The sequence below is a fragment of the Lampetra planeri genome, chromosome 8 (assembly GCF_965212315.1).
Source record: "Lampetra planeri chromosome 8, kcLamPlan1.2.h2, whole genome shotgun sequence".
Taxonomy (NCBI): domain Eukaryota; kingdom Metazoa; phylum Chordata; class Hyperoartia; order Petromyzontiformes; family Petromyzontidae; genus Lampetra; species Lampetra planeri.
The window spans coordinates 77425-181712 of NC_136114.1; the positions used below are offsets into that span (position 1 = coordinate 77425).

At 47.9% G+C, this 104288-nt stretch overlaps 1 protein-coding gene across 1 annotated transcript; it reads left to right on the top strand.

Annotated features, from left to right (window-relative positions):
- Positions 1-33290: 33290 nt before the first annotated feature.
- On the top strand, positions 33291-84086 carry LOC144720178 (glutathione S-transferase A-like). The gene is made up of 6 exons (XM_078596677.1): positions 33291-33611; positions 50657-50722; positions 55078-55183; positions 56737-56855; positions 81535-81623; positions 83753-84086. The coding sequence occupies exons 1-6, from the start codon at positions 33444-33446 to the stop codon at positions 83883-83885; spliced, it is 681 nt and encodes a 226-aa protein (XP_078452803.1). The 5' UTR covers positions 33291-33443; the 3' UTR covers positions 83886-84086.
- Positions 84087-104288: the final 20202 nt, after the last annotated feature.

Here is a 104288-nt window from a genome sequence, read left to right on the forward strand (position 1 = left end):
TATCTTTATACGTGACTTTACCGAAAGAACCAAAGAATAATTCCTGCAGTCACGAAAGCTCCAAATTAAGTTAGAGTGTTCGCTGTTGATGAACCTCCCAAGGCTTCCATATTTCTGAAACTGTGAGTGGTCGACAACTACAGTACCACCGAGTATGGAGCACAAGAGTTTGAGGCTGCATGCTGCTCCTTACTAGCTTAGGAGTCTGAGGTGACAAGCTGTTCATTGTGTAGTGGGTGAATAACTCTTTGAGGCAACGCGGTTTATTACCAGTAACTGCTAACACAAAGGGGTAACGGCCCCTTACACCCGATACGCTAAGGAGGTAGCCCCTCCAGACAATTACGCCTCTCACTGACTAATATACATCTTCTTGAGTGAGGCTTGAGTCTTCACTGGCATAAGCTGGAGCCGACCCTTGCCAGAGGTTCGGCTCTGCCCCTTGGCCTCTTCTCTTCAGGAGTACTCTTCAGTCTTCCGGCGAACGATGACTGCCGGGACCATTCAACGGTCTGGCTTTTATACAGAGCCGGGGCTCGCTCTGCCCCGGCCACACCTTCCTTTTCGAACCTTCCAGCAGGACCTGGGGGTGATGTCATCCCCCAGCCCCCTCCTGGGGTCTGGGATCTGCATGACGTTCCATAGGGGTTACCGTTGGGCCCTGTGGGCCATAGTCCTTTAACACTGGGGCTCAGCCCCTCTTCTGCCCCCATATTTGCATATGGCCGGTACTACCGGCTAACTGCATGGAGATGGCGCATCTTCGCCCAATAATACCTTTACAATTGCATCAGAGTCCAGGAGCTAGAGGCTGCAAGCCTATCCCGTCCTAGACCCGGAAGAGCTACCAGAATCAAAACTATTTCGCGGTTGAGTGACTTTCAGAGTGATGTGAGCAGGTTGATTGTTTGGTAATTGTTTTGGTGTTGTGTTTATTTGTGTTGCATTAAATATTAAAATGTCTGTTGCAAGACTTAGTGGTTCTTCATTTTCGGTCGACCGTGCTGAGAAGTGGCCGCGCGTTGATAGCTCGGGTGGGCTGGACAGCTTTACGAGCGGTTTTGGAGAAGGGTCCTAACGGACCCCGACCCAACCCTCACACTGCATCGAGCCCAGGAGCCTGTGGCTGTTAGCCACTCCTGCACGAGGCCAGGACAGTGTCCAATAAGGGAATTGTAATCCAGTGAACCCTCGGACTAATGAACTAATATGGGGGAAGGGGTGTCCATAGAATCCAATTGTCCATAAATGGCCAAATTATGTATTTTGAGCACTAAATTACACCCTACCACATGCAAACTACTTACTGATAGTTCAGTAATGATAATTATAAAATATTGTAATGCTTTTCATGAAAAAAAATAAACAGTAATAATAGTGTAGAGTAAGAGCCGACACTTGCCCACAACCCTCTCCTAATCCATTCCCCGCCAGAATGCCCCGAGCCTCCTGATGCCCCCCTCCTAAATATCCTTGCCGGCTCCTCCCCTTCGTCCCTGTTCCCACCCCACTGTCTCCCTCCTTTGGCGGGAATCCCCCTCATTTCGGCGGGAACCCTCTGCATGCCCCTGAATCCACTGTCCATCTCCAATACTATCCCCGACATCCCTTACATCACCCCCCCTGGAGAGAAAAAAACGTCCACGTTTCTGCTGACCCCTCGACCATTTCAGTCTCACCATGAGCCCTCTATTTACATTGACAGCAACCCACAATCCCCCAGTAATCATACAATTAAAGCAACGTCAATGACCAATAACGGTCTGCCCGGGTCTCCAGCCAGTGCCCCGTAATAGCCATACATCCACAGGCTGTAGATGACCACGGCGGCTCCCTCCGTTGGAGCCCCTCTCGTCGCGGTCCCCGGTTCGGTGGTACCGGCGTCGCCTCGTCCTGTGCTGGCATATCTGCGGCCCCTGCGACCACCGGTTGTGCTGCCTCTCTGTCAATCCTCACATGGGGCGCTGTAAGCGACAAGGGAACAAAGGGCACCGAACCCCCCGCAGGTCAGCGAGTAGTGGCTGGCGACCTTGGCTCGGGAAGGGGGTGATGACGGCGGGACGATAGTGTTGTTTTAGTGGAGGATGATTGAGGCGATGGAGGTGGAGAGATGAAAGGGTGCACAAACCATCGTCGCTTACCCAGTTGGACCTGGACATATACAGTGAGGGAAAAAAGTATTTGATCCCCTGCTGATTATGTACGTTTGCCCACTGACAAAAAAATGATCAGTCTATAATTTTAATGGTAGGTTTATTTGAACAGTGAGAGACAGAATAACAACAACAAAATCCAGAAAAACGCATGTCAAAAATTTTATAAATTGATTTACATTTTAACGAGGGAATCACAGAGGTCAGACGTTTCTTGTAGTTGGCCACCAGGTTTGCACACATCTCAGGAGGGATTTTGTCCCACTCCTATTTGCAGATCTTCTCCAAGTCATTAAGGTTTCGAGGCTGACGTTTGGCAACTCGAACCTTCAGCTCCCTCCACAGATTTTCTATTGAATTAAGGTCTGGACACTGGCTAGTCCAATCCACGACCTTAATGTGCTTCTTCTTGAGCCACTCCTTTGTTGCCTTGGCCGTGTGTTTTGGGTCATTGTCATGCTGGAAACCCATCCACGACCCATTTTCAATGCCCTGGCTGAGGGAAGGAGGTTCTCACCCAAGATTTCATGGTACATGGCCCCGTCTATCGTCCCTTTGATGCGGTGAAGTTGTCCTGTCCCCTTAGCAGAAAAACACCCCCAAAGCATAATGTTTCCACCTCCATGTTTGACGGTGGGGATGGTGTTCTTGGGGTCATAGGCAGCATTCCTCCTCCTCCGAACACGGCGAGGTGAGTTGATGCCAAAGAGCTCCATTTTGGTCTCATCTGACCACAACACTTTCACACAATTGTCCTCTGAATCATTCAGATGTTCATTGGCAAACTTCAGACGGGTATGTATATGTGCTTTCTTGAGCAGGGGGACCTTGCGGGCGCTGCAGGATTTCAGTCCTTTACGGCGTAGTGTGTTTCCGTTTTCTTGGTGACTATGCTCCCAGCTGCCTTGAGATCATTGACAAGATCCTCCCGTGTAGTTCTGGGCTGATTCCTTACCGTTCTCATGATCATTGCAACTTCACGAGGTGAGATCTTGAATGGAGCCCCAGGCCGAGGGAGATTGACAGTTCTTTTGTGTTTCTTCCATTTGCGAATAATCGCACCAACTGTTGTCACCTTCTCACTAAGCTGCTTGGCGATGGTCTTGTAGCCCATTCCAGCCTTGTGTAGGTCTACAATCTTGTCCCTGACATCCTTGGAGAGCTCTTTGGTCTTGGCCATGGTGGAGAGTTTGAAATCTGATTGATTGATTGCTTCTGTGAACAGGTGTCTTTTATACAGGTAACAAGCTGAGATTAGGAGCACTCCCTTCAAGAGTGTGCTCCTAATCTCAGCTCGTTACCTGTATAAAAGACACCTGGGAGCCAGAAATCTTTTTGATTAAGAGGGGGTCAAATACTTGTTTCCCTCATTAAAATGCAAATCAATTTATAACATTTTTTACATGCGTTTTTCTGGATTTTGTTGTTGTTATTCTGTCTCTCACTGTTCAAATAAACCTACCATTAAAATTATAGACTGATCATTTCTTTGTCAGCAGGGGATCAAATACTTTTTTCCCTCACTGTACCTACCATATAGGACCTCTTCTTAAAATCCAATCTCACATCACTTGATCCAAGGAAAAATCTGCTTGCGGTTCTGTTCATCCATAAATTTCTTATTGGCAGAATCTGCGCTCTACTTAGCTAATTATACTTAATTTGGAGCTCATTAACACCATTGTCAAATCAAAGAAACCTAATACGTTCATCTAATTGTCTTTAAACTTTCCCAAAAACAAGAAGAGGAATAGGTGACAAAGCCTTTGCCGTTGCAGCACCAACGTTTTGGAATATCCTAGTTTCCTCCCTTAACATTGTAAATATTCCTTCAAAAATATCCTGAAGTAGAAGATAGTGCTGGAATACAACCATATTTGCTCATGTGATTTGTAACTTTCATCCTTACCCATGTATCGAAAGTTACATTTTAATATGCAATTTTATAGAGAGACTGTGTGGTTTTGTCTTGGTGTGGTGTGAGACTGTTTTTGCTTTTGTTTTGCTGCCTTAGCTAAATTTGGGAATTGGTATACTTAGGCAATTTGAACTGATACACTTTATGTATTTTCTCTGTAGCAATTCCTCACCAACAGCGGGGGTTAGTTTCTTGAAAATCCACTTGGTTGTCAAAACCGTGGTTGGCTTATGGAAAATAGGTGGTTCGGCTCCACGGCTGCAGTTAACACACATCCTATGCATTTAATAAACTTGAGAAATATGTACGGATCAAACATAACCTGCATGGAAAAAACAACTTTAATATTAATCGTGAATATAGATACACTTAGTTACCTTTAATAATGATACTGTAGTGAAGTTCAGATCATGATAACAGTGACGACGATGATAACGATGTTTTGGGAGGGGGTGGGGTTATAGGGATGAGGGGCTCTCCCTCTCCTCCGAGCTAAAGATAAACCCCTCTCCTTGCCCCCCTAACACCACGCTCACCTTCACCTCCAGCACGACGCTTAAGGGCCGTGATTAAGGGCAACAAATAATGGTATTGTACAGTAATTACAGTACTGAGGTTGACGATTGTTGCACAACACTCAACGACACGGACAAGTAGTGTCCGCGGACAAGTGTGGGTAAACGCGCTTAATGCGCCCCTGGTGGCAGATGCTTGACACGGCTGGAGATTTGAAATCACGGGTAGCGGTAAACGTAGTCCATGGTTACGTGAAACTCTATATCGTGGTTGGCAAACGGTAAGCATAATATGCATGGATACTCGAAACCGTGGTTGGTGAGGGATTTCTGCATTTATTTTTAGTGATTTGCTTTCCTTTCCTATACTTTGAATTGTTTGTTGTAACTTTCTGACCCGCCCCTCCTGGACATCTGTGAAAAGGAGCTTCATAGCTCATCGGATTTGTTCAGGATCAATAAGGATTCTGAATTTGATAGGCGCTGCTCACGAAGAGCACTTGCCCCAACAGTCTGCTAAGGCTATACAGGCGTAATGACTCTCGGACTGCTTGATTGTAGACTTGTTTATTTATTCATTAAGGCGTGTCGCGCAGATAACTTGGTCTTGTATCGAAATAACGTACAGGTACTTGGGCTAGGAATTACGTACAGATACTTGGGCTAGTAATAACGCACATACGACTTGGGCCTGAGATGGCACGCAAGTAGCGACGACGCGAAGAGAGCGCTGGCGTGAAGACAGTCGACACCCATCCCATGGCAGCCCCGATGCTCCTTGTTCGCCGCCTTGTATCCCCCGGTGCGGCCTCACTCCGCCCCCGGCCACGCCCCCTTTCTAGAATCGTCTCGGCCGTTCCCGAACTTCTCCCATGGTTCCCTCGTGTATTATAATGATCCCTCGTGACCACTCGGCCACGCACTGTCCCTGCACCCGCACTGTCTCTCTCCCCGCACTGCCCCCTACACAGGGATCGTTGTCAATTTCTTCTTCTTGGTTCTTTCGGTAAAGTCACGTAGAATGGAAATAATAAAATAATAAAATAAAACATTATAAAATAATTCTCACGACGTTTCGGCCACAACGCAAGCAGCCGTCATCAGGTGAAGACCAGGTCTGTCGGGGAGACAGCGTCTGAATGAAACAGCACCATGCTTGGAGCGTATATTTAAGCTGGGTTGGAAGGGGGGGAAGGGCGCTTTGACAAAATAATTTGCATATCAAGAGGAATTTAGCATATTTATGGGAAATGCAGGTATGTGATTAGTACTACTTATGTCCGTGCATTATGCAGGATTAGCAGCATCAAAGGGAGGGGATATGGGAAATGCAGGTATGTGATTAATACTACTTATGCCCGTGCATTATGCAGGATTAGCAGCATCAAAGGGAGGGGATAGGGGTAGCATTAATAAAGGGAAGGGGTGTTAATAGTATGTAGCTGCAGTAACTAAAACCACCACGTAAACAACTAAAGTATAAACTGCATAGTATCATCAGTAAACTAAATATACTCTACTCTTACATCACACGAGTCTACACCGTACTATATACTGCCATAGACAAACCCAACATTAAATTACATACTGTATTGCTATACACCACCCTATACCTTATACATTGTAATATTACACTATGTATTATTCTACCCACCCTAATGTATATCACACTGCTGTATATTCACTATACAATTACGATACTATATATTACTTTGTACATTGTATTAAGCATTATAATTTTATACAATTTATTATTATACACTGTACCATTGACCGTCGTGTGAAAGATACTAAGAGGAAGCAACAAAATATGTCAATGGAAGAGTAGTTGGAGGAGACTTGTAGCGGTGCAAAGAATCCAATCCCTGCAGAGAATATAAGATATATAGTCAATGCCAGTGAGTGGAACGCGGTCTGAAAGTCACCGTAAACGTGAACACAATCAGTTAAAATCCGAAAGGGTTTATTACGTCCTTCCAATGATTGTTGAGAAAGAATCCATCTTCTCGGTCAAGAGGACTTTAGCATATTTATGGGAAATGCAGATATGCGATTAGTACTACTTGTGAAATGCGTAGGTTTGGCGAGAGGTTTAAAGTCATTATGCCCGTGCATTATGCAGGATTAGCAGCATCAAAGGGAGGGGATAGGAGTAGCATTAATAAAGGGAAGGAGTGTTAATAATATGTAGCTGCAGTAACTAAAACCACCACGTAAACAACTAAAGTATAAACTGCATAGTATCATCAGTAAACTAAATATACTCTACTCTTACATCACACGAGTCTACACCGTACTATATACTGCCATAGACAAACCCAACATTAAATTACATACTGTATTGCTATACACCACCCTATACCTTATACATTGTAATATTACACTATGTATTATTCTACCCACCCTAATGTATATCACACTGCTGTATATTCACTATACAATTACGATACTATATATTACTTTGTACATTGTATTAAGCATTATAATTTTATACAATTTATTATTATACACTGTACCATTGACCGTCGTGTGAAAGATACTAAGAGGAAGCAACAAAATATGTCAATGGAAGAGTAGTTGGAGGAGACTTGTAGCGGTGCAAAGAATCCAATCCCTGCAGAGAATATAAGATATATAGTCAATGCCAGTGAGTGGAACGCGGTCTGAAAGTCACCGTAAACGTGAACACAATCAGTTAAAATCCGAAAGGGTTTATTACGTCCTTCCAATGATTGTTGAGAAAGAATCCATCTTCTCGGTCAAGAGGACTTTAGCATATTTATGGGAAATGCAGATATGCGATTAGTACTACTTGTGAAATGCGTAAGTTTGGCGAGAGGTTTAAAGTCATTATGCCCGTGCATTATGCAGGATTAGCAGCATCAAAGGGAGGGGATAGGAGTAGCATTAATAAAGGGAAGGAGTGTTAATAATATGTAGCTGCAGTAACTAAAACCACCACGTAAACAACTAAAGTATAAACTACATAGTATCATCAGTATACTAAATATACTCTACAATAAGCTGAGTTACTAACAGTAAGTAATACATTACAATTCTACGTCGCAAAAAATATAATATGCTTCCATCTAAACTTTATTCTCTTACATCACACGAGTCTACACCGTACTATATACTGCCATAGACAAATCCAACATTAAATTGCAGCGTAGCAAATAATCCATTCCCTGCGGAGAATACAATGCCAGTGAGTGGAACGTGGTCTGAAAGTCACCGTAAACGTGAACACAATCAGTTAAGATCCGAAATGGTTTATTACGTCCTTCCAATGATTGCTGAGCCAGAATCCATCTTCTCGGTTGAAATTGTCTCTGTGTTTGTATATGTGGATCGCCTCATGAACGAATCTCTCATGGTAGCCAGATGGTTTGCAGAGAACCTCTGTCTTGGAGAAGTCAATATCATGTGAGCCCACTGAATCGTAACAGTGATCTGCCACGGCTGAGGTGTTTGTCCTACCGTGTTTCAAGTCTGCTTTATGTTCACGGATGCGGTCCAAGACATGTCGTTTGGTTTCTACTATGTAACTGCTACCACAGAGGCAACTTAGTTTGCAGACGCCAAGGTACTGTATGTCTGGAACCACATCTTTTACAGACGGGACTAGATCACGGATTTATGTACTGTGTTGAATCGGACCTGGATCTTGTTGTTTTATCAGGATTTTGGAGATCTTTTTTGTGACCCCAGCAATGTAGGGTAAGGTGATGGTCTTGAAAGGCTCCTCAACAGGATCCTTCTTGATGGTTGGAGTGATGGCTTTGCGGATTGTGTAGTCGGAGTAACCATTAGCCTTAAGAGCTTGGCGTACGTGTTTGAGTTCACTGGCAATGTGTTCCTGGTCGGAAATGCATTGGGCTCTATGGTATAGAGCCTTTATGAGGGAATTCTTCTGGAATGGATGGTGGTGGGAATCCGGTTATAGGTAAGCATCTGTATGGTTGGCTTTCCTCTAGACAGAGTGGCTCATTGAACCATCAGGTCTCCTTTTAATTAGGACATCCAAAAAAGGTAGCTTGCCATCTTTTTCGAATTCCATGGTGAATCTGATGGCTGGGTGTATGGAATTGATGTGGTCGAGAAATTGGTCTAGAGCAGGCCGGCCATGTGGCCAGATGACAAAAGTGTCATCTACGTACCTCTTCCATAAATTCGGGCGTAGAGTGGCAGTCTGGATGGCGTCAGTCTCAAATTTCTCCATGAAGACGTTGGCTACAACCGGAGATAGGTGGGAGCCCATTGGGGTGCCCTCAGTTTGCTTGTAGAAAGTTACATTCCAGGTGAAGTATGTATTGGTTAAGCAGTGTCTCACCAGGGGGGGGCACCCCAGCATTCAGTCCTTGATGAACCAAGTCTTCAATGATTGCGATGGTGTCAGGTACAGGAACTTTAGTGAATAAGGAAACCACATCAAAACTGACAAGCAAGTCGTCTGGGGACAGGGAAATCCCCTTGATTGTCGATACCAGGTCAGTAGAGTTTAGACCCGCAGAGGTGGTTTTTCCAGTGAAAGGCCACAAAAAATATCTCAAAAATCCTGATTAAGCACAAGATCCAGGTCCGATTCAACACAGTTCATAAAATCCGTGATCTAGTCCCGTCTGTAAAAGATGTGGTTCCAGACATACAGTACCCTGGCGTCTACAAACTAAGTTGCCTCTGTGGTAGCAGTTACATTGGAGAAACCAAACGACATGTCTCGGACCGCATCCGTGAACATAAAGCAGACTTGAAACACGGTAGGACAAACACCTCAGCCGTGGCAGATCACTGTTACAATTCAGTGGGTTCACATGATATTGACTTCTCCAAGACAGAGGTTATCTGCAAGTCATCTGGCTACCATGAGAGATTCGTTCATGAGGCGATCCACATATACAAACACAGAGACAATTTCAACCGAGAAGATGGATTCCGGCTTAGCAATCATTGTGTAATAAACCTCCTTGAGACGGCTTCCGGAATCAGTCCTTTTTATTTTCAACTTCCACAGTTACACTTTACACACACTCCCCGTTGCTGGCAGACAACGGAGAGAGGGCAGACTTTTCGCCAAGTCCCCACCGCGCACGTGGCACCCAGAGCCCCGTACGCGCGTGACTCTTCCTCTTGTCGTCCCCAAGTCTGCTCACGACTGTTCTCTCTCCCTCTCTCTTAATCCCTTCATCACGTGGTACCCCCCAGCCAATCATCTATAGACAGCGTTGACCATTCCCGATGATTCCCTGTCAATCCCAGGACCACGCCTCTGATCCGGCTCCCCATTAGCTGAGGCCCCGATTGGCCAGGCCAATCACCCCTGCTAACACGCCGCGATCACGCCGAGGCCATGCTCCCTGGCTCATCCCTTATTGGCTACAAAGCAGGACCGGCAAGCCAATCCCCACGTGAACCCTCTATGGCTGTTATTACATCACCCCCCCCCCCCCCCCCCCCGGTGAAAAAAATCAGCCGTCTCGGCTGGGAAAAGGGTGATCAACCAATTCCGTAAAACATCTTATTAGGGCACCAAGGTGCGTTTAACAATAAAGGGTGACGGCGTCCCCGCGCCGAACAACACTTAAAAACAGTCGCCCATGTAAAACCCGACATACATTAGGGTGCCCCTGCAGCGCGGGTAACAACAGGGAGAACAGCTAGACGATCAAACGTTAACGAAACGGGAGAGATTTCGATCGCGTACGCGACGCGGGACCCTCTCCGCTTCCGGCGCATGGTCGCTTCGCTTTCAGATCGACAGGAGGTGGTAGACTTGAAGAAGAAGAAGGTTGTTGGTTCTCGGTCATGTCCAGGGCAGGCCCCGTTGGAGGGGGGGCAGCGGGGGCTTCCTCAGCCCTCAGAACCTGTTCATCTGTAGGAGGCACAACACAGTCCCCCTTTGGATCAACGGGTGTGGCAATCGGCGTAATCGGCCCGGCAGACCCCGGCAGGTCAGCTAGTGGGGATGAAGGACCGACACGCGCATCAACATAGGGTTTAAGTCGCGAGGAATGAACATACCACCGACGGTTTCCGTATTGAACGCAGATACTCTGTGCGTTCCGAACATCTATCAGTGTCACGGGCCCCCGCCATGGCCTGTGCAGTTTAGGGGATGTGCCCACCGGTACCTGGGGGCAGTGGAGCCACGCCAGGTCTCCCACTGACCAAGGCATGCGAGTATGCGATCGACGCGCATACCGTTCGTTCCTTGCCTGGGCACGGGCCGTCGCACACCTGGCAGCCTCTCGCGCCTCCGTAACTCGTTCAAGCGAGTCCCGCACGTGATCAGGCAAGGAGCGAGACGGTTGTTTACTCGGCTTACCCAGTTGCACATCGATGGGTGGAACATTCTCACGGCCATACATAAAAAAAAATGGTGAGTATACCGTGGACGTGTGTGGAACCATGCGGTATGCCGCTAAGACGCCTGGTATGTGCAAGTCCCAATCGGTTTGATTTTCACTGACCGTGTGACAAAGCATAGCCGAGAGGGTACGGTTGAATCGTTCCACCATACCATCTGTTTGCGGATGGTATAGGGAAGTGCGAATTTTCTTTGTACCCAGCGCGTCGCAAACCTCCTTAAGCAATTTAGAGGAGAAGTTCCGCCCTTGATTTGTGAGCAGCCTCTCAGGTGCCCCTTTATCCATGACATACCCGTTCAAGAAAGCGTCGGTGATGGACGCAGCCGTTTGGTCGGGCAGAGGCCAGGCCATCGGCCATCGAGAAAAATATTCCACCCCGACGAGAAGGTATTTATTGCCCCTAGCCGACGGGGGAAACGGGCCCAGAATGTCCAGAGCAACCAATTCGTTGATGCGGGACACCTCAATGGAATGTAACGGCGGTACATAGTGGTTCCGAGGCGGTTTCCTCTTCGCACAATCATGGCATGAGCGGACAAAGTCATTGACGTCTGCCGTCATACCGGCCCAAAAAAAATCCTTTTGCATCGCGGCCAAAGTTTTTTGGACGCCGAGGTGCATCAACTTATCAGCGTGCAGATTGCGAAGCAGGTCGTAGCGAAGCGAAGTAGGCACGACCAAGCGTGGTCGGTCAGACAACCCGTCGGTGCACATTAACAATCCCGACTTGCCTCGGCACATCTGCCACTTCCATCCCGCCAATTGAGATTTTTGTTTCCCTACCAATTTCCGTAGCAGAGACAGTGAGGCGTCAGCCTCCTGCTCACGTAACCAGACCGCATGCGGCAGCCGTAAGGTATCATCGGTGTCCACCGACACCTTCTGGTCGTCCTCATTCGCTTTCGCCCCTGTATCGTCCTCATTAGCTATCGCCCCCATAACCGGGCAGGGCGAGGTGGGCGGTGCCGCGCAGCGGTGCGTGCCCGTCAGGCAAGTGCATGGAGGAACGAGTGGCAGCCTCGAGAGCGCGTCAGCGTTCGCGTGACGGGCCCCCTTTCGATATGTAATATGGAAGGAAAATTCCTGTAACGATTCCAACCACCGAGCCAATTGGCCTGACGGCTGGTCCAATTTCAAGGAGTATTGCAAAGCCGCATGATCAGTGCGAACAAGGAATTTCCTTCCATACAAGTACGGCCGGTACAATCGAACAAAATGCACAATTGCCAAAAGTTCCCGCCTCGTCACGCAATATCGCGTTTTCGCAGGGGACAGAACCCTGCTGCCGTACACCACCACTCGCTCAACACCGTCCTTACGTTGCGACAAAACGGCCCCAATGCCGATGTCACTAGCATCCGTATCAAGGATGAACGGCTGCGAGAAGTCTGGGTAATCTAGCGTAGGCGCCATGGCGAGGTGGTCCCGAAGCGCTCTAAAATAATTTTCTTCCTCAACTCCCCATTTAAACCTTTGATTTTTGCCCGTTAGAACGTGTAATGGTTTCACCAATGTCGCAAAGTTCTTAACGAAGTGGCGATAATAGGAAGCGAATCCTATAAACCGCCGAACATCACCCACGGAAGTGGGTGTGGGCCACTCTCGAACACATTTTGTTTTCAGAGGGTCAGTGGACACGCCGTCCGAGCTGACAATATGACCCAAGTAACGGACGGAGTGTTGCAAAAGGTGACATTTCCTAGGTTTAATTTTGAGGTCAGCCGCCCGCATTCTTTGAAAAACCGTCTCTAGGCGTTGGAGGTGTTCCTCGAACGTGCGGCTGAAAACAATGATATCGTCTAGATATATGAGGCACGTTTCCCATTGTAGTCCGGCCAACACCAATTCCATGAGCCGTTGAAACGTCGCCGGAGCCGCATTCAAGCCCATAGGCAACCGATTAAATTCAAAGAGACCTTGCGGCGTGCGGAATGCCGTTTTGGCTTTTGACTCGTCATCGAGGGGAAGCTGCCAAAAGCCCGAGGACAGATCAAGGGTGGAAAATAATTTAGCACCCGATAAAGCATCTAATGAGTCATCCATCCTCGGTAAGGGGTACGCGTCCGCCACCAAAATCTTGTTCAACCGGCGGAAATCAACGCAAAATCTTGTACCACCATCTTTTTTCTTAACCAGAACAACGGGCACGCCCCAAGGGCTGTTGGACGGCGAAATAATCTCCGCCGCCAGCAATTCATCTACTGCTCCGCGCACGTGCTCGCTTTCCGCTGGGCTCATGCGATGAGGGTGCATACAGATGGGAGGTGCCGCACCGGTGTCAATATGGTGCGACAGAAGCGATGTGCGGCCGAGGTCCAAATCATTTTTGCTGAAAACATCAGCGTACCGTAGTAATAGTGAACGCAGAGCGTTCCTTTGTTCATTCGACAAGGAAGAATTTTCCCCGCATAAATCTGCGATCCAGCGTTCTTGCGAACGATCGTGTGGGGGTCCACCAGCGGGCATCCGGGCGCGCGGCGTTTCGTCACAAGAGGCGAAATCGGCAGTGGCGTGAGCCAGCACCGATCCCTCCGGAACAACAACGCGGTCAGGTCCCCCATTCAACACCTGTATGAAAGGTGCCTGACCTGGTCGCACGATCGTTTGTTCCGCCGCCAAAGAAAAGGATTTAGATACCGAATTCGATGGGGATAATAGCACGCCCTTCACATCCCTTCCAATCTGAAGGGGTTCTCGGTAACGCAGCGGAATGAGCATTGAGCTCCCGGCGGAACCTCCACTGTAGCAGCGACTACGGCCGTAACTGCGTTACCTGTAGGCGCACTGGCCAGCAGGGAAGGTAGGAATGCCATCCTACGACCCCCCGGCATTTCCAAACAATCCTGGTCGACCCGTATATTCAGCGGTATCCGGCGCAGGAAATCAGTACCAAGCAAGCATGGGACAGCCAGCGAGCGAGAGATCAACACAGGTCCTGCGGCGGTAATATTTCCGATAGCGATGCTCACATCTACCTGACCACAGATACCCATGCTTCCCCCATTCGCGGCAACACACGCATCATTAACCTTGCGTATCCGCGACGCAGGAATGGACAACAAATGAAAAATAACATCTGAAATTATGGTAGCAGATGCGCCAGTGTTGCAGTTCCGCAGCAGGTGGAGGAGATGGAGGTCCCCTTGGCGGAAGAGGCGACAGCAGAGGTCAGCAGCGGCAGTCACGGGCGAAATGGCCTCGTCTGCCACACTTGAAACACGCGGCCGTCGTCGGCCGGCGGTCGGAAGACCCGGCACCCGCATGTGGACGGCCTGCGTAGTCGCCTCGCTGGTCGCGCAGCCGCCGTCCCGGAACCCTATGCGGAACAGCAGCAACCAGCATGTCGTCATCGCCGGAGTCGTCGGAGCAGTGGACAACCAGTCGTGGAGACCACCCCAAGGGCGGCCCGTCGATTTCAGGTTTCCCCGTCCACGCCGCCATCTGGTCCCAACGCTTGATATTAATATTCTCAGGTTTTTTCGGTAAAGTCACGTAGGTAAAACATTAAAAGTAATGAAAGTAAAATAAAACAAAACAAAAATAAAAATAAAATTCACGACGTTTCGGAGGCAACACAAGTCTCCGTCATCAGGTGGGACCGTCACAGCCAGATTAGCTGCATCAAGTGAAGCAATGATTCAAGATGTAATCCCTTATAAGCAAGTTGAAGGGGGGGAGGAGAGGGGGGGGGAGTTCATCAGAATGTGGTAGCCAATGAATGGAACGTATCGGGAGGGAGGGGGGTGGGAGGGGGAGGGAGCCAACAAAACATTTGGCGACGGCTTGGACGCGGCTGCTGCGCACGCCAACACAATGGGCAGAGAGGGGGGAGGGGAGGTCTGATACACATGATAGAACAAAGGAACGAAAATGCCCATGTTTATACCAATGCAGGCTGAAAAATGAAGAGAGTACTGTTAAAAATAACTGGGGATGTTAACACTCGGTGAAGTAAATTAAAATAGTGCCTGTCAGATAAGATGGTCCAAAAAGTGTAATTAAGTCTTTTTTGCGTGGTTAATAACATCTTTCCAGTGATTACTGAGTTTGTACCCATCATCACGGTTGAAATTATGTCTGTGTTTGTATATTTGTATGGCTTCGTGTACAAACCTTTGATGGTAGCCAGGAGGCTTGCAGAGAACCTTGGTCTCGGAAAAGACAATTTCATGAGAGCCCGCCGAGTTGTAGCAATGATCGGCAACGGCCGAAGAATCAGTTCTGCCGTGTTTCAGATCTGACTTGTGCTCGCGGACACGATCAGCAACATGACGTTTTGTTTCTCCAATGTAGCAATCACCACAAATGCAACTCAATTTGTAGACTCCAGGATACTGTAAGTCAGGAACGACATCCTTCACAGATGGAATCAGATCACGGATTTTATGCACTGTGCTGAATCGGACTTGGATCTTATGTTTGTTTAGAATTTTGGAGATCTTTTTGGTCACGCCTGCTATGTATGGTAACGTGATAGTTTTGGTCGGAGTTTCATGTGGTTGTTTCTGTGTGGTGGGAGAGACAGCTTGGCGGATAGTACGGTCAGAGTATCCGTTCATCCTGAGGGCCCGATGTACATGTCTTAATTCATCAGTCAGGTGGTGTTGGTCAGAAATGCCATGGGCTCTGTGGTATAGCGTTTTGATGAGAGAATTCTTTTGAGATGGGTGGTGGTGGGAATCCGGTTTCAGGTAGGAATCTGTGTGGGTGGCTTTCCTGTAGACAGAATGTCCCAAGGATCCGTCAAGCCTCCTCTTAAACAGAATATCCAAGAATGGTAGTTTACCGTCTTTCTCCACTTCCATGGTGAATCTGATAGATGGGTGTCTAGAATTGATGTGGTCCAAGAAGTGGTTCAATGCTGGGAGGCCATGTGGCCAGATGACGAAAGTGTCATCCACATATCTCTTCCACAGGGAAGGACGCAGGGTGGATGTCTGGATGGCGTCTGATTCAAACTTTTCCATGAAAATGTTGGCTATAACTGGTGACAAGGGGGAACCCATAGGGGTACCCTCATTCTGTTTGTAGAAGGTGCCATTCCAGGTAAAATAGGTGTTGGTGAGGCAATGCCTAACCAGCGCAGATACATCAGAATTCAATCCCTGTTGGACTAAGTCCTCAATTATTGTTAGGGTGTCCGGTACTGGGACTTTGGTAAACAAAGATACTACATCAAAGCTGACGAGAATGTCATCAGGAGATAGTACCATGTCCTTAACCATAGAGACTAATTGGGTTGAGTTGAGTACTGCCGAAGAGGTCTTGCCTGTGAAGGGGAGCAGAGTATCTGATAGAAAACGGGCTAGTTTGTACGTCGGAGAGTTTATCGTCGACACGATGGGTCGTAGCGGGGTGCCTTCTTTATGGATTTTAGGAAGACCATAGAGTCTGGGAGGTCTTGCCGCCGATGGTTTTAGAGAGGGACGTTTGCTTGGTTCGATTAGGGAAGTCGAACTCATGATGATACTGTTGGTTTTAGTCGTTAGGCTTTTAGTGGGATCGTTTTTAATTTTGGAGTAACTCCCATCATTAAGAAGGTCCAGGATTTTGTTGTTGTATGAATCTTTATCCATGATGACCGTGGCATTGCCCTTGTCTGCCGAGAGGATGACTATATCATCTCTCTTTTTTAAATTCGCGAGTTCAGAGCGTTCGTTTTTGCTGATGTTACTAGTGGGTTTCTTAGCATTCTTGAGAATAGTAGCTATTTCAGCTCTTGCTACATCAGCATGGATGTGTCCTATGCCTCTGAGGGCTACATCAATCTGAGAAATCATATCCTCTACTGGTATATATTTAGGGGTGACGGCGAAATTTAGTCCTTTGGCCAGTACCGTTTTTAGATTGTCAGAGATTGGAATGTTACTCTGATTAATCACGGTCTTGTTAACATCCAGCTTTGCGATGTGTGGCTCTGGTTTCTTTTTAGATAGGAGGTTGAATTTAGAAATCAGGTTAGCTTTGCATTTGGCTGACATTGAGTCAGCAGAAGCAGAAGTCATGTTATCAACGTGGTTCCAATCAGAAGGTGACATTTTTTGTGTTAACATTAGATGTGTTTGTAAGAGAGTCTTGTCTAAATTATCGAGTTCAGATCGGAGTAACCTTATTCTCTCCGAGATTAGTGATAGGCTAGCTTTAAATAAGATCTGTTTGGAGTTCGGTGAGGACACAGCAGCGGATGTGAGTGTGAAAGCGATGGGTATTACCTTGTTATCGCGGCATCTCTTGAGGAAGGCCAGCGTCTCGAGAAGCTGTGACTTCTTGTCTCGTTGTCTGTTAAAAACTCTAACAGATAGGTGGAATTCCTCCCCGTAGAGGGCATTAATTCTAGATTTGAAGCTTTCGTGACTGCAATGATTCATATTCTCAGGTTTTTTCGGTAAAGTCACGTAGGTAAAACATTAAAAGTAATGAAAGTAAAATAAAACAAAACAAAAATAAAAATAAAATTCACGACGTTTCGGAGGCAACACAAGTCTCCGTCATCAGGTGGGACCGTCACAGCCAGATTAGCTGCATCAAGTGAAGCAATGATTCAAGATGTAATCCCTTATAAGCAAGTTGAAGGGGGGGAGGAGAGGGGGGGGGAGTTCATCAGAATGTGGTAGCCAATGAATGGAACGTATCGGGAGGGAGGGGGGTGGGAGGGGGAGGGAGCCAACAAAACATTTGGCGACGGCTTGGACGCGGCTGCTGCGCACGCCAACACAATGGGCAGAGGGGGGAGGGGAGGTCTGATACACATGATAGAACAAAGGAACGAAAATGCCCATGTTTATACCAATGCAGGCTGAAAAATGAAGAGAGTACTGTTAAAAATAACTGGGGATGTTAACACTCGGTGAAGTAAATTAAAATAGTGCCTGTCAGATAAGATGGTCCAAAAAGTGTAATTAAGTCTTTTTTGCGTGGTTAATAACATCTTTCCAGTGATTACTGAGTTTATACCCATCATCACGGTTGAAATTATGTCTGTGTTTGTATATTTGTATGGCTTCGTGTACAAACCTTTGATGGTAGCCAGGAGGCTTGCAGAGAACCTTGGTCTCGGAAAAGACAATTTCATGAGAGCCCGCCGAGTTGTAGCAATGATCGGCAACGGCCGAAGAATCAGTTCTGCCGTGTTTCAGATCTGACTTGTGCTCGCGGACACGATCAGCAACATGACGTTTTGTTTCTCCAATGTAGCAATCACCACAAATGCAACTCAATTTGTAGACTCCAGGATACTGTAAGTCAGGAACGACATCCTTCACAGATGGAATCAGATCACGGATTTTATGCAGTGCTGAATCGGACTTGGATCTTATGTTTGTTTAGAATTTTGGAGATCTTTTTGGTCACGCCTGCTATGTATGGTAACGTGATAGTTTTGGTCGGAGTTTCATGTGGTTGTTTCTGTGTGGTGGGAGAGACAGCTTGGCGGATAGTACGGTCAGAGTATCCGTTCATCCTGAGGGCCCGATGTACATGTCTTAATTCATCAGTCAGGTGGTGTTGGTCAGAAATGCCATGGGCTCTGTGGTATAGCGTTTTGATGAGAGAATTCTTTTGAGATGGGTGGTGGTGGGAATCCGGTTTCAGGTAGGAATCTGTGTGGGTGGCTTTTTCAACTCAACCCAATTAGTCTCTATGGTTAAGGACATGGTACTATCTCCTGATGACATTCTCGTCAGCTTTGATGTAGTATCTTTGTTTACCAAAGTCCCAGTACCGGACACCCTAACAATAATTGAGGACTTAGTCCAACAGGGATTGAATTCTGATGTACCTGCGCTGGTTAGGCATTGCCTCACCAACACCTATTTTACCTGGAATGGCACCTTCTACAAACAGAATGAGGGTACCCCTATGGGCTCCCCCTTGTCACCAGTTATAGCCAACATTTTCATGGAAAAGTTTGAATCAGACGCCATCCAGACATCCACCCTGCGTCCTTCCCTGTGGAAGAGATATGTGGATGACACTTTCGTCATCTGGCCACATGGCCTCCCAGCATTGAACCACTTCTTGGACCACATCAATTCTAGACACCCATCTATCAGATTCACCATGGAAGTGGAGAAAGACGGTAAACTACCATTCTTGGATATTCTGTTTAAGAGGAGGCTTGATGGATCCTTGGGACATTCTGTCTACAGGAAAGCCACCCACACAGATTCCTACCTGAAACCGGATTCCCACCACCACCCATCTCAAAAGAATTCTCTCATCAAAACGCTATACCACAGAGCCCATGGCATTTCTGACCAACACCACCTGACTGATGAATTAAGACATGTACATCGGGCCCTCAGGATGAACGGATACTCTGACCGTACTATCCGCCAAGCTGTCTCTCCCACCACACAGAAACAACCACATGAAACTCCGACCAAAACTATCACGTTACCATACATAGCAGGCGTGACCAAAAAGATCTCCAAAATTCTAAACAAACATAAGATCCAAGTCCGATTCAGCACAGTGCATAAAATCCGTGATCTGATTCCATCTGTGAAGGATGTCGTTCCTGACTTACAGTATCCTGGAGTCTACAAATTGAGTTGCATTTGTGGTGATTGCTACATTGGAGAAACAAAACGTCATGTTGCTGATCGTGTCCGCGAGCACAAGTCAGATCTGAAACACGGCAGAACTGATTCTTCGGCCGTTGCCGATCATTGCTACAACTCGGCGGGCTCTCATGAAATTGTCTTTTCCGAGACCAAGGTTCTCTGCAAGCCTCCTGGCTACCATCAAAGGTTTGTACACGAAGCCATACAAATATACAAACACAGACATAATTTCAACCGTGATGATGGGTATAAACTCAGTAATCACTGGAAAGATGTTATTAACCACGCAAAAAAGACTTAATTACACTTTTTGGACCATCTTATCTGACAGGCACTATTTTAATTTACTTCACCGAGTGTTAACATCCCCAGTTATTTTTAACAGTACTCTCTTCATTTTTCAGCCTGCATTGGTATAAACATGGGCATTTTCGTTCCTTTGTTCTATCATGTGTATCAGACCTCCCCTCCCCCCTCTCTGCCCATTGTGTTGGCGTGCGCAGCAGCCGCGTCCAAGCCGTCGCCAAATGTTTTGTTGGCTCCCTCCCCCTCCCACCCCCCTCCCTCCCGATACGTTCCATTCATTGGCTACCACATTCTGATGAACTCCCCCCCCCCTCTCCTCCCCCCCTTCAACTTGCTTATAAGGGATTACATCTTGAATCATTGCTTCACTTGATGCAGCTAATCTGGCTGTGACGGTCCCACCTGATGACGGAGACTTGTGTTGCCTCCGAAACGTCGTGAATTTTATTTTTATTTTTGTTTTGTTTTATTTTACTTTCATTACTTTTAATGTTTTACCTACGTGACTTTACCGAAAAAACCTGAGAATATGAATCATTGCAGTCACGAAAGCTTCAAATCTAGCTTGATATTAAACTTAGCGTCCAGGCAGCACGCCACCCATCGCGATGTGAGCGGTTCGTGGCCGCAGACTGGTAGAGAAATGTTGAGCTCCTGAGACAACTCCAGCATACGGGAAAAAATGAGAGGATCCAAATGATCGGCCGTCGCGTCGGGGTAGGCAGCCATGGCCAGCGCCATCAACGCCCCCCGATAAGCCAAAGGTGACTCCTCCGATCCTCGGTGACGCGACATAAATTTTCTGGTGGCTGACGTCGGTGGGTCGTAAAATTCCGCCATCTCTGCGAACGCATCACGCAGTGTCTTCTTCTTGGACGCTGGGATGGAGCGGAAGACCCCCAGAGAAACGTCATCAAGCAGTGTAGGTAGCGCTCCCAGCGCCTCATCCTCCGTCCAGTTGACGGATCTAAAAGCCGACTCGAAGCGCCACGTAAAAGCACTCCAATCGCCCCCGGCGAGAAATTCTTTGATCTGTGGAAGGCGATGCCCGCGGTGGCAAGCGCGCGCCGCGGGCGTCTCCGACTGCTGTTCCCGCGTCCCACCCGTCGCAGGCAAAATGGCGTCCGGCGGCCGCGTGTTGGCAGGCACGCCCAAAATGGCGGCCGACGGCTCCCGTGCAGCCGGCCCGCCCACAACGACGGCTTCTTCCCGCGTGGCAGAAGCAATGGCGGACCCAGTTTCTTTTTCAGGACCCCTTCCTGCGGTGTCCAGCTGATCCGCAATCTGGCGACCCACGGCTGGAGAGGACGCCACCGCGGTCACCAGACTTAGCAGAATGGCGCGTAACGATTCGATCTGCTCCGCCATCAGCCGCTATCCGTCTTTTGTTCCTGTCGTGGTCGCATCTTCTCCCAGTCGACGCGGAGAGGCGTCGAGGAGAGAAGTATCAGCAGGCGGCATAGGGGCTGTAGCCCCCAACAGCTCATCTTTATCCATCTCGACCTCTTCCTCCGATGGAGGCATGGGCAGGTTCTTTTTTCTGAGGTGTTTGGACATCTTGACGATCGTCCTAACGGTCGCAGAAGGACTTCTGACACCAATGTAATAAACCTCCTTGAGACGGCTTCCGGAATCAGTCCTTTTTATTTTCAACTTCCACAGTTACACTTTACACACACTCCCCATTTCTGGCAGACAACGGAGAGAGGGCAGACTTTTCGCCAAGTCCCCACCGTGCATGTGGCACCCAGAGCCCCGTACGCGCGTGACTCTTCCTCTTGTCGTCCCCAAGTCTGCTCACGACTGTTCTCTCTCCCTCTCTCTTAATCCCTTCGTCACGTGGTACCCCCCAGCCAATCATCTATAGACAGCGTTGACCGTTCCCGATGATTCCCTGTCAATCCCGGGACCACGCCTCTGATCCGGCTCCCCATTAGCTGAGGCCCCGATTGGCCAGGCCAATCACCCCTGCTAACACGCCGCGATCACGCCGAGGCCATGCTCCCTGGCTCATGCCTTATTGGCTACAAAGCAGGACTGGCAAGCCAATCCCCACGTGAACCCTCTATGGCTGTTATTACAATTGGAAGGACGTAATAAACCATTTCGGATCTTAACTGATTATGTCCACGTTTACGGTGACTTTCAGACCGCGTTCCACTCACTGACATTGACTATATATCCTGTATTCTCCGCAGGGAATGGATTCTTTGCTCCGCTGCAAGCTTCCCACCACCACTCTCCCATTGACATATTTCGTTGCTTCCTCTTAGTACCTTTCACGCGACGGTCAATTGTATAGTGTGTAATAAAGGACTCTTTCACTGTGTCTGTCTCCGTTGTCCTTTATTCGGGTTCTTACAACTTGTCCCACACGGCCCTCCCTCAGAGCCTCCCCGCTTGGCAGCTCGACAGCTGCCGTCGCTCCCGTAGCCTTTCTCCACTCCGATGCAGCTCCGCTGCAGGGTTCCTTGTGCAGTCTTTCAGCTGCTCTCACTGCAGCTCCACCGCTGCTCCCCGTTCCTCCCGTGCCCGGTCACCGCTGGCCGACGGTGCCGAGTCTCACCGCGTGGCGATCTCGCCACTCTCCACCCTCTGCCCTGCGTGGCCTCACCCTGTGTCTATTCCCATACTCTCCCCCGTCTCTTCCGGTTCTCTCCCTTAAGAGCTTACCCCTCTCTCTCACGTGACCTAACCCCTCCCCCCGTGACGTCATATCCGCGAGGCCGTTTACGCCCGCATTACAACACCCTCCCCCGTGGAGAAAATTCCAGCCGTCCTCGGCTGAACAACAACAACAACAAGTAATGCGAGCGAACACAACCATCATACATGCGAGGACAACGAAGCATACAATAAATATAACAATAACAACAAGAACACGAACAGTATAAATCAACGAAACGTAAGGGACTTAGACCGCGTGCGGGTCGCCGGCCCGTCCTGGATGGGCGGCGGCCCCCCTGCAGACCGGGAACGCGACGGGTTTTTAAGAGCGACAGGATTAAGTCTTCCTGTCGCTATTGGAGGCCCGCCAACGTCCCGGTCCCGTATCCCTGAAGGCCCAGAGTCCGGGGTGCCCCGCAATCGTGTCTGCGGCAGGGTCGGAAGGGCGGCGGGGCTCGGTGTCCCCGCAGCCGTGGTGGGCACACCCCGAGCAGAGTCCCCTGTGTCCTGCAGTGTCACGGCCGGGAGAGGTACTCCACCCCAACTAGCAAGTATTTATTACCTTTAGCGGATGGCGGGAAGGGTCCCAAAATATCTAACGCCACCAGTTCATTAACTCGAGACACCTGAATAGACTGTATCGGCGGCACATGTAAAAGGCACGACAGGCGCTCTTGCAGGGTCAACAGGCACAGGCAAGGGTGCGTCGGCAGCAACAGACCCCGGCAAGGCAACATCAGGAGATGACGCATCCGTTCGAGGGGCCACATATGGTTTCAAGCGAGACGTGTGAACGTACCAACGCCGAGATCCAAACCGAACGCGTGCAGACTGTGGGTTGGGAACCTCGATGAGGCGAACAGGCCCTTGCCATGGTTTATGTAATTTAGGAGAGGTCCCTGGCCGCACCTGTGGGCAATGCAGCCAGGCCATGTCCCCCACCTTCCAGGGGCACTCCCCCTTAGAGCGTCGAGCGCACCGTTCGTTCCGGGCCTGGGCTTTGGCCGTAGCCATGCGGGCCCCTTCCCGCGCCTCAGTGACACGGCGAACGGTGTCCTGAATGTAATCAGGAAGAGGTTTAGTAGGTCCCCTCACTCCTGTTCCCAACTGCACATCCATCGGCGGCACGTTTTCACATAAGGAAAAACGGCGAATATCCTGTAGCCGCATGCGGCGCCATCCGGTATGCCGAGAGTACCCCAGGGATATGCAAATCCCAATCTGATTGTTTTTCACTCACCGTGTGACACAGCATGGCGGACAAAGTCCGATTTAGCCGTTCGACCATACCATCCGTCTGTGGATGGTAGAAAGATGTCCGTATCTTTTTAGTTCCCAGAGCCGCGCACACTTCACCCAACAATTTAGAAGAAAAATTTCGGCCTTAATCTGTGAGGAGCCTCTCCAGTGCCCCCTTGTCCATAACGTACCCAAATAGAAAGGCGTCTGTAATGGACGCCGTCGACTGGTCGGGCAAGGACCAGGCCATCGGCCAGCGGGAGAGGTACTCCACCCCAACTAGCAAGTATTTATTACCTTTAGCGGATGGCGGGAAGGGTCCCAAAATATCTAACGCCACCAGTTCATTAACTCGAGACACCTGAATAGACTGTATCGGCGGCACATATGGGTGTTTAGGTGGCTTCCGCCGGGCACAATCGGGACACGCGCGAACGTGACCGATGACATCTGTTGTCATGCCGTGCCAAAAGTAATCTCGCTGCAACGTCAATAGGGTCTTCTGCACCCCCAGATGTAAGAGCGTGTCGCAATGCAAAGTCCTAATCAATTCGTACCGCAAGAATGCCGGTACAACCAGACGCCAGCATTCCTGTAACCCTTCCCTCCACATCAGCAGACCATCGCGGAGAGCGGTTTCCGGCGTACCCCCCGAACCCGGTCCCCCACTCTCCTTCGCAGCCCGATTCCGTAAGGTCACCAATGAATCATCCAGCATTTGTTCCCGAATCCACACAACCCTTGGAAGATTCAAAACCCCATCAGCCGGTCCCGGCCCCATTGGAGCCTCAGGCACCTCGACTGCCAAGGCAACAGGCTGAGGGGGATGCTGGATCGGCGCACACCTATGCGTCCCGGACGCGCACGCGCAAGGGGATCGCTGCGGCAACCTAGAGAGCACGTCCGCATTCGCGTGACGCACCCCCTTCCGATGGTGAATTTGAAAGGAAAATTCTTGCAGAGTGTCCAACCACCGTCCCAGCTGGCCGGATGGTTGGTCCACCTTGAGAGCATACTGCAAGGCCGCATGATCCGTGCGCACAATAAACGAACGGCCGTAGAGATACGGTCGAAATTGGCGGAGAAAGTAAACAATAGCCAAAAGTTCTCGGCGAGTGACGCAGTAGCGGGTTTTTGCGGGAGACAAAACCCAGCTACCGTACGCCACCACGCGCTCCACACCGCCTTTGGACTGAGACAACACGGCCCCAATGCCTGTGTCACTCGCGTACGTATCCAGAATGAAGGGGTGATCAAAATCTGGATAATCCAACGTCGGCGCCGTAGCCAACCGATCGCGCAGGCCTTGAAACGCCGCCTCTTCTGGCGGTCCCCAAGCAAATTTCCGTCCTTTACCCGTAAGGAGGTGCAAGGGCCTCGCGATCGTCGCAAAATTCGGAACAAACCTACGATAATATGAGGCAAACCCCAAAAACCGATGCACATCCCCCACCGTGGCCGGGGTTGGCCAGTCACGGACACACGCTGTCTTGTCCGGATCAGTGGCAACCCCGTCCGCACTAACGATATGTCCCAAATAGCGCACGGACCGTTGCAGCAGGTGACATTTCTTAGGTTTGAATTTCAAATTAGCGGAACGCATCCTGGCGAACACCGCCTCTAACCTCAGTAAATGTTCGTCAAATGTGCGGCTGAAGACGATAATATCGTCTAAATATATCAGACATGTCTCCCACTGCAACCCTGTTAATACCAGTTCCATCAACCTCTGAAATGTGGCGGGGGCAGCATTCAACCCCATCGGAAGACAATTAAATTGAAATAACCCCTGCGGCGTACGGAAAGCAGTCTTTTCCCGCGAGGACTCGTCAAGGGGAAGCTGCCAGAATCCCGAAGAGAGATCCAGCGTCGAAAAGAACTTCGCCCCCGACAAGGCATCGAGGAAGTCGTCCATACGCGGCAGGGGGTACGCATCTGCCACGGACACTTTATTCAATTTCCGAAAATCCACACAAAATCGAAATTTCCCGTCTTTCTTTTTAACCAAAACAACAGGCGCGCCCCATGGGCTGTTAGATGGAGATATTATGTCCGCAGCCAACATGTCATCCACTGCCCCTCGAACATGATCTCGCTCCGCCGGACTCATCCGATGTGAGTTCAACCGAATAGGGGCAGCGTCCCCTGTGTCAATATGATGGGAAAGCAATGAGGTGCGTCCCAAGTCCAAATCGTCAGAGCTAAACACGTCAGAATAACTCAACAATAACTTACGAAGCGTGCAACGTTGGTCCCCCGGAAAGGGAAGGATTTTCCCCGCACAATTCGGCGATCCAGCGATTATCTGCAGCCCCAGGGCCCGAAACACCGGCACCCATGATCTGGCTGCCCAGATAATCCTGGGCCGTAAACGCCGTAGTGGCATGTGCCACAATCGTACCAGCTGGCACACACACGTTTTCGGAACTCCCATTAAGCACCTGCAAAAATGGCTGCTGGTCCGGCCGGACAATAGTTTGCGCCCCGACGAGCGCTGATCCGCCCGTTATGGTGGCGGACGGCGACAACAAAACCCCAAATGCACCTTCACGACCAGGCACAGGTTTCCGATATCGCAAAGGGATAAGCATCTGTGAGCCAGGTGGAATGTCAACAGATACCTCGGACAGCGCCTGCACCTGGCCGACCGGAGCAGGTCGCCCCCAGGGCGACGGCAGAAATGTAATTTTACGACCCCCCGGTAATTCAATACAGTTTAATTAATTCTAATTAGAATGGGCATTTTGGCCAGAAAATCAGTTCCCAACAAAGAAGGAACTGCAAGGGACCTCGAAATTAACACAATTCCCGAGGCCGACACTCCCCCGATAGATATATTGGCGTCCACCTGGCCCACAATGCCCATACTACCCCCGTTCGCCGCGACGCAGGAATCGTAAACTGGACGCACGGCCTCTGGTGGGATGCCCAACAGATGGAAAATTACATCCGATATAATGGTCGCGGACGCCCCGGAGTCCACTAAAATGCGCACATCAACCCCCTGTATAGAACCAGGTACAGTGGACGAACCAGTAGCGGCCGCGACGACCCGCTGTGCCAATTTACGCCACTGCGTTACCAAGCGACATGGCCCAGTCGATGGCCTCCCGTTATTAACAACACCCGGATCGCGCGACAATGGTGATGAATGAGGTGTCAAGCCTTGCCGGGTGTCTGGTGCGCACCGACTTGCCTGTCCTGGAGGATCCTTCCGCGGCGCGTCTGCTGTCGAGGCCTCCTGCTGGGGTGGACCTGGGATACGGGCCCAGCAGTCCCTGGCGTAATGGCCCTTATGACCGCAGCGGAAGCAGTCGATGTCGTTGCGCCGCGCCGCAGGCCCCCCGTCCTGACGCTCCCGCGTCGGCGGTGCAAATCGTGGCCCAGGTCTACTGCGGGCCGACCACTGAGCAGAGGCGGCTGTCAGCTCCTGCGGGCCCCCCCCCCCGTCAGGAACGTACACCGCCTTCTTGGGATCCCAACCCACGGCACCTCCCTCGATGATGGGCCCACCCGTCCACGCCGTGACTTGCTTCCAGCGGCGTAGATTGAACTGGGCATCCAGACATTTAGCGGCCGCCCGGGATGCCAGCTTTTCGTGGCCACACACCGGCATAGGGATCCCCAAATCCCGGGACAGCTCGAGCATTTTCCCCAAAATTCGAGTAGGTCAGGCTCCGTCTCCGGGTATGCGGCCATGGCTAACTCCAAGACAGCACCCCTGTATGCCACCGGCGACTCCTCGGGTGCTCGCTGGCGTTGAACAAACCGGCGATGAGCATCATCCGGTGGCTCGTATGCATCTGCCATCTCGTCGAAAACTCCTCTCAACGTTTTCTTCTTCTCGGCCTTTATAGAACGGAAGAATTGCACCGACTCGTCGTCGAGAAGAGTTGGTAGAACCTCCAATGCCTCAGCGTCAGTCCACCTTGAGGGCGAAAGCACTCCAATCGCCACCGATGGAGAATTCTTTAACAGTTGTCAGATGACGACTGCGACTCCTTGTTGCGCCGTCCTCAGCAGATGACTCATCACGCGGCATATTCAAAATGGCATCGCATCGCAACGTGTCCAAGATGGCGGCTCCCCGCCGCGGAGAGCACAAGATGGCGGCTTCCCACCGTTCTTCCCCTGCCACGCCCAAGATGGCGTCTTCGTGCCGCGTGGCAGATGGCGCCGACAGCGCAGGCAAGGCGGCGGCCTGCAGATCACCACCGGCCCTCCCCGACGCCGTCCTCGGCGTGACGAGCTCGCACAATTGCGCCAGCACGATTTTCAAGGTCTCCAGCTGCGCCGCCATCTGTCTCCATCGTAAGTCCGCGTCCTCCGGCGCGGACGGGTCCACCGACGCGGCGACATCTTGTACACCCGGACCCGTACTCGTTCCCGCACGGATCTCCTCTTCCATCACAGGCAGGTCCACCGCCTGAGGAAGGTCGTCGTCGTCGGATGATGTAGCAGATGATGGCGCAGGAATATTATTTCTTCTGAGCTGTTTTCACATGCCGTTTCACTTCTGACACCAGTGTAATAAATGACTCTTTCACTGTGTCTGTCTCCGTTGTCCTTTATTCGGGTTCTTACAACTTGTCCCACACGGCCCTCGCTCAGAGCCTCCCCGCTTGGCAGCTCGACAGCTGCCGTCGCTCCCGTAGCCTTTCTCCACTCCGATGCAGCTCCGCTGCAGGGTTCCTTGTGCAGTCTTTCAGCTGCTCTCACTGCAGCTCCACCGCTGCTCCCCATTCCTCCCATGCCCGGTCACCGCTGGCCGACGGTGCAGAGTCTCACCGCGTGGCGATCTCGCCACTCTCCACCCTCTGCCCTGCGTGGCCTCACCCTGTGTCTATTCCCATACTCTCCCCCGTCTCTTCCGGTTCTCTCCCTTAAGAGCTTACCCCTCTCTCTCACGTGACCTAACCCCTCCCCCCGTGACGTCATATCCGCGAGGCCGTTTACGCCCGCATTACAAGTGTATAGCAAATTGTATAATAATAAATAGGATTAAAGTGTAATGTTTAATACAATGCATAAGGTAATATATAGTATCGTAATTTTATAGTGAATATATAGCAGTGTGCTATACAGTTGGGTGGGTAGAATAAAACAGTGTAATATGACAAGGTATAGTCTAAAAACATATTAGTGTCTGCGGCGCCATATTATTAACATTCTTTTCCTTTATTAATTCTAACCTTACTCCCTCCCTTTGATACTGCTAATCCTGCATAATGCATGGGCATAATGACTTTAAACCCCCTCGCCAATCCTCCTAAGTATCTCACAAGTAGTACTAATCGCATATCTGCATGTCCCATAAATATGCTAAATTCCTCTTGATATGCAAATTATTTTGTCAAGACGCTCTTTGCCCCTCCATCCCAGCATAAATAGTCGCTCCAAGCCTGGAGCGTGCCATTCAGACTCTGTCTACTTGACAGACCTGTTCTCCACCGAAGACGGCTGCTTGCGTTGTGGCCGAAACGTCGTGAGAATTATTTTATTATGTTTTATTTTTATTATTTTATTACTTCCCTTCTACGTGACTTTACCGAAAGAACCAAGAAGATGAATCCCTGCAGTCACGAAAGCTTTAAATCGAAATTTAACCGCCTCTACGGGGAGGGATTCCACATAACTTTGAGATCCTTCAACAAGCTCCGTGACAAGAAGGCTCAGCTAATCGAGTCCCTCACCTTTCTGAAGAGATGCCGCGACTCTAAGGTGATACCAAACGCATTTACACTAACATCTGCTGCTGTAACTTCTTCTAATGCTAAACGAATTCTGTCTAGAACTAGCTTAGCTCTTATCTCAGAGAAAATCAGACTTACGCGCACCGATCTAGATCAGTTAGACAAGACACTACAAATCACACTTATCTTTGAGTGCAACAATGTCCACATCGGATTGGGAACATGTAGACAAAATGACTGCCTCTTCAGCTGCCGCTATGTCGACCAAATGTAAGGACAACTTGATTTCCAAATTTAACCGCCTCTCAAACAAGAGACCGGACCCACACATTGAAAAGCTAGACGTTAACAAAGTTGTAATTAATCGCAGTAACAATTCTATTTCTGAAGGTCTGAAATCCGTTTTAGCTAAAGGACTAAACTTTGCAGTCACACCTAGACACATACCAGTTAATGATATAATTGCTAGAGTAGATGTAGCTCTCAAGGGCCTGAGTCACATCTCTGCAGACGTAGCAAGATCTGAAATCTCTGCAACCCTCAACAACGCTAAGATGCCAGCTAGCAACATCAGCAAAGATGAGCGTTTTGAATTAGCTCAATTAAAAAAGAGGGATGACATTGTCATCCTCTCAGCCGACAAAGGCAATGCCACTGTCATCATGGACAAAACAGAATACAACAATGAAATTCAAGAACTACTCAACGATGGCAGCAATACAAAAATAAAAAGAGACCCCACCAACAGCCTCGTCTCTAAAACCAACCAAATAATTTCTGATTCAACCGCATTAATTGATCAGACCAAACAGTTCTCGTTGAAATCTTCTGCAGCCAGGCCACCAAGATTATACGGCTTGCCAAAGATACATAAAGAATATACACCTCTTCGTCCCATTGTCTCTACGATCAACTCCCCCACATACAAACTGGCTCGTTTTTTGTCTGAAATCCTACGGCCTTTCACTGGAAAAACCACCTCTGCGGTACTAAACTCTACTGACCTGGTATCGACAATCAAGGGGATTTCCCTGTCCCCAGACGACCTGCTTGTCAGTTTTGATGTGGTTTCCTTATTCACCAAAGTTCCTGTACCTGACACCATCGTAATCATTGAAGACTTGGTTCATCAAGGACTGAATGCTGGGGTACCCCCCCTGGTGAGACACTGCTTAACCAATACATACTTCACCTGGAATGGAACTTTCTACAAGCAAACTGAGGGCACCCCAATGGGCTCCCCCCTATCTCCGGTTGTAGCCAACGTTTCATGGAGAAATTTGAGACTGACGCCATCCAGACGGCAACTCTATGCCCGACCTTATGGAAGAGGTACGTAGATGACACTTTTGTCATCTGGCCACATGGCCGGCCTGCTCTAGACCAATTTCTCGACCACATCAATTTCATACACCCAGCCATCAGATTCACCATGGAAGTCAAAAATATGGCAAGCTACCCTTTTTGGATGTCCTAATTAAAAGGAGACCTGATGGTTCAATGAGCCACTCTGTCTACAGGAAAGCCACCCATACGGATGCTTACCTAAAACCGGATTCCCACCACCATCCATCCCAGAAGAATTCCCTCATCAAGACTCTATACCATAGAGCCCAATGCATTTCCGACCAGGAACACATTGCCAGTGAACTCAAACACGTACGCCAAGCTCTTAAGGCTAATGGTTACTCCGACTACACAATCCACAAAGCCATCACTCCAACCATCAAGAAGGATCCTGTTGAGGAGCCTCTCAAGACCATCACCTTACCCTACATTGCTGGGGTCACAAAAAAGATCTCCAAAATCCTGATTAAACACAAGATCCAGGTCCGATTCAACACAGTACATAAAATCCGTGATCTAGTCCCGTCTGTAAAAGATGTGGTTCCAGACATACAGTACCCTGGCGTCTACAAACTAAGTTGCCTCTGTGGTAGCAGTTACATTGGAGAAACCAAACGACATGTCTCGGACCGCATCCGTGAACATAAAGCAGACTTGAAACACGGTAGGACAAACACCTCAGCCGTGGCAGATCACGGTTACAATTCAGTGGGTTCACATGATATTGACTTCTCCAAGACAGAGGTTCTCTGCAAGCCATCTGGCTACCATGAAAGATTCGTTCATGAGGCGATCCACATATACAAACAAAGAGACAATTTCAACCGAGAAGATGGATTCCGGCTTAGCAATCATTGGAAGGACGTAATAAACCATTTCGGATCTTAACTGATTGTGTCCACGTTTACGGTGACTTTCAGACCGCGTTCCACTCCATAACATTGACGATATATCCTGTATTCTCCGCAGGGAATGGATTCTTTGCTCCGCTGCAAGCTTCCCACCACCACTCTCCCATTGACATATTTCGTTGCTTCCTCTAAGTACCTTTCATGCGACGGTCAATGGTATAGTGTATAGCATATTGTATAATAATAAATAGTATTAAAGTGTAATGTTTAATACTACGTATAAGGTAATATATAGTATCGTAATTGTATAGTGAATATACAGCAGTGTGGTATACAGTTGGGTGGGCAGAATAATACATAGTGTAATATTACAATGTATAGTCTAAAAACATATTAGTTGCTGTGGCGCCATATTATTAACATTCTTTCCCTTTATTCATTCTAACCTTACTCCCTCCCTTTGATACTGCTAATCATGCATAATGCATGGGCATAATGACTTTAAACCCCCTCGCCAATCCTCCTACGTATCTCACAAGTAGTACTAATCGCATAACTGCATTTCCCAAAAATATGCTAAATTCCTCTTGATATGCACTCCGCAGAGAATGGATTCTTTGCTCCGCTGCAAGCTTCCTATCACCATTCTCCCATTGACATATTTCGTTGCTTCCTCTTAGTACCTTTCATGCGACGGTTTATGGTATAGTGCAGGGGTCGGCAACCAAAATAACAAGAAGAGCCATTTCTTTCCAATTCGGTACAAAATTCAGTATTTCAAGAGCCGCAATGCATCTATGTACATACGTACATATCGTCAAGAAGCAGCCCGTAAAGAGCCGCATGCGGCTCCGGAGCCGTAGGTTGCCGACCCCTGGTATAGTGTATAGCATATTATATAATAATAAATAGTATTAAAGTGTAATGTTTAATACAATGTATAAGGTAATATATAGTATCGTAATTTTATAGTGAATATATAGCAGTGTGCTATACAGTTGAGTGGATAGAATGAAACAGTGTAATATGACAAGGTATAGTCAATAAGCATATTAGTTGCTGCGGCGCCATATTATTAACATTACTTCCCTTTATTGATTCTAACCTTACTCCCTCCCTTTGATACTGCTAATCCTGCATAATGCATGGGCATAATGACTTTAAACCCCTCGCCAAACCTCCTACGCATTTCACAAGTAGTACTAATCGCATATCTGCATTTCCCATAAATATGCTAAATTCCTCTTGATATGCAAATTATTTTGTCAAGACGCTCTTTGCCCCTCCATCCCAGCATAAATAGTCGCTCCAAGCCTGGAGCGTGCCATTCAGACTCGGTCTACTTGACAGACCTGTTCTCCACCGAAGACGGCTGCTTGCGTTGTGGCCGAAACGTCGTGAGAATTATTTTATTATGTTTTATTTTCATTATTTTATTACTTCCTTTCTACGTTACTTTACCGAAAGAACCAAGAAGATGCAACACATGTCATAACACTCATCGTATGTGCATGTAAATACAGCGCATTATGGCGTTCTGACTTACGAACCGTTAGACTTATGAACGGTTCTCAGGAACTAAATGTGTTCGTAATCCCAGGACTGCCCGTTATTTAGAATTCAAAAATCGGAATCGAGTACATTTTCGTTCCCAATAAAGGAATCGATCCGAAAGATCGACGGAGTTAAATCTGCAATCGATTCTTCTGGAATTTCAGTTTCGGGGCCCTTTTATCAGACGACGTCCGTCGGCTGTGTGCTCGCAGTGCTCGCTGTGCTCCTCTCTCTGTGCTCGCTGTGCTCCTCTCCCCTCCCGCAAGCCATGGCGAGCGACATGCTGCTGTACTGGGGCTCGGGCAGCCCGCCGTGCTGGCGCATCCAGCTGTGCCTGGAGGAGAAAGCGCTGCAGGGCTACCAGCAAAAGCTGCTCTCCTTCGAGAAGCAGGAGCACAAGAGTGCAGCTGTGACCGAGATCAACCCCAGGGGACAGGTGCAGCTCACGCACGCACCACACTCGCACGCACCACACTGCAGCAGGATCAGCCTGGTAGCTTGAGACGAACAGGTCGTGGTTTTTTTTTATCCGTGTCGCACGCAATAACTCCGGTCACGTTCAACCACGCAATTCTGCAGGTGGCAAAGACAAAAAGTCAGAAGTTTGAGACGCTCGGGAGCAATTGGTGTTTCGCGATCTTACCTATGGAGTGGGTGGCCAGCACTACGGCATGGCCGCCTTTGTCTCCCCCAGTGGCGATGTTTACACCGCACCGGGTACTGTCCTCGTTTGAGAGTGAGTCAGCCTCGGGCAGGCCCAGGATCGTTGCGGTAATTCGCCACTCTTATTGGTCATGAGCGGGAATCGAAATCCGGTCGCCGGATTTGTAGCGCAGTGCGATAACCACACAACACTACCTCACTGCAGGTCACAACACACCACACACTCACCACGCACTCACCCCACTGCAGGTCCTAATACACACACTACCCACTGGCCCCACTGCAGGTCACAACACACCCACCACACACTCACCACGCACTCAACCCACTGCAGGTCACAACACACTCACCACACACTCACCACCCACTCACCCCATTCCAGGTCACAACACACTCACCACCCACTCACCCCACTCCAGGTCACAACACACCACCCACTCACCCCACTGCAGGTCACAACACACTCACCACCCACTCACCCCACTGCAGGTCACAACACACTCACCACCCACTCGCCCCACTGCAGGTCACAACACACTCACCACACACCACCCACTCACCCCATTCCAGGTCACAACACACTCACCACCCACTCACCCCACTCCAGGTCACAACACACCACCCACTCACCTCACTGCAGGTCACAACACACTCACCCCACTGCAGGTCACAACACACCCACCACACATTCACCACGCACTCACCCCACTGCAGGTCACAACACACTCACCACTAACTCACCACGCACTCACCACGCACTAACCACGCACTCAGCCCACTGCAGTTCACAACACACTCACCACCCACTCACCACCCACTCACCCCACTGCAGGTCACAACACACTAACCCCACTGCAGGTCACAACACACTCACCACCCACTCACCCCACTGCAGGTCACAACACACTCACCACCCACTCACCCCACTGCAGGTCACAATACACTCACCACCCACTCACCCCACTGCAGGTCACAACACACTCACTACTCACTCACCCCACTGCAAGTCACAACACACCCACCACACACTCACCCCACTGCAGGTCACAACATACTCACCACCCACTCACCCCACTGCAGGTCACAACACACCCACCACACACTCGACACGCACTTACCCCACTGCAGGTCACAACACACTCACTACACACTCGCCACGCACTCACCACGCACTCACCCCACTGCAGGTCACAACACACTCACCACACACTCGCCACACACTCACCACCCACTCACCCCACTGCAGGTCACAACACACTCACCACACACTCGCCACACACTCACCACCCACTCACCCCACTGCAGGTCACAACACACTCACCACCCACTCACCCCACTGCAGGTCACAACACACTCACCACCCACTCACCCCACTGCAGGTCACAACACACTCACCACCCACTCACCCCACTGCAGGTCACAACACACTCACCACCCACTCACCCCACTGCAGGTCACAACACACTCACCACCCACTCACCCCACTGCAGGTCACAACACACTCACTACCCACTCACCCCACTGCAGGTCACAACACACCCACCACACACTCACCACGCACTCACCCCACTGCAGGTCACAACATACTCACCACCCACTCACCCCACTGCAGGTCACAACACACCCACCACACACTCGACACGCACTCACCCCACTGCAGGTCACAACACACTCACCACACACTCACCACACACTCACCACACACTCACCACCCACTCACCCCACTCCAGGTCACAACACACTCACCACCCACTCACCCCACTGCAGTTCACAACACACTCACCACCCACTCACCCCACTGCAGGTCACAACACACTCACTACCCACTCACCACGGACTCACCCCACTGCAGGTCACAACACACTCGCCACACACTCACCACACACTCACCACACACTCACCACACACTCACCCCACTTCAGGTCACAACACACTCGCCACCCACTCACCCCACTCCAGGTCACAACACACTCACCACCCACTCACCCCACTGCAGATCACAACACACTCACCACCCACTCACCCACTGCAGGTCACAACACACTCACCACCCACTCACCCCACTGTAGGTCACAACACACTCACCACCCACTATCCCCACTGCAGGTCACAACACACTCACCACCCACTCACCCCACTGCAGGTCACAACACACTCACCACCCACTCACCCCACTGCAAGTCACAACACACCCACCACCCACTCACCCCACTACAGGTCACAACATACTCACCACCCATTCACCCCACTCCAGGTCACAACACACTCACCACCCACTCACCCCACTGCAGGTCACAACACACTCACTACCCACTCACCCCACTGCAGGTCACAACACACCCACCACACACTCACCACGCACTCACCCCACTTTAGGTCACAACACACTCACCACCCACTCACCCCACTGCAGGTCACAACACACCCACCACACACTCGACACGCACTTACCCCACTGCAGGTCACAACACACTCACTACACACTCACCCCACTCCAGGTCACAACACACCACCCACTCACCCCACTGCAGGTCACAACACACCCACCACACACTCGACACGCACTTACCCCACTGCAGGTCACAACACACTCACCACACACTCACCCCACTCCAGGTCACAACACACCACCCACTCACCCCACTGCAGGTCACAACACACTCACCACTCACTCACCCCACTGCAGGTCACAACACACTCACCACCCACTCGCCCCACTGCAGGTCACAACACACTCACCACACACCACCCACTCACCCCATTCCAGGTCACAACACACTCACCACCCACTCACCCCACTCCAGGTCACAACACACCACCCACTCACCCCACTGCAGGTCACAACACACTCACCACCCACTCACCCCACTGCAGGTCACAACACACTCACCACCCACTCACCCCACTGCAGGTCACAACACACTCACCACCCACTCACCCCACTGCAGGTCACAACACACTCACCCCACTGCAGGTCACAACACACCCACCACACATTCACCACGCACTCACCCCACTGCAGGTCACAACACACTCACCACACACTCACCACGCACTCACCACGCACTAACCACGCACTAACCACGCACTCAGCCCACTGCAGTTCACAACACACTCACCACCCACTGACCACCCACTCACCCCACTGCAGGTCACAACAAACTCACCACCCACTCACCCCACTGCAGGTCGCAACACACTCACCCCACAGCAGGTAACAACACACTCACCACCCACTCACCCCACTGCAGGTCACAACACACTCACCACCCACTCACCCCACTGCAGGTCACAACACACTCACCACCCACTCACCCCACTGCAGGTCACAACACACTCACTACCCACTCACCCCACTGCAGGTCACAACACACTCACTACCCACTCACCCCACTGCAGGTCACAACACACCAACCACACACTCACCACGCACTCACCCCACTGCAGGTCACAACACACTCACCACCCACTCACCCCACTGCAGGTCACAACACCCCCACCACACACTCGACACGCACTTACCCCACTGCAGGTCACAACACACTTACTACACACTCACCACGCACTCACCACGCACTCACCCCACTGCAGGTCACAACACACTCACCACACACTCACCACACACTCACCACACACTCACCACACACTCACCACACACTCACCACCCACTCACTCCACTTCAGGTCACAACACACTCGCCACCCACTCACCCCACTCCAGGTCACAACACACTCACCACCCACTCACCCCACTGCAGGTCACAACACACTCACCACCCACTCACCCCACTGCAGGTCACAACACACTCACCACCCACTCACCCCACTGTAGGTCACAACACACTCACCACCCACTCTCCCCACTGCAGGTCACAGCACACTCACCACCCACTCACCCCACTGCAGGTCACAACACACTCACCACCCACTCACCCCACTGCAGGTCACAACACACTCACCACCCACTCACCCCACTGCAGGTCGCAACACACTCACCCCACTGCAGGTCACAACACACTCACCACCCACTCACCCCACTGCAGGTCACAACACACTCACCACCCACTTACCCCACTGCAGGTCACAACACACCCACCACACACTCGACACGCACTTACCCCACTGCAGGTCACAACACACTCACTACACACTCACCACGCACTCACCACGCACTCACCCCACTGCAGGTCACAACACACTCACCACACACTCACCACACACTCACCACACACTCACCACACACTCACCACACACTCACCACCCACTCACTCCACTTCAGGTCACAACACACTCGCCACCCACTCACCCCACTCCAGGTCACAACACACTCACCACCCACTCACCCCACTGCAGGTCACAACACACTCACCACCCACTCACCCCACTGCAAGTCACAACACACTCACCACCCACTCACCCCACTGTAGGTCACAACACACTCACCACCCACTCTCCCCACTGCAGGTCACAACACACTCACCACCCACTCACCCCACTGCAGGTTACAACACACTCACCACCCACTCACCCCACTGCAGGTCACAACACACTCACCACCCACTCGCCCCACTGCAGGTCACAACACACTCACCACCCACTCGCCCCACTGCAGGTCACAACACACTCACCACCCACTCACCCCACTCCAGGTCACAACACACTCACCACCCACTCACCCCACTGCAGGTCACAACACACTCACCACCCACTCACCCCACTGCAGTTCACAACACACTCACCACACACTCACCACGCACTCACCCCACTGCAGTTCACAACACATTCACCACACACTCACCACGGACTCACCCCACTGCAGGTCACAACACACTCACCACCCACTCACCCCACTGCAGGTCACAACACACTCACCACCCACTCACCCCACTGCAGGTCACAACACACTCACCACCCACTCACCCCACTGTAGGTCACAACACACTCACCACCCACTCTCCCCACTGCAGGTCACAACACACTCACCACCCACTCACCCCACTGCAGGTCACAACACACTCACCACCCACTCACCCCACTGCAGGTCACAACACACTCACCACCCACTCACCCCACTGCAGGTCACAACACACTCACCACACACTCACCACACACTTGTAATATTGTAAATTACGGCGGGAGACCACTTGACGGGTAGCACACTTTATTAACACTTGTCTTTGCCACAATAACACGTGTGGTCACTACAGCTCACGCTACACGTTCCACCCGGCTACACACACACGGGCTCTCCAGCCCCGTAGCATCCAGGGGAACCTACCGACCCACCCCAGCTTGGGTATGGGTCACGACCACTGGGTCCCGCGGCCCGGCCCTCACACGGACGTCCGGCCCCGGGTCCCAAGGTCCCGCCTCTGAGCCACACAGGGTCCCGGTCCTTACAAGGACAGCGGGACTAGGGGTCTCAGGGCCCTATCTCTTCCTCCTCTGTCTTCCGTCTTCACTGGTCACCAACTCCCCGAGCGCCCGCGCGCACCGCCTTTTATAGTCCTCCGCTCCTGAGGAGACGGAGCCTATGCGGACGGCGATGTGAGCACCCACCCTAGTTGACCAATCACCACGCGCTGCCACACGATTCATCACTGTCAGCGCGCGTCACCACTACACAGCCAATCACCACGCGCTGCCCCACGATCCCTACTGCCAGCGCGTATCACCCCTACATCACCCCCTCCCACATAGCTCGCAGCCGGCCCGGCTGCTAAAACAACAAAAAAAACCCCACTCCCCAAGTGTGCCCCGTAACACAACCACAACGCAACACAACAACACAACACAACAACGACCTATATACAAACCGACGAGCAACACAATAAAAGTTATTTAAAAAAAAAACCCGACATGTCCAGTGTCTCCTTGACTACCGATCCCCTTTCCGCTCGCTCCTTGAACGGACCGATAGAGCGGTCGAACGGACGGGGAACGTCGTGACGAGACGATCCGGCCGCGTCGTCCCGCACCCCCACCTCATTTATTTGGTCAGGAAAAGTTGCGCGACCTAGCGCGAGTCCGCCTGGCCGGTCCGTCGTACGGGACGGGACGCTGTCGACCGTCCGGTGGCTCCGGCAGCCCAGGAAGGCACGGTTCGGGCCTGGAAGAACCGGCCGTGCCGCGGGGATCCGGTCACCGGTGGTCGGCAGCCGTCAGTTCCGAGACACCTGGGAGCGGATCAGGCGAAAACATGTGAGGATCAGGCGGAGACATTTCCCTCCCCAGGTCGTCGGTCACATCACATGCTCGGTCCTCACGACATAAAGGAAGGCCATATGGTGGCGAGAACGGTTTCAGCCGGGAGGGGTGAACGTACCAACGGCGCTTTCCCCATTTTATCTGAACACACTGGGGGCGTGCAACCCGCACGACCTCCACGGGTCCCCGCCATGGCCTCAATAATTTAGGCGACGTAGCCAAAGGTGCATGAGGGCAGTGCAGCCAGGCCCTATCGCCCGGTTTCCAATTGTGCACGGACACCTTCCGTGCACGCAAGCGCTCGTTGGCGATTTGGCGAGACCTCGAATTAAGCCGTGCGGCCTCCCGTGCCTCGGCCAGTTTTGCAATGTTAAATTTAATATGGTCGGCCAACTTGGAATTAGGCCGTGGCACGGAAAGTCCCAGCTGAGTCTCCATGGGCGGATCGGCCTCCCGACCGTACATCAGATAAAATGGGGAAAATCCCATAGCTGCATGGGGGGCCATTCTGTACGTGGCGAGGACCCCCGGGACCTGCAAGTCCCAGTCAACCTGTGCCTCATCCCATTTGACCCTGACCGTTTGATTGAGCGGGAAAACCTTGTTTACGATCCGCTCTCTCACAGCTTGCGAACAGCGAGTAGTTATCACCACTACACAGGTAACACAAATAAAAATCTCTCGTCCATGGCAAACTCGTGCGTTGGAACCAGCAAAGCCATCAAGATTCTGGCTCAGAAGGCATCATTTCCAGACAAAGATGGAACATACATGGATAATGTGGTCTATAAAGAGATTGTTAACATTATTATGCTGCTATTGAAATACAAAAAAAAATCTGAATGTTATTATAGTAGTTTACAATGTATATTTTACTTTAATGGCTAACCTTAGCCTTAGGTTAGCCTTTATAGGTTACAAGTGAAGACCAAAGGCCCCCAAAAGCGCCTCTGCAGGACTTAGGCCCGAAATCTTCTCGTAATAATTACGTATGAAATGTAACTGCTTAGCTAGACATGTTTACATGCTCTAACCCAAAAGAAACCAATTATGAATCTTGATATTAAGCGCTGATTAAATGTGTTATCTATTATTTATGTGCAAGGTTAAATAAAAGGAAATAAGCATTCATTATTTTATCATTTGCAGGATACCCCCCCGCCCCCATAACTGGAAAGGCTCTCCCCCTCTCTGGAATAGGAGGATTTACTGGGTATTTGTCCATGATATAGGAGACCCTTGAATATCGTGGGGGTTACATTCTTGGAAAGTGCCGCGAAAGCCAAAACCGCAATATCTAATACTTATATATTACCTTAATAATGGGGTTAGGTACACTGCATCCAAAAATAGACATCACAATTGAAATGAGCACTGCACGGTATGCTAAATAAATGAAAGCAAAGTTATTGAAATATACACACAAAACTATTTTACAAAAAACATTCCTTGACAATAAATAGCATAAATACTGAATAAATACTATATTTACTAATGATAATGATCCAAAACGGGTGTGTGTGTGTTTATCCCCGAGTGGGAAGTGGTCGTGTTATGGTTATTGTGTTGCGCGATGAACTCAGCGACTCGTTCGATTCCCGCTCATGCCCAACACCCGTGACAAATATCTGAACCCGTCCTGGGCCTCCTCTAGGTCGACTCGGACCATAATGAGTGCCTACTGCGGTGGAGTACACATCGCCACTGGGGAGACAAAGGCGGTGTAACGTGGTGCTGGCCATCTACTCCCTCATGTACCGTACTGGCCTTCATAGGCACTACTCACTAACAGCTCTTGCCCCAACAGTCTGTTAAAGGCCATATTGGGGCATCTTTGTCTTTGTTCACGAGATGCTTGGAGGGAGCGGTGGTGTAGCGGTTTGCACACCACATTATGAACCTGCTGACCCGAGTTTGATTTCCGTTAAAGGAAAACACAAGTGAAGATTATCTGAACCGGTTATGGGTTTCCCCTAGGGCAACTCAGTCTTAAATGAGTACCTGGTGCGATGTGTAAATGTTGCCACGAGAGAGACAAAGGTGGCTGGGTGTGGTGCCAGCCACCTATCTCCTCGTGTACCATGCCAACCTTCTTTGGTGCTCGCTAACAGCATTTGCCCCAACAGTCGATGTCTAGGCTATACTCGGCGTCTTTGTTTTTGTCCACGAGATGCTTGCACGGCAAAGGTTCAGGTGCCACCGACTGTCTCGTGTTGCTCGCCCGCCCCGCCCCACAGTATCATCAAATGATACAGTACTTCTGGGTACAGTTTATCTGCAAAAGGCCAAAACTAACCCTCACAATAGCTAAAATATAACAAAGAAGTTGCCCGCCATAGGCCGAAACCGCGAACAATAAACCCGTGATATTCAAGGATCTTCCATATAACCAGGATTGCTGAAATTGTCATTTCCAATTACACGTGTTTTCCCTCTTTCATAAAGGTGTGCTATAATTAAATGTATATCTGCAAGTGTGTCACTTTTTAAAGTATAAGTAGACCTCTCTTAGCATTCAAAATGCGTTGCTGGAGAATGTAGCATTAATCAAATCGATGCTAAAAGGGGTCATTATACCATTGTATATGTAGTGCTGTAGTTTACGTGGACAACTTCTTGCTTTTCTGTCATCACTTTATTTCTACTACCGCAGCACATTTCCATAACATTCTCCGGCGCGTTCTTCGCTTGCTCACCGCGCTCCGCCGGTCTCGCTCGCTCCACTCTGCCATCTCTCCCGACTCTCCTCTCCACTCCTCCGTCACAGTCCAGCCGCCCTCTCGCGGTCTCTTGGCCTCACTCGTCTCCCCGTCTCATTCCAGCCGCTCTCTCGCGGTCTCCCAGTCTCACTCCAGCCGCTCTCTCGCGGTCTCCCCGTCTCACTCCAGCCGCTCTCTCGCGGTCTCCCCGTCTCACTCCAGCCGCTCTCTCGCGGTCTCCCCGTCTCACTCCAGCCGCTCTCTCACGGCTTCTCCGTCTCACTCCAGCCGCTCTCTCGCGGTCTCCCAGTCTCACTTCAGCCGCTCTTTCTCGGTCTCCCCGTCTCACTCCAGCCGCTCTCTCGCGGTCTCCCCGTCTCACTCCAGCTTCTCTCGCGGTCTCCCCGTCTCACTCCAGCCTCTCTCTATCGGTCTCCCCGTCTCACTCCAGCCACTCTCTATCGGTCTCCCCGTCTCACTCCAGCCACTCTCTCGCGGCTTTTCCGTCTCACTCCAGCCGCTCTCTCGCGGTCTCCCCGTCTCACTCCAGCCGCTCTCTCGCGGTCTCCCAGTCTCACTCCAGCCGCTTCCTCGCGGTCTCCCCGTCTCACTCCAGCCGCTCTCTCGCGGTCTCCCCGTCTCACTCCAGCTTCTCTCGCGGTCTCCCCGTCTCACTCCAGCCTCTCTCTATCGGTCTCCCCGTCTCACTCCAGCCACTCTCTATCGGTCTCCCCGTCTCACTCCAGCCACTCTCTCGCGGCTTTTCCGTCTCACTCCAGCCGCTCTCTCGCGGTCTCCCCGTCTCACTCCAGCCGCTCTCTCGCGGTCTCCCAGTCTCACTCCAGCCGCTTCCTCGCGGTCTCCCCGTCTCACTCCAGCCGCTCTCTCGCGGTCTCCCCGTCTCACTCCAGCCGCTCTCTCGCGGTCTCCCCGTCTCACTCCAGCCGCTCTCTCGCGGTCTCCCCGTCTCACTCCAGCGTCTCTCGCGGTCTCCCCGTCTCACTCCAGCCACTCTCTTCCGGCTTCTCTGTCTCACTCCAGCCTCTCTCTCGCGGCTTCTCCGTCTCGCTCCAGCCGCTCTCTCACGGTCTCCCAGTCTCACTCCAGCCGCTCTCTCTCGGTCTCCCCGTCTCACTCCAGCCGCTCTCTCGCGGTCTCCCCGTCTCACTCCAGCCTCTCTCGCGGTCTCCCCGTCTCACTCCAGCCTCTCTCTACCGGTCTCCCCATCTCACTCCAGCCACTCTCTCGCGGCTTCTCCGTCTCACTCCAGCCGCTTTCTCGCGGTCTCCCCGTCTCACTCCAGCCACTCTCTTCCGGCTTCTCCGTCTCACTCCATCCTCTCTCTCGCGGCTTCCCCGTCTCACTCCAGCCGCTCTCTCGCGGTCTCCCAGTTTCACTCCAGCCGCTCTCTCTCGGTCTCCCCGTCTCACTCCAGCCGCTCTCTCGCGGTCTCCCCGTCTCACTCCAGCCACTCTCTTCTGGCTTCTCCGTCTCACTCCAGCCTCTCTCTCACGGCTTCTCCGTCTCACTCCAGCCGCTCTCTCTCGGTCTCCCCGTCTCACTCCAGCCGCTCTCTCGCGGTCTCCCAGTCTCACTCCAGCCGCTCTCTCGCGGTCTCCCCGTCTCACTCCAGCCGCTCTCTCGCGGTCTCCCCGTCTCACTCCAGCCGCTCTGTCGCGGTCTCCCCATCTCACTCCAGCCGCTCTCTAGCGGTCTCCCCGTCTCACTCCAGCCGCTCTCTAGCGGTCTCCCCATCTCACTCCAGCCGCTCTCTAGCGGTCTCCCCGTCTCACTCTAGTTGCTCTCTCGTGGTCTCCCCGTCTCACTCCAGCCGCTCTCTCGCGGTCTCCCCGTCTCACTCCAGCCGCTCTCTCGCGGTCTCCCCGTCTCACTCCAGCCGCTCTCTCGCGGTCTCCCCGTCTCACTCCAGCCATTCTCTCTCGGTCTCCCCGTCTCACTCCAGCCGCTCTCTCGCGGTCTCCCAGTCTCACTCCAGCCGCTCTCTCTCGGTCTCCCAGTTTCACTCCAGCCGCTCTCTCTCGGTCTCCCCGTCTCACTCCAGCCGCTCTCTCTCGGTCTCCCCGTCTCACTCCAGCCACTCTCTCGCGGCTTCTCCGTCTCACTCCAGCCGCTCTCTCGTGGTCTCCCCGTCTCCCTCCAGCCGCTCTCTCGCGGTCTCCCCGTCTCACTCCAGCCGCTCTCTCGCGGTCTCCCCGTCTCACTCCAGCCACTCTCTTGCGGCTTCTCCGTCTCACTCCAACCTCTCTCTCGCGGCTTCTCCGTCTCGCTCCAGCCGCTCTCTCACGGCTTCTCCGTCTCACTCCAGCCGCTCTCTCGCGGTCTCCCCATCTCACTCCAGCCGCTCTCTCGTGGTCTCCCCGTCTCACTCCAGCCGCTCTCTCACGGTCTCCCCGTCTCACTCCAGCCGCTACATGATACTTCTTCCTTCACTCCACTGCTACTCTATGCTTCTTTTGTTATTCCACTGCAACTCTATACTTCTGTTACTCCACTGCTACCCTATACTTCTGTTACTCCCTGTCTTCAGCTCCGACTATCTGCATCCACTCCCAGGCATGACTCCACTCCAACTCCCCACAACTCCAAAACTCCCTTCTATTTATCCCCGCCCTTATTAATTCCCAATTAATTAGTTGGCTTCCCCCCGACGCCCCTCGTCCCCCAGCCCCCGCTGCCACCTGTCTCCTTTCCCAGACTTGTAGGCGCCACTCAGAGTCAACAACATAAACCAGCCAATCGCAGCCCTGCATCCCTAATTGCTCGACGGGCTGTCTCCGACTTACCCTTTGGCCCCTGGTAACAGCTGCTTGTCCCGATATGCCCCCACTGTACCCCACACGCACGTGTGTGCAATTTTCCCCCTTGGCGCGTGTTAAACCACTACATATATATAGGGATAGGTTTCCGCAACTGGGGAGACAAAGGCGGCCGTACGTGGTGAATCCAAGTCACGGGTGAAGCGGGGTAGTAAAGCTAGCCATCATCATCTATCATCTATATATATAAAAGTGAAATTTGTGAATGTCTGTCTGTTCAAAATGTTTAGCATACCTTTCAACATGCAACAAACTTGAAATTTGGCATGTGGGTAGCTTCCAGACTGTACACAATGCAAAAAGTATTAAAATAGACTTTTGTATTTTAGGGGGGGGGGGGACAATATAATGGATAAATTTTGCACGGCAAGTGAGTGGTGACGTCACATCTGGGATGTCACCGCATGCAGCAGCATTATGCAGTGTGCCAGCTGACGTCACGCATCCCGATCCCCCCACCCTCCATGTAGGCCATGTATTGATCCAAGACAAGAATCCAAGTCCCGGGCGAAGCCGGGTAGTAAGGCAAGTCTATATATATCTCCATATATATAAAAGGCAAAGTTGTGATTGTGTGTCTGTTCAAAATGTTGAGCATACTTCCCGACATGCAACAAAATAGGGCATGTGGTTAGCTTCCAGACTATACACAATGCAGAAAGTATAAAAATAGACTTTTGTGTTTTGGGGGGGGCGGGCGCAATAATGGATATATTTCGCACGGCATGTGAGCTGTGACGTCACATCTGTCATGTGACCCGCATGCAGAAGCGTCACGCAGTGTGCCTGCCTCACGTCACGCACCCCCCCAACCCTCCGTGGGTACAGTGCCATACAAATGTGTTTCAGGTCTAAAGCGTTCTTTGTGCAGCATTGCTTTATTATTTAAGTCGTTTACTGCCGTACGCACCCTGAAAGTTGTGTGTGTCTGCAGCAAGCGCGTGTATGTGGACCTATGGCCGCCCGCGCGTTTGTGTGTGGGGGGAGTGGTAGTGTAGTGGTTAGCGCGCTGCGCTGCGCTACGAACCCGGTGGCCAAAGTTCGATTCCCGCTCATGGCCACCACCGGTGACGATCATTTTAACCGGTCCTGGGCCTCCCCTCGGTCGACTCGGCTTCCAACGAGTGACTGGTGTGCTGTGTGATCATCGCCACTGGGGAGACAAAGGCGGCCAGCCGTGGTGCTGGCCACCCACCCCCTCGTGTGCCGTGCCGGCCTTCATAGGTGCTCGCTAAAAGCACTTGCCCCCTACAGACTCACAGGCTACATGGGGGATCTTTGTCTTTATCCTGTGTGTGGGGGCGGGCAGTGACTGCGTAGCGATTCGCGCGCTGCGCCACGAACCCGGCGACCCGAGTTTCATTCTCGCTCACGGCCACTACCAGTGACGATTATTGGAACCGCTCTTAGGCCTCCCCTAGGTCAACTCAGCCTCAAACGAGTAACTGGTGTGGTGTGTGAACATCGCCACTGGGGAGCCAAAGGCGGCCTGGCGTGGTGAATCCAAGTCCCGAGCGAAGCCGGGTAGTAAAGCTAGTCTATCCATATATATAAAAGGGAAATTTGTGATTTTGTGTCTGTTCAAAATGTTTAGCGTACTTCCCGACATACAACAAACTTGAAATTTGCCATGTGGGTACTTTCCAGGCTGTACACTAGGCCTCAGCAAGGTAAGGTAAATGTTAAAAGGTAAAAACAACGAGCCTATCTTTACCCTACCTTTTACCCTTACCCCATACAAATTACCTGATTACAGGGTAATCACTAGGAAACTACACATGAACAAGGTTTATAATGGTAAATGCTGGGTAGAGCGCTTTATTCATTTAGAATACTCTCGATGATTCCAATTTTACACGCTCGTTGTTGTCGTTGTTGTTGTCGTTGTTCTCGTTTTATCCTCAAATCTTGTAACTAAATTTTTACCCACTTCCTAATGTGGTATCGACTGCAAACTTGGTATACTTATGGTCATACTGATGACAAGACTATATTCTATCATAAAAATATATATATTTTTAAACATTCTTTTTTATATGTTATGTTTCGGCTTGGGTCTAATTGTCCACGGTCAACTGACGTTGGCTGTAATTGGCCATGGCCCCTTACGTTATGGCAAGCTTCGGGGCCACTTCCTGGAGTTGTGGAGTTCTGCCATTATTAGTACATTTAATAAAAGCATGTTTTTAATAAAGTTTTTTTTAAATATTGTTAAATCGAGGCCACGGACTGCGCCACGGAGCTTTTAGTGGTAAACTAGTTACTGTATTTACCGGGTAATACTTCGCGCTACCTTTACCCTACCGGGTAATTCTTCCGAGCTACCTTTACCCTACCCTTTACCTTATCCCTTGGCATGTCGACACCTTTACCCTTTACCCGGTAAAAAGAGTAAATTACCTTACCTTGCCAAGGCCTACTGTACACCATGCAAAAATTATAAAAATAGACTTTTGTACATTTTTTCGGGGGGGGGGGGCGCAATAATACATATATTTTGCACGGCAAGTGAGCTGTGACGTCACATCTGTCATGTGGCCCGTTTGCGGAAGCGTATCGGAGTGTGCCTGCTGATCGCGGGTAAAGTGAAATACAAATGTGTTGCAGGTCTAAGGCGTTCTTTGCGCAGCATTGCTTTATTATTTCAGTCGTTTACTGCCCTCCGCACCCTGAAAGTTGTGTGTGTCTGCTGCAAGCGCGTGTGTGCGTTTATGTGGCGGTAGTGTAGTGGTTAGCGCGCTGCGCTACGAACCCGGCGACCCGAGTTCGATTCCCGCTCACGGCCACCACCGGTGAAGATTATTTGAACCTGTCCTGGGCCTCCCCTACGTCGGCTCGGCCTCAAACGACTAACTCGTGCGGTGTGAACATCGTCACTGGGGAGACAAAGGCGGCCGGGCGTCGTGAATCCAAGCCCCGGGCGAAGCTGGGTAGTAAAGCTAGTAGTGCATATAATAGTAATCCGTACGATAAACAATTCATAGATCAAAATAATTTATAATAACATGAGTATATGTACTCACAAGTGCATTCGACTGTACTCCTATAAGGCATTGGTTGGAGCTGCTGCACTCTCAACCTGGGTCTTAGTGACTCCCTCAGTCAATTTTGTGGTGAGGTTTATTTGAGATGTCGCATGAAACTATCCTAGTCTCATATAAGTTCTCACCTGGCTAAAGGCACTGTAATAATAACATGATTTTTTTTTTAAATAACCATAGTCGAGGTTTTTTGGATTAGATTTCATAAATATAAAGGTTTCTCACATAAACAAGATGTGCCAATTGTTTATGAGTTCAGCACGCCGGTGTGTTGGAAAGGAAACCCACAACATTTACAATTTGAGTGACAATGTTTTCACCGGTACACTTATATTTACACAATATAATCCAAAAAACCTCTGATAATATTGGTCGCGAAAGCCTATGTGCTAAAAATATATAATTTGATTTGCTTTTTAAAATGGAATCGTAGCCACGAATCGTGATAATCGAATCACGGGGAGTGGTGGGGTCTGGTTGGCTCAGAGCCATGCGTCGCTCTCAATCGCTGAGCGAATGATGGGGGCGACTATGTTTGGGGGCGACTATGTTTGGGGGCCATCCATTTCGTACGTATACAGAGGGGGGAGGGGAGGTTAACCCAAATGCGTACGCTTGCGTATGGGGGGGGATCTACTGACATTGTACTTACTCGTAGGAAATGAGAGGGGGTTAAGCCTCGATAATAATTTGTATACATTGGCCTTCAAATTAGTTTGATAGTCCGGCGGTGGACTATCTGTTTGCTTAAACACGTTACTATATACATATGCCTTTTGGCGTCCTCTGGTCTAACATCTTTTGAGAGGAGGCTCAAAAGAAAACTATCTGGTTTGGACCAATCAGTTTCAAGGGCAATGCATATATTATCAGAGTATGTTTTTTGTTTCCATTCTGACACCAAGTATTGTGGTTGATGCAGACATGATTCCTTGTAAAAGGTTTCAGTTTGGTGTTTTAACATCATAACACCTGTTTTGTTTCCAGAAAAGGGAAAAACCTATTATCACACGTTACTGTTATTAATCCTTGATCGTTTCTACGTGGATTAAATATCGACCGTTCTATAGGATTCGGGAGGGGGTGCGTCAAGCATACGTATGCAGGTGGGGTATGCAGGTGGGGCGCGGTGTAAAAAGAACGCGTGCCTACAGGGAGGGGGGAGGGGTCAAGTTTTGACAGATTTTTGCATATGTGTAATGCGAGCAAGGATTGAGGGGGGCGGAGTCTGGGTCACGTGAGGAGAGGGAGGAGTTAGGGTCACGTGGGGGAGAGGATTTAGGGAGAGAACCGGAAGGGGATCGGGGAGTTATGACGGAGTGAAATGGGAGGAGGCCACGCTGGGCAGTACTGGGAGAGTGGCGCGATCGCCACGTGTTGAGAGACGTCGGCACCGTCGGCCATCGGTGTCCGGAGCAGCAGTGGGGCTGCGGAGCGGAGCAGCAGTGGGGCTGCGGAGCGGAGCAGCAGTGGGGCTGCGGAGCGGAGCAGCAGTGGGGCTGCGGAGCGGAGCAGCAGTGGGGCTGCGGAGCGGAGCAGCAGTGGGGCTGCGGAGCGGAGCAGCAGTGGGGCTGCGGAGCGGAGCAGCAGTGGGGCTGCGGAGCGGAGCAGCAGTGGGGCTGCGGAGTGATCAACGGAGGAGACGCGGGCCTGAGCGAGGACGCCGTGGGAGCGAGATTTACACAAACCCAAATAAAGGACAACGGAGATCGACCCTGTGAAAGAGTCCTTTATTACATACGTACTAAATGGATGGCCCCTTTCCTCAGCTAGCGTTGCTGCTTGTTATCACTTGTAAGCAATCTATCCGTGTTTTCGTTTCTCCAGGACAAAGAGCGCTATAATTAATCAGCTTGCTATGGGGTTGTGCTAAGCGAGGTCTGCCTGTTCTTAAAATATGTGTATGGATTCTTGGAACATGAGGTTATAGTTTGAATAATGGAAATTCTTCATAGATTTGTTCATTGCTTGAGTTTATTAATACTGTGATTTCTTGAGTGGGTTCACTTAGTTGATCAATCTTGTCCCCCCGCAGCTTCCCTCCTTCCGTCACGGTGACAACATTATCAACGAATCCTTAGGGGCGTGCTTCTACCTGGAGGTGAGTCATGATACAAGAACGTAAGCCTCAATGTGTGCACTTTCAAGTAATGGCAAAGGGTTACATAATGCAACCTTTCAAAGTAATGTGGAGTGAAACTCTTGATGAAAATGTTAGATACCCATAACATGTTACAATTTTGTTTATGTTGTGCATGCCACAACATATGCCGTAAAATTACAAAATGTCAAAATGAATATGCTCGTTTGAAAATGTCTTAGATGAATTGTGTGAATGTTTTAAACATATTTTCATAGGTTTTGTTTGGAATCCATACTCTTTGGTTCTTTCGGTAAAGTCACATAGGTATAAAATAAATCACGACGTTTAGATCGCAACACAAGCGGTCGTCCTCAGGCGGAAAAAATATAATCCAGCAGTGGAACTGCTGAACTAGCGGGAGAGCAGCTACAACAAGGCTATATATGTGTTGATGGGCAAGCAAGCGGGGTCTGAGCTGTAAAGGAATTCCACCCCCGGATGCAAGCACCTCAGTTGTGTTAATGGGTAAAGTCTTCACTGACTGTGATGTTTCCATCCTACCTGCCGATGTCAGCTGTTATTTCAGACTCTGTCTCTCTCTCTATGCCTCTCTTAGATCTCTCACATGTCCTTTGGATTGCACTCTCATGCTCACATACCATTTGGATTGCACTCTCATGGTGCTAATCTCTCATTAACACTGCTGTTGTGCGCATATGCGGGCATGATACTCTTATGTGGTGACAGAAGCTCATTCATGCTAATCTCCCTCTCTCCCTAATCCCCCATTAACACAACTGAGGTGCTTGGGTCGGGGTGGAATTCCTTTCCAGCTCAGATCCCGCTTGTTTGCCCATCGCCACATATATAGCCTCCTTGTTGTAGCTGCTCTCTCGCTAGTTCAGCTGTTCCACTGCTGGATTATATTTGTTCTGCCTGAGGACGACCGCTTGTGTTGCGATCGAAACGTCGTGATTTATTTTATTTTATACCTACGTGACTTTACCGAAAGAACCAGAGTATGGATTCCTGCAGTCATTTGTTAAAAAAGCTTTATTTAGAGATGAAAAATATTGTGAATGAAAAATTGGACCAAGTAACAAGATAACTCAGGCCATAACCTCTCTTATAGTTGTATTAATAAAGTCGAGAACCATGACAAAATTCTTAATAAGATGGGAGATGCTCAAAGTAAATCAAGAGGAATGAAAATTGAAAAGGTGGCTCGAACTCCTCAGAGGGAATATTGACAAAACAACGGAAAAAGGTATTGAAGCAACGTTCGTGAAAAGTGTGTTTGAAGTACAGGCGTGTGTCGCTTATGGTTGGCTACGTGTGGTGTGAGGAGCAGTATCCAGCAAAAACAACCCCCTTCCTCGATGGTGCCGGACGGTAACTCTGTGATGGCTGTGAACACAGCAATGGGGGAGGGGCAATTCCAATCAACTGTTCTCTTCATAGTAGGGATGGAATTGCTGAGGTTAGAGTGCCTCAAATATTGGAAGAAGTAAGCACCCCTTGTGAGTGGCTGACTGAAGTGCCCTCTATTAAAGAAGTACAGAAGGCAATCCAGAGTCTTGACCAGGCGTTTATGTGCAGACTGTCCTATATGACATAATCACAACTGTCTGGACCACTGGACGGATTCTGCAGGATTGGAAGGATTCCCTGGTGGTCCCCCTCTTTAAGAAGGGAGACCGCACAGATTGTCGTAACTACAGGGGCACCTCCCTCCTCAGTGTGTCGAAAAAGGTCATGGCAAGGATTACTCAACATTGCTTTGCCAGGCACTCTGAGGAGAGCCTTGCAGAGCCACAATGTGGTTTCAGGCTAGGGTGATCCTGCACGGATGACATATTTTCTATATTTTCTCTTTGTCTGCTTTAGAAGAGGTGTAAGGAATTCCAACAGGACCTACATCTCTGCTTTATTGGCCTGGTCAAGGCCTATGATACCATCAATAGGCCTGGGCTCTGGGTTGTTTTTTGTACTTTTGGAGTCCCGGACTTTCTGCTCAGGTAAAGCTATGTGGCTAGGAATCAGAGCCATTCCCTGTTCACTTTGGTACCGACAGGGATGTCCTGTGGTGCCTACATTACTTAACATATTTTTCGGCCATATAATTCGAGAAGCCTTCCATTGCTGTACCGGAGGAACTGCCATCTGGTACATATACAATTGGAGGCAGATGGATGCCCAGGTGCAGTTGAGGGATGGCTCCTAATTGGTCAACCATGTTATGTATGCTAATAATCTGGTGATTGCTGCTCACTCGCAGAAGGAGTTGGAGGCTCTGCTGCTTGACCTGGAGCATGCTACTATAAGGTTGGGCGTTACCATCAGCCCCACTATAACTAAGCATGTGCCTGGGTATTTCGTATCTTCAAAAACTTCACCCCTCAACTCTCCATTGGTGATGGGGCAGTTGTGGAGAGAGTGGAGAGGTTTCCATACCTTGGCAGTGTGCTTATGACCAGCTCCGGTTAGACGGCAGAGGTCTTACTCTTCATCAGTCAAATGGTATTATCATTTCATCAGCTGCATAATGCTGTGGAAGCTACCCGGTCTGTCGCTCCATACGAAGATTAGGGTCTTCATGGCCACAGTCATGCCCTCCCTTATCTATGCTTACGAAACGTGCACCCCCCTAATGGAATATCATCACCGGTTAGATACATTTAGACTGGCCTGCCTACGGTCCATCCTGGGTTTAACCAGGCTGGAATGTTTGAGAGCTCACAAATCCCTTGAAAAATCTGGACAAAGTCCCTTTGGTGAGCTCCATCAGGCAAGGCTGTGTTTGCTGGGTCATGTAGCCCACATGCCCAGCCACGACATGTACAAATAGTTTTTGTTCAACTGGATATAGGGGGCTAAATGGGCGTGGCACGGGCAAGATAAGAGATGGAATGATGTGGTCCGAGAGAATATAGAGTTGAGTGGACAATCCAATGACCGGTACAAGCAGTGCCAAGGTCGACCTCTGTGAAGAAGGCTCGTGAACGATGCCACCGGGTAGTTGGAGATAGTCACCCTCCAACAACAGCAGAGGGCGGAGGAGTGACTCTCACAACAATGAGCAGAGCGCTGGATGGCTAAAACAGCAAGTTGGCACAGTAGGGGACACGGATGGTGCATCTACCGGTTATCTCAGTCAGTCAACCCATGGTACCTGGGTTTGTTCCGTGACCACCTGCCAGCGAGCATTTGACTCTTCACATGGCCTTAAAGTCCACATAACCTGGCACAAGGGCCGTGGTGACATCACGATCACTTAGTGGCGAATGGTGGTTGTTGTGGGGAGCGGAGCTACGAACCCGGCGACCAGAGTTCAATTCCTGCTCACGGTCAACACCAGTGAGGATTATCTGAACCGATCCTGGGCTTCCCCGAGGCCGACTCAAATGAGTGAGTACCTGGTGCAGTATTTAAACATAACCACTGGGGAGACAAAGGCGGCCGGGCCATGGTGCTAGCCACTCACCCCCTCGTGTGCCGTGCCAGCCTTCATAGGTGCTCGCTAACAGCACTTACCCCGACAGTCTGTTAAGGCTATATGGGGGATCTTGCACTGTGGTGCTTCAAGTGTGGTAAGTGTTAAATTTGATGTTTTATTACTTTATTTTAAAATGATACAATAATTGGTATTTCTCACATGATAGAAGTTGCTCAAGAGTGGAACATTTTGGGGCTGGAATGTAACTCAGCTTTTAACGTGGCAGGGAGTCAATGGGAAAACAATGATCATTTAACGAGATTTCGCTTACCGAGCAATTTGCGTGGAATACATCGTGCTCGATAAGCGATACGACACGCCTGTATAGCACAATATGCATCTCACGGATGGGACCCAACTCATGAGTTGAAAGAAATTTGGAACATGATACAGATGTGAGCTCCCAGTGGCAGAAAGTTTCCTTAGAACACAATTGTCTTCAATTCATGAGCCAACTGTTGTGCTATCCCTGTTATCCTGTGCACAATGCCTGGGTCAGGCTATTCATTCCAGCAAAGTGCTTTCCCATTCAATCGTACATGCAGCCTTGTTCATCTGCAGTTCGTCGGCCTGAGCTTGTGGTAGAATTACATATTCTTATGGGGTCTATAGTACAGTCACTGTTGACTTCACACTAAATAGTATGTATATTATGAACCCCAGGGGGTTGAAAAGCTGAAGAGACTAATTGTTTGATCCTCTTGTCTTAATCATTGTGCCACTTGGTCATTCTATATTTAAAGTCAACTTGAAGATAACAACGTTCGTGTTTTAGTCAAAATGTCTATATTTATGGACGAATTGGTGTCAAACAAGGTGGAAATAATACCTATGGTTATTATTTGTTGCAATTCACATACGTTGTTTGTCTGTGCAGAATCAGTTCAAGGCACAGGGCACAAAACTGATGCCAGATGGAGCAGCAGAGCAGGCCTTGGTTCTGCAGCGCACATTTGAGGTCCTCACCTTGCAACAGAAATCTGGTGATGATCACACATTGCACACATTTGAAACTCGCGTATGAACCTAGTGGCCCGCACATTACGGAAGCATGACTAGGGCGTTACATTTTGTATGATGCACTGTGGACACAGTGGTCCACACACTGTCGTGCAGGGGAATATAAAAATCACGTTGCTTGGGTGGCATATTCAGTGGAGTCACATGTTTCTTAGAAAATGTATTTAAATCCCCCTATCACCAGTGCTGTATTATAATGATATGTTCTCACATTATATTAATTTCTTCAAAATCCTTATAGTTGCTTGTTCTAGCACTGTGAGACACAGAAAGAGAGGTGGCACATCAATGTTGTTATCACTTTCTCTACATCTGTCCCTTCTTACTCAGTATCTGCGTGTCTGCCCTTTCTGCCTCTGTGTGTACACTTTTTTTTCCGCTCCTCTCTTCTCTGTCTCATATGCCCTCACCATTTAAGCAATTATTTATGCATGGAGCCCTGGATTCACCAGCAGGGCTTGTGGATTTCCAGGATATAAATTGGGGCAACAATTAAGTTGCATAATTCGGCCTAAAAAAACATACATTTTGCATACTCATTAAATTGAACATTCCTAAATCTACAGATGCACATTGTGCAAAGTAAGAAAAACCCATTACATACCATGCCAGTCCAGGACTGGTAGATCAGAATCAAATCCTCTCTAACCCTTTTGGAAGATCCGTCCAATATGTGAATATAGCTTGCATCCATTTGCAGATATAAGCTCAAATGATGTTGTTACAGATGTTTCTGGATTAATTGAGCCAAATAAAATGCTTTTACAGGTCTAATGAAGAGAGTTGATGCCACAGTGGGGACGTTTGGCAAAAGTGAATTACATCTCTTCGGCATTATAGAGCATGTATAATATGAACAGCAAGGTCATTGCAGACAGATGGAAAACCAGTTGATAAGGAACAGAGAAAGGACGTGACTTTCAGTATCTAGATTTGATTTTGTAAAGGAAACAGGAGAGGAAGCTAAAATGAAATCAGAAAATCCTACTTTAGTTCAATACGACATTTAATAATAAGTGATATGCACATTTTTTTTAACAAAGTGGGGTTTCCTGGTGGTCTGATGGCTGGGATAACTGAGGGGAAATCCGCAGGTAGATGATGAAAATGTGTTCCCAATTAAGATGTTATATCAAAATAAATGCCAAGAAAATTTGGAACCTGTTATGCCTTACAATTGTAATTGTGATTGATTTGTATTAAGCACCACTAACATGTGCATTGCATCATGTATATCAAGGCAGAGGACTCGGGCTCTCAAATCATCCCTACGCAGTTTAAAATTCTATCTTCCTCAAGAGACGTCCTAAATAGACATATTACCTCAATTGAGTTTTACCTGGGTATAAATAAAAGTTACATATATTTTGATTGACTACGTGTGGTGCCTTTTGCTATGACTGTATTTGTTGAAATTGGTTTTATTCGAGGATTGGTTGTTTTTAAAGGTATCTACTGTTGTGTTTTAGTTCTGCATTGCACATTTCGTAAAACTTTTGCCTTTATATTTATTCAGGGGATGTCATCTACTACAACTGGCGCATTCCAGTGGAGGAGCGGCACAACTCTGCTCTAAAACGAAACACTGAGGCATTGGCAAAGGAGCTGTTGCTATGGGAGGGGTATCTTGCCAAGGTGTGCTACAAAAATGATCAGCATTGATATGTGTGAATTTACACATCTTCTTTCAAGTTGGTTGTACATATTAAATGTGTATTACTAATTCAAGTTATCATAATTACGATTCATGAGCAGATAGCCTGAAGGTCTCTAATGAACGTTTTATCAATCTTGATTTGAAGCTTTCGTGACTGCAGGAATCCACACTCTTTGGTTCTTTTGGTAAAGTCACGTAGGTAGACGGTCGCTTGTTGTTGCGATCGAAACGTCATGATCTATTATTTTTTCTGCCTACGTGACTTTACCAAAAGAACCAAAGAGTATGAACGTTTTATCATTCGTTTCCACTATCCAATATGTTCAAGTAGTGCCACATCTTTCTGTCACTAATGTCTTATGTGTCGTCAAGCCATTCTCTGCTAGGTTTTCCTCTTTTTCCGGGTTCTATTTTTCCGAAAAAAATCCTTTTTAATTTTCCAATTGTTGTCCATCCTACATATGTGTCCAAAAGTGCCTGTTTCCTTCTCATCACTCCCTGCATCATTGGGTATTTTTCTATGTTCAACGGTTTTTTACTTCTACGTTGATCACTCTTTGGGCTCAGTTTAGATGCAGTATCCTTCTCTAGCAATACATTTAGAGTGCCAATATCTTATCTCTGTCAGCCTTTTTTAATGTCCCAAGTCTCGCAGGCATACAAAGCTGTACTGAACACGCATGTTCTTAAGATGTTCAGTTTGGTCTTGTAGCTGATTTGCTTGCTCATCCAGATGTTATTGAATCCTGCCATTACTCATTTTGCCTTGCGATCCTTGTGAAGTTATTGTCCCATGTCAGTAGACTTGCCAAGTATACACATTTCTTTACATTCACAATCTTGCTGCTTTCTATTATTACTCCTCCCTTTTGAACACCATTGTCTTTGGCCTCTCCACGTTCATCAGTCCTTTTCTGACTTATTCAGCGTAGGAGCACTTTCTTGCAGTACTACGAACCTTTCTTCCATCAGATCTATGTCGTCCACGAATCTCATGTTTTTTATTCTTTCACCTTACACAGATATTCCTGTGCCATTGTCCTGAATGGCATCCATCACTCTTTCCAAGTATGTGATGAAGTTGTTTGGTGATAGTGGATCTCCCTCATTACTTATTGTTGTTCGGAACCATTCTCCTATTTCCTGTCCAAAATGTACTGCTGAGTTTCACCTGAGTATTAAATATTAGCTTGTCATTTATGAAGGAAGTTGTAGCAGTATCTCGCCTCTTGAATTTAATTATCCATACCTTTGCATGATGCGTTCCCATCTGGCGTTATCCTTCCCAAGTCTACCACAATTATCTTGATATCCTTCCTAGGAAGTTCCTTTTACGTGCTTTACATAATTTCATATAATTCTTCAACATCCTCTTCTGCGCTATCTGATGTTGGTGTATATATTTAGATGACAGACATGTTTAGGGGTTGCTCATTAAATCTCGTGAAAATTACTTTTGGACTAACCGGTCTGTATCCCAATAATGATGCTTTGGCTTTTGTGCTCAACAAGAAACCTTCTCTGGTGTGTACTTTACCTTCCCCTGACCAGATAACATCCCCCCCATTTATCTCCCCTGTTCCTGTCCATCTCATTTCTGCTAGTCCTAGGATGTCGTACCTGGTATCTTTTTATTTCCTTTGCCTATAGTGTTCTCACATTTCGTGTCCCTACTGTAATCTCCTCATTCGCCATTCTCAGCCTCTTCGTTGTTTCGGAATGTGACTGCTTTGTTTTCTAATGGTGTCATAGCTGCTGCTGCTGCCATTGCTGCTTTCCGGTAGTACATTTTTCTACCTGATCCTGGTTACTCAATCGGACCTTGTTGACCCCGGCGACATCAGCGCTTGCATCCTTCGTCTTCTGCGGTCGTCATGTGTATTAGATTCCTTTTGTATTTTTTTTACGGTCCGAGGTATCAGCAACCCTTTTGCCCGACCCTCCTCCGTTTTATCTGGGCTTGGGACTGGCTCAAATATCTACTGGAATTCTGGACCCCCTGAGGTGGAACACAAGTTGTATTTTACATAGATTTGAGCTCTTATTCAGTGATTTAAGTGCTAATGATATTTGACCAGCAAAGATTGAAATACTCACGGACTCATCTTCTTGGTTCTTTCGGTAAAGTCACGTAGAAGGGAAGTAATAAAATAATAAAAATAAAACATTATAAAACAATTCTCACGACGTTTCGGCTACAACGCAAGCAGCCGTCTTCAGGTGAAGAATGAGACACTGCCAAGCTAGGAGCTTATATATAAGCTGAGTTGGAGGTGGAAGAAGAAGAGAGCCTTAACAAAAGAATGTGCATATCAAGAGGAATTTAGCATATTCATGGGAAATGCGTAGGAGGTGGGCGGGGGGGTTTCAAAGTCATATTATGCCCATGCATTATGCAGGATCAGCAGCACCAAAGGGAGGGGGGGGTAGCATTAACAAAGGGAGGGCATGTTAATAGTATGTAGAAGCAATGAAACATGTGAATGGGAAAACGGTGGCAGGAGATCCGCAGCGGAGCAAATAATGCATTCCCTGTGGAGAACACAAGATACACAGTTAATGCCAGTGAGTGGACTGCGGTCTGAAAGTCACCATAAACGCGAACAACAATCAGTTAAGATCCGAAGTGGTTTATTACGTCCTTCCAATGATTGCTGAGCCAGAATCCATCTTCTCGGTGGAAATTGTCTCTGTGTTTGTATATGTGGATTGCCTCATGAACGAATCTCTCATGGTAGCCAGATGGCTTGCAGAGAACCTCTGTCTTGGAGAAGTCAATGTCATGTGAACCCACTGAATTGTAACAGTGATCTGCCACGGCTGAGGTGTTTGTCCTACCGTGTTTCAGGTCGGCTTTATGTTCACGGATGCGGTCCGAGACATGTCGTTTGGTTTCTCCAATGTAACTGCTACCACAGAGGCAACTTAGTTTGTAGACGCCAGGGTACTGTATGTCTGGAACCATGTCTTTTACAGACGGAACCAGATCACGGATTTTATGTACTGTGTTGAATCGTACCTGAATCTTGTGTTTAATCAGGATTTTGCAGATCTTTTTTGTAACCCCAGCAATGTAGGGTAAGGTGATGGTTTTGAAAGGCTCCTCAGCAGGATCCTTCTTGACGGTTGGAGTGATGGCCTTGTGGATTGTGTAGTCGGAGTAACCATTAGCCTTAAGAGCTTGGCGTACGTGTTTGAGTTCACTGGCAATGTGTTCCTGGTCGGAGATGTATTGGGCTCTATGGTATAGAGTCTTGATGAGGGAGTTCTTCTGGGATGGATGGTGGTGGGAATCCGGTTTTAGGTAGGCATCCGTATGGGTGGCTTTCCTGTAGACAGAATGGCTCATTGAACCATCAGGTCTCCTTTTAATTAGGACATCCAAAAAGGGGTAGCTTGCCATCTTTTTCGACTTCCATGGTGAATCTGATGGCTGGGTGTATGGAATTGATGTGGTCAAGAAATTGGTCTAGAGCAGGCCGGCCATGTGGCCAGATGACAAAAGTGTCATCTACGTACCTCTTCCATAAGGTCGGGTGTAGAGTGGCAGTCTGGATGGCGTCAGTCTCAAATTTCTCCATGAAAATGTTGGCTACAACCGGAGATAGGGGAGAGCCCATTGGGGTGCCCTCAGTTTGCTTGTAGAAGGTTCCATTCCAGGTGAAGTATGTATTGGTTAAGCAGTGTCTCACCAGGGGGGTACCCCAGCATTCAGTCCTTGATGAACCAAGTCTTCAATGATTGCGATGGTGTCAGGCACAGGAACCTTGGTGAACAAGGAAACCACATCAAAACTGACAAGCAGGTCGTCTGGGGACAGGGAAATCCCCTTGATTGTCGATACCAGGTCAGTAGAGTTTTGTACCGCAGAGGTGGTTTTTCCAGTGAAAGGCCGTAGGATTTCAGACAAAAAACGAGCCAGTTTGTAAGTGGGGGAGTTGATAGTAGAGACAATGGGACGAAGAGGTGTATCTTCTTTATGTATCTTTGGCAAGCCGTACAATCTTGGTGGCCTGGCTGCAGAAGGTTTCAACGAGAACTGTTTGGTCTGATCAATTAATGCGGTTGAAGCAGAAATTATTTTGTTGGTTTTGGTGGCGAGGCTGTTGGTGGGGTCTCTTTTTATTTTTGTATAGCTGCCATCGTTGAGTAGTTCTTGAATTTTGTTGTTGGATTCTATTTTGTCCATGATGACAGTGGCATTGCCTTTGTCGGCTGAGAGGATGACAATGTCATCCCTCTTTTTATATTGAGCTAATTCAAAACGCTCATCTTTGCTGATGTTGCTAGCTGGCATCTTAGCGTTTTTGAGGGTTGCAGAGATTTCAGATCTTGCTACGTCTGCAGCGATGTGACTCAAGCCCTTGAGAGCTACATCTACTCGTGCAATTATATCATTAACTGGTATGTGTCTAGGTGTGACTGCAAAGATTAGTCCTTTAGCTAAAACGGATTTCAGACCTTCATAAATAGGACTGTTACTGCGATTAATTACGACTTTGTTAACATCTAGCTTTTCAATGTGTGGGTCCGGTTTCTTGTTTGAGAGGCGGTTGAATTTGGAAATCAAGTTGTCCTTACATTTAGTCGACAGTGGCAGCTGAAGAGGCAGTCATTTTTTCTACATGTTCCCAATCCGATGTGGACATTGTTGCACTCAAAGATAAGTATGATTTGTAGAGTGTCTTGTTCACTGATCTAGTTCGGTGCGTGTAAGTCTGATTTTCTCTGAGATAAGAGCTAAGCTAGTTCTAGACAGAATTCGTTTCGCATTAGAAGAAGTTACAGCAGCAGATGTTAGTGTAAATGCGTTTGGTATTACCTTAGAGTCGCGGCATCTCTTCAGAAAGGTGAGAGACTCGATTAGCTGAGCCTTCTTATCACGGAGCTTGTTGAAGGATCTCAAAGTTATGTGGAAACCCTCCCCGTAGAGGCGGTTAAATTTCGATTTAAAGCTTTCGTGACTGCAGGGATTCATCTTCTTGGTTCTTTCGGTAAAGTCACGTAGAAGGGAAGTAATAACATAATAAAAATAAAACATTATAAAACAATTCTCACGACGTTTCGGCTACAACGCAAGCAGCCATCTTCAGGTGAAGAATGAGACACTGCCAAGCTAGGAGCTTATATATAAGCTGAGTTGGAGGTGGAAGAAGAAGAGAGCCTTAACAAAAGAATGTGCATATCAAGAGGAATTTAGCATATTCATGGGAAATGCGTAGGAGGTGGGCGGGGGGGTTTCAAAGTCATATTATGCCCATGCATTATGCAGGATCAGCAGCACCAAACAAAGGGAGGGCATGTTAATAGTATGTAGAAGCAATGAAACATGTGAATGGGAAAACGGTGGCAGGAGATCCGCAGCGGAGCAAATAATGCATTCCCTGTGGAGAACACAAGATACACAGTTAATGCCAGTGAGTGGACTGCGGTCTGAAAGTCACCATAAACGCGAACAACAATCAGTTAAGATCCGAAGTGGTTTATTACGTCCTTCCAATGATTGCTGAGCCAGAATCCATCTTCTCGGTTGAAATTGTCTCTGTGTTTGTATATGTGGATCGCCTCATGAACGAATCTCTCATGGTAGCCAGATGGCTTGCAGAGAACCTCTGTCTTGGAGAAGTCAATGTCATGTGAACCCACTGAATTGTAACAGTGATCTGCCACGGCTGAGGTGTTTGTCCTACCGTGTTTCAGGTCAGCTTTATGTTCACGGATGCGGTCCGAGACATCTCGTTTGGTTTCTCCAATGTAACTGCTACCACAGAGGCAACTTAGTTTGTAGACGCCAGGGTACTGTATGTCTGGAACCACGTCTTTTACAGACGGAACCAGATCACGGATTTTATGTACTGTGTTGAATCGTACCTGAATCTTGTGTTTAATCAGGATTTTGGAGATCTTTTTTGTGACCCCAGCAATGTAGGGTAAGGTGATGGTTTTGAAAGGCTCCTCAGCAGGATCCTTCTTGACGGTTGGAGTGATGGCCTTGTGGATTGTGTAGTCGGAGTAACCATTAGCCTTAAGAGCTTGGCGTACGTGTTTGAGTTCACTGGCAATGTGTTCCTGGTCGGAGATGTATTGGGCTCTATGGTATAGAGTCTTGATGAGGGAGTTCTTCTGGGATGGATGGTGGTGGGAATCCGGTTTTAGGTAGGCATCCGTATGGGTGGCTTTCCTGTAGACAGAATGGCTCATTGAACCATCAGGTCTCCTTTTAATTAGGACATCCAAAAAGGGTAGCTTGCCATATTTTCGACTTCCATGGTGAATCTGATGGCTGGGTGTATGGAATTGATGTGGTCGAGAAATTGGTCTAGAGCAGGCCGGCCATGTGGCCAGATGACAAAAGTGTCATCTACGTACCTCTTCCATAAGGTCGGGTGTAGAGTGGCAGTCTGGATGGCGTCAGTCTCAAATTTCTCCATTAAAATGTTGGCTACAACCGGAGATAGGGGGGAGCCCATTGGGGTGCCCTCAGTTTGCTTGTAGAAGGTTCCATTCCAGGTGAAGTATGTATTGGTTAAGCAGTGTCTCACCAGGGGGGGTACCCCAGCATTCAGTCCTTGATGAACCAAGTCTTCAATGATTGTGATGGTGTCAGGCACAGGAACCTTGGTGAACAAGGAAACCACATCAAAACTGACAAGCAGGTCGTCTGGGGACAGGGAAATCCCCTTGATTGTCGATACCAGGTCAATAGAGTTTTGTACCGCAGAGGTGGTTTTTCCAGTGAAAGGCCGTAGGATTTCAGAAGACGGCTGCTTGCGTTGTAGCCGAAACGTCGTGAGAATTGTTTTATTATGTTTTATTTTTATTATTTTATTACTTCCCTTCTACGTGACTTTACCGAAAGAACCAAGAAGATGTATCCCTGCAGTCACGAAAGCTTTAATTCGAAATTTAACCGCCTCTACGGGGAGGGTTTCCACATAACTTTGAGATCATTCAACAAGCTCCGTGATAAGAAGGCTCAGCTAATCGAGTCTCTCACCTTTCTGAAGAGATTCCGCGACTCTAAGGTAATACCAAACGCATTTACACTAACATCTGCTGCTGTAACTTCTAATGCGAAACGAATTCTGTCTAGAACTAGCTTAGCTCTTATCTCAGAGAAAATCAGACTTACGCGCACCGAACTAGATCAGTTAGACAAGACACTCTACAAATCACACTTATCTCTGAGTGCAACAATGTCCACATCGGATTGGGAACATGTAGAAAAAATGACTGCCTCTTCAGCTGCCGCTATGTCGACTAAATGTAAGGACAACTTGATTTCCAAATTCAACCGCCTCTCAAACAAGAAACCGGACCCACACATTGAAAAGCTAGATGTTAGCAAAGTCGTTATTAATCGCAGTAACAGTCCTATTTCTGAAGGTCTGAAATCCGTTTTAGCTAAAGGACTAATCTTTGCAGTCACACCTAGACACATACCAGTTAATGATATAATTGCACGAGTAGATGTAGCTCTCAAGGGCTTGAGTCACATCGCTGCAGACGTAGCAAGATCTGAAATCTCTGCAACCCTCAAAAACGCTAAGATGCCAGCTAGCAACATCAGCAAAGATGAGCGTTTTGAATTAGCTCAATTAAAAAAGAGGGATGACATTTTCTTCTTGGTTCTTTCGGTAAAGTCACGTAGAAGGGAAGTAATAAAATAATAAAAATAAAACATAATAAAACAATTCTCACGACGCTTCGGCCACAACGCAAGTAGCCGTCCTCAGGCGAAGAATGAAACACCACCAAGCTTGGAGCGTATATTTAAGCTGGGTTAGAGGGGGGGAGGTGGGAAGTCGCCTAGACAAAATAATTTGCATATCAAGAGGAATTCAGCATATGGAAAATGCGTAGGAGGTGGGCGGGGGGGGGTTCCAAATCAATACTATACCCGTGCATTATGCAGGATTAGCAGCATCAAAGGGGGGGGGAGGGAGTAGCATTAACAAAGGAAAGGAATGTTAATAGTATGTAGCTGCAGTTACTAAACAACCACGTAAAAAACTAAAGTAAAAACTGCATAACAAACTAAAGTATAAACTACATAGCATCATCAGTGTACTTACTATACTCTACAATAAGCTGAGTTACTAACAGTAAGTAATACATAAAAAATTCTACGTTGTAAAAAATTATATAATATGCTTCCATCTAAACTTTATTCTCTTACATCACACGCGTCTATACCGTACTATATACTGCCATAGACAAACCCAACATTAAATTACATACTGTATTGCTATAAACCACCCTATACCTTATACATTTTAATATAACACTATGTATTCTTCTACCCACCCTAATGTGTATCGAAATGGTTTATTACGTCCTTCCAGTGATTGCTAAGCCAGAATCCATCTTCTCGGTTAAAATTGTGTCTGTGTTTGTATATGTGGATCGCCTCATGAACGAATCTCTCATGATAGCCAGATGGCTTGCAGAGAACCTCTGTCTTGGAGAAGTCAATGTCATGTGAGCCCACTGAGTTGTAACAGTGATCTGCCACGGCTGAGGTGTTTGTCCTACCGTGTTTCAGGTCAGCTTTATGTTCACAGATGCGGTCCGAGACATGTCGTTTGGTTTCCCCAATGTAACTGCTACCACAGAGGCAACTTAGTTTGTAGACACCAGGGTACTGTATGTCTGGAACCACATCTTTTACAGACGGTACCAGATCGCGGATTTTATGTACTGTGTTGAATCGGACCTGGATCTTGTGTTTAATCAGGATTTTGGAGATCTTTTTTGTGACCCCAGCAATGTAGGGTAAGGTGATGGTCTTGAAAGGCTCCTCAACAGGATCCTTCTTGATGGTTGGAGTGATGGCTTTGCGGATTGTGTAGTCGGAGTAACCATTAGCCTTAAGAGCTTGGCGTACGTGTTTGAGTTCACTGGAAATGTGTTCCTGGTCGGAGATGCATTGGGCTCTATGATATAGAGTCTTGATGAGGGAATTCTTCTGGGATGGATGGTGGTGGGAATCCGGTTTTTGGTAGGCATCCGTATGGGTGGCTTTCCTGTAGACAGAATGGCTCATTGAACCATCAGGTCTCCTTTTAATTAGGACATCCAAAAAGGGTAGCTTGCCATATTTTCGACTTCCATGGTGAATCTGATGGCTGGGTGTATGGAATTGATGTGGTCGAGAAATTGGTCTAGAGCAGGCCGGCCATGTGGCCAGATGACAAAAGTGTCGTCTACTGTTGTATGTGTCGGGTTATGAAATTTTGATAAAAATAATCAAAATTAATAATTTTCCGAAAAATGCGCAAATCGCATTAATTATGTTAATGTGTGTATTAACATGCATAAATTATGATGGTGTGAGTAATTATATGCATAAATTATGATAATGCATGTAATTATATGCATAAATTATGATAATCACGGAGATAATCGAAGTAATGTATGCGGATGCTTGCGATTATGTTAATGTGTGCAGTTATGATAATTAGGCTCAGCTTCGTTTATCCAGTGTTTTATCAATCAGGATAACACGATTATCATCGATTAACGTTTACCGATTATCCTAGTGTGTGTTATGATATTTAGGTCTCCATTTTCATATCTCATCACAGGATACAGTTATCAAGAATAAGATAGTTTTGCATGGACTTGGAAAGAAGCACTCGAACAGTTGGTGTTAAGCAATTTTATTCTAACAAGCACGTGACATTCTATCATGCAGGTCAAACATGCGTCAATAATTCCTGAGCAAGATTATGCAATTAACGAACATGGATACCTAAAAATACTTCTGCATTTGCGATATTATGCATTCGACTAATATGAATAACTAAAATTCTTATGCAATTACGAGATTATGCATTTGACTAAAATGAATGAATAAACACTTATGCATTTGCGAAACTATGCATTTAACTAAATTGAATAACTCAAACCTCTTATGCATTTAACTATATTATGCATTCGACTAATATGAATAACTAAAATTCTTATGCAATTACGAGACTATGCATTTGACTAAAATGAATGAATAAACACTTATGCATTTGCGAGAACAACTCAAAACTCTTATGCATTTAACGAACTGAATGACTAAAAACCCTCCTAACAACCAGGCATCTCATTAGTTCGTTTTGGTATCGATCACAATCGGCGACTGGCCGAGTTTGAACCCAAGCATGACACACTTCATTTTGCGGTAAGAAAAAGTACTTATTGTATCCCAGAGGCGAAAGTATATGTCAATAGATTCGTCGGCAAGTATAATATCCTTTTAACGGATTGTTTGATATAATGGTGGGGGAGGGCGTGTGTGTGGCGAGCGGATCTGGCTCTGTTTTAATTAATTCTTCAGCGAGATTCTCTGACAAAGAAAACTGGTTTGACAAGATTTTCTCTCTTTGTGCACGGTCGATTCGTAATGAGGATTTTGGGAGGTTGAGTTTGCCTCGACGAGTCTATTGATCGCCTATGTGATGAGCGGAATGAGGGAAAGGCACGGAAAACAACCTCACTCTTATAACCGACGGACTCTTAATCACTCGATGGGCCACGATTCCTCATGGCCAGCTAATGGTTCATGTGGTTGATAATCAGTCTTCTGATAATTGACTTGGGTTGATACGATGGTAAGGGTGAACTAGATAGGATAGTCTCACAGGTGAGTGGGGCGTCGATGCGTGCGTGTGTGTGGGTCTTGGTGGGGGAAGTTGTGGGTACGAACGACTTTCGGAGAAGGGCCCTCCTTGTCGCGGTTGCGGTGATCAGCTGCTGCAGACTCCGCCCTCGGCTGACCCCGTACGATGATTGTCGGCGCGGCCGCGCTCGTTTGCGTGGTCAGGCGATGCACCTCGGCGTGGCGACACGGCACGGGAGCTGGGCTCGTACACTCGTGTGCGGCAGGCGATGCACCTCGGCGTGGTGGCACGGCAAGGGAGCTGGGCTCGTACACTCGTGTGCGGCAGGCGATGCACCTCGGCGTGGTGACACGGCAAGGGAGCTGGGCTCGTACACTCGTGTGCGGCAGGTGATGCACCTCGGCGTGGTGACACGGCAAGGGAGCTGGGCTCGTACACTCGTGTGCGGCAGGCGATGCACCTCGGCGTGGTGACACGGCAAGGGGGTTGAGTCTCGTGTACTCGTTTGGGTCAGGCGATGCGCCTCGGCACCCCGCGAACCTCGTCCTTCTGGATGACGAAAAGCTTCTTCGTTGGCGGCGACGAGAAGAGTTGGAGCCGAAGCCCTGGAGATCTGTGATGGGGCCAGAGGCCCTGACGATCTGTCTTGAATGGATTTTCCTTCGGTTTATATTGAGAAAATCCACTCCGTTTCCCGAGTTGTTCAAAGTCTGTCATAAAACCTTCCTGTGGGTGGGACCATCTGCATCCGTGTGTGTGTGTGTCGTGTGCGTGTCCGTCCGTGTGTTTCGCGTGCGTGTTTGTCCGTGTGTTTATTAGCTTTGAAGACACAGCTGTGTGTCGTTCTGGAAGGGGTGGGGGCCTCGTGACGGCGCCACCGGAGTTATCCGTTAGCCAGACCGATGATTCGCGTCGAGTTATATATATATAAAAGAAATATTCGAATCCATGTTTTTGTTACTGAATAATATTTGTCGCGAAAACCTACGCGTTAAGCGAGCTTAATTATTCCCTCCCTTGCTCGGGATCATATCTTTTGTCTCACACAGCTTAAGTTGTTTTGGTTTGGGAGTTGAAATGCGACTTATTTCCATTATGCCCCAGTTATGCCGAAACCATGTTCCCGATGTTTCATCGTGACCCGATCTCTCATGGAAATGTTATTTCCTCGCGTGTGCAATTTTTGCTGTCCGTGTTGTGGGAAGACAAAGACGGTTGTTTCCACGGTGGAAGCACCCGGCGCATGCGCTTATTTATTTATTTCCGAGAGCGTGTTAATTTCCTTTGAGCCATTGCCCCCTTTATGGGTGTCATTTCCCTTCTTTTGTGCCTGCGTGTGGAGATCCTCTCGGAAAGACAAAGACGGTCGTGTTGCTCGCTTCCCATGGGTGTTGTGTTTGGTTAATTTTGAGAGCCTTATCCGCCCTTGATTCCTCTTCTTCTTTAATTCCGTACTTATTATTTGACTTCGTGATTATTTAATTTGGTATCCCGTCTAGGAATTTTGTTTTGGGGTGACTCAAGTCATAATTATTCTTTGGTGCTTCGGCCCGGCCGCGTAGAAATTATTTAAGCTAAGTAATGTCCGTATTTAATTAACAATTGATGAATCGCGACTCTGGTTTTCAATTGGAGTGAGGATGGATACTGTTTGCTTAATATTCATGGCTAAGTTGGTACTTGTGCATCTAACATGGTTCAAAACCCGTCTGTGTTTTTTTTATCGTCAATGTTGTTTCCTTTGTTAAGAATATAATTATATATTCCTCCGTGGTGCCCGGCCCTGCACGGCTTTTTTTCGAGAGGGTGTCATTCCAACCCCCCGCCTGCCATTCCCCCCTCCCTTGTTCCTCCTGTGTGAAATTCGGGGAGTTTTTATGATCTTGATTACCCTTCTTTCATGCCCTCTTTCCTTTGAAATGAGGTGTGTGCACATCTGTGGGAGTGTGGGGGCGTGTCCGTTCTCACGTTGCCCCGTGTCTATTAAAAAAAAACGATATTTTATATGTTGGCAGAATAATTCTAAAAAAAAATATTAACAAATAATATTTAAAAAAATATTAACAAATAATATTTAAAAAAAATAAAAAGGGGGCATATACCCAACAGTCCGCCCGTTTGAAAATTATCAGGGGTCGATTTGGCCACTGGCGAATTTTCAAACAAAGTAATGCCCCCTTTTTGTCATGAATCCCATCAGCCGCCCTTACTCTCGGCGGTTATTTCTTACGACGCGCGTGCACGTATTACAATCTTAACCTGGTTACATCTGAAATAAGCAAAGAAAATAAACAACACGTTAAACATCGATATTGCGTTACATCGGTTCTCATACATCATAACTCCGACGAATATTCATTTTTGTTTTTGTTAAATCCTGGGAAACGCTAGGTAGCTGTTTCGAACGCATTTATGCGTCACCTTCCTCATGTTGCCTGGTTTACCACTTATCACTTTGATAATTCGATTACGGTTTTCGGGTTCGTTTTGGTAGTTTTCTTTCTTACTCTCTCGCGTCGTGGGAGTGTGTGGTGAAAAATTGTGCTGCACATACCCAGAATTCGCGCACACGACCCACTTTGACACTTGGTTCGTGGCGTTCGCTCTCTCTGCGATTACATGCACATTTGCCGAGTCAGTGTGTCGATTTACTCCTGTGCCTCGTAATGTTGCCCTCTTTGTTTTTACGAGTGTGTTAGATTCCAACACCATTCCCGATATGTCATGAACATTCGTCTCCATTTTAGCACTCCGATCCACGTAAATTTTTGTTTCCCTTGGATATTTTTCATTCAAAGGCTCACGCCTGCGCTCCTCAGGGCGTGTCTCTGTGTGCTCTCTTTGTCTCTGCTGTCCGTTATCTACTATCCGATCACGCTTCAATGCCACCCTGTCCCTGTATTCGATCCGCGCGTCATTTACAAGAGCACTGCTCGTGTTTTTACCCGCCCTGTCACTTGCAGCCTGCTTGTATTTCCCATTGAGCTCGGGGTTTAACAAAACCTCGGCGGGTGGTTCATCATGTATTTGGACCGCATTCTGTGTTATTCCTCTATTCCCTCCTGGTATAGCCGGTGGAGGAATTGGTCGGAATTGGATCGATTGTGTTTGACCTCCCATCCTGCGATTCTCCTGAATGTTCGCATCCATACCTCCGCGGTCTGTGTAACACCTTCCCGCTAGGTGGTTATCTCGCCATCTTAGTGTGCAACTTTGGCCTCGTGTGTGTCGTGGCATGGGGTGTTGGTATGGTTCTGTTTTGAACCTCCCCCTCCTGCGATTCCTCTGAATGTTCGGCTTTGTGCCGCTCTCATTCTCGTGCCAACCTCTCTCTGGGTTATTTTGCCATGTGTGCGTGCGTCCTTGCTCCGTCCTGCATTGTGGGACTGCTCGGTGATTTTTATTCCTCTCTGAGAGGCTGGGTTCCTTATCCCTCTCCCTGTGTTCTAGATCCGAATTACGATTCTTAGCTCTGTATAACCATGCCATGTACGCCTTGCTCTCTATGCGGCGTAAGGATGCGGTTTCTGGATTCAAAACCATTCTCACCCTTTCTGTAATCTCTGGGCTCAAGGATTCAAAAAACATAATTTTGAACATTTTATCTCCTTCGTGGTATTGATTTACATCGCCTGCGTAATACGCTCTTTTAAATTGTACGAGGTAGTCACGTGGATCTTGGTCCATGCCCTGGGTCATCGATTTTACAGCATAAAACCCCTCAGTGAGTGTCGAATATTCTCCAAACTTCCGAATCACTGCCAGGCTCAGTTGTTTAAAATCATTTCTAACCTTGTGTGGTAGTGACTTTACCCATGGAATAGATTCTTTCTGTAAGCTCCGTTTCAACAAACTCGCTTTTTCATCCCGTCTCCTCAGCCCTCTAATCATTGCCTCCTCTTCTACTGTTGCGATATTTGTGTGTATATCCATAGTCTGATTGTGTGGGTCAAAATCGGGAATTCTGACTAGAGCCTTGTCCATCAATTTAAGGGTTTTACTGTTGAATAAGTATTCCGAAAGTTGATCGCCGTCAGCGTCATCATCAAACAAGTTATCATCAGGCAATCTGTCACTTTGGTCTGTGCTGTGTCGCTTGTGTTTAAGTGGAGTGTATTTTTTGTGTGCGTGCCCAGTGCTGTGTCGCTCGTGTTGCCATTTCCCTTCAGTTTTTGCCTCTGCCCTTAGTGGAGCATGTCCAGTCGACTTTACTTTAACATTTTGCCTCCCTCTATCTGTGAAGTTGTCAGTCTCACATGTTTTTGTTTGCATATGTATCTCTCCCTCCCTTCTCTCGAATTGTGAGGGTTTCCCTTTGTCAAGGATTTTTTGTTCGATATCCATAATTTTTGTGCGATCAGTCCCTGGACTCTGTCCACGTACACAAGAGTGTGGTTTACTGTTACTTCCATATTTATTCTGTGGATCAACGTCTGTGAGTTTCGCTGGTGTCACGAGCACTGATTTCTCCTCCCTTACGATGGTGTGAGGACATTTTTCCTCGTTTATTAGAGACGATTTCTCTCCCGTTTCCTTTCCAAATTTTTCCTCATTCCACAATCCCTGTCTGTATGCCTGTGTGAAAAGGAATGAGTCCTGTCCTGCCTTCTCTGCAGCTTTTGCATCGTGTTCGCCTTCGTTACATTTTATCCAGTCAATTAGTTTCCCCCGAGGTGTGTTCGTGTTATCGATACAGCTCCCTTCCCATATGTCTCTATGACTGTACTGCTTTGTAACAGATTGGTCGGTACGTTTTAATACGAGCTCCCCGTATCCCGTAACCCATTCAAAAATTATTCTTAATCCTAGCATCTTAGGTATGGCAAGAGTTACTTTGACAATTCCTTTTAGAGTGCATATAAAACAATTATCTCACAGAGTGTAGTCAGTTTGACTCGAGCTATTGTTATTTTCCGATTCAGAGTGCGTACCTCTAACACCATTTATCACAGGATGCAATCGGTTTGATACGATTTTATCTTAATTCCACTGTCTCTGTTTCAACCTGCTATTCTGGGTTTTAACCTTAGAGGGCGTTTTTTTTTTTTACGCCCGTTTACAATCACAATGCAATGTTCGATCCCGATATTCTGGTTAACACGTAGTGGTTCATTCCTTCATCCATGCAAAACACTGTCTGTGAGAGATCCCGGACGACGCCACCCCATTATGTTGTATGTGTCGGGTTATGAAATTTTGATAAAAATAATAAAAATTAATAATTTTCCGAAAAATGCGCAAATCGCATTAATTATGTTAATGTGTGTATTAACATGCATAAATTATGATGATGTGAGTAATTATATGCATAAATTATGATAATGCATGTAATTATATGCATAAATTATGATAATCACGGAGATAATCGTAGTAATTTATGCGGATGCTTGCGATTATGTTAATGTGTGCAGTTATGATAATTAGGCTCAGCTTCGTTTATCCAGTGTTATATCAATCAGGATAACACGATTATCATCGATTAACCTTTACCGATTATCCTAGTGTGTGTTATGATATTTAGGTCTCCATTTTCATATCTCATCACAGGATACAGTTATCAAGAATAAGATAGTTTTGCATGGACTTGGAAAGAAGCACTCGAACAGTTGGTGTTAAGCAATTTTATTCTAACAAGCACGTGACATTCTATCATGCAGGTCAAACATGCGTCAATAATTCCTGAGCAAGATTATGCAATTAACGAACATGGATACCTAAAAATACTTCTGCATTTGCGATATTATGCATTTGACTAATATGAATAACTAAAATTCTTATGCAATTACGAGATTATGCATTTGACTAAAATTAATGAATAAACACTTATGCATTTGCGAAACTATGCATTTAACTAAATTGAATAACTCAAACCTCTTATGCATTTAACTATATTATGCATTCGACTAATATGAATAACTAAAATTCTTATGCAATTACGAGATTATGCATTTGACTAAAATGAATGAATAAACACTTATGCATTTGCGAAACTATGCATTTAACTAAATTGAATAACTCAAACCTCTTATGCATTTAACTATATTATGCATTCGACTAATATGAATAACTAAAATTCTTATGCAATTACGAGACTATGCATTTGACTAAAATGAATGAATAAACACTTATGCATTTGCGAGAACAACTCAAAACTCTTATGCATTTAACGAACTGAATGACTAAAAACCCTCCTAACAACCAGGCATCTCATTAGTTCGTTTTGGTATCGATCACAATCGGCGACTGGCCGAGTTTGAACCCAAGCATGACACACTTCATTTTGCGGTAAGAAAAAGCACTTATTGTATCCGAGAGGCGAAAGTATATGTCAATAGATTCGTCGGCAAGTATAATATCCTTTTAACGGATTGTTTGATATAATGGTGGGGGAGGGCGTGTGTGTGTGGCGAGCGGATCTGGCTCTGTTTTAATTAATTCTTCGGCGAGATTCTCTGACAAAGAAAACTGGTTTGACAAGATTTTCTCTCTTTGTGCACGGTCGATTCGTAATGAGGATTTCGGGAGGTTGAGTTTGCCTCGACGAGTCTATTGATCGCCTATGTGATGAGCGGAATGAGGGAAAGGCACGGAAAAGAACCTCACTCTTATAACCGACGGACTCTTAATCACTCGATGGGCCACGATTCCTCATGGCCAGCTAATGGTTCATGTGGTTGATAATCAGTCTTCTGATAATTGACTAGGGTTGATATGATGGTAAGGGTGAACTAGATAGGATAGTCTCACAGGTGAGTGGGGCGTCGATGCGTGCGTGTGTGTGGGTCTATTGGTGGGGGAAGTTGTGGGTACGAACGACTTTCGGAGAAGGGCCCTCCTTGTCGCGGTTGCGGTGATCAGCTGCTGCAGACTCCGCCCTCGGCTGACCCCGTACGATGATTGTCGGCGCGGCCGCGCTCGTTTGCGTGGTCAGGCGATGCACCTCGGCGTGGCGACACGGCACGGGAGCTGGGCTCGTACACTCGTGTGCGGCAGGCGATGCACCTCGGCGTGGTGGCACGGCAAGGGAGCTGGGCTCGTACACTCGTGTGCGGCAGGCGATGCACCTCGGCGTGGTGACACGGCAAGGGAGCTGGGCTCGTACACTCGTGTGCGGCAGGCGATGCACCTCGGCGTGGTGACACGGCAAGGGAGCTGGGCTCGTACACTCGTGTGCGGCAGGCGATGCACCTCGGCATGGTGACACGGCAAGGGGGTTGAGTCTCGTGTACTCGTTTGGGTCAGGCGATGCGCCTCGGCACCCCGCGAACCTCGTCCTTCTGGATGACGAAAAGCTTCTTCGTTGGCGGCGACGAGAAGAGTTGGAGCCGAAGCCCTGGAGATCTGTGATGGGGCCAGAGGCCCTGACGATCTGTCTTGAATGGATTTTCCTTCGGTTTATATTGAGAAAATCCACTCCGTTTCCCGAGTTGTTCAAAGTCTGTCATAAAACCTTCCTGTGGGTGGGACCATCTGCATCCGTGTGTGTGTGTGTCGTGTGCGTGTCCGTCCGTGTGTTTCGCGTGCGTGTTTGTCCGTGTGTTTATTAGCTTTGAAGACACAGCTGTGTGTCGTTCTGGAAGGGGGGGGGGTGGGGGCCTCGTGACGGCGCCACCGGAGTTATCCGTTAGCCAGACCGATGATTCGCGTCGAGTTATATATATATATATAAAATAAATATTCGAATCCATGTTTTTGTTACTGAATAATATTTGTCGCGAAAACCTACGCGTTAAGCGAGCTTCATTATTCCCTCCCTTGCTCGGGATCATATCTTTTGTCTCACACAGCTTAAGTTGTTTTGGTTTGGGAGTTGAAATGCGACTTATTTCCATTATGCCCCAGTTATGCCGAAACCGTGTTCCCGATGTTTCATCGTGACCCGATCTCTCATGGAAATGTTATTTCCTCGCGTGTGCAATTTTTGCTGTCCGTGTTGTGGGAAGACAAAGACGGTTGTTTCCACGGTGGAAGCACCCGTCGCATGCGCTTATTTATTTATTTCCGAGAGCGTGTTAATTTCCTTTGAGCCATTGCCCGGGAGTTTTATTGGGGTCGTTTCCTCGCTTTTGTGCCTGCGTGTGGAGATCCTCTCGGAAAGACAAAGACGGTCGTGTTGCTCGCTTCCCATGGGATGTTGTGTTTGGTTAATTTTGAGAGCCTTATCCGCTCTTGATTCCTCTTCCACTTTAATTCCGTACTTATTATTTGACTTCTTGTGATTATTTAATCTGATATCCCGGCTAGGGATCTTTGTTTTGGAGCGAAATCAAGTCATAATTATTCTTTGGTGCTTCGGCCCGGCCGCGTAGAAATTATTTAAGGTAAGTAATGTCCGTATTTAATTAACAATTGATGAATCGCGACTCTGGTTTTCAATTGGAGTGAGGATGGATATTGTTTGCTTAATATTCATGGCTAAGTTGGTACTTGTGCATCTAACATGGTTCAAAGACCCGTATGTGCTTTTTGTCGTCAATGCTGTTTCTTTGTTAAGAACATAACCATCTCTTACTCCGTGGTGCCCGGCCCTGCAAGGCTTTTTACGAGAGGGTGTCATTCCAACCCCCCGCCTGCCATTCCCCCCTCCCTTGTTCCTCCTGTGTGAAATTCGGGGAGTTTTTATGATCTTGATTACCCTTCTTTCATGCCCTCTTTCCTTTGAAATGAGGTGTGCGCACATCTGTGGGAGTGTGGGGGCGTGTCCGTTCTCACGTTGCCCCGTGTCTATTAAAAAACGATATTTTATATGTTGGCAGAATAATTCTAAAAAAAAAATATTAACAAATAATATTAAAAAAAAATAAAAAGGGGGCGTATACACAACACTACGTACCTCTTCCATAAGGTCGGGCGTAGAGTGGCAGTCTGGATGGCGTCCGTCTCAAATTTCTCCATGAAGATGTTGGCTACAACCAGAGATAGGGGGGAGCCCATTGGGGTGCCCTCAATTTGCTTGTAGAAGGTTCCATTCCAGGTGAAGTATGTATTGGTTAAGCAGTGTCTCACCAGGGGGGGTATCCCAGCATTCAGTCCTTGATGAACCAAGTCTTCAATGATTGCGATGGTGTCAGGCACAGGAACCTTGGTGAACAAGGAAACCACATCAAAACTGACAAGCAGGTCGTCTGGGGACAGGGCAATCCCCTTGATTGTCGATACCAGGTCAGTAGAGTTTAGTACTGCAGAGGTGGTTTTTCCAGTGAAAGGCCGTAGGATTTCGGACAAAAAACGAGCCAGTTTGTAAGTGGGGGAGTTGATAGTAGAGACAATGGGACGAAGAGGTGTATCTTCTTTATGTATCTTTGGCAAGCCGTACAATCTTGGTGGCCTGGCTGCAGAAGGTTTCAACGAGAACTGTTTGGTCTGATCAATTAATGCGGTTGAAGCAGAAAAGATGTTGTTGGTTTTGGAGACGAGGCTGTTGGTGGGGTCTCTTTTTATTTTTGTATAGCTGCCATCGTTGAGTAGTTCTTGAATTTTGTTGTTGTATTCTATTTTGTCCATGATGACAGTGGCATTGCCTTCGTCGGCTGAGAGGATGACAATGTCATCTCTCTTTTTTAATTGAGCTAATTCAAAACGCTCATCTTTGCTGATGTTGCTAGCTGGCATCTTAGCGTTTTTGAGGGTTGCAGAGATTTCAGATCTTGCTACGTCTGCAGCGATGTGACTCAAGCCCTTGAGAGCTACATCTACTCGAGCAATTATATCATTAACTGGTATGTGTCTAGGTGTGACTGCAAAGTTTAGTCCTTTAGCTAAAACGGATTTCAGACCTTCAGAAATAAGACTGTTACTGCAATTAATTACGACTTTGTTAACATCTAGCTTTTCAATGTGTGGGTCCGGTTTCTTGTTTGAGAGGCGGTTGAATTTGGAAATCAAGTTGTCCTTACATTTAGTCGACATAGCGGCAGCTGAAGAGGCAGTCATTTTTTCCACATGTTCCCAATCCGATGTGGACATTGTTGCACTCAAAGATAAGTGTGATTTGTAGAGTGTCTTGTCTAACTGATCTAGTTCGGTGCGCGTAAGTCTGATTTTCTCTGAGATAAGAGCTAAGCTAGTTCTAGACAGAATTCGTTTCGCATTAGAAGAAGTTACAGCAGCAGATGTTAGTGTAAATGCGTTTGGTATTACCTTAGAGTCGCGGCATCTCTTCAGAAAGGTGAGAGACTCGATTAGCTGAGCCTTCTTATCACGGAGCTTGTTGAAGGATCTCAAAGTTATGTGGAAACCCTCCCCGTAGAGGCGGTTAAATTTCGATTTAAAGCTTTCGTGACTGCAGGCATTCATCTTCTTGGTTCTTTCGGTAAAGTCACGTAGAAGGGAAGTAATAAAATAATAAAAATAAAACATAATAAAACAATTCTCACGACGTTTCGGCCACAACGCAAGTAGTCGTCCTCAGGCGAAGAATGAAACACCACCAAGCTTGGAGCGTATATTTAAGCTGGGTTAGAGGGGGGGAGGTGGGAAGAAGAGCGCCTAGACAAAATAATTTGCATATCAAGAGGAATTCAGCATATGGAAAATGCGTAGGAGGTGGGCGGGGAGTTCCAAATCAATACTATGCCCGTGCATTATGCAGGATTAGCAGCATCAAAGGGGGGGGGGGGGAGGGGGGGTAGCATTAACAAAGGAAAGGAATGTTAATAGTATGTAGCTGCAGTTACTAAACAACCACGTAAAAAACTAAAGTAAAAACTGCATAACAAACTAAAGTATAAACTACATAGCATCATCAGTGTACTTACTATACTCTACAATAAGCTGAGTTACTAACAGTAAGTAATACATAAAAAATTCTACGTTGTAAAAAAATATATAATATGCTTCCATCTAAACTTTATTCTCTTACATCACACGCGTCTATACCGTACTATATACTGCCATAGACAAACCCAACATTAAATTACATACTGTATTGCTATAAACCACCCTATACCTTATACATTTTAATATAACACTATGTATTCTTCTACCCACCCTAATGTGTATCGAAATGGTTTATTACGTCCTACCAGTGATTGCTAAGCCAGAATCCATCTTCTCGGTTAAAATTGTCTCTGTGTTTGTATATGTGGATCGCCTCATGAACGAATCTCTCATGATAGCCAGATGGCTTGCAGAGAACCTCTGTCTTGGAGAAGTCAATGTCATGTGAGCCCACTGAGTTGTAACAGTGATCTGCCACGGCTGAGGTGTTTGTCCTACCGTGTTTCAGGTCAGCTTTATGTTCACGGATGCGGTCCGAGACATGTCGTTTGGTTTCCCAAATGTAACTGCTACCACAGAGGCAACTTAGTTTGTAGACACCAGGGTACTGTATGTCTGGAACCACATCTTTTACAGACGGTACCAGATCGCGGATTTTATGTACTGTGTTGAATCGGACCTGGATCTTGTGTTTAATCAGGATTTTGGAGATCTTTTTTGTGACCCCAGCAATGTAGGGTAAGGTGATGGTCTTGAAAGGCTCCTCAACAGGATCCTTCTTGATGGTTGGAGTGATGGCTTTGCGGATTGTGTAGTCGGAGTAACCATTAGCCTTAAGAGCTTGGCGTACGTGTTTGAGTTCACTGGAAATGTGTTCCTGGTCGGAGATGCATTGGGCTCTATGATAACATTGTCATCCTCTCAGCCGACGAAGGCAATGCCACTGTCATCATGGACAAAATAGAATACAACAACAAAATTCAAGAACTACTCAACGATGGCAGCTATACAAAAATAAAAAGAGACCCCACCAACAGCCTCGTCACCAAAACCAACAAAATCATTTCTGCTTCAACCGCATTAATTGATCAGACCAAACAGTTCTCGTTGAAACCTTCTGCAGCCAGGCCACCAAGATTGTACGGCTTGCCAAAGATACATAAAGAAGATACACCTCTTCGTCCCATTGTCTCTACTATCAACTCCCCCACTTACAAACTGGCTCGTTTTTTGTCTGAAATCCTACGGCCTTTCACTGGAAAAACCACCTCTGCGGTACAAAACTCTACTGACCTGGTATCGACAATCAAGGGGATTTCCCTGTCCCCAGACGACCTGCTTGTCAGTTTTGATGTGGTTTCCTTGTTCACCAAGGTTCCTGTGCCTGACACCATCGCAATCATTGAAGACTTGGTTCATCAAGGACTGAATGCTGGGGTACCCCCCCTGGTGAGACACTGCTTAACCAATACATACTTCACCTGGAATGGAACCTTCTACAAGCAAACTGAGGGCACCCCAATGGGCTCCCCCCTATCTCCGGTTGTAGCCAACATTTTCATGGAGAAATTTGAGACTGACGCCATCCAGACTGCCACTCTACACCCGACCTTATGGAAGAGGTACGTAGATGACACTTTTGTCATCTGGCCACATGGCCGGCCTGCTCTAGACCAATTTCTCGACCACATCAATTCCATACACCCAGCCATCAGATTCACCATGGAAGTCGAAAAAGATGGCAAGCTACCCTTTTTGGATGTCCTAATTAAAAGGAGACCTGATGGTTCAATGAGCCATTCTGTCTACAGGAAAGCCACCCATACGGATGCCTACCGAAAACCGGATTCCCACCACCATCCATCCCAGAAGAACTCCCTCATCAAGACTCTATACCATAGAGCCCAATACATCTCCGACCAGGAACACATTGCCAGTGAACTCAAACACGTACGCCAAGCTCTTAAGGCTAATGGTTACTCCGACTACACAATCCACAAGGCCATCACTCCAACCGTCAAGAAGGATCCTGCTGAGGAGCCTTTCAAAACCATCACCTTACCCTACATTGCTGGGGTCACAAAAAAGATCTCCAAAATCCTGATTAAACACAAGATTCAGGTACGATTCAACACAGTACATAAAATCCGTGATCTGGTTCCGTCTGTAAAAGACGTGGTTCCAGACATACAGTACCCTGGCGTCTACAAACTAAGTTGCCTCTGTGGTAGCAGTTACATTGGAGAAACCAAACGACATGTCTTGGACCGCATCCGTGAACATGAAGCTGACCTGAAACACGGTAGGACAAACACCTCAGCCGTGGCAGATCACTGTTACAATTCAGTGAGTTCACATGACATTGACTTCTCCAAGACAGAGGTTCTCTGCAAGCCATCTGGCTACCATGAGAGATTCGTTCATGAGGCGATCCACATATACAAACACAGAGACAATTTCAACCGAGAAGATGGATTCTGGCTCAGCAATCATTGGAAGGACGTATTAAACCACTTCGGATCTTAACTGATTGTTGTTCGCGTTTATGGTGACTTTCAGACCGCAGTCCACTCACTGGCATTAACTGTGTATCTTGTGTTCTCCACAGGGAATGCATTATTTGCTCCGCTGCGGATCTCCTGCCACCGTTTTCCCATTCACATGTTTCATTGCTTCTACATACTATTAACATGCCCTCCCTTTGTTAATGCTACCCCCCCCCCCTCCCTTTGGTGCTGCTGATCCTGCATAATGCATGGGCATAATATGACTTTGAAACCCCCCCGCCCACCTCCTACGCATTTCCCATGAATATGCTAAATTCCTCTTGATATGCACATTCTTTTGTTAAGGCTCTCTTCTTCTTCCACCTCCAACTCAGCTTATATATAAGCTCCTAGCTTGGCAGTGTCTCATTCTTCACCTGAAGACGGCTGCTTGCGTTGTAGCCGAAACGTCGTGAGAATTGTTTTATTATGTTTTATTTTTGTTATTTTATTACTTCCCTTCTACGTGACTTTACCGAAAGAACCAAGAAGATGAATCCCTGCAGTCACGAAAGCTTTAAATCGAAAAATACTCACGGACGTTTTGTAAAGTAGATATTTCGCTCTTAATAAATGTGTCGTCACCCTCCACCACCTGACACAGCCAGTAAGGTTTGTCACGTAAACAATGCGCCAGTTAGTTACTTCAGCCCACTGGTGTGTTGGACAGTAAATCCGCAACATTTACAAAACCTGCAACATTTACAAAACCTTTATTATGAATGATATTGGTCGTGAAAGCCTATGTGTTAAACTGATATTTTGCTGTTGTTTTTTAGATGGGCCCAGGTTCCTACATTGCTGGAAAAGCCTTCACCATCGCTGATGCTGCCTTCTTTCCTACCCTTGCTTACTGCTTCAGATTTGGGTAAGTTCTAAGGTACATGGGAACTTTTCCACAGTTGCCTGCAGAGCAGCACATGCTTGAGTCACAATGTGTTCTGTTGAAAAGAAGCTGGGAAATGCAGAGATCCTTTGCTATAAAATGCTGAGCTGGTAGTGTATCCCAAGTGTATACTTTGTGTGTGTGTATATATATGGCCGTTTTCCAGCGCTCCTTTTAATCTGCTAAAACATGTGCATACAAGTAGAATAGCAGTGCGAGGCGTAATGGAAAAATGTGAATGTCGACTTCAGTTGTGCACAAGAACGCCACCTTGACGAGGTGGTGCAACTTACCAAACGCATTTCTCCTCGCCCTGCAGCCGGGTCACATGACGCCAAACACCCAGTTGGTACACAGATAGCATGGCTTAAATGTTTTATTTACTTTAAATAATTATCGAGTGAATGGGGGGGGTCAATAATAAGTTAATATATATTCAGTATTTTGGATTGTCAGAATAAAAAAAATTCCGCAAAAAGTATTGATCACAGCCGATGATGTTGACGGCTATACATTTATAATTACATACTTGCATGTACCGCATTAATTTACATTAATTCAATTGTTGCTACATTTGTAAATTTGAAAACATGTGTAGTGACTCAACTCGGAGACAGTAATACTTGGAGGCACTTCTTTTATTAACACACACTATTGGGGTAACACACACCCTACGTGGGTGCACACTATTATTATTATGACCGTCTACTGTCGGCGGCACTACTAAGTTAGAACAGTTGATAGGCTGTCTGACTAATAGCGCCCCGGGATGGTGAAGACGGAGACGACGACGAGGAGATGGTGACGACGACAAGAAGGTGACGACGATGGACTTGAGCAGCATGACGGGAATCCCACTTCCAGCAACAGCCCCGAGCTCCCGCTCAGGGCCCCCTGTTATTCTCCCAGCGTGGCCTTGCTCCGCCTTGGCCACGCCCCCTTTCTAGAACCTACTCGCGGGTTCCTGGGGCTCCCCGATAGGCCCCTTCTGTGAACTTTCCCCGAGATGTCCGTCTCTCATATACTGACGCGAGTACTGCCGTACACCGCAGTTCCCCTTTTCCGCCAGCAGCCAGCGCTATACCACTACACATGTAAAACAACACTAATAACGCACGTAATAGTTAATGCAACAATATGTTTTTCACGAGTGTTCATTTAAACTTCAATGACAATGCACTGTGCACTATTAATATAGCAGTTTGCAGTTTTTCTCTACATTCCAATTGAAGTCTCAAGCCTTTTTTTCAGGAGGGTCCTACATTTCACATTTGGGAGAGAACCGCTCGCTGTGGTTATTAATCAAGCAAAGTGCGAGTAGTTGTTTAGGTTTTGTCAAATTTGGACCATGACTCCTGCAGTATCGCGGATAATGTACAGCTGATATTTCCGTAAAATGTTTATTTTCTTTTCCTATCTGCGTGTGTGCTGTACCCACTCCAAGTTACATTATGGGATCTTTAACATTCCACTGTGATGCAGGATGGGTACATTTTATGGTAAATACACCAGGTATTTTCCATACACCTGTAGTTATTTACCAGGGCGTTCTACTGAGTTCAAACCATACACCTCTAACAGGTGGCGAACGTGCTACCGCTGGGCCATACCACGGCTCCAATGAAAAAAATATCAAAAATATGCTCTCTATCCAGTTACCTTCTCACTGAAATGTTTTACAATATATTCTCAGAAGCGACCTAGCTACCAATGATAGCTCAACAAAGTTGCTTATCACGTGGCAATGTGTGGCACCCAAATACTCTTAAATGCGTGATGTTGATTTTAAATATGAAGGGAAAAACCAGAGGACCTGGAGAACAATCCACATAACCACAGGGAGAGATTTTCAAACTCCAAATATACAGGCGTCAGGGTCGGGGTCGTATCAACGACTTCCTTTATACCATGCGAGGGAGATAAACATCTCGCCACTGCAGTGCCCAAATCATTTGGAAGTCGGACAGTACTGTAGTTAATAAAATATGTTTACACATTATTTTGCTTGTATGGACTTTGGATATTTTAAATTAGATTTAGCTATGCTTACAAGTTAAATTTGTTTTATGGTTATTTTCTATCGTTTGTGCATTGTGTGTGTATGCGTGCAGACTGTCTGCAGAGAGGTACCCGAATCTGGGTGCTTACTACAAGCTGCTGGAGCAGCGTCCGAGTGTGCAGGCGTCCTGGCCTCCACACTGGAAGGAGAATCCACAGACACAGGATCTTCTCAAGGAGATATAAACATCCTCCACGTTGATTTAGCCTGTACTCAAGTGGGGTTTTGACTTCTATTATCTAATATGATATAAAATGATTTTGTAGTCTTAAAAACCATTGTTTCATTGCATAGCTCTGGTTTTTTAACAAAAGCTAAGATCACAATGTATGGGATGTATTGTATTGCCTTAATGCATTTGAAATTAAACACCTTAAATCTCAAAAGACTTTAGAGCACCCCGCACCCCCCAGTTGAACTGTATTGCCAAATATTTTGTTATACACAATACCACCACACATCTGCAATATTCCAACCCCGAGTGACAGAAAAGATCACGCTGGAAAAGCTCACGCGAGAAATAAGAAATTTCAAATTATTCCCCAAGGAATATCTCTCCAAAAAGAGAAGAACTTAGAAGCAGCTGAGGCGAGATTGACCACACATCTATAATTAGAATAGCATCGTGTCACATGGTCATCTTTCGATTTAAAGCTTTCGTGACTGCAGGGATTCATCTTCTTGGTTCTTTCGGTAAGTCACGTAGAATGGAAATAATAAAATAATAAAATAAAACAATAAAATAATTCTCACGACGTTTCGGCCACAACGCAAGCAGCCGTCCTTTTGTCAAGGCGCCCTTCCCCCCCCTTCCAACCCAGCTTAAATATACGCTCCAAGCATGGTGATTCATTCAGACGATGTCTCCCCGACAGACCTGGTCTTCACCTGAGGATGGCTGCTTGCGTTGTGGCCGAAACGTCGTGAGAATTATTTTATTATGTTTTATTTTATTATTTCCATTCTACGTGACTATACCGATAGAACCAAGAAGACACATGGTCATCGTCACGTGATTGACCACCCCACCCGCCTCAACTTGAGAACATCCATATGACCACTCGTGGGGCAGTCCTTGATTACAAGGAACTCCTGAAACCATCTTGAGAGAGATTCAGAGCAACGACACATTCATGAGATTAAAAGAAAGAGTTTAAAATTATACATTTTTAGGGTGAGGCGATAGTCGTTTCATGCCAAGATTCTTGCCATCGACCCTGAACCAGCTGACAAACGTTTGGCATTTGCCAAGATATTTCTAAACGCAAATGCATTGATCACATATTTGATCATTTAAGTGCACCGGTGGATTAAGAATTTCCATAACTGAGTGATATAAACGTACTGCTCTTGAGCTTCATTGGTTCGCTGCCCGAATGAAGCTCGAAGCGGTTTGAACAACCCCGGGTTGAAGTATGGCGCTGTTGGAACAGGTCGCGTTTAGTCTCGCCTTGTGAAGGGCGACGCGAGTGTTGCCGGTGTGAATTCATCTGGCATGTGTCGTCTTACACAAAGCAGTTGTGACGGGGATTGGACCCAAAGCTATACACGCACATTAAAGCCATGTCCACATCAGCTGTACAATCCACGTTTTAGGGGCTCTCTTCACAGCTGGCTCAGCAACAGATCGATAAGCCACGTGTAGTTATAGCCTCGCTGTATGAAGAAAATTTTAAAAGTATATTCATAAACTTAAATTATAATTGTTGGGTTAAAATAAATGTGAATCCATGTTTGATTCATTGGATAAATGGAAATCCATATTTATGCTTACATTTGAAGTTTATTTTGATAATTAATTTGTAAAATAGCCGTGGCAATTTTGGGTTGATTTAGAAGATTAAAATACGAGGTTGGGGGGTTGTTTAGTGGTGTGGGCTAATGTGGCGTCTCTGTGGCGAGATGTTATCTCCTTCGTGTGGTATATAGGAGGCATGCATTCGATCGTGACCCTGCCACGTGTATTTGGAATGTGTGTTCTCCCTGTTGGTCCCATTGATTTTTTATTCAAGTTCTCCGGTTTTGTCTTCCAAATTTGCAAACATCAATTTCGATTATTTGGCTCCTGTAAATTCCGACATGGTAATCCACTTTGATGAGCTGACATGCGTGGCCCAGTCGCCTCAGAAAAAAAGATCAAGTGTAGAGGTAAATAAAATAGGATTACAGGCAGTCCTTGACTTACAAACACCCGACTTACGAATACGTACGAACCAGCTTCCATGAAATATACTCTTTGAACATTGACTTTAAACGCGAACTCGCACTTCAAATCTGAACTGCGGAACTTGTGTTCAGTGGAGTGATCCTCCGCGAGATGTCATGAGTTAGTCGATCGTGAGTGTGTGCGCACGTGTGTATGTGAAAGTGAGTGTCAAGGTGTGTGCATGAGAGTGTGTCTGTGCCGGGTCTAAGCAAGAACATCTCCTGGACTACATAGTGATGGAACAGCGGATGCGGGCCCATGTCCTTGCCACCAGGACCTACCGTGGAGCTGATCTGCCACCTGACCATCGAATTGTCGCCTGTAAGGTGTGCCTGCCATTCTTCCACTCCAGTGGTGGGTGTACACCCAGGACCCAATTCAAACCCATCATGGCATGGTCCCAACTATTTGATGAAAGTTGCAATCGAGAATTTCATCATCGCTTGCGGCTGGGGTTGGCATCGTCCCCCACTCCTGATGTCGAGGGGAAATGGGCGAGGTTTAGGACTGTGGCTCATGCAGCTGCAATGGCTGCTTTGGGTACACGGTCCAAACCTCAGATACCCTGGCTGACAGATGTGTTCAGGCTGGCTGAGAAAAAGCGACAGGCCCACTCATCGTCTACAGCATCCCACGTCAGAGAATGAGGAGGCTGACCGCAGCCTTCGCTCGGAGGTTCGGAGAGCCGTGAGGCGCTGCAAGGATGGTTTGTGGTCGTGGGTTGCTGAGGAGATGGAGTCTACCTCAATGGCCCGCTATCATAAATCGCTCTTTAATTACTCTGGTTTTTTTCGGTAAAGTCATGTAGGTAACATTTTTTAATAAATTAAATCACGACGTTTCGGAGACAACACAAGCTTCCGTCTTCAGGCGGAACCGTCACAGCAGAATTACTGTATCAAGTGAAGAGAGCTCTAAGAGACACGAGATTATACATAGATTAAGAAGGGGGGGGAGGAGCCAGGATGTGCCGTGGGGGGGGGGGGGTAGATAAGCTGGTGACATCATTTTTATGCTGCAGGAGATGGCCAGTGAGTTAAAACGTGGGCGGAATTTAAGCTGAACAAAAGGGAAGCTAAGTTAAGCCACCTTCTGTTATGCTGCAGGGGATTAGGAGGATTAGGAGAAGGTTAAGGGAGAAGGTAAAGCTGGGGGGGGAGGAGGACGGATGGCCCAAGGGCGAGCCATGTGGAGTAGTAGCAGCTAAACTGCTTGCCTTGCAGTATACTACATTAAACTACAAGGCTGCTAAAGTTTAACTTGGTTAATAACATATGGATATGTTTATGACAATTGAATCTAAACTGTCTGTCTAGCCATAAACTGCACGTGCAGCTAACGTTTAACTTGGTTAATTACATCCTTCCAATGATTGCTCGATCTGAATCCATCATCTCGGTTGAAGTTATGTCTATGTTTGTATATCTGGATCGCTTCATGGACAAATCTTTGGTAGTAACCTGTAGGTTTACAGAGCACCTTGGTATCGGAGAACACAATGTCATGAGAACCAGCAGTATTACAACATTGGTCAGTTACGGCTGAAGAATTCGTCCTGCCATGTTTCAAATGTGACTTGTGCTCGCGAATGCGGTCAGAAATATGTCGTTTCGTTTCCCCGATATAACAATCCCCACAGGTGCAACTCAGTTTGTTGACATCAGGGTACTGTAAGTCAGGAATGACATCATTTATGGATGGGATCAGATCACGGATCTTGAGTACTGTACTTAATCGGACCTGAATCTTGTGTTTGTTTAGAATTTTGGAAATCTTTTTGGTCACGCCTGCTATGTATGGCAACGTAATGATCTTGATCGGTGTCTCCGGGGCTTGTTTCTCCACGGTGGGAGAAACAGCTTGGCAGATAGCACGGTCCGAGTATCCGTTCATCTTGAGGGCCAGATGTACATGTTCCAATTCCCTGTCCAGGTGGTGTTGGTCAGAGATGCAGTGGGCCCTATGGTATAGTGTTTTTATGAGGGAATTATTTTGTGCCGGATGGTGGTGGGAATCAGGTTTCAGGTAGGAATCTGTGTGGGTGGCCTTGTAGACAGAATGTCACAAAGAGCCATTGGGTCTCCTCTCAAACATAACATCCAGGAATGGTAGCTTACAATCCTTCTCCACTTCCATGGTGCATTTGATGGATGGGTGCATGGGGTTGATGTGATCTAGAAATTGGTTCAATGCTGGGAGGCGATGTGGCCAAGTGACGAAAGTATCATCCACGTATCTCTTCCACAGGGAAGGACGCAGAGTGGATGTCTGGATGGCGTCTGTTTCAAATTTCTCCATGAAAACATTGGCTATCACTGGTGACAAGGTATCATTCCAGGTGAAGTAAGTGTTGGTGAGGCAGTGCCTAACCAGCGCAGGGACATCAGGGTTCAGTCCATGTTGGACTAAGTCTTCAATTATTTATTCCTTCTAGATTTGAAGCTTTCGTGACTGCAAGGATTCATACTTTTAGTTCTTTTGGTGAAGTCATGTAGGTAAAAAATGAAATAAAAAATAATAAAAATCAAACAATAAAAATCACGACTTTGTGGAGGCAACACAAGTCTCCATCATCAGGTGGGACTGTCACAGCCAGATTTGCTGCATCAAGTGAAGGAGGGATTCAAGATGTAAGCTCTTAAGTGCCAGTTAAGGGGGGAGGGAGGGGAGGGGCTTATCAGAATGTGGTAGCCAATGAATGGAACGTATCGGGAGGGGGGGGCTAACAGAGGGATGAGGTACTCGTGGTCAACGACGTGTTTATGCGCAAGTCAATGTGGATGTACATAATAGAAAAGGAAAACGAAAATGCCTATGTTTATACCAGTGTTGGCTGACAATAAAGAGAGTACTGTTAAACGTTAGGGATGTAAATACTCGGTAAAGTAAAATAGTGCCTGTCAGATAAGATGGTCCAAAAATGTGTAATTACATCTTTTTTGTATGGTTGATAACATCTTTCCAATGATGACTAAGTTTGTACCCATCATCACGGTTGAAATTATGTCTGTGTTTGTATATCTGAATGGCGTCGTGTACAAACCTTTGATGGTAGCCAGAGGGTTTGCAGAGCACCTTAGTCTCGGAGAAAACAATCTCATGAGAGCCCACCGCGTTGTAGCAATGATCGGCAACGGCGGAAGACTCAATTTTGCCGTGTTTCAAATCTGATTTGTGCTCGCGGACACGATCAGAGACATGACGTTTCGTTTCCCCAATGTAACAGTCACCACAGCTGCAACTCAGTTTATAGACTCCAGGGTATTGCAAGTCAGGGATGACATCCTTCACAGATGGAATTAGATCACGGATTTTATGTACTGTACTGAATCGGACTTGGATCTTATGTTTGTTTAGAATTTTGGAGATCTTTTTGGTCACGCCTGCTATGTATGGTAACGTCACAGTTTTGATCGGAGTTTCAAGTGGCTGTTTCTGTATGGTGGGAGAAACAGCTTGGCGGATGGTGCTATGGTGTCAGGCACTGGGACCTTGGTGAACAGAGAGACCACATCAAAACTAACGAGGACATCATCAGTAGACAGTGCAATGTCCTTGACAAGAGAGACCAAGTGAGTTGAGTTCAGTACTGCTGCAGATATCTTGCCAGTGAAGGGAAGTAGAGTATCCAACAGAAAACGGGCCTGTTTGCAGGTAGGTGAGTAGATCGTGGACATGATGGGCCGTAGTGGGGTACCTTCTTTATGGATCTTGGGAAACCCATAGAATCTGGGAGGTTTTGCAGCCGAGGGTTTCAGGGAGAGCCGCTTGATAAGTTCAATTAGGGAAGTCGAACTCGTGATGATCTTGTTTGTTTTAGTAGTTAGGCTCTTAGTCGGATCTCTATTGATTTTGGAGTAGCTGCCATCATTGAGCAGGTCCTGGATTTTGTTGTTGTATGAGTTTTTATCCATGATGACAGTGGCATTGCCCTTGTCGGCCGAGAGTATGACTGTCATCCCTCTTTTTTAAATTTGCGAGTTCAGAACGCTCGTTTTTGCTCATGTTGCTAATGGGTTTCTTAGCATTCTTGAGGATAGTGGCTATTTCAGCTTTAGCAACGTCCATTTGGATGTGTCCTAAGCATTTGAAGGCTACATCGACATGTGATATTATATCCTCTACTGGGATATGTATAGGGATAACTGCGAAATTCAGCCCTTTAGCTAGTATCGTTTTTAGATTGTCAGAGATTGGGATGTTACTCTGATTAATAACGATCTTGTTAACATCTAGCTTTGTAATGCATGGTTCTGGATTCTTTTTTGCTAGGAGATTAAATTTAGCGATCAGGTTAGCTTTACATTTGGTTGACAGTGAATCAGCAGAGGAGGTTGTCATGTTGTCAACACGATCCCAATCGGAAGGGGACATTTTTTGTGTTAACATTAACTTTGATTGTAAGAGAATCTTGGTCTAAATTATCGAGTTCAAGTCGGAGTAATCGTATTCTCTTTGAGATTAGTGATAGGCTAGATATAAACAGAATCCGTTTAGCGTTCGGTGAAGACACAGCAGCAGATGTGAGTGTGAAAGCGATGGGTATTATTGTCGCGGCATCTCTTGAGGAAGGTTAGCGTCTCGATAAGCTGTGACTTCCTGTCTCGTTGTCTGTTAAAAACTCTAACAGATAAGTGAAAATCCTCCATGTAGATGGCATTAATTCGAGATTTGAAGTTTTCGTGACTGCAATGTTTTTTCGGTAAAGTCACGTAGGTAAAAAATGTAAATACATTAAATCACGACGTTTTGGAGGCTACACAATCTTCCGTCTTCAGGTGGAACCGTCACAGCAAATGTACTGCATCAAGTGAAAAGAGCTCTAAGAGACACGAGATTATATATAGGTTAAGAAGGGGGGGGGGAGGAGTCAGGATGGGCCGCGGGGGGGGGGTATAAACTGGTGACATTATTTTTATACTGCAGGAGATGGCCAGTGAGTTAAAACGGAGGCGGAATTTAAGCTGAACAAAAGGGAAGCTAAGTTAAGCCGCCTTTTGTTAATTCCATGAAAAGTAACCTGCAGCGCCACACCGATTATCAACATTTGGGGAAAGAACGGTGATCCAATCTCCAACCCCCAGGAACAGGTTTGCAGATTTGCTGAGCATTTCTGTGAGGTCCTGTGGGAGGGGAAATCCCTCAGCGCGGAAAACATCGTAGGACAAAGTGGGGATGACTCTGCTGAGGCTGCGGTGCCTGAAATATTGGAAGAAGTCACCCCCTGTGAGTGGCTGGCTGAGGTGCCATCTGTTGAGGAAGTACTAAAGGCGATCCAGAATCTGAGACCAGGAAAGGCACCGGACAGAGATGATCTCCCAAGCGAAATGCTGAGGGAGGCGTTTGTGCACAGACTGCCCTACATGACATAATAACAACAGTCTAGACCACTGGACGGGTTCCGCAGGATTGGAAGAATGCCCTGGTGGTCCCCCTCTTTAAGAAGGGGAACTGCACATACTGTGACAACTACAGGGGCATCTCACTCCTCAGTGTGCCGGGAAAGGTCCTGGCAATGATTTTTCAACATCGCCTTGCCAGGCACGCTGAGGAGAGGCTTGTGGAGCCCCAATGTGATTTCAGGAAAGGGCAGTCCTGCGCAGATGCCATATTTTCTGTCCGTCTGCTACAGCAGAGGTGTACAGAATGAATTCCAAAAAGACCTACATCTCTGCTTTATTGACCTGGTCACCATCAGTAGGCCTGGGCTCTGGGTTGTTCTTCGTGCTTTCGGAGTCCCTGACCTGCTGCTCACGATCATTAAGGACCTTCATGATGGTGAGCGGGCCCGGGTAAAATTACGTGGCCAGGAGTCGGAGCCATTCCCTGTTCATTTTGGGGTGCGACAGGGATGTCCTCTGGCTCCCACATTATTTAACATCTATTTCAACCACGTAGTTCGTGAAGCCTTCAATAGTTATACCGGAGGAATTTCCATCTGTTACAGATACAATGGGAGGCTGATCGATGCCCGGGTGCGGTCAAGGGATGGCTCCCTAGTATTCAACCATGTTATGTATGCCGATGATCTGGTAATTGCTGCTCGCTCAGAGGAGGAGGACCACAGCGGAAGTAGGTGACAGGCGTCGAGCCCTGCGGGCGAGGAGGTCCCGCCCACCATCGTTGCTCCGGCCAGCGACCTCCGGCACCCCTCCCACGGTGGTCGGGCATCGCCAGGGCTGCGAGGCTGTCCTCCCCCTGAGAGGCGACCACCCTCAAGGGCGCTGGGACCCCCGCGCACTCCGCCACCCCGGGCGACTAGCACAGAGCGAGGTGTGCTTGTATGTTCTGGGCCACCTTCCAGGATGTTATCTGGCCCTCCTCGGTTATCGATAAGGCGATCCCGAGCTCCCACGCAAGGGAGAGCAGTCGCTCCAGGGCCAGCGAGTCCAAAGCTTTGCCCTCAAGATCGGGATATGCAGCCTGTGCCAGCGCCAGCGCCAGCAAGGAGCAGCGGAACGCAAGCGGTGGCTCCCCCTCCTCTCACTGCTCACAACAACAAGCAGAGCGCCGGGTGGATAAAGCACAGCACGTTGGCACAGTAGGGGGCACAGGTGGTGTATTGGCCATGCATCTCAGTCATTCGAGCTGTGGCACCTGGATCTGCCCGTGACCTCCTGCCAGCGGGCGTTCGACACTTCACGTGGCCTTAAGGTGCACATAGCCTGGCACAAGCGCCGTGGTGACATCACCGTTACTTAGTGGCGAATGGCGGTTGTTCTTCGGCATGTTCCCATGTGTGTGCGTGGGGAGCAGCTGTGTAGCGGTTAGCGCGCTGCGCTACAAACCCGGCGAACCAAGTTTGATTCCCGTTCATGGCCAACACCAGTGAGGATTATCTGAACTGGTCATTAGTCTCAAATGAGTATGTCGCATGTAAACATCACCACTGTTGATAAAAAGGAGGCCGGGTGTGGTGCTGGCCACCCAGCTCCTCGTGTGCCATGCTTGCTAACAGCGCTTGCCCTTGCAGTCTGCTGAAGGCTAGATGGGGAATCTGCGTCTTTGTGTGTGAAAGTGATTTGTGTGGCTCGGCTGGGGAAGGGGAGGGGATTGAGCAGCGTTGTGTTTTGTGGCATTGTAAGGCTGATGTGGCTGTCTCTTGGTCACTGTTGCACAAAAACACAAAAGTTACCCAAAAGGACATTTAAAAAAATATATAATAAAGTATTGCCATCACATAAATCATCGTGTGCCCACTTCACCAAGTTGTCCAGTCATCTCAACTACCCGTGTGATACCGAAGGAGGCAAGGACACAACGCAACGTACCGACGACAGTCGTCCCCAAATGCCCTTTAAAGCCTCACAGTATGAATCCTTGCAGTCACGAAAGCTTCAAATCTAGAATTAGAGAAAATCTTTAAATGTGGAGTAAGGGTTTGAGACGGCACATGTTACTCGTTCCACTGCTGTTTGCAACCTCAAAACATTCCCATCACAGTGAAGAGGTTTTGTGATAACCAAATATGCCCCACTGCGTCGCCGTCTTCTGCAATTAGAGGTTATGTTAATTATTTTGCAGAGTGAATGCTACCCCACCCACATTCTTAAGTTAAGATGCAGCAATTACACGCTAATGATTCATGGGTACAATAGCGGCGTGCCAGAATTAATCCATGAGGGTGCATACGGATAAAGATTCAAAGGTATGTCCAACAGCTTGACATTTGGTTTAGGTTTGTGACTACAGGAGAATCCCTACAGGTAGGAACAATGTTCCACACTACCCACCAGGGATTTTTTGTCTGTCTGTCTGTGGTGCATAAATAAATATATAATACAAACAGCTCTTTGATTGGTGGAGACCTACTGCCGGGTACGGAGAGGGGAGGGACCTAAGGGAAGGGTGGTCAGGGGAGGGGCCTAAGGGTGGGGGGGGGGTCAGCGGAGGGGCCTGAGGGAGGGGGGTAAGGGGAGGTGCCTAAGCAAGGGGGAGGGGCCGATAGTTAAGGGGGTTGAGGATCTTCTTGGCTATTTCAGTAAAGTCACCTTCTACGTGACTTTACCGAAAGAACCAAGAAGATGAATCCCTGCAGTCACGAAAGCTTTAAATCGGGGTTGAGGATGTCGGGGAGGGTGGGGGGAAGGTAAACACGCCCACTCATCCAACTGCCCCCCCCCCGAACGCTGCGCTGAGTGTGTGTGTGAGTCTGAGAGTGTGTGCGTGTCTGAAAGTGTGATGGTGAGTGTGTGTGAGAGTGGGTGCATGTGTGTGTGAGTCTGAGAGTGTGAGAGTGAGTGTATGTGTGTGTGAGTCTGAGAGTGTGAGGGTGAGAGGGTGAGAGTGTGTGTGTGAGTCTGAGAGTGTGAGTGTGTGTGTGAGTCTGAGAGTGTGAGATTGAGTGTATGTGTGTGTGAGAGTGAGTGGCCTGGCACAAGCGTTGTGGTGACGTCACCGCCACTTAGTGGCGAATGGCGGTTGTTGTTGTGTGTGTGAGTCTGAGAAAGTGTGAGTCTGAGAGTGTGATATGTGAGTGTGTGTGTGAGTCTGAGAGTGTGAGAGGTGAGTGTGTGTGTGAGTCTGAGAGTGTGAGTATGTGTGTGAGTGAGAGTGTGGGCGTGAGTGTGTGTGTGTCTGAGAGTGTGAGAGTGTGTGTGTGTGAGTGTGAAAGTGAGTGTGTGTGTGAGTCTGAGAGTGTGAGATGTGAGTGTGTGTGTCAGTCTTAGAGAGTGTGAGCGTGAGTGTGTGTGTGTGAGTCTGAGAGCGTGAGAGTGTGTGTGAGTGTGAGTCTGAGGGTGTGAGAGTGTGTGAGTCTGAGAGTGTGAGCGTGAGTGTGTGTGTGTGAGTCTGAGAGCGTGAGAGTGTGTGTGAGTGTGAGTCTGAGAGTGTGAGAGTGTGTGTGAATCTGATAGTGTGAGAGTGAGTGTATGTGTGTGCGTGTCTGAGAGTATGAGTGTGTTTGAGTCTGAACGTGTGTGTGTGAGCGTGAGTGTGTGTGTGCGAGTCTGAGAGTGTGAGGGTGAGTGTGTGTGTGAGTCTGAGAGTGTGAGAATGTGTATGTGTGAGTTTGAGAGTGAGTGTGTGAGTCTGTGAGTTTGAGAGTGAGTGTGTGTGTGAGTCTGAGAGTGTGAGATGTGAGTGTGTGTGTGTCAGTCTTAGAGTGTGAGATGTGAGTCTGTGTGTGAGTCTGAGAGTGAGTGTGTGTGTGAGTCTGAGACTGTGAGCGTGAGTGAGTGTGTGTGAGTCTGAGAGCGTGAGAGTGTGTGTGAGTGTGAGTCTGAGCGTGTGAAAGTGTGTGTGTGAGTCTGAGAGTGTGAGAGTGAGTGTATGTGTGTGCGAGTCTGAGAGTATGAGAGTGTGTGTGTGTGAGTCTGAAAGTGTGTGTGTGAGGGTGTGTGTGTGCGAGTCTGAGAGTGAGTGTGTGTGTGTGAGTCTGAGAGTGTGAGAGTGAGTGTGAGAGTGAGTGTGTGAGTCTGAGAGTGTGAGAGTGAGTGTGTGTGAGTCTGAGAGTGTGAGAGTGAGTGTGTGTGTGTGAGAGTGAGTGTGTGTGTGAGTCTGAGAGTGTGAGATGTGAGTGTGTGTGTCAGTCTTAGAGTGTGAGATGTGAGTGTGTGTGTGAGTTTGAGAGTGTGAGAGTGTGTGTGTGTGTGTGAGTCTGAGAGTGTGAGAGTGAGTGTATGTGTGTGCGAGTCTGAGAGTATGAGAGTGTGTGTGTGTGAGTCTGAAAGTGTGTGTGTGAGCGTGAGTGTGTGTGTGCGAGTCTGAGAGTGAGTGTGTGTGAGTCTGAGAGTGTGAGAGTGAGTCTGAGAGTGAATGTGTGTGAGTGTGAGAGTGAGTGTGTGTGAGTCTGAGAGTGTGAGCGTGAGTGTGTGTGTGTGTGTGAGTCTGAGAGTGTGAGAGTGAGTGTGTGTGAGTCTGAGAGTGTGAGTGTGTGCGAGTCTGAGAGTGTGAGAGTGTGTGTGTGTGAGTATAAAAGTGTGAGGGTGAGTGTGTGTGCGTGAGTCTGACAGTGAGTGCATGTGTGTGTGAGTCTGAAAGTGTGAGAGTGTGTGTGAGTGTGTGCGATTGAGTGTGTGTGTGAGTCTGAGAGTGTGAGAGTGAGTCTGAGAGTTAATGTGTGTGAGTGTGAGAGTGAGTGTGTGTGAGTCTGAGAGTGTGAGAGTGAGTGTGTGTGTGTGAGTCTGAGAGTGTGTGTGTGTGTGTGAATCTGAGAGTGTGAGCGTGAGTGTATGTGTGTGTGAGTCTGTGTGAGTCTGAGAGTGTGAGAGGTGAATGTGTGTGTGAGTCTGAGAGTGTGAGAGTGAGTGTGTGGGCGTGAGTGTGTGTGTCTGAGAGTGTTAGGGTGTGTGTGTGTGAGTCTGAGAGTGTGAGAGTGTGTGTGTGTGAGTCTGAGAGTGTGACAGTGTGTGTGTGAGTCTGAAAGTGTGTTTGTGAGTCTGAAAGTGTGAGAGTGTGTGTGTGTGAGAGTGAGTGTGTGTGTGTGAGTCTGAGAGTGTGAGAGTGAGTGTGTGTGAGTCTGAGAGTGTGAGTGTATGTGTGTGCGAGTCTGAGAGTATGAGAGTGTGTGTGTGAGTCTGAAAGTGTGTGTGTGAGCGTGAGTGTGTGTGTGCGAGTCTGAGAGTGAGTGTGTGTGTGTGAGTCTGAGAGTGTGAGAGTGAGTGTGTGTGAGTCTGGGAGTGTGAGTGTGTGCGATTCTGAGAGTGTGAGAGTGTGTGTGTGTGAGTATAAAAGTGTGAGGGTGAGTGTGTGTGCGTGAGTCTGACAGTGAGTGCATGTGTGTGTGAGTCTGAAAGTGTGAGAGTGTGTGTGAGTGTGTGCGATTGAGTGTGTGTGTGAGTCTGAGAGTGTGAGAGTGAGTCTGAGAGTGAATGTGTGTGAGTGTGAGAGTGAGTGTGTGTGAGTCTGAGAGTGTGAGAGTGAGTGTGTGTGAGCGTGAGTCTTAAAGTGTGAGAGTGTGTGTGTGTGTGAGAGTGAGTGTGTGTGTGTGCGAGTCTGAGAGTATGAGGGTGAGTGTGTGTGTGAGTCTGAGAGTGTGAGAGTGAGTGTGTGTGTGAGTCTAAGAGTGTGTTTGTGAGTCTGAAAGTGTGAGAGTGTGTGTGTGTGAGAGTGAGTGTGTGTGTGTGAGTCTGAGAGTGTGAGAGTGAGTGTGTGTGTGTGTGAGTCTGAGAGTGTGTGTGTGAGTCTGAGAGTGTGAGAGTGAGTGTATGTGTGTGCGAGTCTGAGAGTATGAGAGTGTGTGTGTGTGAGTCTGAAAGTGTGTGTGTGAGGGTGTGTGTGTGCGAGTCTGAGAGTGAGTGTGTGTGTGTGAGTCTGAGAGTGTGAGAGTGAGTGTGAGAGTGAGTGTGTGTGAGTCTGAGAGTGTGAGCGTGAGTGTGTGTGTGAGTCTGAGAGTGTGAGAGTGAGTGTGTGTGAGTCTGAGAGTGTGAGTGTGTGCGAGTCTGAGAGTGTGAGGGTGTGTGTGTGTGAGTATAAAAGTGTGAGGGTGAGTGTGTGTGCGTGAGTCTGACAGTGAGTGCATGTGTGTGTGAGTCTGAAAGTGTGAGAGTGTGTGTGAGTGTGTGCGATTGAGTGTGTGTGTGAGTCTGAGAGTGTGAGAGTGAGTCTGAGAGTTAATGTGTGTGAGTGTGAGAGTGAGTGTGTGTGAGTCTGAGAGTGTGAGAGTGAGTGTGTGTGTGTGTGAGTCTGAGAGTGTGTGTGTGTGTGTGAATCTGAGAGTGTGAGCGTGAGTGTATGTGTGTGTGAGTCTGTGTGAGTCTGAGAGTGTGAGAGGTGAATGTGTGTGTGAGTCTGAGAGTGTGAGAGTGAGTGTGTGGGCGTGAGTGTGTGTGTCTGAGAGTGTTAGGGTGTGTGTGTGTGAGTCTGAGAGTGTGAGAGTGTGTGTGTGTGAGTCTGAGAGTGTGACAGTGTGTGTGTGAGTCTGAAAGTGTGTTTGTGAGTCTGAAAGTGTGAGAGTGTGTGTGTGTGAGAGTGAGTGTGTGTGTGTGCGAGTCTGAGAGTGTGAGGGTGAGTGTGTGTGTGAGTCTGAGAGTGTGAGAGTGAGTGTGTGTGTGAGTCTGACAGTGTGTTTGTGAGTCTGAAAGTGTGAGAGTGTGTGTGTGTGAGAGTGAGTGTGTGTGTGTGAGTCTGAGAGTGTGAGAGTGAGTGTGTGTGAGTCTGAGAGTGTGAGTGTATGTGTGTGCGAGTCTGAGAGTATGAGAGTGTGTGTGTGAGTCTGAAAGTGTGTGTGTGAGCGTGAGTGTGTGTGTACGAGTCTGAGAGTGTGTGTGTGAGTCTGAGAGTGTGAGAGTGAGTGTATGTGTGTGCGAGTCTGAGAGTATGAGAGTGTGTGTGTGTGTGAGTCTGAAAGTGTGTGTGTGAGGGTGTGTGTGTGCGAGTCTGAGAGTGAGTGTGTGTGTGTGAGTCTGAGAGTGTGAGAGTGAGTGTGAGTGTGTGAGTCTGAGAGTGTGAGAGTGAGTGTGTGTGAGTCTGAGAGTGTGAGAGTGAGTGTGTGTGTGTGAGAGTGAGTGTGTGTGTGAGTCTGAGAGTGTGAGATGTGAGTGTGTGTGTCAGTCTTAGAGTGTGAGATGTGAGTGTGTGTGTGAGTTTGAGAGTGTGAGAGTGTGTGTGTGTGTGAGTCTGAGAGTGTGAGAGTGAGTGTATGTGTGTGCGAGTCTGAGAGTATGAGAGTGTGTGTGTGTGAGTCTGAAAGTGTGTGTGTGAGCGTGAGTGTGTGTGTGCGAGTCTGAGAGTGAGTGTGTGTGAGTCTGAGAGTGTGAGAGTGAGTCTGAGAGTGAATGTGTGTGAGTGTGAGAGTGAGTGTGTGTGAGTCTGAGAGTGTGAGCGTGAGTGTGTGTGTGAGTCTGAGAGTGTGAGAGTGAGTGTGTGTGAGTCTGAGAGTGTGAGTGTGTGCGAGTCTGAGAGTGTGAGAGTGTGTGTGTGTGAGTATAAAAGTGTGAGGGTGAGTGTGTGTGCGTGAGTCTGACAGTGAGTGCATGTGTGTGTGAGTCTGAAAGTGTGAGAGTGTGTGTGAGTGTGTGCGATTGAGTGTGTGTGTGAGTCTGAGAGTGTGAGAGTGAGTCTGAGAGTTAATGTGTGTGAGTGTGAGAGTGAGTGTGTGTGAGTCTGAGAGTGTGAGAGTGAGTGTGTGTGTGTGTGAGTCTGAGAGTGTGTGTGTGTGAATCTGAGAGTGTGAGCGTGAGTGTATGTGTGTGTGAGTCTGTGTGAGTCTGAGAGTGTGAGAGGTGAATGTGTGTGTGAGTCTGAGAGTGTGAGAGTGAGTGTGTGGGCGTGAGTGTGTGTGTCTGAGAGTGTTAGGGTGTGTGTGTGTGAGTCTGAGAGTGTGAGAGTGTGTGTGTGTGAGTCTGAGAGTGTGACAGTGTGTGTGTGAGTCTGAAAGTGTGTTTGTGAGTCTGAAAGTGTGAGAGTGTGTGTGTGTGAGAGTGAGTGTGTGTGTGTGCGAGTCTGAGAGTGTGAGGGTGAGTGTGTGTGTGAGTCTGAGAGTGTGAGAGTGAGTGTGTGTGTGAGTCTGACAGTGTGTTTGTGAGTCTGAAAGTGTGAGAGTGTGTGTGTGTGAGAGTGAGTGTGTGTGTGTGAGTCTGAGAGTGTGAGAGTGAGTGTGTGTGAGTCTGAGAGTGTGAGTGTATGTGTGTGCGAGTCTGAGAGTATGAGAGTGTGTGTGTGAGTCTGAAAGTGTGTGTGTGAGCGTGAGTGTGTGTGTACGAGTCTGAGAGTGAGTGTGTGTGTGTGAGTCTGAGAGTGTGAGAGTGAGTGTGTGTGAGTCTGGGAGTGTGAGTGTGTGCGATTCTGAGAGTGTGAGAGTGTGTGTGTGTGAGTATAAAAGTGTGAGGGTGAGTGTGTGTGCGTGAGTCTGACAGTGAGTGCATGTGTGTGTGAGTCTGAAAGTGTGAGAGTGTGTGTGAGTGTGTGCGATTGAGTGTGTGTGTGAGTCTGAGAGTGTGAGAGTGAGTCTGAGAGTGAATGTGTGTGAGTGTGAGAGTGAGTGTGTGTGAGTCTGAGAGTGTGAGAGTGAGTGTGTGTGAGCGTGAGTCTGAAAGTGTGAGAGTGTGTGTGTGTGTGAGAGTGAGTGTGTGTATGTGCGAGTCTGAGAGCATGAGGGTGAGTGTGTGTGTGAGTCTGAGAGTGTGAGAGTGAGTGTGTGTGTGAGTCTAAGAGTGTGTTTGTGAGTCTGAAAGTGTGAGAGTGTGTGTGTGTGAGAGTGAGTGTGTGTGTGTGAGTCTGAGAGTGTGAGAGTGAGTGTGTGTGTGTGTGAGTCTGAGAGTGTGTGTGTGAGTCTGAGAGTGTGAGCGTGAGTGTATGTGTGTGTGAGTCTGTGTGTGAGTCTGAGAGTGTGAGAGGTGAGTGTGTGTATGAGTCTGAGAGTGTGAGAGTGAGTGTATGTGTGAGAGTGAGTGTGTGTGTGTGTGTGAGAGTGAGTGTGTGTGTGTGTGTGCGAGTCTGAGAGTGTGAGGGTGAGTTTGTGTGTGAGTCTGAGAGTGTGAGAGTGAGTGTGTGAGTGTGAGAGTGAGTGTGTGTGTGAGTCTGAGAGTGTGTGTGTGAGTCTGAGAGTGTGAGCGTGAGTGTATGTGTGTGTGAGTCTGTGTGTGAGTCTTAGAGTGTGAGAGGTGAGTGTGTGTATGAGTCTGAGAGTGTGAGAGTGTGAGAGTGAGTGTATGTGTGAGAGTGAGTGTGTGTGTGTGTGAGAGTGAGTGTGTGTGTGTGCGAGTCTGATAGTGTGAGATGTGAGTGTGTGTTTCAGTCTGAGAGTGTGAGATGTGAGTGTGTGTGCGAGTGAGAGTGTGAGTGTGTGTGTGAGTGTGAGTCTGAGAGTGTGTGTGTGTGAGTCTGAGAGTGTAAGAGTGAGTGTATGTGTGTGCGAGTCTGAGAGTATGAGAGTGTGTGTGTGTGAGTCTGAAAGTGTGTGTGTGAGCGTGAGTGTGTGTGTGCGAGTCTGAGAGTGAGTGTGTGTGTGTGAGTCTGAGAGTGTGAAAGTGAGTGTGGGTGAGTCTGAGACTGTGAGTGTGTGTGAGTCTGAGAGTGTGAGAGTGTGTGTGTGTGAGTCTAAAAGTGTGAGGGTGAGTGTGTGTGCGTGAGTCTGACAGTGAGTGCATGTGTGTGTGAGTCTGAAAGTGTGAGAGTGTGTGTGAGTGTGTGCGAGTGATGTGTGCGTGAGTCTGAGAGTGTGAGATGTAAGTGTGTGTGTGAGTCTGAGAGTGGGAGATGTGAGTGTATGTGTGAGTATGAGAATGAGTGTTTGTGAGTCTGAGAGTGTGAGCGTGTGTGTGTGTGAATCTGAGAGTGTGAGAGTGTGTGAGTGTGAGTCTGAGAGTGTGAGAGTGTGTGTGTGAGCGTGAGTGTGTGTGTGCGAGTCTGAGAGTGAGTGTGTGTGAGTCTGAGAGTGTGAGAGTGAGTGTGAGAGTGAGTGTGTGTGTGTGAGTCTGAGAGTGTGTGTGTGAGTCTGAGAGTGTGAGCGTGAGTGTATGTGTGTGTGAGTATGTGTGTGAGTCTGAGAGTGTGAGAGGTGAGTGTGTGTATGAGTCTGAGAGTGTGAGAGTGAGTGTATGTATGAGAGTGAGTGTGTGTGTGTGTGAGAGTGAGTGTGTGTGTGTGCGAGTCTGAGAGTGTGAGGGTGAGTTTGTGTGTGAGTCTGAGAGTGTGAGAGTGAGTGTGTGAGTGTGAGAGTGAGTGTGTGTGTGTGTGTGAGTCTGAGAGTGTGTGTGTGAGTCTGAGAGTGTGAGATGTGAGTGTGTGTTTCAGTCTGAGAGTGTGAGATGTGAGTGTGCGTGCGAGTCTGAGAGTGTGAGAGTGTGTGTGAGTCTGAGAGTGTGTGTGTGTGAGTCTGAGAGTGTAAGAGTGAGTGTATGTGTGTGCGAGTCTGAGAGTATGAGAGTGTGTGTGTGAGTCTGAAAGTGTGTGTGTGAGCGTGAGTGTGTGTGTGCGAGTCTGAGAGTGAGTGTGTGTGAGTCTGAGAGTGTGAGAGTGAGTGTGTGTGAGTCTGAGAGCGTGAGTGTGTGCGAGTCTGAGAGTGTGAGAGTGTGTGTGTGTGAGTATAAAAGTGTGAGGGTGAGTGTGTGTGCGTGAGTCTGACAGTGAGTGCATGTGTGTGTGAGTCTGAAAGTGTGAGAGTGTGTGTGAGTGTGTGCGATTGAGTGTGTGTGTGAGTCTGAGAGTGTGAGAGTGAGTCTGAGAGTGAATGTGTGTGAGTGTGAGAGTGAGTGTGTGTGAGTCTGAGAGTGTGAGAGTGAGTGTGTGTGTGTCTGAGTCTGAGAGTGTGTGTGTGTGTGTGAATCTGAGAGTGTGAGCGTGAGTCTGAAAGTGTGAGAGTGTGTGTGTGTGTGTGTGAGAGTGAGTGTGTGTGTGTGTGCGAGTCTGAGAGTATGAGGGTGAGTGTGTGTGTGAGTCTGAGAGTGTGAGAGTGAGTGTGTGTGTGAGTCTGAGAGTGTGTTTGTGAGTCTGAAAGTGTGAGAGTGTGTGTGTGTGAGAGTGTGTGTGTGTGAGTCTGAGAGTGTGAGAGTGAGTGTGTGTGTGAGTCTGAGAGTGTGTGTGTGTGAGTCTGAGAGTGTGAGCGTGAGTGTATGTGTGTGTGAGTCTGTGTGTGAGTCTGAGAGTGTGAGAGGTGAGTGTGTGTATGAGTCTGAGAGTGTGAGAGTGAGTGTATGTGTGAGAGTGAGTGTGTGTGTGAGAGTGAGTGTGTGTGTGTGCGAGTCTGAGAGTGTGAGGGTGAGTTTGCGTGTGAGTCTGAGAGTGTGAGAGTGAGTGTGTGAGTGTGAGAGTGAGTGTGTGTGTGAGTCTGAGAGTGTGTGAGTCTGAGAGTGTGAGATGTGAGTGTGTGTTTCAGTCTGAGAGTGTGAGATGTGAGTGTGTGTGCGAGTCTGAGAGTGTGAGTGTGTGTGAGAATGTGAGTCTGAGAGTGTGTGTGTGTGAGTCTGAGAGTGTGTGTGTGAGTCTGAGAGTGTGAGCGTGAGTGTATGTGTGTGTGAGTATGTGTGTGAGTCTGAGAGTGTGAGAGGTGAGTGTGTGTATGAGTCTGAGAGTGTGAGAGTGAGTGTATGTATGAGAGTGAGTGTGTGTGTGTGCGAGTCTGAGAGTGTGAGGGTGAGTTTGTGTGTGAGTCTGAGAGTGTGAGAGTGAGTGTGTGAGTGTGAGAGTGAGTGTGTGTGTGTGTGTGAGTCTGAGAGTGTGTGTGTGAGTCTGAGAGTGTGAGAGTGAGTGTATGTGTGTGTGAGTATGTCTGTTTCAGTCTGAGAGTGTGAGATGTGAGTGTGCGTGCGAGTCTGAGAGTGTGAGAGTGTGTGTGAGTCTGAGAGTGTGTGTGTGTGAGTCTGAGAGTGTAAGAGTGAGTGTATGTGTGTGCGAGTCTGAGAGTATGAGAGTGTGTGTGTGAGTCTGAAAGTGTGTGTGTGAGCGTGAGTGTGTGTGTGCGAGTCTGAGAGTGAGTGTGTGTGAGTCTGAGAGTGTGAGAGTGAGTGTGTGTGAGTCTGAGAGTGTGAGTGTGTGCGAGTCTGAGAGTGTGAGAGTGTGTGTGTGTGAGTATAAAAGTGTGAGGGTGAGTGTGTGTGCGTGAGTCTGACAGTGAGTGCATGTGTGTGTGAGTCTGAAAGTGTGAGCGTGTGTGTGAGTGTGTGCGATTGAGTGTGTGTGTGAGTCTGAGAGTGTGAGAGTGAGTCTGAGAGTGAATGTGTGTGAGTGTGAGAGTGAGTGTGTGTGAGTCTGAGAGTGTGAGAGTGTGTGTGAGTGTGTGCGATTGAGTGTGTGTGTGAGTGTGAGAGTGAATGTGTGTGAGTGTGAGAGTGAGTGTGTGTGAGTCTGAGAGTGAGTGTGTGTGTGTGAGTCTGAGAGTGTGAGAGTGTGTGTGTGTGTGTGTGTGAGAGTGAGTGTGTGTGTGTGCGAGTCTGAGAGTATGAGGGTGAGTGTGTGTGTGAGTCTGAGAGTGTGAGAGTGAGTGTGTGTGTGAGTCTGAGAGTGTGTTTGTGAGTCTGAAAGTGTGAGAGTGTGTGTGTGTGAGAGTGTGTGTGTGTGAGTCTGAGAGTGTGAGAGTGAGTGTGTGTGTGAGTCTGAGAGTGTGTGTGTGTGAGTCTGAGAGTGTGAGCGTGAGTGTATGTGTGTGTGAGTCTGTGTGTGAGTCTGAGAGTGTGAGAGGTGAGTGTGTGTATGAGTCTGAGAGTGTGAGAGTGAGTGTATGTGTGAGAGTGAGTGTGTGTGTGAGAGTGAGTGTGTGTGTGTGCGAGTCTGAGAGTGTGAGGGTGAGTTTGTGTGTGAGTCTGAGAGTGTGAGAGTGAGTGTGTGAGTGTGAGAGTGAGTGTGTGTGTGAGTCTGAGAGTGTGTGTGTGAGTCTGAGAGTGTGAGATGTGAGTGTGTGTTTCAGTCTGAGAGTGTGAGATGTGAGTGTGTGTGTCAGTCTTAGAGTGTGAGATGTGAGTGTGTGTGTGAGTCTGAGAGTGTGAGAGTGTGTGTGTGAGTCTGA

Coding starts and splice junctions, on each gene's coding strand:
- LOC144720178 (XM_078596677.1), top strand. CDS start 33,444: ATGGCGAGCGACATGCTGCTGTACTGGGGCTCGGGCAGCCCGCCGTGC. Junction 33,612..50,656: donor AGATCAACCCCAGGGGACAG/GTGCAGCTCACG, acceptor GTCCCCCCGCAG/CTTCCCTCCTTCCGTCACGG. Junction 56,856..81,534: donor GGGAGGGGTATCTTGCCAAG/GTGTGCTACAAA, acceptor GTTGTTTTTTAG/ATGGGCCCAGGTTCCTACAT.